The 144,179-nt window shown below is 36.6% G+C and overlaps 2 protein-coding genes across 10 annotated transcripts; both read left to right on the top strand.

Moving 5' to 3' along the window:
* Positions 1-25,195: 25,195 nt before the first annotated feature.
* Klhl2 (kelch like family member 2) lies at positions 25,196-121,099 on the top strand. Of its 5 annotated transcripts, none has more exons than XM_026395836.2 (15): positions 25,196-25,393; positions 38,617-38,742; positions 50,182-50,288; positions 61,497-61,618; positions 84,894-85,056; positions 99,665-99,774; positions 102,227-102,343; positions 103,513-103,662; positions 108,626-108,743; positions 109,949-110,146; positions 110,588-110,689; positions 112,205-112,333; positions 113,163-113,303; positions 118,564-118,707; positions 120,034-121,099. In XM_026395836.2, the coding sequence occupies exons 1-15, from the start codon at positions 25,368-25,370 to the stop codon at positions 120,060-120,062; spliced, it is 1,782 nt and encodes a 593-aa protein (XP_026251621.1). In that variant the 5' UTR covers positions 25,196-25,367; the 3' UTR covers positions 120,063-121,099. The 5 variants fall into 5 exon arrangements, with proteins under 5 accessions (XP_026251621.1, XP_026251619.1, XP_026251618.1 ...); XM_026395834.2 differs by having other exon boundaries at positions 103,513-103,674; XM_026395833.2 differs by lacking the exon at positions 120,034-121,099 and adding an exon at positions 119,443-119,624.
* A 6,415-nt stretch (positions 121,100-127,514) lies between these two features.
* Positions 127,515-140,828, top strand: Msmo1 (methylsterol monooxygenase 1). Of its 5 annotated transcripts, XM_077792591.1 has the most exons (7): positions 127,547-127,602; positions 130,491-130,584; positions 131,520-131,805; positions 135,601-135,749; positions 137,072-137,198; positions 138,479-138,633; positions 139,746-140,828. In XM_077792591.1, exons 3-7 carry the CDS (start codon positions 131,551-131,553, stop codon positions 139,936-139,938), a joined length of 879 nt encoding a protein of 292 aa, XP_077648717.1. In that variant the 5' UTR covers positions 127,547-127,602; positions 130,491-130,584; positions 131,520-131,550; the 3' UTR covers positions 139,939-140,828. The 5 variants fall into 5 exon arrangements, with proteins under 5 accessions (XP_026251599.1, XP_077648717.1, XP_026251606.1 ...); XM_026395814.2 differs by lacking the exon at positions 130,491-130,584 and having other exon boundaries at positions 127,515-127,602; XM_026395818.2 differs by lacking the exons at positions 127,547-127,602; positions 130,491-130,584 and adding an exon at positions 127,660-127,849.
* The last annotated feature ends 3,351 nt before the right edge of the window (positions 140,829-144,179 follow it).

The following is a 144,179-nucleotide window of genomic DNA, read 5'->3' as shown; positions in this document are numbered from 1 at the left end:
TGCTGTCTTTATTCATATAGTAGAATATTTTCAAGATTTTTATTCATGTTGTAGCATGTATCAGAATTTCAATCCTTTTTATTTCTGAATAATATTATGTTTCATGGATATACCATATTTTGTTTATCCAGTTATCAACTGATGAACATTTGGGTTGTTTCTAGTTTGTGGTTATTATGAGTAATTCTATGAACATTTGTGTATACATTTTCACATGGACATTTGCTTTCAATTCTCTAGGATATATGCATATAACTTCAAAGTTTTAGGATGATTAAATTATTGTTTAAGCAAATTCATGTAGACTGTTTCACTGTTTAGGGTTGAATTTATATGTGATAGTATTTTCATTTTATAATACACACACACACATATGTGTGTGTGTGTGTGTGTGTGTGTGTGTGTGTGTATATAGTGTTGGAGATTGAATCCAGGACCTCAAGTATACTAGACAAGTATTCTATCACTTAACTATACCCAGAGTGCCCATGAAACTTTTTTGTGGGGGTTGGTTATGGGGGATTGAACTCAAGAGCACTCGACCACTGAGCCACATCCCCAGCCCTATTTGTATTTTATTTAAAGACAGGGTTTCATTGAGTTGCTTAATGCCTTTCTGTTGCTAAGGCTGGCTTTGAACTTGCGATCCTCCTGTCTCAGCCTCCTCCCAAGTGGCTGGGGTTACAGGCAGGCACCACCGTACTCGGCCATACAATTTTATTAAGTGACTATAAATTTATTACTTGAAGTCAAACAAAAATGGTAGGACTAAAGAATTTGATGTTAAGGTACATTGTTTACAATCAAATTATAAATGCAAAAATAATATTTAATATCTTGAAAAAAATCCAGAAGCACATTAAAAGACTGATACTGTATGACCAAGTGGGATTTATTCCAGAAATGCAAATGTAGCTTAAAGCTTTGTAAACTATTAACAAATTCACTATATAAATAAGTCAAAGAGAAAAACCATATGACCATCTTGATAAATGCTATAAGTGCATTTAATAACATTTAGTATCCATTTCTAATGAAAACACTCAGGAATGTAGAATTAGATGTTTTTTTCACCCATTAAAATCAGATATAAGGGGCTGGGGATGTGGCTCAAGCGGTAGCGCGCTCACCTGGCATGCGTGCGGCCCAGGTTCGATTCTCAGTACCACATACAAACAAAGATGTTGTGTCCGCCAATAACTAAAAAATAAATATTAAAATTCTCTCTAAAAAAATAAATAAAATAAAATCAGATATAAAATAAAGGTGCCACTAATATATTAACTTAAGGAATCAAGAGCTGGAACAGAGGTTAAAAATGATAATTTCTGCAGTGATTTTAAACTATATACTCAAAATTAATAATCTGATTATATGTTTCTAAAAATACCTAGAGAGGGACTGGGTGGTAATTCAGTGGTAGAGTACTTGCCTTGCACATGTGAGGCACTGGGTTCAATCCTCAGCACCATGTAAAAAAAATAAAATAAAGTTTTTGTGTCCATCTACAACCAAAAAATTTTTCAAAAAACAACAACCACCACCACCTAGAGAACAGATTAGAAGAAAACATTGATTTCAGTACTAAAACCTTAACAGGAAGGGCCATAGGAAGAGAATGATAGAATTTTATTGAGGTTTGTCTGACTCCAAATACAATGCTTTGATCACATTGCTGGATATAGTCACACATATTCACTTATAACATAAAGTTTGCATTACAAATAAGTAGTAAACAACTATGATTATTCAGAAAGTGTTTGGGACAAAGGGTGTTATTTGGGGAAAAAAATTAAAACAATCAAGATTTAAATTCCTAAGCATGATGGGAATTAGAAGCTGTGAATTGGAGAAATGTTAATAAAAGGGTCCAGAATTTTAGCTAGACAGGAGAAAGAAGTTCAAGAGTTCTATGTTGAGCCGGATATGATGGCACATGCTTGTAATACCAGTGGCTTGGGAGGCTCAAGCAGGAAGATCTCAAGTTCAAAGCCAGTCTCAGCAACTTAGCAAGACCCTGTCTCAAAATAAAAAAAATAAATAAGGGCTGGGATGTGGCTTAATGGTTAAGTGCCCTTGGGTTCAATCCCTGGTACAAAAAAAAAAAGAAGAAGAAGAAGAAGAAGAAGAAGAAGAAGAAGAAGAAGAAGAAGAAGAAGAAAAAGAACAAAGCTTTATTGTGCAATGTGATGACTGTGGTTATTAACAAGGTATTATATAATTCAAAATTACTGAGAGTAGATTTTAAATGTTCTTACCACAAAAAATGATAAATGTGTGAGGTAATGCATGTTAATCAGCTGATTTAGCTATTCCACAATGTACATATTTTTTAAAAAACATGTTGTATACCATAAATATATACATTTTTTTGTCAACTTAAAAAAAAGACATCAACTCCTTATACATAAAGGCTTCTAGATGGATAACAAATGTGGGACAGATTTTAAAAAGAGAGAAAAATGTTTTTGGAGTATGGCAGGCCTTTTAAAACTGTGTCACAAAATTTTGGAAATCAAAAGGACCAGCTCAATAACTTTGAATCTTTAAACTTCAGTGTTACAAATAACAACAACAACAACAAAAAAACCCCAACTCACACTATGAAAAGGACATGACAAATTGGGAAAATGTTTTGCAACATGTTACAAAACAAAGAGCTAAAATTTTTAAAAAAATATTTTACACATAAGAGTTAAAAAACGAAAGATGACCAAAGAATATAAACAGAAAGCTTGCAAAAAGGAGTTATCCAATCAACCCATAAACATATTAGATATTTAGTCTTATTCGTAATTAAAAACTAGCCAAATAGTATCAAAAATATCATTGAAATGTCATTTTTTTTTGTCCAGTTAACAAATATGAAAAAGGTTAATAACATTCAGAGTTGGAGATGGTTTCAGGAAATGGATACTTTTATTTCCTGTTGGTGGAAATGTGAATTGGTTCAATATTCCTAGAGAACTTGTTGGCAGGCAGTACACATAAATATGATTTTTTAAAAAAAATTCTACATATAAGAAGTAATCCAGTAAATGAGAATAGATTGAAACGTCTGGAGGAAATTCACCACAATGATGTTAGAAGTTTTCTTTATGGTGATGGGATTTTAGGTATGTGCTTTTATTTTCTTCTTTTGTTTGCCCATAAGCATGAATCCTGTTTTAAGAACAGCAAACTAGTTTTAATAAATTGACCCACATGTGGCTCCTTTCTGTGTGGCACTGCACATTCCAGAAGTCTGGCACAGACAGGGGGCAAAGGAACATGTCTGGCAAAGCACACTCAGTCCTAAAGAAACGTACAAAAGCTTGGTAGCCAAAGGAGTATTGGGAAGTATTCAGCACACTTGAAATAAGGTGGTTCAGACAGAGTCACGTATCTCCATACCCCAAAATGGTGCCCTAAAGAGTTCACATATCCTCCCTTTAAAACGTCCTACCTCCGAAATATCACATTTATATTCAAAAGGGACAATGTTCAGAAATGTAAATCTTTTGCCTTTGCACATATTCTCATAGTGAAAAATATTCTAAAATGTGACATATCAAAGGCCCAGGAAAAAGCATCGTTGTAAAGCATCACTGATTCCCATGAAGGAGACTTATATTTGCACTCAGAGGCCCCCAAAAATAATATCATGCAAGGCCTAGTACATTACCCATCATTGTCAGAAATATATTTCTGGCAAAGAAACAAGGATTGGTAATTGAAATATCAAGTATATTTCAAGGGGGTATTATATTCCAGAGAGAATGGAATAGTTTTAGAAATAGATGTAATCTTTCTTTCCCTGACCTGAAGCGATTCTGTACTCTAGCAACTATTAGGCAGGATCTCCATAATACTGAAAGCAATGAATACATGCTTTATAGTTCTTAAATTTTCACATATAGTTACTTAGGAGTTATTTTTTTTCCAGTGTAATAATGCCAACAGGCATTCCCTAAAGAAAGTTTTGTCTTAAATAAATTTCCTGGAAATGACATATATTCAGTCAAATTTTATATTTTTCTTCAAAATGATTGATAAATGTTAGAACATGCTGTAATTTCATTTTCAGTTGTGGCAGTGCTTGGACAGACCTTTTTATTTTTAGATTCGGTCAGCCCAAGTAAAGAGGGAGGGAGGGAGGGAGGGAGGGAGAGAGAGAGAAAGAGGGAGAGAGAGAGAGGGAGAGAGAGATGGTGATAAATATGTGGCCATATTCACAGGGGGTCAGTGAGGGTTAATGAGATAATAGTGATAATCTATGTTTAGCAAAACAGAAAAATGCTATGGATGTGCTTATTGCGTATTGATAATGTAAAGGCAAAAAATAGTCCCACAAATAAAAAACACACATAAACCAATATTTTCAGTATTTTACATTCATAGACAAATACCTTGCTGAAGAAGGTAAAAAAAGAAAAACCTTCAGCTTTAGAAAGACCCAAGTTCCCAAGGTCGGAGCAAAGTTAACAGAGGCAAGCTTACCACATTGTTCCAATGTTCAGCCTTATCCATTAGTCAATCACTAACTTCTGGATCTCATTTTTTTTTTTTCAGGAATGTGCACATCCAATTTTGTATAAAAGCTACATTGCTGAACTACGTTTTTTTTGAAAAGGGATTGTGAATAGAAAATTGGTTTAGACAACTCAAATAGCTCTCTAAATTCTCTTTAGCACACTTGGAAGCACAAGGACTATTGTGGGTCACTAGTTTTTATTAGTTGCAAAATATAAAGTCATTCTTGTAAGTTTCAGGACCAACTATAGAAGATTTCAAACTTGAACATTTTCCCCAGGGACTAGCCAAGTCCAAACTCTTAGTTCAGTGCAATTTGGAATATCTGCAACAACAATGGCATGCTCTTTGGATTTTTTTTTTTTTTTTTTAATTTGGGCAGACTTACTGACAAGCAGTACAGTTGGAACACTGTGTGATTCTCAAAGATGGCTGTGTAGGAGACTGGAAAACTAAACCTAGTCCTTTATACTCCTTACTGAATGATGGATGATAATCTCTAGGTGCATGACATCAAAAGAATTCTATGTTATAATTGTGTATTTTGGAGGAAATATTTTGATTTTCATAATAAATCTACAGAAAGTAAAGTTTTTTGGGAAAAAAAGAAGTGTATAGGATGAAAGAGATTTAAAAGGCACTACTAAATAGTGAAAATTACTGTAAAAGAGAAGCATTTAAAAGAACTGGTCATTTAACTGAGAGCTTAAGAAAATTTTCTTGATTACAGAGGTGACAGAGGGATGAGAAGGATCATGCAGTACCCAGAGTGTTCCGTTCCAGTTTCCTCCCCCTTCCCATACTTGTCTGGTTCATGAGCAAGCTGTGAATTTGGATGGCTTAATCTGTGACTTGATTAGCTTGACTAAAGGCCGAGCTAAGTTGAAATATTTGGCACTGTCTTACAGAACTGAAACAGATAAACATCATCCTTGCCAAGTGGCAACTGCAAAAGTTTAAGGGTTTTGATCGGGACTAGAGGAGATTGCGAAAGTGAAGGGATGAAGATTTTATAATATATATTTATAATTAATAATGAACAAAGAGAAAGAGACAGAAAGAGGAACAGAAGGAGGAGGGAGAAAAAGACAAGAGAGGGAGAGAAAGAGAACAAGTAAACACTTGTCACAGAGAGAGACAATTAAGAAAATTTACTTGATTTTAAAATTTATAAAGAAACAAAGAACCGGGCAATTCCAGCTATTCAGGAGATTGCAACAGGAGGATCCACAAGTTCAAGGCCAGCCTGGACAATTTAGTGAGAACCTGACTCCGAATACTACAGGGACACAGCCGCATCAATGTTTATAGCAGCACAATTCACAATAGCCAAACTGTGGAACCAACCTAAATGCCCTTCAGTAGATGAATGGATAAAGAAAATGTGGTATATATACACCATGGAATATTATTCAGCAATAAAAGAGAATAAAATCATGGCATTTGTATGGAGTTGGAGAATATAATGTTAAGTGAAGTTAGCCAGTTCCTAAAAAACAAACGTGAATGTTTTCTCTGATTTAAAGCTGCTGATTCATAATGTGGTGGTGGGGAGGGGGTATGGGGAGATTAGATGAACTCTAGATAGGGTAAAGGGGAAAAGGGGAGGGTGGGATAGGGAGGAGGCATGGGGGTAGGAAAGATGGTGGAATGAGATGGACATCATTACCCCAAGTATATGTATGAAGACACGAATGGTGGGACTCTACTTTGTGTTCAACCAGAGATATGAAAAATCGTGCTCTATTTGTGTGCTATGAATTGTAATGCATTCTGCTGTCATACATAACAAATTAAAATAAAAAAAATTTTAAAAAGGGTTGGGATTAGATATATACACAGTGGTACAGCACTGGCCTAACATCTGTGTTCCATCTCTAGTACCTAAAAAAAAAAAAAAGAAAAGAAAGAAACATAGCTCACAAACAATAAATCATCATAAAGTTAAATGTATGGCAATAAGAATGCTGTTCACTACAATGCATAGGGAATTAACACTGCAGGGTAACAAATCCATTGCTGCCAGAAACTGGAATTACAAAATGGTGATCAAAAGCATGTATTACTTGGCATAGCAAGCACACGCGTTTTCACAGTCATATCCATTTGCTTCGCAAGAATTACACTGAACTGTCAGAGAAGAAATGCATTCCAGAATAATAAACAGGAACATTCCACCTATATCCCATAGGAGATAATGATATAATTATATATCAAGATACAAGTAAATGGGGCTAGGGTTGTGGCTCAGTGGAAGAGTGCTTACCTAGCATGTTTGAGGCACTGGGTTCAATCCTCAGCACCACAAAATAAATAAATAAATTAAATAAAGATATTATATTTACCTACAACTAAAAATTTTTTTTTAAAGATATAAGTTAAAAATACTTCTGGAAGGCTAATTCTTTCTTTTCTTTTTTTTCTTTTTTTGGTGTTGGTAATTGAACCCAGAGCCCTCATACATGATAGATAAGTGCTCTGCCACTGAGTTATATCCCCAGACCTTTGTAAAAACTTTTTTTTTTTTTTGAGACGGAGTCTTGCTAAATTATCAAGGCTGGCCTTGAATTTGTGATCCTCTTGCCTCAGCCTCAAGTAGTTTGGATTACAGGGGTCTGCCACTAGGCCTGGCTGCTCCTATCTTTGTGTTTTTCAAAACCTTTCTTTTCAGGTAGGGGGGTTCAGTTGAGTACCAAAATATGTAGTCAAATTTGTCTGGGCTGACTTATCTGGGTTAAAACATCCAAAGTAATTCTCCATTTGTTATCCTTCTTAAAATGCTTTGTTAAAAGTCATCAGTAGGTGGATAAAATTGCTTAACACGGTGAAAACTCTAATTCAGAATAATTATCTGAGAGACTCAAGTGAATAAAAGTTTGACTTATGAAATTCTTTTTGAGATCTATGAGTTTGTATTTTAAAGCTCTCCTGGAATATGAGCTGATTCCATGCATTTCCAAGGAGAGTTCCTTTTGAACCTATTTTAACAAACAGATAAAGATCATTTTTAATTAGTTCATCATTCATATGCAAATAAATGCTGTTATGGAATTTTGAGAGTGCTTGAAAGTGCTTCCCAAGGAAGCTAATAGTTCCCTCTGGATTTTATTTTTTCATTAATAATTTATTTAGCAAACATTTTCTTCCTAAAAAGTACAGAGGTTATGACCTTTCCATGCTAGAATTAGCCCAACATTTTAGATACTAAATTTATTTCATGAGATATTACTAGAATTCTTATCATGACTTTTTATCACAGAAGAATCGTAACTATGTCATGTATTTAAACCTTGTGGAAAAAAGTCCAGACGGCAGTTCCTTATGGTTTGATTTTAGCTATTTCTAGGACATTCATTTTAACATAAAACAGAATTCTGGAAAATGTGGGTTTTGTGTTGATTTATCTAATGAATATTTATCTGTTTCTTCTTCCTCTTGAGCAACATGTTGGGAGAAGGTGCAGACAAAGGTAAGAATCCAAAACATTATGTAAATGTATAACAAGGACAAACTACAGCCAATGAACAAAGATTGGAAAAGGACGTGATGCCCCCCCCCTCAGCCTCCTCCACCCCCCTCCAACCCCACCCCCCACCCCCCAGCACAGTCCAGGCTGGGTTAGTTACCCAGAAATCCCTGCGTGTGAGAAGGAATGGGGTGTACCACCAACTCACAGAGGGGTTTATACACAGCAGCACCATGGTAGTGGCTGACAAATACACTTAAACAAGCTGTAGTAGCTCCTTATTAACTCATGGAGGATGAAGGAGAGGAAGCAAAAAAAGACAAAAAGGAGTGACTGAAAGATAAGAAGGGTGAGAAATATCTTGGTCAAAACACAGGCAAATATCAGCTAAAGTTCAACCGAAGTCCACATCACAGGCTAGAAGTATGATGAGTTGGGGGCGGGGGTGGGGGTGGGGGGGTTAAGAACCTTCCAGATCCTCAAATCCTCCTTTTATAGAAGGAGATATCAAATCTCAGAGAGATGGAGTTCCAAGTTGTGAAGGGGCAGGTCATTATTCCCTGTCCATCACTCTGCTGTGGACGTGCTGTTCGTCCCTAGAGGCTCAAGTCAAAGTGACCTCCTCTGTTACCCCTGTGCCTGCTTTTCCTAACCTAGAGGAATCTCTTTCACCTCTGAACTTCAAGTGTTCATACAACTTTCTACTTATGTTTTGGTCATTTGTATGAGTATGTTTTAGCTTTCCGTCTTCAGTTTGTCCAACAGGGTGCGGTGTATGGGACAATAATAATCTTTTGAATAAAAGAATGATTCCCAAGAACACTTTTTTAAAATGCACATTTTCCTTTACCTTGTCCCAATTTAAAAGAGAAACACTTTTGGTTTGCTTTTCCTGGTTTACTAGTCTTTCCCTGTTCCAGGCAGCTTGCTCAGCAAATCCTGGCTAGAGCTTGAGAGAAAGTTCAGCCTGGAGGGCAGAGCTGAGGAGCTCGCAGGTGGGGAAGGGCGGTCTATATACACGTGTCTCCTGCTGGAGAGAAAAGAATGGGAAAGAGGGAGAAATAAAGGAAGGAAGGAAGGAAAGAAAGAAGAAAGTTAGATAACCAGACCTCATTCCTTCTTTCTTCCTTTTAATAAATGATTTTTATAAATTCTACCTGTTTTGTTTCTCTCTGTTCCTATGAATCCAGATGATGGATTATTCAAAGTCTCCCCTCGGAGCATTCCTCTATCCCCAAGCAATGTTTAGAAAAGAAAAAAAAAATTCTAGGGAATTTTAGTGTACCAGAAGCCAGAGGACCTTAGCTTCTCCTTTGGGTGACAAGTTAGCTAGTAATGGATGCCACTCAAACCTGATTTGAGTGATATTGCTCATTGTCACGGAGCCAGAAAAACTAGTCATATGTAGATTATCTAATCATTTCAAAGTAAAAAAGGAATGGATTTAAAACTTTTGCTGTGTTATTATGCTAAAATAGAAATCATTATGGAATTATGTCAAAGGAGGGAAGATGGTTTATACCCAGAGAAGGACTTTACAGCTCACAGAAAGAAATGTCTTCTTTTTCCACATTTTTATTGGTACATTATAGTTGTACCTAATGGTGAGATTTCTTGTTACATGTTCATACGTGCACATGAAAGAGATGTTTTCTCCCATCAGCGAGCTCTTGTGAGTCACTGATAATGACCCAATGGATAACGTATTGCTAATCTGTTGTTTCTTCTCCTGGGAAATCAGGAGTCAGGGGGTAGAAGGGAGAAACAGAGTCTACCACTCATCAAATATCTGCAGAAACTTGTGGCAGAACAGTGATGAGACCAAAACAAAATAAAACAAATCGACTGATCTAGTTCCAAGCAATAGGAGAGCATGCTTTAATTGCTACAAAGCCCTGGAAAGCAAAGCAGAGGGTTCACAGTTCCCCTCCTAAGGGCTGAAGCTATGTTTTATTTTCCATGAATTCTGTGTACCCCTCAGCAACATGAAGTGGGCACCCAACAGATGTTTGCTGTATTGAAATGGAGGCATACGTGTGTAGAAAAGGCGACCATGTGCCTGTGTTATCTTTCTTATTGAGCATTTCTGAGTCTCTGCCAATCTCTTCTGTTCTTTGCACTTCACAAATTGGTGACAGAAAAGCAGATGCCCTCATTCTTTTGTACTATCTGTTCTAAGCCTGGATGTCACAGTAACTTTTTTCCTTTTTTTTTTTTTCCCCTCCAAGTGAAGAAGTGATGATGTTTCTGGTAAACAATGCACGTGTCCATTGCCTTTAAAGATGACAAATCAAGTTCTGAACAGTGGCACACACCTGTAATCCCAGCCTCCCAGGAGACTGAAGCAGGAGGATCAGAAACCCAAAGCCAGCCTCAGCAACTTAGAGAAGTCCTGTCTCAAAATAAAAAATAAAAAGAGCTGGAGATGTAGCTCAGTAGCAGAGTGCTTGAGTTTAATGATTTCATTCTCCAAATCTTTGGGGTGTGGGGATCTGGGCGAGTCCCTCTCTGAATGAGGTACCCATCCCTCCATTCCTCAGTTCCCCCTCTTAGTCTTATTTGTTTCATACTAATAGCCATACAACTCTGTCTAAAGAGCCTGTTGTTACTCTCTTTTAAAAATAACATTTTCTTGCTGGGTGCTTTGGCATACAGTGTAATCTCAGTGACTCAGGAGGCTGAGGCAGGAGGATCACAAGTTCCAGGTCACCCTCAGCAGCTCAGCAAGGCCCTAAGCAACTTAGAGAGACCTGGTCTCAAAATAAAAAATAAAAAGGGCTGGGGGATGTAGCTCAGTGATTAAGTGGCCCTGGGTTCAATCCATGGTTCCAAATATAAATAAATAAACCTTTCATGATAAGTACATCCACATTTTTTTTTGTTTGTTTTATTTTTGGTACCGGGATTGAACCCAGGAGCACTTATCCACTGAGCCACATCCCTAGCCCTTTTCTGTATTTTATTTAGAGACAGGGTCTCTCTGAGTTGCTTAGGGTCTTACTAAGGTACTCAACCTAGCTTTAAAATCGCTATCCTCCTGCCTCAGCCTCTTGTGCTGCTGGGGTTATGGACACACACCATGGCACCCGGCCAACTATATGTTTTACTGCAAAAAAGGGTTAGGGGAGATCTGTATGGAGTAGAAAGGAAGAGTTCCAACCCACTGCCATCCTGTTATCAATTCATTCTCCAGAGGTCCCAGCTGATACCATCTTGGCCTTGAGAGACTGAGACAGATTACCTGGGAGTCAGTGGTTGAAAACAGGGAAAACAAAACAAAACAAAACAAAAAAAACCCTTACATTTGAAATAATTCTGCCCGTGTGCCTTCCGACATAATTCACTTCACAGTTTTTCTAAAACACTGGTCAGGTACTACAAAGGATTTTAAAGTGATTACACCCAGCACATCCTGTTTGCTGCGCAGACTGCCAAACGTACACCTTGTATTATTCTTCATACATCCTGGATTCCTGGGGAGAGGGTGTATGATGTGGGTGTATTTCGTGTGCTTGATATCTATAAATACACTCCGAGGCTGCTCAAAGCTGCTCACTGTTATTTCAGCACATTCACTCTTCCCGGTTTTTACATACACCCGCACTCTCACAAAAAAGGAGTAAAACTGAATTTTATTTCTGCTAGGATGACCACGATTCCAGATAAATTGCTACAAAACTAGGTATCATTGTTTAAGTGCACCTCATCCTAAAGATGCAACGTTAACCTCTAGCCTTTGAGCAGCCAGGTGTAGGAGAGCCCTGGTTCATCACTCTGCGGCCCCCCTTTGGGGGCTGGCTTCCAAGATGCTGACTTCTATTTTCGCCTGCATCTGCCTTCTGCAGTTTGATTCAGGGTTCCTTTCCCCACTGCCCATGATTCTGATTCCACTTCTTGGCTGAAGCCTTCTCTCTTCTTTTTCTAGGAATCCCTACCCACAAGCTCTCCACCCACCGCTGCCTGCACCCTGCCCTTGCAGTCTGCACTCACACAGAGGGCAGGACCTTGATAGTTTTCAAGGCCCATCACAGTTCTGTGCCCTCCTGTGGCTTTTCCCCAGGTATAGTTTAGTACCAAAGAGCACACTCTCTGAAGCCACAGTGTCAGGGTCCCAATCTTGACTTTGACTCTTACAAGTTATGGGTTCCATAACATCTTGTTGGGTTTCATTTTCTCATTGAAAAAATTGGGACAATCCTCCCACTTCCACCCAGAGATAGTGTCTCGCTATGTTGCTCAGAGTGGCCTCCAATTAAGTGATTCTCTCACTTCAGCCTCCTCAGTAGCCAGGACTGCAGGGCACACACTCCCATGCCTGGCCCAAAGTGGGGATGTCAGTAATGTCTACCTCACAGGGTTTCTATGAAGATCATGGTGGATTGCTGCAATAATGGCACACTTAATGAATTAAGCCATCCTGAACCCATGCTCTTGCAAAGTTCCTTTCCCTGTTGGTTTGGGGCTTGGCCATGGGTCCTGCTTTGGCCAATGGCACAAACAGAGATTTGGTATGAATACACACATTGGGTTTTGTATTCACTGCTTTTTGGAACCCAGTCACCACCTGGAGAAATCTGGGTTAGCCTGCTGGATTTGTAGACACCTGTTCCAGTTGACCCTACATCATCAACCAACTGCTAGCTGTGCAAACTAGACTTTTGGTACCAGTCAACCCCAGCTGATGGCCAAGTGATTGTAAACACCTGGGTAATCCCAGCAGACACTATGTGGAACAGAGACAAATTATCCTATCCCAAATTGCCAACAGAATCTTGAGCAAATAAGTGGTGTTTAAGTTGTTTAATTTGGGGCTGGCTTGTTATGGAGCAATAGTTAACTGATTGATAAAAAAGAATAGATTTTCAGTCAGGCATGGTGGTGCATGCCTGTAATCCCAGTGACCCTGGAGGTTTGTAGGTTTGAGACCAAGCTGGGCAACTGTCTCAAAATAAAAAATTAAAAGGGCGGCTGGGGTTGTAGCTCAGTGGTAGAGCACCCCTGGGTTCAATCCCCAGGACCACAACATTTAACATTTTTATATGGTACATGGAAGGTATTTAGAGAAGTGTCTAGATGCTTCAATCTGAATAGCAGACATATTCCTTTCCAGAAAGTCTTTCAGTTTAGTAGCATGCAAAATTCATTTTACCACCATTTATTAAGCATCAGGTATGTTGAGACATTGTGTAAAGTAATGAGTCCCTGGAGATAGAAGCCAAAAATTACTGCCTTCAGGGTGGGGTTATGGCTCAGTGGTAAAGCGCTTGCCTAGCATGTATGAGGCACTGGGTTTGATCCTCAGCACCACATATAAATAAATACAGTAAAGGCCCATCAACAATGAGAAAAATTATATATATATATATTTAAAATTACTGCCTTCAACTCACTTATAGTCTTACGTAGAATCAAAAAGTGGTTTCCTGGGAATGAATATAGCCTTTATGATTTTTTTTTAAAGAGAGAGAGAGAGAGGGACAGAGAGAGAGAGAGAGAGAGAGAGAGAGAGAGAGAGAGGGACAGAGAGAGAGAGAGAATTTTTTTAATATTTATTCATTTTTTCTTAGTTCTCAGTGGACACCACATCTTCGTTTGTATGTGGTGCTGAGGATCGAACCCGGGCAGCACGCATGCCAGGCAAGCACGCTACCGCTTGAGCCACATCCCTAGCCCCTAGCCTTTATGATTATTAGTTCAGCTCACATAGTGTTGGTCTTTGTGGCGCTTAATATTTAAATCATTTGTCAACATTGGAAAATTAGGAAATTTTCCAATAAAAACTAGAATCGCTGCTTTCCCTTGAAAGATCAGACCTAGCAAAATGGTCTAGATTGGAGGAGTACTGCTCCTTCTCACCGGGCACAAGTGTATTGCCTCTCAAATATTCAGGTTGGATACCAGTTGCTATTTATCTTCTTATGTCCAGCCTGATTTAATCATTTAGGTTACTTCTCCAGCTTCCAGCAGGCATTTGGTTGTTGGATCTCTAGTCTAGTGGATTATATATGTGTTTTACTAAAACACATCTGCTTCTATGATATAATTTAATATTCACAATAAGTCTAAGACATAGATAGGTTAAATAATATTAGCTCCATTTTCCACAGAAGGTAATGAAAAATCACAGTGGATAATTTAGTGATCCTAGGGTAGAGGTAGTTCTCGAATTCAAATTTCCTTCTTAACCATCCTAAGTCTAAAATGTGTTTGCAGAAGAAACTTACCTCTTCCCCTACCATGAGATTTTAAATTTACATGGGTTCCAGATTGTGGAGGGTAAGAAAAATTAACACAAAATTAAGTTTGAGATTTTGATTATTATTAAGATTGAATTGTGGCATTTTAGAACTATAATTGGCTGGAGAACTTTGTATTATCTGAGAGTCATGGACATGTTCAATGGAAAAGATCACACCAATAAATAAATGCATAAAGAGAAAGTAGGAGACAAAATTGCATTTTCAATGCAATCAAAATGTGTCATGTTTGTTCAACTTACCAGTTACACACAGAAAGGCATATAAACACACACACATACAATTTTTCTCTTTTACATAAATAGGATCACATTATCACAGTACTTTGTAACTTGCTTTTCCCTTTCAACAATATGTCATTTTTTATGATATTAAGCATTCTTATACTTTATCATTTTAATGGTTCCATAGGAAATCACTGTGTAGTGGTATTACAATATTCGGCCAGTCACCTATTGTTCTATTTGGGTTTCCAGTTTACTATTATATAAATATGCTGCACTAAATATCCTGGAAGCTGTCTTGTATGCAACAATAATTATTTCTTAGAGATAAATTCCTAGAAGTGGAATCACTGTGTCACAGAGAACATCTATTTTTTTAATATGTTTGATGTGCATTTAATGATTGGTAAATCAATGTACTGCCTTTAAGATTTCCCAAATCCCAGCTTGGTCTGTCCACTTCAGCCAGATCAATCTCAGTGAGGTAATGTTTGAATATTTTACTCTCTTTCAAAAATGCTTCAGCGGTTTCTAGCTTATTAGATCAATTTCAGACCACCCCTTACTCAAATTTTGGGGGACTCCTGAGAAAGCATCTTGCCTTAGCTGCCCAACTTGACCTACTCGCTTTAACTCCAGGAAGAGCAGACCCATCATGGTTTCCATCCATTCCGCCACTTGTTTTTTTCTTTGTCTACATAAGAATCCTGTTCCCTTTTTTTCCCCTACTAATCTAAATCTTATACATCCCCTGAAGTCCAGATCAAATTATACCTCTTACCAAAAGTGTTGCTGGGATAATCCCACCCCCAAATTATCTTTTCACACATGAATCATATTCCTCTATAATTTTAGATATATACCTAAAATTTCCTTGGGGTGGGCAAGCTGTTCCTAGCAGGTTATTTTTTTTTTCTTTAAATCTGACTCCCACAGCAAACACAGTGCTAAGTACTGAATCTTGAAAAGGATTGTAAAATTGTGCAATATGTTCCTGGAGAAAGTTCTAGAATATTCTTTGAATGTGTTTAAAATTAGTCATAGTCCCCTTTGAAATTAGGTGAATGGACTAGATGAGTTTGAAAAGTGGTGTCAGCCATACTTTTCTAAGAGTGTGATCATAATTGTCATGGATGAAATATGAATAATTTTTTTGCTGGTTCTACGTAAAACACCTCTACTTACAGAATATGGAATTCCATAAAAGACAAAAATCTCTCAAAGATGACTGAATCACCACAATGACTAAAATATTTAGTGGTGATCATATGATATGGATTTTGAAAATCACATTAGTGAGGTTCCATTGTCTAAAGATACATTTGTTCATGACTTATAAATAAAACAAAACCAATGAAATTTAAAATTATCCTAGACACTGAACATTAAAAAAAAAAACTTAGTTCATATAAAAATACACAAATTATTTTCATCCCACCTCCCCAAAGTATGGTACTTCACTGTTCCAAAAATATTACACATTCAAATAAACTGTAATTAGGAACACATATAGCTTCCCACAGTTAGAACTTTTAAAATGGATTGTGCTTTAAAAAATGCATGTTGTGCAATATTTAAACATGCTCTAAAGTAAAGCATTATTGCGGGTGCAGTGGCACATATGGCACATACCCCTAATCTCAGCTACTCAGGAGGATGAGACAGGAGGATCACAAGTTCCAGGCCAGTCTCAGCAACTTATGGAGACCTTATCTCAAAGTAAAAAATAAAAAGGGTTGGAAATGTGGCTCAGTGGTAGAGTGCCCTGGGTTCAATCCCCCACACTGAAAACAAAAGTAAATCATTATTTTAGTTAAGCATGTAATTACTACAGTTTTAAGAAAGTTTAAACAGGAACTAAAACACACACACACACACACAAATAAAATTTCTTCACCTTTTGACCAATATTCAATGAATAGATATTGATCATAACTCGGGTCTCTTAACCCTCATTCAGGGTTGTCTTAGACAAGGTTACTGGCATGAAAAATTATGGAAAGAATAAGTACAGACTAAAAGAGAAGTTCTAAAAAATAGAGAATCTAGAAATAACTAAGGCTTTTGGCAATGTGGAATCAATTAAAAAAAAAAAAACAAACTATCTTTACTGGGAAAGTGGTGGCTTTGAATCTTATTCCCTATGGTTTAGAGTAAATATTAGATTTCCAAAAGAGGGGGGTGTGTTTTGGTGAGGGTGGCAGGAGAAGTTGTCTGTGGAACCAAGATGCATTCATCAACCTTCTGATGTTCATAATTTCCCCTGAAATTTGTATCCATTTAAATCCTGGATGCATTGGTACCTGGCAGCTGAGCTCTGCCTGCCTGGGTTCCCTGCAGCTACAGCAAATTGGCAGTAAGTCTTCCTTAGCTGCTGCTAATGGCTGAAGGTACCATCCAGCAGATCCCACTTACCGGAAAGGAATACAAACCCATCTATTTTTTTTGTGTACCCTTTCCATATGCAAATGCAAAATGGTTAACATGTTACTTCTGGTGAGAAGACTGGGGGAGAGGTCAATGGGAATTTTCATATTATGGTTTGAATTTTCACTATAAGAATGTAAACATGTATTCTTTGACTAATTTTCAAAATTAACAATCAAGAAACCAACAGGGATGTCAGCCTATGCAGAGAAATGTAAAAAAACATGTAGGGAGATTTTCACCTAGTAACAAGGTAGCTCACCACAAAAATCACATTACCTCTTTCTTGAAAGGCCACTGACTTTATGAGTGATTATATCTTTGTACCTGATGTCCTTGTCCTGGCTTAGGTACACCTTCCTGCTGGACATTTTACTAGAACATCTTGCTGCGACTGCAAACCCATCCAGCCTAAAACCACATACATCATCATGAATCCCATACCACTTTCCATTTTTTTTGTTGATTTTATTAATTTTTAATGCTTAATATGTTAGAATATTTGGCCACTTTATCTTCCCTGCCCCCCATCTCAATTTAGTCATCAAGTTATGTTTATTCTACCTTTGTCACTTGGCCTTTCCTGTCTATTTGTACACCTTCAGGCTTTTATTATCTTACATGAGAACTCTTGTAACAGTTTCCCAAAAAATCTTGCTTCCGGGTTCTCCCATCGGTCATTAATTTTGTACACTTGTGCCAGATTAAGTCTTCTGGTAGAGTTTATTTTACTACCTGGGCAAACACACACATGCACACAGAGAGAAACACATACTCCCTCTGTACTTGCCTACTTACTTCATACAAAGTCTAAAATCCATTCAAGGATCCCTGGGATCTTACCTTAACGTTTCAGCTTTTTTTTTTTTTTTTTTTTTTTTTAAATTTTTAGTCGTAGTTGGACACAACACCTTTATTTCACTTGTTTATTTTTTTATGTGGTGCTGAGGATCAAACCCAAGGTCTCCCATGTGCAAGGCAAGCGCTCTACAGCTGAGCCACAACCCCAGCCCACGTTTCAGCTTTATTTGTTAATATTTTATTCTTGGAATAATTTGTTCAAAATTCCCCTTTACTTTCCACTGAACATAGTTTCTTTTTCCACTACAAACTTTTTGTAAGTTGAAAAAGTCAGCCTTTTATTTTGTGAAGAGTTTGTTGTTTCTATTTTTAAAATTAGGTTAATATATTGGGTTTATTTATTTATTTATTTATTGTGTGTGTGTGTGTGTGTGTGTGTGTGTGTGTGTGTGTCTGTGTGTGTGTGTCTGCTGTGGATTATAATGTCTTCAAGGCAGAATTCTTGCTTCTTCCTAGCCCCCAACCTCATCCCACCAACTCAACTATCACAATGTATTCATCAAAGAAGGCATTCAATAAATATTTCTGGGGAGCATTTATAAGGACGTTTATATGCTTCCAAAAGTAAAAACAAGTAAAAGTTAATATATAGCCACAGTTAAAATGCACATTGTATGACTTTGAGTTGGAATATATGTCATGGGAAGTTGATATTTGTGAATGCCAGTTCCATTCATTCAATAGCAATTTTTTTGAGTGCATAATGTGCCAGGTACTTTCCTAGACTCTGGGACTATAATAGTGACCAGACTGACTAAAATCGACACTTTCATGGAGCTTATATTCCAAAGAAAATAACAGCACATGAAATAAGTGAAACATAGTTTGTCAAATTTAATCAATCAAAATGGGTATTTAGGGGGTGTAGGTAGTGTATTTGTGTGTGGGGTCAATAATTGCAATTTAAAATACGATGGTCAGCATTTTCCCTATTTGGCTTAGAAAAAAGTTGATATATCTAAGTATAATACAATCAAGATTGGCTTGAATCAGTTTGCTTCAGAAAATATGACTAGAAATATTTTTCTCATGATTTAATTTTAGTTGGTTTTTAACAAAGACTTCAAAATGGCAGCTCAGGTTCATTTTTAGTTCAATGAAGAATAGCTCTCATACATATGCAGCCTGGAGTCAATTCTATTTCTTGGGTTGGATTATTACCAAGATCTTAACAAGGAAAAGGAAGAATTATGGATGCCTCAGGAATTGACTAACCACTTACATCCTGCATTAAACACATTGCTCTGAGTCCAGAAGCTCACTAGTACCAGATTAAGAACTAGAAAGGATTTCTTGGCAAAGGATCCTTACTTGCAAAAATAATTCCAAGATTTGGGCTGAGCTCAAATTTTAGGATTTATGAGAAAATTCAAGACTTATCTTTTTATATTACCATGTGAACAATTTGAACAAGTAATATAAACTCCTGGAGGTTTGGTTTCAAAAGGCCTAGAGTTTAAGATGAATATTTTTTTTCACCTCTTATATTTAGCATTGTCCTTTTGCAAAGTAAAGCACTCCTTTCACAATGATATACAGTAATGCCACTAGCAAGGAAAATAACATTTGAACATCATAATTCATCATTAACAATTTTGTGATTATAATAATAGAGAAGGCATTGGAATGCATTCTGGGGGGGTAAAGAGATTAGGCAATGGAGTATAATATTATTTAGCTAAAATAATACCGATATGAAGTTACCTCATATCTAAAAGCCATTTATATTACGCATAATCCATTAATTATTTTGTTAACTGACGACAGACAATTTCTAAGTTTTAATAGGAATGGAAAGAGGACATTGAGACCTGTAGACTCTGAGGGTTAGAGGTGAGAGATGTATTGATGCTAACAGGGAACAAAAGAGAGGAGGGAAAATGAGAATGCCAAAACAAACTTACTTCACAATTCTGCTTAGGGTTGGTGCTATTAGCAGTCTGCTGTGATGGATAATTGAAAGTGATGGGTAGAAGTGTGTGTGTGTGTGTGTGTGTGTGTGTGTAATTTGAAATGAATGACAACAAGCTAATAATGCTTCTCATAATTTATTCAGAATTTTTTCTTGCTCTTTGTCTCCTCACCCAAGTTTTTTTTGACTGGGTAGGAAAATGTTTAGTCCTCAATAATTCTATAATGAGGCATGACATCACTGGACTAAATAAATAGATGCCATATAATTATATAAAATAAAAATAGATTAAGTAAATTTCCTGTTCTTAAAAAAGCACAGAGAAACTGTTTACCTGATATACATTAGTGTGAAACCTATTTTTGGATACTTCCTGTACCAATTCAAACTGATTTTTCAATTAAACTTTTCAGCAAACAATTTGCTTTCATTTCTCTGAGAACCTCAGCTACAGGATATTGGGCAGGTGTGTTGTTCGAGAAGTAAAGCTGACATTTTAAAGACTATGAAAACAAGGAGGCAAGCCTCTGTAGGGTAACCTGAACTCATGGATACAAAGAACTCCTTCAGCTAAAGATTTCTATTGGTCTGGAGCAGAACTCATATTGCCCCATTTGACAGCACAAAGCTTGTAATAAATACCTTAATGTATTGACAAATCCATTTGCTAAATAGCCAAGTCTCACAAGAATATTTAGAAATGCTTCATAATATATTATATAAGTAAGGTGCTTCCAAATCAAAAGTATAAAAGCAAAACCCCCAATTTAGAGTTAGTAAGGTAACTGAAGTAACACATTTTAGGCTTACTCTGTAAAACAGAAAATAGATTTTCTTTTCTTTCCTATCTCTGTATTTTTCTTTAGAGAGGGGTTTTGCTGTGTCACCCAGGTTAGCCTTGAATTCCTGGGCTCAAAGAGATCCTCTGACCTCAGCCTCCCAAATAACTGGGACTATAGTTGTATGCGTTTGCACCTGGCTTATCTATTTTTTTTTATTTTTATTTTTTTTGTATCGGGGATTGAACTCAGGGGCACTTGACCACTGAGTCATATTCCCAGCCTTATTTTAAAATTTTATTTCAAGACAGAGTCTCACTGAGTTGCTTAGCACCTCGCTTTTGCTGAGGCTGACTTTGAACTTGCCATCTTCCTGCCTCAGCCTTCTGAGCCACTGGGATTACAAGTGTGCACCACTGTGCCCAGCCAATTTTGGAATGAGTGATTCTTTTCAAATTTGCCATCTTTATACTGGAAAGAATTTCCAATGCAGGATCTAACAGTTATATATTATTTGGTGAGGTGAAGTGTTGTTTTTATAGGAGCAATTCTCAGTCTCGATTCATACCACGGGATGTATTCATGCCCGCCACGTCATGTTATGAGTTCTGGTGCAACATCTAATTTCAACTGAGTCCAGGTAATTTTTGCCAACAACTACTGTGATGGATTAATCGATCTGTATAGTCTCATCTTCTTTACAAGTGATATATTTTGGTCATTTAAATTAGCTTTAGATTACAGGTACTAATGTGTCTAAGGAATTGTTCTATGTCAACAGTATAACAAATGGATGTACTTTTATAAGCTCTCATTCCTTTGCTAGGGGTGAAAGATTCAATTAAAGAAAGCAAAGAGCTGGAGGTGTTTGTTCAGTGGTAGAGAGCTGGTGTAGCATGCACGAGGTCCTGGGTTAAATCCCCAGCACAGCAAAAACCCCAAACCCCAAACAAATGAATAAAACCCCAAGAAGTAGGTAGATGGAGCTAAAAACTTGAGTAAAAAAAAAATTCCAGTCAGTTCTTATGTCAAGAGAAATAGAATTTCTTACTGGTCCTTAGTAGCTATTCCTCAGAATATGGTAAAACTGACAATCAAGGAAAGGAGTTATAGACCCCCCCATTCTACACCCACTATTGCTGGGTTTGTTAATCCTGTCAAGTATTTTTGTTTACTTTTTCTTGCAAATGGTGAATTGGGGTTAAGTGTGGAGGCTGCATTTGGCCAAAGGCCAGTTCTGTGAAGTTACTTGGCCCAAATAAAGATGAAAATGGAAACTGTGGCCTCATAAATTGCTACTGCTCTTAGGCAGGTCTGCTTATGCCTGAAAAGCCAAGGAGGGTTCAGTCACTGTCTTTTCAGAAAACAACAAAAGCTATGTGGATTTCTTAACATTTTCAAATTGTTTCAAGATCCTTAGATGAGATACTTGATTAGATCAAAGCCTGATCTAAATCAAAGCCAGGCTCTAAATCGAGAGTCCAGCTCTTCCTCTCGTCTGGAGGAAATGGAGTCTGGTGTGGAGATATGGAACAAGAATGTGTATTGTCTTCAAATCTACCTGGAGCAACACACTAGGATACTAAAGCTTGCAGGCTGAATTGCATGTTCAAGGGTAAAGTCCTCTTTCCCAATTCATTTGTGAAGGCTATGAATGGGGTGGTGGTAAGAAAAAAAATGGTGGATATTAAGCATGCTAGATGAATTGGACTCCTTGAGAAACAGAAAACTGTGACAAAACTAACCCAGAGGAGGAGATGAAAGGGGTACGGTTTGAATGATATGCATACTTGTCCCATGGAAACATCTTCATTTTTTTAAGTAGCTATTTATACATGTAACAGTATTTTAAGTAAAAGATACAAAAGCAGTAGAAGACCCTCCTATCCCCAACCACCATAAAAAAAAAGTTCCTGAAATGGTTGATCATCCAGCCCTGCAGCTTGTGTGCCAAAGGAAGGCCAAATGTTTGATCATCATTAAGTTAGTGTTATGTTCTGCTCTAGTACTTAACTCCAATTTTTAGTGGAATCAGGCATAACTGATGACATATAAATGTGTAGAAATAATAATAGAAACTAACATTTATTAAATATTTCTATTTATTAAATGTTTCACGTATGTGCTACATGTTTACATAGATTATTTCATTTAATTTTACAATTTTTTTTGGGGGGGGGGAATACCGGGGATTGAACTTGGGCACACTCAACCACTGAACCATATCCCCAGCCCTATTTTGTATTTTATTTAGAGACAGGGTCTCACTGAGTTGCTTGATGCATCACTATTGCTGAGGTTGGCTTTGAACTCAGGATCTTCCTGTCTCAGCCTTCTGAGTCACTGGCATTACAGGCATGCGCCACAGCGCCCAGCTTAATTTTACAACTTTATAAGGTAGGAAGTTTTATTTTGGCCCTGAACAAAACCATCATTAACACTAGAGAAACCATCCACACATGGTAGATCAATAACACCACCAGGACACATTAATGAGCTCACACTAAGGCATGCCAAAGTATTGGCCTTTTCCTGGAACACTTCACTAGGTACCGAGACACCTTCCCAAACCTCTTCCTACCCCTCTGGCTGTTCTTCTTTTATTTCCTTTGCTGGATCTTCTTCATTTTCTTAATGTTGGAGTTTTCCCAGGCTCAATTCTGGTTCCTTTGCTCTGGCTACATTATCCAGTTGATGTCAACCAGTCCCATGACTTTACATACCAACGACCTACTCACAACCTTCAAATTTATGTCTACCCCATACATACATTTTAACTCTCTACACTTGTCTTCATTTAAATGTTTAACAGATCTCAAGTTCATCATATCTAAATTAGAGTTCAAATACTCCTCTCCCCTGTTTGTTCTTTCAAAGTCTTTCCACCCCCAGGAAAGCAACTCCATTCTCCCTAGAGCTCAAATCAAAACCCTTAGGATCAAGGAAGGTTCAGTCCTCAGCACCACAAACAAACAAACAAAACCAACCAACCCCCAAACCCATAGGATCATGTTCACCTCCATTCTTTCTCTTTTGCTTATATTGAATCTTACCAGCAATTCCTGATGCTTTTTCCAATAAATGGATCAGAATCTAACTACTTCTTTCAGTCTTTCTGACTCAAGTCCATACCATCCTTATTTTTCATCCCAGTCAGGCTAGTCTTGCTTGCTCTCTTGCCTCCTTTTGTATATTTCCCACAGAGCAGTCATCTTTAAAACAAAAAAACTTTTGGACATTTTAAAACATGTACATAAATACAGATAAATGATAATCATCTTCATACACCCACCACTTAGCCCCCCAAATTAGCACCTTGTCAATCTTCTTTAAACTATGCACCTGCCCTTTCTTTTTTAAACTTTTTTTTTTTGGCAGAGTATTTTTAAACAAATTTCCAAGTCAAGTCATCCTTTTAATGATCTGATCAAGCTGCTCACAAATTTCCATTTGCTTCTCATCTTAGTAAGCCACAGCTTTTCATCATGGCTTACAAAGTCTCCGTGGGCCTGACTACTCCCTCTGCCCCCACACCCACTGCTAACTCTGCTTCCTTTGCCCTCCATCTGCCTCAGTTGTATGCTAGAGGGACTTTAGTGGGCACTAGCACCATCAGGAAGGCCTTGTCTAAGCACAGATTGCTGGACCCCACCTCCAGGGATCCTGATTCAGTAGGTTTTAAGTGGGACTTGAGAATTCCCATTTCTAAGAAGTTCCCAGGTGTTCAGCTTCCAGCATGCACATTTGAACAACCAGCCACTTTGGTCTCCTTCCCATTTAACAGGGCAGGTAGGACCTCGGCATTGCTCTTCCCTCGGCCTGGGGCATTCTTTGTATAACTGAAGGATTATGTTATTTCATCTGTGTTTAATTGATACCTTCTGAGAGGCCTTCCCTGACCACTCCTTCTAAAACAGCACCTCCTCTGCTCATCGGATTTATTTTTCTTCATAGTAGGCATCGTTTGTCCAGGGTTTCTCTTACCACGTCTAGATGGACAGCTCCACAAACGCAGAGACTTGGGTTTTTTTTGCTCTCTGCCACGTTCCCAGTACCCGAACCTTGCCTAGAAGGTGCTCACTTCACTTATCCAAGGCACAGATAGTATACTGAGGAGGAGGAGGAGGACCTAGCTTCTTGCTTGGGACACCCTGGACAGGCTTATACATTTCTTCTGGCCTCGGTTTCACCGTTTGGAAAGGCTGGGGATGGTTATGCCTACTCTTTCCATCTTCCTGGGCAGATGCTCAAATTAAAAGAATACATGTGAACATGCCCATGAACGCAGAGCAGCAAGTGAATACCAAGCGTCATTACGCGGTGCTTTCTGTCGCCTTTTTCTTGCACAGAGACACCCCTCCCCCCATTTTTCAGCTCCCCCGTCCGGGTGACCCACAGGCGCGCTGCGGGCGGCAGCCGCCCGCGCCCCGGCCCCGCGTCTGGGCCCGCCCGCCCCGCTCCGGCTCGCGCCCGCCCGCCCGCCCGCCTCCAGAAGCAGCACAGCAGAAGCCGCCTGGGCGGCAGCAGCAGCGACAGCAGCACCACAGGAGGAAGGGGAGGCGCCGAGGGAGGGGTCCCGGGCCGCCGCGGGAGGCCGCATCGCCGTCCCGTCACGGCGTCGGCGCCAGCCGGGGCCGAACCCGGAAGTGGCCGAGCCCGCGCGCCCGCCCGTCCCGCCGCCGCCGCCGCTGCCGCCCCGCAGTCGGGCGAGCGCGGGAGCCGCGCAGGCACACGGAGCGCGCCCGGCCGAGCGGGCCATGGCCGCGGGGGCCGCCGCCGCAGGTGGTGGCGCGCGGTGAGGAGAGCACGGCGCCCCCTCCGGGGCGGATGGAACGCGGCTCGGCGGGCGGGCAGTGCCGGCGTCCGCGGCTGGAATGGTGCTGGCGGCGGCGGTCGGTGCCTGCGTTCTGAAGCCCGAGAGGAGCCACAATGGAGACGCCGCCGCTGCCTCCCGTGTGAGTGAGCGGGCGGGCGGGTGGCGGGCGGGTGGCGGGCGGGCTGCGCCGCTGCGGATAAGCGCGCCCGCGCTGCGGCGCGTGTCGCCGGCCACGGAGCTGCTCGGGGACGGCCGCCCGGTGCCGGCCGGCGGAGGACGCCGGAGGCGGCGGGAGGTGGGAGATGCGGGGCGTGACGAGGCGCGGTGCCCGCAGTCCGGAGCCCAAGGCGACGGAACTCAGCCTGGCCAGGCAGTGACTTCTAACGCTGCCCGGGGTTTCCAGGGCGGTCTTCCCAGTCCCAGGCGAATAGAAGATTCGGGATGGGGCTGTGCATGGGGTGGGGGGGACTCTGCCCATTCTGTGATTCCTCCCTGAAATGCATGGGCTGCCGGTGCCCGGCTTGCCCACCCCTTCCTAATAGGTACAGACAGGCTGCTCGGACTCCGGTGAAAAAAGGAAACTGGAAAGTACCAGACGCCCGGTGTCTAAATGAATTGGTCTTAGGTTGCATGTTTCCCCTAATTTCTAACAAAATTAATATCTGAAGAGCTTTTACATCACTCTAAATGAGCTGCGGCCGTTCAGGGCATGTGACCTCCTACCTGGCACTGCAGAACATTTTATCCAGAAATCAAGAGCATCTTCTGTTTCCTTGTTACCTGGGGCACATTAGTAGTCCTATGGACCTGCCAGGCACAGGTGTCTTTTTCCTGGTGTTCAAGTACATTGAAAATCACCTGCAACAAAATTTACTTTGTAGGAATAATAAAAGCTGAAAAATTATGTGTGGAAGATATTGTATTATTCAGTACGAGATTTTTTTTTATTTTAAAATATGTTGGTAAAAGCGGACTGTAAATCCCCATGAGTTTTGAAAATTTTGGTTTTGATCTGCTTTCCTTAGTTAAGCCTTTATGAAGGAACAAGAGCCCTTTGAATTTGACTTTTCAAAGCGCAGACAAACCTCATTCTAAAGAACGGTGTACCTTTTCATGAGAGGTGATTCATGAATCCTTACCGTTTTTCAGTTAGATTTGGCTAGCTTCACTCCATGGCAGTTGTACCACATCAGCCTCTTGCGGCTAGTTGGCAGAATTCCAGCCAAAATATGGCTAAATTGTTCGGGCTGAAAATGTTTTTGATGTTGAGCCCTTTAGGAGAACGAATGAGATTCTGGAGCTACAATTTCTCAAAGTGCATTACAGAATTTTTAGCTGGAGTGGAACAGGTCATGGGGATCTGAGGGACAGATGTTAAAACTCTTGAATTGACTCTCCTGGGCTGATAGAAAAAGCAGGGGCTCAGCTGCTTCTTGATTGCTGTGGCTTTGAGGCTCTGTGGTCTGATCCTATTCTCCAGCAGGTTGAGGGTAGCCTCCTGAATCCCTAGGAAACACGATGGTGGATTGTTAGATTCAGCAGCAAGAACATAGCAGAAGCATATGAGGTTTCTGCTCAGGTTCAGAAGCACTTATATAGACAATACATCATATATAATATATAGTATGTAGGATTGTTATGTGTAGTAAACCTGCCCCCTTTTTATATCAGTCCTTGTAGTCTCTTTTACTTTTGGAACAGAGTGAACTAAAGCAAGAACAAGGGGATCTTAGAATGCAGATGAAAAGAAAGGTGTGGAAAATCAGGCTGTGGAGGGAGGGAGTAGAGACATAGAAAAATGACTTACATTGAAGTATAAAAATGAGATAGATGTGTGCATGCTAATCTTGATAAACTGAATTAAGGCAGATCTGCTAGTTGTGATTTTGATATTCAGCACAATTCTTTGGTATTGAGACTCCATAAATAGTGCTGGAAGTCAGGCATGGTGGTGGATGTCATGTAATTCCAGGGACTTGGGAGACTGAGGCAGGAAGATTGCAAGTTCAAGGCCAGTCTTAGCAACTTAGTGAGACCCTGTCTCAAAAAAAGGTAGGGATGTAGCTCTTTGGTAAATTATGTCTAGGTTCTATTCCCACTACTGGAAAAAAAAAATGCTGAAACAATGTGAGACTGAGATATAAGGGAATACCTGGAATGTCAGCCAGCAGGATGAAAGAATTGTTGAAACTCCTTTCAATCATGGGAGGCTAAAATTGCTGAGACTTTTTTATTTTTCCATCCATTTAATTAAAAATACAAATAAGTTTTATTTTCATTTGGTCTATCTGTAATTAACCCTAATTCCAGACCATGTATAGTGTTACTTATCAGTCAGAACTAGTGTATGTGGTTGTGTGTCCCCCCCCCCCCCCCTTGCCTCTGCTCCCATTAACTTCTTTCCATCCTGGATCAAGCGTACCAGATTTTAGAATGCAGGTAGGGGCTTTGAGAAGAGACTTCACTGCTAGCACTGGGATAGGACAGAGACTAGTGGAAGTTATTGGGAACACTTGGCTTTTCATGGGTTAGATTTTTAGCTTGAGCATTAAGGCAAAGAAAGATGTTCTCCCTGGACTTAAAGTGCCATGGATGATGTGGTTGGAAGCAGAGACTCAAAAATCTCTTTGTGTAAGTGTTTATTAATTCATTCACTCTGCAACTATTTGAATGCCTGTCTCTGCCTGGCACTGTATGTGGTGCTTTTTTAACAGCCAAGTTTATGTTGTTCTCCAATCTACCTTGCCTCCCTTTGGCCTGTAGCATATTGTCTTCGAGTAGCAGGCATCTTTGCCCAAATTCTTTCCCCTTCGAGATGATCTCCTTGACCTTTTGATCTCTTATGCTCATTCCTTGCCTCCAAGTTATCCTGTCCTTTTATGATTCTCATATTGTCAGTGGATTTGGTATTTCTGCTTAATATTTTCTGCAACCTTGATTATATGTGGCATTTAAATTCTGCTGCATTTTGAGGTCTGGGTATATTAAGACATGTGACATTTGCTTCTGGTCAAACCCAAAAGGTATGCAGCTATACCCTAAATATAGATTATTAGTAAAGGAATTTCAGGTAATAAACTGCTACATGCTGAAGGAAATGTAAAATGATCAGCCCTGTCCACAGGACTGTTTTATACCTTCTAACTTCATAGTTATTTGTATAAAGGATTGTCATAGTTGTTAACTTGCAGGAAGACTGTGAGGCATAGGACTGAGTGCATCCCTTTTATCTCCCCTCACTGAACAGTTTTCTTTTCTTTTTTTTTGCCTTTGTTTTCTTACTGGCTTCTTTATCTCAAGTGAGGTTATGTCTTATTTTATTTTTTTAGAGTACTGGAGAGCGAACCCAGGAGTATTCTACTGCTGAGTAAAAAGGGCTGAGCCCTTTCAGATTTTTTTTTTTTTTTTTGAGACAGGGTCTCACCAAGTTGCGGAGGCTGTCCTCTGGCCTCAGCCTCCCAAGTTATCATCATGTCTGCCCCAAGTCAGCGTACATGCTACAGGCTTTCCTTTTTTTGCTTTTCCTTAACAAAACCAAGCAAACATGCCTCAGATAGCATGATATATTTTTCAGTGGATGATTCTACATCACTGGAGACTCTTGTCATCAAAGGTGTTCAAACAAGCAAAGAACTTGTTGGCCATGCTCTAAGGGATTTGGGCAGCAGAAGATTGGTTGGATTAGAGCAGAGGTTCTCAGATTTTGGGTTTCTTTGAGCTGGTTTTTTTTTTTTTTTTTTTTTTTTTTTTTTTTTTTTATAACTACTGCTTCTTGTTTTACCAAGTAAAATAATTATTGACAAAACAATAATTACCAATTATTGCCACTTTTTTAATGAAAGAAAAGGCATTTTACTATCTTCCTCAAATATAAGAAAGGGTGTAATATCTGAATAAAGGATAGTCCTTAAGTTGAATACATTTAGTTTTATGAGAACTTGTTGCTTTGTCTTCATTTTGTCACAGATAAGTAAAAAATTAACGGAGGGCCTGGGGTTGTGGCTCAGCAGTAGAGCGCTCTCCTCGAACGTGCAAGGCGCTGGGTTCGATCCTCAGCACCAATACCTTTATTTTATTTATATATAAATAGGGATAAAATACATAAATAAAATAAAGGTATTGTGTCCAACTACAACTAAGAAAAAAATTTAAAAAAGAAATTAATTGAAACCTGGTATTTGTAATCCATTGAATCAGATGACTTTAATGTTCTAAGAGTCAGTGATGCTCAATTGGGAACCTTGTTATGAGTTACCCCAATATGCATTTGTTTGTCTTTTATAAAGTGTATTGGAATGTATTCTTCTTTTGTAACAATTAGTCCTAAGAGTATGCTGGGCATCTCTCATAGGTGAATCTCCCCAGTAATAGGCAAAGCTATTTAAGATAGTTAGGAGTAGTAGTAGCCCACAGGATAATAGTGAAAGAAGACTTATAGATACCAACATGTGTTAAAGGAAGTGTTCTGTATAGGCCATGCATTTGGAGATGTATTTGGAAACTTAAAAAGTGGATTCTGAAAATAGGTAGATTCAGAAGGTAGATTCTGAAAATAGGTATGTAATGGTCTTAACATTTTCTAATGCTTAGAAATCTACCCCCTCCTCCCAAAGTCCCAAACCTCTTGTTTTTGATTCTATTTTGTAATGCCTAGTAGGCATTGAGTAAATGTTAGTAAGTGTACTTTTGTGAAGGTGCCTGTAAATTTACTCCTGTGTGATTATTTGGGTTTGCACTGGAGTGTTTATAAAACCATTGAACTTAATATCAGGCAGAAGATTCTTTGACAGTGATACAGAAAAGGAAAATTGGCCTTCAGGTGCTTTTCTAATGTATTCCACAGAATCCTATATGCATTTACTACTGTTTATGATGAAGCAGTGCAGGATTTTTTTTCCTATTCATTGAGTATGAGGACAGGTTGGGGATATCTCAGAAAGCAAAAGTCCATTTTCCTCATGGTCAATTTTATTTTGAAAGAAAATAATTTATAAATTGGGAAGAAAAGACAAAAATATTCAATAAAACATGAACAAAGGGAATAAAGATGATCATGGTCGAAATTAATAGTAAACAAATATATTGATACTGGTAGAGAGTAATGAGGGGCAGAATGATAGTTCAGATAAGGTCAGGACATCTTTGATGAGGTGATATTTGAGCAGAGTTCAGAAGAGAAGAACAGTATTCCAGGTAGAGGGAACAGAAAGCACAAAGGTGCTCTTGCATTCTTTCCCCACTGAGATAATTGTTTTAATGAGTGGGTCAGTATTCTTTCTGTGTGTTATACACTAAGCTTCCTTACAGTTTGGACTATTGGCATTTGCTAAATGATTCCTTTTCTAGTTCCTTTAACTGATTCTGTCTTGAAAAACAAGCCCTTGCCTTCACTTTTACTTGTTTTTCTCCTTTGGTTTTTAGTTTGCTAAATATGATTTACATACTTTGTCTCATTTAATCTTAACAATCTTATAGTGTAGTTCTCTGTTTTTTTTATTTTTAAAAAATTTGTTCTAAATAGTTATACATGACAATAGAGTACATTTTGACACATCATACAGAAATGAAGTATAACTTCTCATTGGTCTCTTATCATTATATATTTTTCATCTGAGGAAAAAAGAGATTAAGTTACTTTCCCAAGCTTGTAAGTATTGGAAAAACTGGGATTCTAATCTCTTTCTGTTGATAACTTTCTTTCTTCTCATGTGGCTTATCTTCTGTTACTGTTCATGGGCAGCAGTTATTCCTTACAGAAGTAGATATTGGCCAGTTCTTCTTTTCAGTCGGTCATCTATTAATCTCTGTTATGGCTCAATCTGTATCTTAAGTCTAATAAGTCTCCACTCAAATCTATAATTTGTATTATTTGGAATTTTGAGCTACAGCTTTTTTTTTTTTTTTTTTTTTTTCCCCAACTGGGAATTGAACCCAGGGGAGCTCTTTCACTGAGCTATATCCCCAAGCCCTTTTTATTTTTATTTTGAGATAGGGTCTCTCTAAGTTGTCAAGCCTGACCTTGCATTTCAAATCTTCCTGCCCCAGCCTCCCAAGTTGCTGGGATTACAGGCATGTGCCGCTCGCTGCACCTGGCTGAAATTTTGAGCTTCTAATGGAGTATCTACTCTTAGCTCAGACCTAAAACTCAGCATCTCTAAAACAGAATTCATGACATTTGTTCTCAAACTTCCCTTTGTAACCTTTCCAGTCATCAGTGGGGCAACCATTCTTCTGGTTGTCAGTACACAAAACATTGGAATAGCCTTTGACTTCCCTCTCTTCGGCTTCCAAATTGTAACAGTTCAACTCAGTTCCCACAGGAACTGTAGAGTCTTGGTTTCAAGTGTCTGTTCTGACTGTTGTCATTCTCACAAGTGGATTTCATCCCTTGATACCTGAATTTTGTTAGTCGTCTCCTTGTGAACTCTATTGTCTCCTCTCCTTTCTGTCTAATACTGTTTTAACTTCCAACATTTTAGATTCATGCAAAATGACTTATCAAAAACAGAGTCATATCCCTTCGTCATTTCTACCTTATATATCTGGGGTCATTAAGTACTTTAACCTCCTAGACCAAACTAATGTGGAATGTAATATGAAAGTTGTATCCCTTCATCATTTCTACCTTGTCTTGTATATCTGAGGTCATTAAGTACTTTAACCTCCTAGACCAAACTCTGCCTTATCTTAATCCAGAATTCTCTATACTCTTCCTATTGTTGCCATCCTCCTGTTCCCAGTAAAAATGACTTGGAGTTCCTTCAAGGCCCATTTGGAGGCCCACTCTTATTTACTCCAGCTCTTTCCAGCTCATAGTTGCATTCCTATAACATTTCTAATCAGTAGCCCACAATCTCTCAACTGTGTACCTATGCGGGCCATTCCTTGGTGTTTTCGGATATGCCTACCTACACAGATGGAAACTTAAGAAGGTCCTGATTCAACTTTCCTTAAATCTCTCACTCTGTTTAGTACAAGTTATGTAGTGGATGTCTATGCAGTACTTAACATTTGATTTATTAACAGCACTGGTAATTTTGAGTATTACTAAAAACTTTGATTGAATGTTGCAATTTAAGTTGAGGAAGGCCAGTAACAATCAATAAAAACATATCTTCATATTTAGTTTATCTTCTAACCTTAACATTTTTCCTCTGAACTTCATGTTTATATCATATGGTGTTTAATGCTTATAGAGCTTCCTGAGATAAGTAGGGAAGGTGTTGTTATCTTTGACTTTCATTTTACATTCCACATTAGACATATTTGTTGGCTAAGTTTTTAGAAGTAAACAGTCTTAAGCTCAGAGAGTGACTATTCAGGGTCATTTGTTTAGTATTTGGCATATACAGGGCTACACATCGGGTCTTTCACCTGTTTCCAGTCCTCTTCTTCGTTCAATTGCTAGAAACTTTAGCCCATCAACTGAATTGCCAGGCAGGTCATATTGCTGCCCCTTCTTGCCAACAAACTGAGGGCAATACTAAGAAAAGTGGGAAAAGAGAGGTTGAAAATATGAGTGATAGAAGACACGGACATATTTGAAATGGATCATCATCCCCCCTTTCTCAATTTAGAATTTCACAAATATCCTCCTCTGCCAGTGCTTTGTTAATTGTTTATAAAATATTCTTTAAAACATTGACCTTGCATAAGATATGCTTTTACCCCGTCCCCTTCCTGGTTAATAGTCACTGTCAGGGACAAAAAGTGCCTGATTGTGCTGTTTGTCATGTAGGTGGGAGGGAAAGAGGGAGAGAGCTGAGTTGAACTGAAGCAGAGCTTTTTACAGCGCTATTGTTCTACTATCAGAGAGCAATTATACTCCAACTTCCATCAACCTCTCCACCTCAGACATCCAGCCTCCTCCTCCTGCCAGTGCTTCCCCACACACTGAACTTGAAGCCATACTGCTAACTCCAGGAGGGACAGGAGGGGAGGTGCGCTTTCCCTCTGTCCTCCAGGAGGCTCAGGGCTGGGTTTTTTTTAACTGCTGATCCATTTTAATAAAATGAGGCATTTCTAGCTTTTTTAGATTTTTTTCCCAGTTGTGGGAATCATAACTATATCTTTTAGCAACATATGTATTACAACTAATGTCTTCAATGGTATTGTTATAATATTATCTGTGAGGTATTCTGTGACTTGATGGAGAATAGGAAGTTTTTCTTATAAGATGCTTCATTTTCAGTTCAGAGGGTTAAAATTCAAGTTTTTTTCTCCTTTGCTGTGCTGGGAACTGAACTCAGGATCTCATGAATGCTAATAAGTACGTGCTCTATCTCAGAGCTATAACCCCAGCGTAATCCAAGTTCTGTGTCTGTAAGGCAGACAACAGCAATTTTTTAAAGCCATATTTATTTTGTAATATGTTCTCAAGTTTGTGGATTATAGTTTGTCTACTGGCTTTTTGCCTAATAAAAAAAGGTTTAAGTTTCATATGCTTGAAAAAATTTTGCAGAGTGTCTCTTTTGCCTTTATGTGATTGCAAAAACTGAAGCCACAACCCAGCACAAACCAAAACATGGGCTTTCCAATGAAGAAAGCCCTCTACTTTCACAGCCTTTAAGTAATGTGTGGTTATTTGATTGAGGAGAAGGATGTAAGAGCATTTTGTTGGGAAACCATAGAATGACATAGCAAATACTAGTTATGATATTGGATGTGGTTGAATCTGTACTTCTCATATCCTATACTTGTGTGTGGGAGCAATGTTAATAAGATACCAGTTTCTTAATGCAAGTTGAGCTGGGAAGACAACAGAGAAAATAGGAGAAATATTACAAAGTAATTGGGAAACTTCAAAGCAGTGCAGCATGGATGGTGACTTTGAAAACAACAGCTGCTGACGTGAACTTGGCAGAAATTTGTGAGTAATGGTGGGTGACTCATTGCAAGCAGGGGAGTCTTGCAGCTTTTGAGGTGAACAGGCAGAGGGGAGAACAGAGATGGCGGCTACCCGGGGGCCAAGTATTTATGTCCTGAATGTGAAAATGTCTTTGGTCTCCTGTTAAATTTTACAGCTGTGTCATTCTCATGAATTGTAGCATTGTTTCCACCAGAAAACCCTAAAAAACATAAACAGCTCATATTTTCAAAAGTGCTACATCTCAATCTGGGATGATTGTCCTGGGGTGGGAGGGAAGTGGGTGGTAGAGCATATTACATCACCTATTTTTTGGGGATTGTTGTTTTAAAAAATAATACATAGCTGCCTTTTGCTCCTACCCCTGGAGATGCCATCATTCTGATATACCCAGTCCTAAAAAGGACTTATCTGACCCTTTTTGTGAGGGCTGTGTGTAGTTTGAAGAAATTGCTTGGGCTAGTCACACCTGTCTGTTCTCTATTAAAAATCATGGCTCCAAAGCAAATAAAAAATATCTAAAGAAATGATCTCTTCGAAGGTGTCCTCAAAATTGTTGTAGTAGGTTTAAACTATTGCCTGGTTATGAAATCTTGACTCTCTGAGGAAAACAAGCCTGCTAGAGTATTTTCTTCCTCTCTGAGGATTTAGTTATTGCCAGTAGTGTGTTTTTAGGCAATGACCAAGTCATCTCATCTGAGAAGCCAGCCTTGCCCACAGCTGAGAATTTGTGGAAGTCAGCCATTTAAGAAGGGTTTTAGGATTATCTCTTAAGAGCATAGCAATACACCGAAATCCAAATCCTTGGAAACCTCAACTTTTTAAGAATGTTTTGATAACAACAGGCCGTTGGGGGGCTGGGGTTGTAGCTTAGTGGTTGAGCGCTTGCCTCTCATGCATGAGGCACTGGGTTTGGTCCTCAGCACCACATAAAATAAATAAATAAAACAAAGATATTAAAAACAAAAAAACAACAGGCCGTTGGATAATTGCAAGACTAGCTCTGGAGTGCAGAGTTGGGGAAAGACCAAGTTGGGTGAAAGAACCGTGAAAAAGCATCTCTTTTTGATATTTTTAAAGAGGGTGAGTCTCAGAATGAGAAGCCTTTCTGGAAGGGATAAAGCTTATTCCCTTTTTTATCAGAAGGGAAGAAAGGAAAAGGTGTAACTCCGGGCTTGCGTGGTATAACTTAAAGGGTAAACCTTTACCTCCCACTTAGCTCGTGTTCCTAGTATCTGTACATTTTTCACATGTATAGTTTTAGAGTTGATGTGTCATTTTCTGTTACTCAGTTCTGCTTCTGAATGAGAGATCATCTAACACAAAGCCACATAAGAAATGAAAAATTATGGAAAGGGCATCAGTGTTGAAAATAGACCTTTGCAGTAGGGGTGCTGTGTTTGTAAGTGGCTGTTAGTAGTATAGAGAACACTTAAAAAAGAAAATTCAGTGTAATTTCGTACTTATTCTTTTAAACATTTGAGAAAAGTCTTTGCAGAGTTTCTGGAGCACATCAAAAAAGTGGGAGCTGAGAATAGCTTTTCAGACAACACTAATATGGGTATTGATTGTTGTGTGCAGCTACTTTAAAAGTTAATTCTGTAATGCCAGGAGTTTAAATTCCTAATTTGTTAAGCAAATATAAACACACTTGACTCTTAATAACAACTTTTTTTTTTGAGGGCAGAATTTTTTATTATTTTTGCTTCCACTCTTGAGCATTGGAAACTCCTCTATGACAGTTTTTGCTAATTTTCAGTATATTTTCCCTTTATTGCAAGCTCTTAATTATTAAACTAGAAGCAGATATAATTATCTTGTTATAAATGGAGGTATTCAGTGCTTTATGGTCAGAAAGTTTATATGGGTTTCTTATATCTACACAAATTTCCCTTTTACCTGGTTTCCTACTGTTTTTTTTTTTTTAACAGTGAAAATGAGTATCTGCTTTACATCCTATAAAGTATTTCCCCAGTCTCTTCTCCAAATGTGAATGTTCCTTTATTTTTGGCTTCTAGATTTACCCTTCCTAAGGCCTTAACCCATCCTCCTCCTCCTTCCCCAACTCTCAGAGGCTGTAGTTGGTAGAGTACACCTCATTCCCCCATTCCAGCTGTGAATGAGCGTTGTTTCTGAGGCGGTGGCCTGTGCTAATTAATTTTTAGATTGCTTTAAAGACTCTCAAGTGGTGAGGAAGTAGAATTGATCTCTACTTCTAGTAGGCAAGCCCTCACAAAATCAAGTACCTCAACTAGTGCTAATTTGTATGGGGGAGTGAGCAAGGATAATTTATATGGTTAATTTCAGAGATCATCTTAATATTGAATGCCTCATTTTCTTGGCTTCGTACATCATCCATGTAATCAGTGATTCCAAAATTTCCATCTCCAGCTAGATTTTTCTCTCCAACTCTAGACTCCAATCTTTATCTGTTGACTTGATATCTTCACTTGTATGTCAGATGTCTTAATACCAACATGTATAAAAACTGAGCTGTTGTATCTTCCTACTCCAAATCTGTAGCCTTCCCCATCTCAATTAATGGAAATTCAATTCTTCCACTTGCTCAGGCCAAAAAAATTGGGGTCATTCTTTGACATACATATTTATTCTGTCAACGAATGTTTTTTGGCTGTATCTTGAAAATATTCAGAACCTAGCCACTTCTGATCACCTATTGCTACTACCCTCCTCTGAGCCACTGTTATTGCTTACGCATTACTGCAACACCTTCCTAAATTCTTTCCCCCTTTTCATCTTTGACCCATATAGAGTATCTTCAACCAGTGGTAAAGTGATCTTTTGAAAACATAAGTTGGATTGTGTCATTCCTTTGCAGTACCTCCCTGTTCCACTCAAGGTAAAAGCTGAAGAAGTTAAAATGTCCCTCAAGGCCCTACACAGCTGCATCTGCTTCTCTGCAGCCCCACCCCTTTGCTCCAGCCACCTGGGCCTCAGAGTTCCTAGAGTATGCCGGACACATATTCCTTCTGTCTGGACTTTCTTTCACCTCCTAGTTTCTTGTTCAAAGTCAATTCTCATTTTGGCATTGTCTGATCACTGTATTTCATACTGAGTTACACCCTTCACTACACCCTTCATACTTATGCTTCTCATTCTATTTTCCTTGCCCTACTTTTCCCAGTAGCACTAATTTTCCAACATGCTTTCTACTTTACTGATTGGTCTTGCTTGTTGTCTTCTCCATCCCACAGCTAGTCTTCAGGGACAGTGAGGACAGGGGTCTTTGTTTTATTCATTGACGAATCCCAAGTGCCTTAAAAGCAGTGCTTGGTAGATGGTTGGCACTAAACAAATTTGAATGAATTAAGAACCACAATACAGTATTTTTTAAAAAAAAGGAATCATCATTTTTTTTTTTTTGAAAAAGGGTTAGGAAAGCAAACAAAGCATAGCAATAAATGAGAATAGTGCAGCTATTCCTTATATTTGAATGTTATTTTTTGTGTGATTTATATATAAGTATGGTCTTTTTTCAGGCTTGATTTGGTATCCTGATTTTCATTGAATAGCTTTATTGAGTAATAATTTATATACCATAAAATCCACCCATTATAATGGTACAATCCAATGAATTTTAGTAAATTTATAGAGTTGTATAACTATCACTTCAAAAATTTTCCATGTGTCCATTAGTTTGAGTTGATTCTCCACATCACCCCATATTCTTACTTTGTCAAGTTTTGGCCCCAGCTCTTGAAAGAATAATTCATAAAACAATACTAACATAGCTTGTCACCCTTAAACGTAAATTTAAATATGAAATTAAATAACCTTTGTTTAATGTCAGAATGACTCAGATTGGGAGCACTCTTATCCAGGTCTACCATTTACCAAATGACCCAAACTTTTTTTGCCTTAATCTCTTCATGTGTTAAATGAGGATAATAATAGTAATTAGCTTACAGAGTTGTGAGGATTATAATTGAAAGTAAGCACAATGGATACCATATGGTAAGTACTTGATAAATGTTATTTAACATGATTAATCTCTTATTAGTGTAGCTCCAAAATATGGGGGGGGGGTAACTATCCTTGTGGGTGGAGAGCAAACTTTAAATTGAATTCTAATTTTTTGAAGTTTGTGTAAATTATGATCCTGCTGCTGTCTTGGTTTGTAAATAAAGTGTAACTACAGCAGATTTTAAAAGCAAGTCAATTTCTAACTGACGAGATTTTTCAGCATCTTCATTGGGAGATATCTCTAAGCCACCTTTGTTGATTTTCCTGTTTATCTTTGACAGAACTTTTGACACCAGGGAGGTAATTAGCCAGTTTTTTTTTTAATGTCAAAAGCATAATTACCATCAAAAAGTGTTCTTAATTGTGTCTTAATCTTACATTGGGATGTCCTGTGAGTGAGACTTGTAAATGAGTAGAGGAGGGAAGCATTCATTTTATATCTTGATAAGCTAGAACCAAATTATCTTTAATAAGATCTTTTTCTGTTTTTTGTTCTTTTCTTTTGTGTACAGATGCACAAAGCAAGGTCATCAGAAGCCTCTAGATTCAAAAGATGATAATACTGAAAAACACTGCCCTGTGACAGTGAATCCTTGGCACATGAAGAAAGCTTTTAAAGTCATGAACGAATTAAGAAGGTATCATTGCATTAATGTACTTTACTGTCAGTCTTTTCCCTTTATTTTTGAGTTGTTTGTAGTGAATATACACCCTCTTCCCTCATTGTTTCTTTGTTTGATACAGGAACATCAAAAGTTTTTTGCAAATTTTTTAAAGGAAGAAAGAGAGCATATAATTTATCAGAATTATAGATGGTTTAGGACACTCTGTCTAACGTGATAGCCACTAGCCATTGTGGCTAGTCTGAATTAAGATATTACATAAGTAGAAAATACACAAGACTTAGCAGAAAAAAGAGTGAAAAATATTTTATTAACAATTCTTTAAAATGATGATTACATATGAAAAGGATAATTTTAGATATTTTGGGTTAAATAGAATAAAATGTAATTCTTTTTGGTAGTCATGGTGGTAGTAGCAGTGGTTTTTAGAAGTGGTGACTTGTCCATTGCTGAGGTAGTTCTCAGGTGTGCTTCATTGCCACTACAATGAAAAGAGTGACATTGAAAGCTTATTGACAAAGGGGAGGGAGGGTAAGGAGGGTGTATGGGGGCAGGAAAGATGGTGGAATGAGATGGACATCATTACCTCAGTTACATGTATGACTGCACGTATGGTGTGATACTACATCTTATATAACCAGAGAAATGAAAAGTTGTGTTGCAGTTGAGTACAATGAATCAAAATGCATTCTGCTGTAATACATACCTAATTAGAATATATAAATAAAATTTAAAAAAATTTAAATTTTTTGAATAGTTAAAAGGATAATGTATTTATTAACTGTCTTGGTTTTTCTTAGCCTTTTATGAAGGATTTATTGTTTCCTAACTTTGCTTTTGTAGAAGTACTTTGTATCTACCTGAAATATTGAAAGCTTGACCAAGAAGGGAGTGGCTTAAATTGCTAGGTTTTCCTAAAAGCCCACTCTTTAGACCCATCATTTGATTGTGTCTTCTTTAAGTAAATTAATGATTCCCAACATTTATCTTCCAGGTACTAGAGGTACAATGATGGGCAAAACCAGAAAGGATTGCTGTCTGCATGGGCTTATGGTTGACTGTAGGAATTAGACATTAAGCAAAGAGTCAAAAAATTTTTTTTATTGTAAATTGTCACAGCAGTAAGGAGGGCTATTTTGTGCTATGAAGGTGGATGATTCTGGTCAGGAAAGGATTCCTTGAGAAGACAGGATTCACTAAACTATGAGATGGTAACACCTAGTGTCCTGAGGTGAATGACCTGAGTTTGGGACAAGCTTTCTGGCCTTAGACCAATTATTTCACTTCTTTGAGACTTGATTATAAAATGTGGGGAGTAGAATGGATGGTGTCTGAGGTTCATGTTGCTCTTAAAATTCTTTGAGCTTAGGAGATCTTTTCTTGCTTACCTGCTAGTCTTGTGGTGTGCTTGCTTTGTCCTAGTATCATTTAGCTCTAGCTTTCATTCACCTGTTTGCCCTATTTTGGGTATGGATTATATGGCTGTGAAATAGTACCTTCTTGTTCTTTGTATTGCACCATTTCAGGCCAGTTAATGCTGATTTTTAAAACAAAGAATAATCTTTGAGTAGTCAGAGCTTTTACTGCCAGGTCTATTGGGGTTGTTTTAATGAAGTTACTAATCAACAGTGTTTTTTTAAAAAAATGAACTGTCTTTAGGGTTCATCAGAACATTTTTTTTCCCAATGTCATTCTCTTCTTTTATAGCTAATTTGAATAGTTCTTAAAAAGAAAGAGAGAAAGAAAATCTCTGAAGAGGCCTATTCCTTGTACAGTTGAAAGTCACTAATATTTCCTGTCCTTGTTTCAACTTCCTGTTGCCAGGAAAGGGTAGCTGAGAGTGGTTTCCTGACTTCTGGGAAGGGAGACTTCTTGTTTTCACCATTCTGCTCTTAGGCCCTCACCTTCCAGTGGAAGAATAACAGCTATGCACAAGAGAATGCTTTTGGGAACCTTTGGCTTCTGGAAGCACAGTTTGAGGAAGAAAAGTCAATTTCAGTTACAGTTGGTGTAATGTTTAATTGTGGGAATAGGGGTGGGGAGCACAGGAGTTTTGTAATACTTAAGTTAGAACTAAAATTGTTTTAAAGAAAAAAAGACAACATTTTCTTTATTTCTCAAACTAATATTAATTTTTTAAAGATACGAGGCCTAGCTCTATAATTCTGCCTGTGAACTTGAAAAATTCAAAATTATTCAGTTTAAAAGCCCTGTAGTCCTTTCTGAACAATATATCATCAAATGTCTGAGTTCTTGGTTCTTTGAAATTAACTCACACGCCCAAAAGGCGTGTTTTTGGGATCCAAAAACTGTATTAGACTTTCCGCATCCCTTTGGGTATCTGGTGAGTTGTGGAGACAACAAAGACGGTGGGATAGTGGAAGACTGTGCAAAATGTGGGGGCCAAAAAGGATTTTCACAGGAGAATCCAACAGAAATAGGGTTCAGCTGGGACCTGCTGTAGGATTCATACAGGAGCAAGAAGGCCTTTCCAGGCCTGATAAACTGCATGAGCTGGGGAAGGGATAAACCTAACCTGTGGGAGGAGTCAAGCATTAGTGCTGAGGAGTCTACAGAAAAGATTAGGAAGCAAGAGGACAGACTGGAGGCAGGCTTGAATGATGTGGTAAATTTGGATTTAATCCTCTGGGCAGTGGGTAAAGGTTTTTGAAACAGAGTAGCATGGTAAGATTGGGGATTTCAAAGGAGCAGTCCATCAGAGCTATGAAAGTATGTTCAGCAACACTTCTCTGGTGGGAAATTCAGTTCCTAACTTCACATTTCCCAAGCATGGAAGGAGACAAGTTTTTCAAAATAGCTATGTTGTCCAAATCAAATCAGTGGTTCCTTGCAGACTGCTTATTTGTGTACCATGGTGTATTTGGGTCTTTGGAGGTCTATGAGATGGTAACACCTAGTGTTACCAAGGAAGCAGTCCATAGAACCAGATATATATTATTGAGAAAATTAGATTGCCAGCTTTTTGAGATGACCAAAAGAGCAACTGTCAAAAGTAGTATTTTGCCTATAAAATAAATTTAAAAATTCAAAATTTTTTCTATAATGTGAAATAAGGTTCTATTTGAGTAGAGGGAAGGAAACCAATCTATTAGTTTTACTTACAAGAAACATAATTTTGATTCTGAAGGTATATTTGGGAGCTGAAAGTATTCAGTAAGCATAAATCATTATTTCTTATATGCAAATGTTTACCTGTATGTTTTGCACAATCCCCCCTAAACATTTAGTTTTTTAATTATAATAGCAGTGCTTCATTTTTAGGAGGTGATTAAACAGAAAAACCTGAAGTTCTCTTAAATAAGTGCTTGGGCAACCCTGTTGGATCCCTCTTGCCAAGGGGGAGCTCTGTCTCTTTTTGTCTCACTTGAATAAATCCTACTGTCTTACACTAAAAAGAAAAAAAAAAAAACACGTGGTTATTGTATTTCTCCTGAGGATTTATACATCATGGGCCTACATTACTACTGTTTTATCTATGAAAAATTTAAATTGTGCCTCTTCTTTGGTTGTACATACTTTGCTACTTAAATGGCAAATAAATTGAACTTGAGTCTGCCTTTCTGCATAGCTTTATAACATTTTAAAAAATTTTATTTTTGTTTATTATCACTATTTTTGATACTGGGATTAAACCCTGGGGTGCTCAACCACTAAGCTGCATCTCCAGTACTTTTATTTTTTGTTTTGAGATAGTGGCTAAATTGCCAAGGCTGGCTTTGAATTTGAGATCCTTCTATTTCAGCCTCCCTAGTCACTGGATTATGTGTGGGGCACCTTGTCTAGCTATAACATGGTTTTTAAAAAGGATTTTAGGAAATTACATAGGATGTCAATTTTTAAATTCAAGTACATATTTCTTTCTATAGTAGAACACGATCAGGTTCTTTTGTTTGCATGTTGTGCTAGAGGAATATAAGACATTCCTTGAAGGATAGGGCAGTTGGGAAGATCCTTCAAATCAAGCAGACTTATGTATTTAAGAAAGCTTAAGAGACATTTTGAAGCCTAGAGTTTCAACTTAACTGGTAATAGTCTACAGTGTTTCCTAAGCACTCATGATTGATTTCTTTTTAAGTGGTGTTTATTGAGCATGGAGAGGATCATTAAACACTTCGTACAATGTGAAGAATGGACAGTAGTAAATGAATTTACTAAACCAACCTCCTTTCCTTCCTCTCTCTGTTGCTGAATATTTACTACATACCAAAGACTGCTGCCTCAGTTGCCTTCACTATCCAGTCTTAATCAGAAATTCAGAAGCTCTTACTACGGCTATTTCCTTGGAGATTACTGTAGTTAAGAGTATCTTCTTGTGATTTAGTTCACCAAATTCTTTCTTTTTTTTTTTTTTTTTTTTTTGGCAACGAGGATTGAATACAGGGGTACTTAACCACTGAGCCACATTCCCAGCCCTTTTTAAAATTTTTTTTTGGTAGTTTTAGATGGACAGAATGCCTTTATTTTATTTGTTTATTTTTATGTGGTGCTGAGGATCGAACCCAGTGCCTCATGCATGCTAGGCAAGCTCTCTGCCGCTGAGCTACAGCCCCAGCCCTCCCAGTCCTCTTTATGTTTTATTTTGAGACAAGGCCTTGGTAAGTTGCTGAGGCTTGTTTTGAACTTGCAATTCTCCTGCCTCAGTCTTCAGAGTCCCTGGGATTATAGGTATGAGCCGCTGTGCTTGGCTTAATTCACCAAGTTTGAAAAACAAACTTATAATGAGGAAGTTTCCTTTGTTTAGATTCTACCTTTTCTATCCTGTAGCCACGCTTTTCACCAACATGCTTGGAAGCTCATCCCTTTGTGACCAGTTCCCTTCTGAAAGCCTTTAGTTTTCTCATCTCAACTCTGTCCTCTCCCTATTGTCTTTCTCCTGTCCCTAATATCTTCTTTAATTTTATTTCCAAATAATCATCTTCTCCCTTTCTCAGTTGTAACCCAGTTCTTGCAAGTCCCTAAATGTTGACATGTCCCTTTCCTTCAGATAATTCACTGGCATGCTTTCCCCATTGTGTTCTTGTGCTCCACTTCGTCATTTTTCATGCTCATTCTGCTATTTTCATTTTATCTGAAAAGAATGATAGATCCTCTGTTCTGGGACCCTTTACTCATTTAAAGCAGTTTCTAAATCATTGAGTGTAATTGGTTTTCCTGTGACTTTCCAAGTTGACTATCACTTCTTCCTGCTTTGTGTTTGAAAAATCTCACGAGGTGTACATCTCTTGAGGGGGAGAGGGTGGTACTATTTTTCAGGACTCAGTGTGGCAGGAATCTGATTAAACCTAACACCTAGGTTTACCCTAATCCAAGAATTTTCAGATGCCACTTACCATCATGGTTTTAAGAGGAAAAAAAAAACGAAGAAGAAGAAAAGGAAGATAATGATGTTACGTAGTCTAGGGCTTGGCTGCTCTTTAGCCAGATGTATCTGCTTGTCTATATAAATGATATTGTCAACCATAGGAAATTTGGTTAAATATGAGTGATTAAATCAGCACGTTATCACTCATCATCCTATCCCACCTCCCTAGGTACCCATAGCCAGCACTGGATCATGGGGCCATGTCCCAAACAGTGGCTCCACATCCGCTCACCCTCTGCTTCCTAACCAGTTTTTAATTTCTTTGGCTTCTAACCTCTTCCCTCCTTTCTTTTTTATTTTTATGTCTGTTTCTTTATCCTAGCACCTGATGCTATTCCCCTGGTGCTGACTTTGGGCACGTTCCTCGGCTCTGGTGTGTGTGTATTTCATGGATACTGGCTGACAACTCATCTTACTAGGTGCCAGTGGTGCTTCAGGTGCCATTCTGATTCTTCGCCACATGATAAGAAGTGCCTCCAGGTTTTCACTGGCACCTGAGGAAGAAAGCGGGACAGATGCCTTGTAATTTCCTCACCACCCCCACTTCTAGTTGAAAGTAGATTCTTGCTTCATATGACAACTAATTATTTTTGATATCTCAGAGTCTGCTGACACATTTTACTTTAAGAAGATATGCACTGTGCATTTTAAAAGCAGTGATAAATTTTTCTAGTCTTAGGAATTCATTCCTTTTATGTCAGAAAACCAAAGGAAGTCTTGATATATTCTGACAAGTTTCATTCATTTTCGAAGTCTCCCCCCACCAGAAGAATCAGTGTTCATGCTATTGTTTCAGTTAGGAGACGAAGTGCTTTTCTTTTTATCTGAGTCATTTGAGTTTTACATAAGGTCTGTTTAATTCCCATTCTTTTAAAAAATTTGAACTTGGAAGCTACCTCCGTTCTGAAGTTTTCCCATCAGCTTGGGTGTCTCCTGTGTGTTCCCAGACACCCCACATTTACCCCATTGTGTCATCATGAGTTCATTTTATAATTACATGTTCCTTGTATGTTTCCCCACTTAGTTGTGAACTCTTTGCTTTCACAGATATTCTCTTGTTTGTTATGGTAAGCTTACACAGTGTGTGGCACCCAGGAAGCACTGTCTGGATATGAACAAATGAAGAAATGCAAATTTTGCTAAATAACAATTTAATTTACTTCTTTATTTTGAAAGTATTTTTATTTCTACAGCCCATTTCTGATTAGATTCCGAATAATAGGAACAGAAGCTTGGAAATAAATCTTGGTAGATTCGGGTTATGGGCTGCTAAAACAAATCTTTTGTTTTATTGCCAGATTTTTACATTTGTAGTCCTCTATTCCTCACCTAAAAGTCATTCAACTTCTTGTAAGAATGCACATTTGAAAAAGGTAAGGGCCAGACTTATGGACACATTGGTTTGTACTCATTGTACTACACTCAGTGGCACACACTGATAAGATTGGTCAGATGTCTGTCATCTTTGAGTACTGTTTTAAAAAACATTATTCCCCGAAGGAAACAGTTAGGAGTGTGAAGAGAGAACCCACAGAATGGGAGCAAATCTTTGCTAGCTACTCCTCTGACAGAGGATTAATATCTAGAATATATAAAGAACTCAGAAAACTTTACATCAAAAACTCAAACAACCCAATTAATAAATGAGCAAATGAATTAAACAGATACCTCCGTTTAAAGAAGAAATATGAAGTATATGAAAAATGTTCAACATTATTAGCAATTGGGAAATTTATATCAAAACTATACTGAGATTTCATCTCATACAGTCAGAGTGTCAGTTATCAAGAATACAAATAATAAATGCTGGAGAGGATGTGGAAAAAAAGGAACACTTTTACACTGTTGGTGGGATTGTAAATTAGTATAACCATTATGGAAATTAGTATGGAAAGTCCTCAAAAGACTAGGTGTGGAACCATCATATGACCTAACTATACTATTCAGTACTTATCCTGAAGAATCAAAGTCATTATACTACAATGATACATGCATACTCATGTGTATAACAACATAATTCACAATGGCCAAACTATGGAACCAGCCTAGGCATTCATCGGATGAATGGATGGATGTATAACCAATGTGATCCTGCAATTTGTACATGTGGAAAAATGAGAAATCATACCCTATTTGAATCAAATGTATGATATGTCAAGATCATTGTATTGTCTTGAGCAACTAATAAAAAAAAGAAAATGTGGAATATATACACAATGGAGTTTTACTGAGTCAAAGAAAAATGAAATTATGTTATTTGAGCAAAATAAGTTAAACTCTGGTCAGGGGTCATATATTTTCTCGTATATGTGGAAGCTAGACAGGAGAAAAGAAAAAAAAGTTGGAGCTTATGAAAATCAAAGTGAGATCAGTAGCAGAAAGGTGCCAAGGAGTGGGAGGTGGGGAGGGAAGGGGGAAGCGCTGGAGTGGGAGGTGGGACGGAAGGGGGAAGCGCTGGGGAGTATCAATGGCTAAATTATATTGTCATAATATATGCACATATGAATATGTAACAATAAATCCGATCATTATGTACAACTGTAATGCACCAATAAAAGTGGGGGAAAAAAGTATGAAACAAAAAAGAAACCTTTTTAGGGGGGATAAAATATGTTATTGCTGGAGATAAAAGGATGAAAAACTGAACACTAAAACTAAGTATGTCCTTGACTTGTAATGTGGCCCTTAGACTCCTTGGGACCTAACCCAGGGTGTGACTGGATATAATTTTGGTGATGATTTACCTTATTAGTTAGCTAATATCATCTAATAAGCCAGTAAGGTCAGGCTAATTATGTGACAGTCAGCAGGTGTTTTCTAGAAAGATTAGATCAATGAGTAATGGTAATTGAAGCTGAGTAATTAATTGTGTGATTTTTGAGATATTCAACTGTAATTCCACTTAAGTTTCATCCTGAAAGGAGAGCAGTAGAAGGGATTATCAACAAAAGGAATGTGCACATAAAAATGCACTTGATTCATTTTTGAGTTGTGTCTAGACCCCTGATCACCAGAAAACCCTGGCTGGTCCCATTCTAGAGAGACTGTGTAACTGCCCACCTTCCTTCCCTGCTGCCTTCTCTCTCCTCACTCTTCTTGGTCTGCAGTTCCCCTGCTGTGCTTTGCCGATTCTGGCCTTAACAGCACTTAACTGTTCTCTTCTTTTGTGTTTGGAATCTCTTGCTCCTTGATCCAGCTAACACTTTGTTTTTAGAACTCAACTTAAATAGTAGCTACTGGAAGCTTTTCTGACCCCTAGTCTGATTTAGTTGCCCCCTTTTCTCATAGCATCTTTATTGTATTGCTTTCCACTTTAGTAATGTCATTTAGTAATGTCAGTCCTTTTTGCTGGTTGCCTAAAGGGCAGGGATGGTTTGGAGGTGCTTTGTTGAATGAATATATAAATATTTGATTTTTCTAAATATTCTGTAGAGGTAGCACTAAAAGTCCATTAGAAATAACCCTTTATCAGCTACATATAGAACTTAAAAAATAGTTTCTAATATATAGCATGTCAAAAACCAAATTGTGATATTTTAGATTTATAATTTCTATTCCCTGTTTCACTCAAGCTTTAATAAATCTTAAAACCCAGCTTCAGCTGGTTTTATGTAGTATGAAGAGACTCTGGAATGGGTTCTCTGGATTTGAATGCTAATATTGATACTTCCAGGGACGTTTTAGGCAGGTTATTCACCTTTTGTTTTGTTTTGTGGTGTTGTGGATTAAGCCCAGGACCTTAATACATGTTAGGCAAGTGCTTTACCATTCTTAGCCTTAGGTTATTCTTCTTTAACCTTGGTTTCCCCAGCTACATATTTTGGGGGTCAAAATAAAAATAATGCCTACTATATAACATTGTGGTGGAAACAACTGAAAACATATAAGCAGTTGAAGATTTTGCATAGTCCACTCCTAAAAATGCTGCTGACGTTCTCATTCTCATTGTTTGTGAACCCATGGAATTTATAGAATGTAGAGTGGTTTTTTGTTCTCTGAGCTGATGGGTAGACTTTGTTAGTTCTCTGTTTGATCTAGAGGAATTCCAAGTTAATGACATTGTACCTCTTTTTTTGACTTTGATATGGGACCTGCTTGATGTCTCATGCAGCATCATGAGCCAATAAATCAGTACCACCCATGAGCCATACTTCAATCTAAATGGCAAAGCCGCTTAGAGATGATGAGGCCCTGGAAGGCAGTCATCACTGCTGCTGTGGTACTTGTTTGTCTCCCAGTTTTTCCTGGGCTAGAGGGAGAATAGATGTTAGTTTGCTTTCCAGAAAGTTTCACTGTGAGCCCCATGGGTAGGGCGCGGCGGCCAGCACCTTGCCAGGGTAATTTTTCTTGGTCAGGAGTAAGCCACCTGAGAAAATAAAGTCTGAAATAAAATTAGTGAGGAAATAAGACAAAGTCAGAATTATAGTTTTAAGAAGCATGGAGCTAGACCTAATAGGTCCAGCCCACACAGGAACTGGAACTGAAAAACTAAAAAATGGCTCTGGTTCTTTATTTAAGGGGGTACATCAAAGGCAGGGTTAAGGTTTCAGGGTGGAATCTTGGTTCATGATGTCTTTTTCAGTCACCAGGGTTGATTGGCATTTTGGCAGGCTCCACCCATCTCTGAAAGGCTGTGTGGCTACAGTAGGTCACCCCATCTCCTGTGCTGTGTAGGACCTGGCAGAGCTAAATAGGACTCACATGTGTCTGGGCAATCTTACCAGCAGGATTGCTGCTGGAAGTTCCCAAATACCAAATTTTCCTATTCAATGGGCTTCCATGCCATTTTGGTCCACACATAGTCCACAGGTGACTTTTGACATATGGGAACAAGTTTGTGAGCAGTATGGTCAGGTGGAAAATTGAAGGACATGTGTAACCTCATGTGAAAATGTTGCTTGTAAGGTACTAGGGAGTTACCGAAGGAAACTTCTGGAAATAGGCAGGATTATTAAAGAGGGGGGCCCAGTGTGAGATGTGTACTCTCTATATAGAGCAGTTCAGTGCTTGGATATTTGGGGTATGGAAAAGATGTTTACATTCACCACTCCTGTTTCATTCATGACATGACTATCAGCAAGGCAGGATTTAGGCTTTGAGACCTTCTTGTTCTAGAATAAATGTCAGCGGTATTTTTTCCAAAAAAATATTCTGTGACATTCTTAGTTTCTTGGCGAAGTCTTTTCTAGCACCACATATAGCATGTACAAAGTGCTCCCACAAGTTTTTAAGGGAATTAAAGTAGATGTTTTAAAATTGTAGGTATAATTTGGTGGTTGAATAATGGTTTGTTTTGAGGTAACAAAATACTTTTTAATTTTGTATGTGGTGTGGTAGTGTATTTTGGTTTTGAGGAATGAGACATTTTGCATTGGTAAAATGTTCTAAGTTAAGCTTAAAATGCCCAAGTGCCTTTTAAGCAGCATATGTAACAGAATGTAATTTTACCGTTGTTTGATGACCCAGGGTCATTTCCAATATCTTTTTTTATTTTTTGGAGGCGTGGGGGGGTGTTGATTCAATTTAGTTTTTGACCTTTTTTTATTAAAAATTTTTTTTGCTCATTTGTTTACATAGTATTTGAATAAATCTTGAATGTGTTTTGGAGAACATTTTAATTATGGATAATTTCAAATAAAATAATCAGACAATAGTACAATGAACTCAGAAATTCCATCATGTAGACCAGTGACCATCAACAACAATTAGCCTTAATGTCAGACTGCCATCTCCTGCTTCAGCTGGTAGTCTGTTGTTTAAACTACCTCTCCTTTTACACAGTTCATTGGTGGTTTGCTGCCAGAATTTCTTTTAGTTTAGAAATTGGTAATCAACTCTGGAAGATTTCTGGGTTAAACAAAAGCAACATTCTGAGTGAGGGCCCAAGGTTTTTTGGGCCTTTATCACAACTATTTTTTTGTATTCCTCATGTTTAGGGATTCTGTTCTAAAGAATGGTTAAGTTAGTCTCAACTTTGAAAAGTGAGTTTTATTCTAATAGTTTTTCATAGGATGTTTAATATATTTATTATTAGAGGCATTTAAATTTTTTTCTCTCTGCTTTGTGAACAGTCAAAATTTGCTGTGTGATGTCACAATTGTGGCAGAAGACATGGAAATCTCTGCTCACAGAGTGGTGCTGGCCGCCTGTAGTCCTTATTTTCACGCCATGTTTACAGGTATGACATATTTAATTTTGGATTTTTTTAATGTATACAGTCTTGAGCTTTTCTTCCTGTTATTAGCATTTTACTTTATGAAAAAAAATTGAATTTGATTGGAAAAAAATGCACTTGCTTCATTCTAAATTCCTGCCCATTTTTGTTTTTCATTGTTGTGATCAGTAAACATGTATATACATATACTCACAGGTCTATTCCCAGCTTAATATTTGTGCATATTTGTTCACTTTGCTTTCCTAGTACTTATGACAGCTTTTTGCACTTGGGCAAAAAAGGCAATTTTTACTGTTTTACATTTTTTAAATGATTTTCACATTTGCTTCATTTATTAAAATGTTAATGTCTTGTTTGGAAATACAAGAAAACAGGGTGATTTATCTATAAGGTTACATTTTACTTTGGCATCTGTAAAAATATACAGCATTAATACTTTGGGAAAATAAGTGACTTATGCCTGTCATACTTAAAGCTATAACTTCTTTTTCTTTCTTTCCTTTTTTTTTTTCTTCTTCTTGGTACTGAGGATTTAACCCAGGGGTGCTTTGCAATGAATTAGCTATATCCCCAGTCTTTTATTTTTCATTTTGAGACTGGGTCTCACTAAGTTGCCACAGATCTTGCTAAATTGCTGACCATGGTCTCAAACTTGTGATCCTCCTATGTCACTGTCCTGAGTTACTGGGATTACAGGCATGTGCTAACATGCCTGGCTCATAAATTCATTTTTTAAAAAAGAAATTTAATTCCTTATTCATGTGGAATATCATCTAAGACCCCTAGTGGATGTCATAAGTTGTGGACAGTTCCAATCCCTATTTGTTCTTTGTTTTTTTTCCTGTACTTACATATATACCATAAAGTTTAATTTATAAATTAGGCACAGTGAGAAAATAACAACAGTAATATTATTAACAGAACAATTATATTAATGTAGAACAATTACATCAACAGACTATAATGAAATTTTCAGCTTCTCTGCCTTCATGCTTTGGGTCCGTTATTAGGTACAATAAGGGTTACTTGAAATAAGCACTGAGATACCGTGACAATTAATTTGGTAATCCAGACAATTACTAGTGACTAATTGATGGGTAGCATATATGCATGGATATGATGGATAAAAAGATGGTTCATGTCCTAGGTGGGACAGAGCAGGTAACCCTGGATTTCAGCATGCTATTCAGAATGGTGCACAATTTAAAACTCATGAATCCCATTTCTGAAATTCTTCATTTAGTATTTCTAGGCTATGGTTGACTGTGGTTAACTGAAACCATAAAAAGTAAAACCTTTGATGGGGAAGATAACTGTACTGATGTATAAAGCAATGAAGTCATTTCTTCCATCAGTGAATTTATAATCATTTTTGTATTGGTACACCAAACAGAAAATACAAATTTAAATAAAATGATGACAAAAGGCAAAAACAGAAAGCTATTTATACTTTCAAGACTATTACATATTTCTTGTGCCTAACATATTACAGAATACTTCAAGGAATACAAAATCAATATGAATGTGTTTCCTGCCCCAGTAATAGTTGGGGAAATGAGATGTGCACATCTAAAATAGGTAATAGTGTGTATAGACTATGTTCCCACACCAGTGGCACAGGTGGTACGGACTGTGATGGGCAGCATTGAGAGAAGGGTTCTGATGTTTCACGTACACAGAAGGTCGGTGCAGTACACTGTTTGACAGCTTTTTGTCTCTGTGACCAAAGCACCTAACAAGAACAATTTTAAAGGAGGAGAAGTTTATTTTTGGCTCACGGTTGCAGATCTCTCAGTTCTTGGTTGGAGGACTTCATTGCTCTGGATCTGAGGTGAGGCAGAACATTCTGGAGGAAGGGAATGATGGAGGAAGGCTGCTTAGCTCATAGCAACTAGGAGGTAGAGAGGTGGGTGAAAGGGGCCAGGGATAGGTATAGTTCCTAAGGCCACCCCTCCAGTTTCCTGCTTCCTTGAGCCTTGTACTACCTGCCTGCTGTTACCATGCAGTTGTCTATTCAAATTATTAATCCAGCAAATGGATTAACACCAGTGAGGTAATATTCCTCATAATTCAGTCTTTTCACCTCAGAACATTACGGCAGGGTCTTGCACATGAGGTTTTTGGGGAGACATTCCAGATCCAAACTGTACGAAGGGCCATGGGAAAGAATGGACTTAGGGAAAACTTTCCATGTGTCTTGGAAATAGAGAGGAGGCTGGAGTCCCCTCACTTTTCAGTCTTATGCAGTTTTGCTGTTCCTGAACAGAATTAAATAATCAGAAATGGATGAAAGACAGCAGAGGGCTGTGAGCCAAGTGGAGGAAGTAATTTGAGAGGGCTCCTTCAGCTGAGGCTGATCTCACTACTAATGAACTGAGCAAGGCAGAGTATTATGTCCCGTGGTTCACTTCAGTCTCTTGGTTTATATCTTATTTATTACTCCTGGACACTTTTCTAGAGTTTGTAAGAAGAGGCTCCAATCTAGAACATGTTGGCCTAATTTAGGAATTTCCTAGTAAAGTGCCGTCTTTATGAGGCTATTGCTTCTGGCTTGTTGGAAGTGAATTGAATGTCTCAATTATGTTTTTTTCCCCAACTTTATTGAGATGTAGTTTATATATTTATAAAAATTGGGCTGGGGATATAGCTCAGTTGGTAGAGTGCTTTCCTCACTCTACAACACAAGGCCCTAGGTTCGATCCCCAGCACCAAAAGAAAACAACAACAACAAAAAAACTACTATAAAAATTTATCCATTTTGAGTGTACAATTCAATAATCATTTTTAGAACACTTTCCCCACATAGCATTTTTCTTCTTTTTTTTTTTTAATTAGTGCATCATAGTTATACATAATAATGGCTTCATTTTGACAAAATCATACATGCAAGTAACTTTATTTCAAGCCCATTCCCCCCTTTGCTTTTCTTCCTCCCTCCCCTATTCTTCCTCCTCTACTCTATTAAACTTCCTCCTTCTACATATACATAAAAATGAAATTCCCTTTGTTATCTTTATATGAGCGTATAACACGACTTTGTTAAATTCATTCCATTGATCCTCCCCTTTTCCTCCCTCCCTCCCTCCCTCTCCTTCTCCTACATCTGTGTTCCACTAATCTTCCCTTTATCTTTGATATCCCATCTCTCCCCCACTGCCTCTTTCCCTCATTTTGCTCTAGCTTCTGCATATGATAGAAACATTGGACCTTTGATTTTGCTTATTTCACATAGCATGATTTTCTCCATTTTCATCCATTTACTGGCAAATGTCATTATTTTATTCTTCTTTATGACTGATTAAAACTTCATTGTGTATGTATGCCACATTTCCCTGATCCATTCATCTATTGATGGGCATCCGGGTTGATTCATAATTTGTCTATTGTGAATTCTGCTGCTGTATCTCTAAGGTATTGCTGATATTAGATCTTTTGGGTAAACATCAAAGAGTGGAATAGTTGGGTTGTGGGGTGATTCATTACTAGTTTTTTGAGGAATCTCCACACTGCTTTCCAGAGTGGTTGTACTAATTTGCAGTCACACTAACAATGTAAAAATGTACCATTTCCCCCACATTCTCTTCAGCATTTATTATTGTTTGTGTTCTTGACAATTGCTATTCTGACTGAAATGAGATACAATTTTGGTGTAGTTTTGATTTGCATTTCCCTGATTGCTAGAGATGCTAAACAGTTTTTCATGTATTTCTTGGCCAATAGTGTTTCTTCTTTTGAGAAATTTCTGTTTAGTTCTTTTACCCATTTATTAATTGGGCTATTGCTTTTTTGGCATTGAAGTTTCTGAGTTCTTTATACATTCTGAATAATAATTCCCCTGTCAGAGGAGTAGCTGGCAAAGATTTTCTCCCTTTCTGGAGGCTGTCTCTTCACTATCTTGTTTGCTTTGTTGGGCAAAAGCTTTTTAATTTGATGGCATCACACTTATTGATTCTTGGTTTTATTTTTTGAGCATTAGGGGTCTTGTTGCAGAAGTTTGTGCCTGCATCTGTACAATGGGGCATTGACCCTCTGTTTTCTTTTAGCAGTTGGAAGGTTTCTGGTCTAATATCTAAGTCTTTGATCCATTTTGATTTGACTTTTTTGCAGAGTGAAAGATAAAGGTCTGATTTCATTTTTCTAAGTAAGGACATCCAGTTTCCCCAGCATCATTTATTAAAAAGCCCATCTTTTTTCTGGCATATATTTTTGGCACCTTTGTCAAGTATCAGATGGCTGTATAAATTGGGTTTGTCTCTCTGTCTTCTATTTTATTATGTTGAACTTCATGTCTGTTTTGATGCCAGGATCATGCTGTTTTTGCTACAGTAGCTCTGTAGTATAATTTGAGACCAGGTATTGTGATGCCTCCTGCATTCCTTTTCTTGCTCAGTATTCACATAGCATTTTTGAGGTTCATCCATATGTTTAAAAGGAAAGTTTATTCCTTTCTAATTGCTAAATAGTATTCCACTTTATGAATATATCACATTTTGACTGTTCATTTATCAGTTCATGGACATTATGTTATTTCAGTCTTTGGCTATTAGGAATAATGCTATTGTGACCATTCATATGCAATTCCTTATGTGGACATAGATTTTCATATTTCTTGGGAGTACATATATAGAAGTAGAGTTTCTGAGTTACATGGTCAATTTATATTTAGCGTTTTAAAAAACTGATAAGCTGCTGGGTGTGGTGGTGCATGCCTGTAATCCCAGAGACTGGGGAGGCTGAGGCAGGAAGATCTCAAGTTCAAAACCAGCCTCAGCAACTTAGCAAGTTGTTAAGTAACTTAGTGAGACCCCATCTCAAAATAAAAAATAAAAAAAGATCTGGGGATGTGGCTCAGTAGTAAAAGTGCCCCAGGTTCAATCCCTGGTATCAAAACAAAACAAAACAAAACCTGCTAAGCTGTTTTCCAAAGTAGCTCTCCCATTTTATATTGCTATCAATAATGCATAGTTTCCCATTTCTTTACCTTCTTGCCAACATGTGTTATTGTCTGTCTTTTTAAATTTTTTTTTTATGTTTTATAGCCATTCTTGTGGGTGTGAAGTGGCATCTTATTGTAGTTTTAATTTGCATTTTCCTAATGACTAATGATGTTGAGCTCTTAAGCCGTAGGTACTCTTAACCTTTTTGACAGTTTTTATACATTTTTCTTCTGTTTTTGAATCCACTATATAGTAAATAGTTTATAGAGATTAGTTAAAAATGATACAGATTTTTGCCAGAATGTGAATGTGAACCCATTCTTTTTTTTTTTTTTTTGGTACAGGGGATTGAACCCAGGGGCACTTGACCACTGAGCCACATCCCCAGCCCAATTTTGTATTTTACTTAGAGACAGGTTCTCATGAGTTGCTTAGAATCATGTTTTTTTTTTTTTTTTTTTTTTTTTTTTTGCTGAGTCTGGCTTTGAACTTGCAATCCTCCTGTCTCAGCCACCTGAGCTGGGATTACAGGTGTGCTACATTGCACCCAGCCCCAGCCCCTTTTCATTTTTTATTTTGAGACTGGGTCTCACAAAGTTGCTCAGGGCCTTGTTAAGTTGCTGAGGCTGGCCTTGAATTTTCAATCCTCCTGTCTCAGTCTCCCAAATTGCTGGGATTGCAGGTGTACACTGCTGTGCCCAGCCCATTATTTCTTTATCTGTTGTTCATGGTTTCAACCTTGTTAAACTTTATTGTAAAAAATATAGTAAGTTCAAGAAGCAGACCTTTGGATGTTTCCATCCTCTTAAACACCGTGTCTATTTATATTCTTTTATTCATGGCAAGGTTGTTTTCCGGTGACAAGCCTATTTGGAAATGAGGAGTGTGCAGTTGTTCTTTCTTGGCCCTTATTTTTAATTTACCATAAACCATAGGTGAAATTTTCATTCAAATTAAATACCTAAAATAGAATTCTGTTACTCATTGTAGTTCCAAGTATTTGAGTAGAGAAGGGAGGTGAAAAATAATTCCATGATGTAGTCACAGTTTTACTTTGTGAAGTGTGAGCCTATTTAGAGCAAGGCCGGGTTTAACCTTTACTTGAGAAAGAACGCATGAAATTGGGTTCTTGTGTTTTTAGATTACTCGTTTGTTATAAAGGTGGTATTTAAAAAGCTGTTTATTTAGTGCCATAGGGCTAAAATTTCGGAAATCTGGTGGGAAATAGCAAAAGTTTTATTTCTATCATTTTTGTTTGTGTTTTTTGATTACTATTGTCACAATGAACATGATTCAGTAAGATAAATTAGAATCGGAAAAGACATGATTATTTGAATGATTAAGAAATGCAGTTTTTAAAAGTTGTATGTGTAGTCATGTTTGTCTAACATTTCTGCTTTTGTTCATCAAGAAGTATTTATTGAGCCTCTTCCATGTGCTAGACATTTTCCTAGACTTTGGGGATCATAGAGATTAACAAAGCAGACAAATCCCTGTTCTCACTGTTCTACCCAGGGAGAGGAGGAAAGGTTAGAAAGTCAGTAAACTTGTACAGAAAATATAACTTCTGATAGCGATGATGGCTGTGAAAAAAATTAAATAGCACATTGTACATAAAGAGCATACATAGTTCAGAATGCTTCAGGCTGCAATAGAAAATACCACTCAAAAGGGTTTAGTAAGAAAGTTGCTGGGCACCAGGCCTGACTTGATCTGCCGCTTGATAATTTCCTTAGGAACCTGTTTCCTTCTCTCTACCCTGCTTTCCTCAACAGAGATACTATCCTAAGGTTGATTCTCCTTCTGAATGTAATAATGTGCTTACAAAAGTGAAATACCAACATTTTGAAACAGAAGGAGTATTTTTTCCCCCTCTCTTTTGAGGAGCTAGGAAACCTTTCCAGAAGCTCTCCAAACTAAACAGAATTGACCGGGGAATGTGGTTACCATGTTGGCCTTAGATCATTTGTAGAGTTTGTGTAGCATGACCACCATAGAGAGTTCTGGGGCTTTGGGGCCACCTTGGCAGACTGAAATTACCTGTGTGCCAGTAGCTTCTTTGTAACCCAAGACCACAAAGAACAAAAGGGTTAAATGACAAGTAGAAAACAATGGAAGAAAATTTATTTATTAAATATAGTTATCAATTTGTCTCTAATTTCTTAGGGATTCAGAATAGTCAAAGCTTCTGTATTGTGTTTTTTCCCCCAGAACTTTTTACTGGTAAACAATAATAAAAATTGGAATCAGAATTAATTAAGTAATTAATTAATTTATTTATTTTTAGTGAATTAGATCTTAGGGTTTGTCCTCCTAAACCTATTCATTCACTTTCCATTTATCCTATCAGAATTGATAAATGAAGTTACCAGTTTGTTCAGGGTTTCAGTATTCTGAAGATATATATCATATATATTACACATTAATACAATATGTTATCTTTTTATTATATATGTTTTTATTTATTTACTTGCATATATTTTGTTGCATATCTCTTATTATATAATTTATATATTATATATAGCATCTGTCTTTAAGCTTTTACAATTCAGAGTACTTCATTTTTTATGTAGAGATGACACAGTATTTGCTTGTGGAAGTGCTTAGTTCAGTTTGAAATGTAGAGTGGATTTTCAATAAATATTTGTTCACTTAAATCCTTCATAGCTGGAGTACCCATGTTCAAGATTAATACTAACATGTGTTACTAATTATGTTAAGTAACTCTGCTGCTTTCTTCTTTTGTTTTGGTGGTACTGGTGACCAAATCTAGGGTTTTACACATGCTGGGTAAATGCTCTACCACTGAGCTGTATTCCTAGAAAGATGCTACATTTTAAATTGGCATTTATTTTACTTTGCATTCATCTATTTACTCATTCATTCAACTAGTATTTATTTGGTTACTGTATGTCAAGCACTGTCATAGCAAGCTCAAAAACCCAGATGTAGAAAAGTAGGTAAAGAGTTGATTTTGAGAGAGTAGATTTACATGAGAAACCCAACTGTATCTAGGATAAAGGCCTAACCTATCCATGGGGTACCCCCAGATAAAGCTACCTGAAGAGGTTCTACCTAAATCTTGAAGAGTGTGTAGGGATTAACCTGGGGAAGGGGACATGGCAGGAGAGCCACAGGAAAAAGCTCAACAAAGGTGAGGAATTGCTTGGTATGTGTAGAAAACTACAAGCAGTTCTTTATTTGTGTATTTTAAGTCTAAACGGGGAGAGAGACAGGGTTAGATAATGAATCAGGCTGGATATGGAAGGGGTTGGTGTGCTTGAATTGTGAGAAGTTGAAGGATTTTGAGTTGTGGTCAGATTTGTGGAGTTAGCCTAAGAAGCAGGAAAAGAAATGGGAGTGGTACTGTTGAAAGAGGTGATAGGACCCCAATGGCACAGTGGTAGAAGGGATGGAGAGAAGGTGGGGGAACTGGTTTCATATCCATCTGAGGCTAATTCTGCAGGCTTTGGTGATTGATGGGACTGGGAGGTAAGGAAGAGGGGAGAGTCAAAGATGAATCTTACTCAGGTTTCTAGCATAAGTATCCCTGTGGATATCTCAGTATATCTTCAGAGTTATCTAATTATGGGTTTGGAGATATATGACCAAAACAGATAAACAAAAGACTAATGTGTTGGGAGACTGTGAGAAGTTACAAATGGTACAGGAAAAACTGTGCACTATCATTAGCTTTTTAAAAATGCATTATCAAATATAAATCTCACAAAAACATACTGTTTAAAGATTTCCTCTATAAACAGCAAAGGGCAGTAACTAAGATACTATGTAACAATGACAATGAGAATTAGTTATAAGTAGCTTTTACAATTCTCTTTAGTATGTGCTTTGATTCATAATTGTTAGAATTTTTAATTTATTAATGCAGTTGTTGGCAAGCTTTTTGCTTTTATTACTATTTTTAAAATTAATATGAAATAATAAAGATTAAGAAGTTTTAAAAGCACTATATTATTGAGATTGAATTTGTTGGAAGCAGATAAATTTTCAGAGGAAATAATTTAAAAAATGACACATAAGGAAATATGCAAACTAACAAAGTACATAGTATAGCTATACCTTAAAGTTGATAATATTAAATTGCACATGGTGGTACATGCTTGTAATTCCAGTGACTTGGAAAGCTGAGGCAGGAGGATGGCCAGTTTGAGGGCAGCCTCAACAACTTAGTGAGAACTTGTCTCAAAAAAATAAAAATGGTTGAGGATGTGGCTCAGTTGTAGAGCATCTCTGGGTTCAATCTCCAATACCCCCAAATCCATAATATTAAAAATTGTTTGACAGGGGGCTGTGTTTTCAGTCATGTATGTAAGTTAAAGTCAGCTTTTGTTTTGTCTAAGCTAAGTCATGCCTCAGAACTAGGTTCATGGCTTTATGCTCAGATGGCTGCAGGCCCTGCAGGACGTTGCACCTCACAGGAGCCCTGTACATGAGGTGGTTAGACACAGCCTACTGTATACAGTCAAGTGGGACTCACCATAGTGTCCTAACTTCAGATTATGCAAACCCCATCTGTCCACAAAATATAGAATACAGGAAGGTGCCATATAAACAGATGAATTATTTTTCCATATTCCTCCATTCTCTTCTTTCGTTAAAGAGAAAGAAAAAGAATCTGCAGTTTCTTTTTTTCCCTGTTGTATAGGCCATGTGTTCCTTCTCATTAACAGCCCCCTTCCCTGTAGTACAGATGAATGTTTTCCCCCTGGGAAGTAGCAGGGTAGTTTTCAAGATATTTTGGCTTTAAGAGGAATAGCTTCTTTCTGAGATCTTGTCAGATAATCTCTGGGGAAGCATGCCGTTAAATGTACATCACGATTATTATTTCTTTCCTCCCAGGGTTTGTGTTTGCAAAGAATTTTGTGTAATTATGAAGTCCCATAGATTTTTCTGATAGTTTATGATCACCAACAGCACACCACACCTGAAAAAGAAGTGAATTTTCAAGAAATCTTGAGGTTACTATAATTTTTTAGTGGGAGAAAAATAGATTGAGGTCAAGGAAATCAATGGTGGCATCATTTTTTATGCCTTTAACTTTATTCATTCATTCATTCATTAATTTATTTATACATACGTACATACCAATGATTGAATACAGGGGTGCTTAACTACTGAGCCACATCCCCAGCCCTTTTGATTCTTTATTTGAGACAGGGTCTCACTAAGTTGCTTAGGACCTCGTTAAATTGCTGAGACTGGCTTTGAACTTGTGATCCTCCTGCTGAGTGGCTGGGATTAGAGGCATGCACCACCACACCCAGCTTCTTTAACTTTAAAACCTAGTAAATTCTAGAAGCAGATCTTTTTGCTGAGAGTGTCTCATGGCACTCAGAATTATTCTTGGATTGCCTTTTTAGTTTATGATTTGAAAATTTGAGATTTTCTTTCCTCCACATCCAATTGCTTGTGTCTTCTTATATCTTAGGCCATTTTGTTATACACCTTAGACCCTCAAACCTACTCCTATTTTCCTCAAGCCCCCTTCGCTTAGAGCTCATCCATTCTCTGTTTTGCCTCTTGTTCTAATTCCTTATTTCTTTCCACAGTGGGTATTAGGAGGAAGTCTTGTGCCACTTTTTGTCAGGCAGTGTGGCAAAAGGGTACCTGGTATGGAAATGACCTCAGGGTGAGGTTATTGCAAACAACAAACAGGAATTGAATGTGGGCTGGAAGATCTCTGTAACAAGCTTTTGCCATTGACTAATCTCAGCATCTTATGTAATTTGTTTTTTCCTTGTTTCCTGCATAAGGCTTCTGATCTCCCACTGAGGGTTGAGTCTCTGTTTCTGGTATAGGCCTCATAGGCTCCTGTCAGGCATCTGTTTGCTGCATGAATGAACTAACCAAGTGGGTCCTTTTCAGCAAGTGCTTATTGCCATTAGCCAAAGGAAATGACATTCTTCTTCTAGTAATGTCTAGAAATTCATAAAATACACTGTTTAAAAGCATGGATAGCATCAGATACTGATAATACAGCAACAGGTGTTGTAGTTCATGCAACTGGACACATGACATGTTCATTGTTATGATGCGATTTTTCAGGTACAAGTGGGTAGCAGAAGTACATTTTGTGATTTGCCTCAGGTAAGCTTTTGGGAGAGTTAGGGGAGTGTTTTAGGGTAGCAAAATTGGCTGGTCATGTTGCTTTCCTAATACAGAGTGTGGCAAGAAGGTGGATCCGTCTGTCTTGGCACTGATATTTCCATAGCAGTGTCTGGCTTTACCATCACTTTACTTCTTCGTGTTTTAGGTGAGATGAGTGAGAGCCGAGCAAAGAGAGTTCGGATAAAAGAGGTGGACGGCTGGACCCTGAGGATGCTAATTGATTATGTTTACACTGCAGAAATTCAGGTTACAGAAGAAAATGTACAGGTAAGAGCGAACACTTTACATCTTTTAGTTCTTTATACATGCAGTTTTTTAAATCAAAAAAAGCATACCCACACAGTATATATTTTGTACCAAAGTAGCAGGATTTGTTGTTTAGATTGTAATTCTAAGGGACATTTGGAATGATTGCATCTTTTTAATAATGTTTATGATTTCAGTATCTTTTGTATTCTTAAAGATTTGAGTTACAAATCCTTTAGTATTTGGAGTATTGCTTGTTCTTTCATGAAAATACTGTCATATTCATTTATCACTACTGATTGATACTGCCCAGAATTTTTCTTTATTCCTTTGAAGGGTAAAGTCTAGAAAGGATGTTTTTGACCTCCAGTGGTCTTTTTTCTCTGTTTTGCCATTCTCTTTAAGTAATTCTGCAACTTAGCTAAAAATTGACACTGTATCTTTATTTCTTAAAAAACATTATATATATTCCTCCCCTCCAAATAATACAAATGGGTGTGGAATAAAAAGTGAAATTTCTTCCTCGGATTTTTTGACCTATCCTAACCTACACATGTTGATCTACTCTTCTTCCCCAGAGTGTAACTTCTGTTATCTGTAGGGATGAATCCTTTCAGACCATTTCCTATGCATTCATTCAAAGGTGTATGTGTGTGCGCACACAGAGTTTTCTTTACGTGATAATTATGTTTCTTTTGTACTTGGTCTATGGCTTGCTTTTTTCACTGAACAAAGTATTTTGGTCTTTAATATTATAATACCTGTAGGTTTGGATCATTCTTTTGGGTGGTAGCCCATATGGTGGTAGCATGTATGATTTTTCACCTTTATAAAAATGCTATAGTGAATGGATGTTTTGATATTTGTATTCAAAAATTTCATAGGCTAAATTCCTTAAATTGGATACCAAATTGCCTTCAAAATATTTGTGTTTATTTATATTCTTTTTAGTTGGAACACTGTGTTTTGAAGACAATAGAAAGAACTTAGAAGTAAATTCTTAAATAATTTGTAAATTCTGCTTGCACAAACAGGACTTCAGGGTTTAATCTTTTATCCCTTCTAGCTAATTGAAATATACCACAAAATATTTGTAATTTGTGTTTGAACTTGCTAAGACATGCTGTGGTTTGTTAAATGTGAAATATGGGCAGGGATAATGTCTCCAGTTCGTCTCAGTAGCTGTTGCTTGGAAATCCTGTTTATGAGGTAAAGCATTTGAAAAACCTCCATGAATATTGGGGTGGTATATAAAGGTATATTAATCATATGCTAGATGAATGTTGGTTAGCATGAAAGAACATGTTGGGATGTGTCCTGAAATCATAGTATTGACATGACAGCTCATTCTGGACTTTTTCATGTAGTCAAACTATTTGCTGGATTCTGGGGCATTGTTTTCAACAAGAATTTATCTTGGTTTCTTTTTTGCTTCTTCTTTATTGATTTTAGTGCATGCATGGCTCTAATTGTGTCCTATATCTACCTTCATCAAATGAATTACTGAGTTCTTTGATTCACATAATGGGCCACATGGGGGAAAATTGCTAAAGATGATTTAGGCCTAAGAGACCAAACTGTGAGTTCAGCCCTGAATGCTATTTGTAGTAGTTCTCACAATGGGGACAATGGCCTATTAGGAATTAGAAAACTCTCATGTTTCTTTTAATAACTATCACATTTCTATTCTGAAATATTAGTCACAGCCTTTCAGAAAACCTCTTGCCATGCTAATTTGCCTTTTGTTTACATTGCTTAGCTCTTATAGAAATATATTCTAAGAGTTGCATTTGGCAGACTTGTTAAAAATTCTTAACATTTGTATAGTTTATTTTTTTAGAGGGGGAGGATTGTCTCTTAGCATAGGGATATCCGTATGTAAAGCCCTATTTTAATAGTCCTTTGAAAAGCACTTGTTTCGGAAAAGGCAGTTTAGAAGTAAAACTGCTTAAAATAAGCTGCCCGTTCCATAACAAGTATTTTCCAATGAACTAAAAAATGAAATTTTGCATATCAAGATATACCAAACTGCTCTTGCCTCTGTTTTATCTGTCTATACTTTGTTAAGTAATTCTTGTAAAGTGCCATACACTTTTTAAGTAAAGGAGCAGCATGGTAGAGTGAGTTATCTGGTGTTATTAAAATGTTAAGCTGAAGTTTTAAATGACTATGCCTTACAGTGGAACTGCTCTGAGTGTGTATTTCTTTAGAGTGCTAAAAGTGGGGACAGAATTTTCTGTAATTCAAATATTTATTGTTGGTATATTTTCTCATTAGATCTAGAATAAAATCTTTTGCTAAGTGACATCCTTTTTTTTTTAAGTTTCTATTTTAATAATAAAGTGCAGAACATAAGGAAGCAAGTGTCTTTGGGATTTTCATGTTTTTCTGGAGAACTCATAGCACAATAGGATGCTGAGTTCCACCTGCCCTAGAGTTAGCACAGCACCATAACCCTTCTTTCTGTGATTCCTGGTTTTGTTCCCTTCTATGGCACCATATGATCTCCTTATTATACAAGTTTGAAACAACATCATAGCTGTTTGAAGTGAAGGCTGTTGACTTTGAGTCAGAATGAGGGAATGAGTAATTTCAAAAATTAACTCCAACGAAGGAACAAGTGTTACTGTGTTATGTAAGCAATAAGGCTATTTCAGGTTTCTCTGATTTTGTGTGTGTGTTTCACTGATTTTTTTTTTTTTGCTAGGTTTTTAAAGTTTGGGTTTTGATTTTATTTAAGGCAAAGTTGGATGATAATTTGAGCTAAACAAATTTATAGTAATTTAGTTTTTCTAAAGAGAGAAGAAAAACATTTTTATCATGACTATGCTTTTTTAAAAAAAAAATATATATCTTTTTAGTTGTAGTTGGACATTTATTTATTTATTTTTATGTGGTACTGAGGATTGAACCCAGTGCCTTGCACGTGCTAGACTAGTGCTTTACAGCTAAGCTACAACCCCGGCCCCCGTGACTATGCTTTTAATTCAACTTCCTTGTTGCTGCTGAGTAAATTAAAATTTAACAAACTCTAGAGTTTTCAAGCAAACTTTATAAACTTTATATATCCAGGGAATAGAGAAAATAAAGCTAAAGTCTACCATAAAGTAGGCTTTTGAACTTTTGGAAGTCATGGATGCCTTTGAAAATCTGATGAAAAACTGTTGACCCTTTCGTAAGCATGTAAGCCTGTGTACACCAAGCTTTGCATATTTTCAGAGAATTCGTGTACCTTTGTTGCTCCTTCCTCATTGTTAGAATACCTGACTTTGGCCTGGAGTGATGGTGCATACCTGTAATCCCAGTTTTTTGGGAGACTGAGGCAGGAGGATCACAAGTTCAAGCCAACTTGGTCAACTTAGTGAGACCTTGTCTAAAAAAAAGGCTGGGGATGCAGTTCAGTGGTTTGTACCCCTGGGTACCACAAACAAAAATAAAAACAGACAGTACCATGGTCCATCAATCCCAGTACCACGAATGAATGAACAAACACAAACCAGAAGCAAAAACTTGCCTTTAGATATAAAAAAATATAAATGTGTGTGTGTATATATGGATATGTATTAAACAGAATTTTCAAATGTATATATCTTCAACTATTTGCTTTGCATTCTGTGTGTGCATGTGTATCTCATTTGATGTTTTTTATGCCATGTAAGTTAGGTATTAACCCAATTTTAAATAGAAGAAATAGGCCTAGAAAGGTTAAGTATTTTTTCAACATCATAGCAGCTATGAAGTTGTTAACTAATTGATATTGCTTACAAATTTAAGAGATTTTGTGAATTGGAAAAGTACTGTCAATATTAATACTTTTTCATTTCAGAAGAATTTAAGAAATATCAGATAATTTTGAATGAATGGCTTTGAACAGTTCATGAAACTTCTGTGTTGCACAAGTAAGAATTATTTGAGACAGAAGTATCTCATCTTTTTAGAAATGGAACAGAATTCAGATGAGTGTTTCAAGAGACATTTAAAATAATTACTGGTAACACATGCACTGAATTTTTAACAAAATTTCAGTACAGAAGAAAATTCAGCATAGGGTATCTCGTTTTATTGGTGTTAAACAGGTTGTTTTTGAAGTGCTAGAAGTGATGTTGTATAGTGTTTTATCCATGTAGTGTTCCTAAAAGGAGTATATTGCATAGAGGGTCTTACCTGATACCAGGCCCACTGGCATAATAAAAAAAAATTTTAATTAATCTGACTTAATCAATAAAAGACTATTAAGTGGAAAATCATTGAAAAAGAATATGTGCAAATCCTAGATATTTTTTTAACCTAAGACATATAAATGTACAACTGTATATCAATCTTTTATTCTAAAACTAAGCACGATCAAGTGATTGGAGACATACATGTTCTTTCTTGCACAAACCAAACCATAATCTTGCATGAACTATAATATTCCAGTTTTTGAAAAAAATATAGCAAAAACTGAGACACTTGAAAAGAAACCTCAATGCATTGTCATCTTTGAATTCTATACTTTCTTTTTCATTCCTCCTACACCTACTTTGATACACAAATTATTTTTGTGCAGTCACTCTAAAGCAATCAGCTTAGTTTTCATAGAAACAACTCTTTTTCCATTCACATTTTATTGGATTACATATATTCATTTAAATTATGTAATTTTAATAACAAGTACAGTTGTCATAAATAGATGTGGTAGCAAATCCAGCATGTGTGTGTGTGTGTGTGTGTGTGTGTGTGTGTGTGTGTGTGTTGGTAAAATACAGCTCATCTGGCAGAGCACATATGTGCAAGTATATTACAGGGTACGCTTTTCTGAGGTCATGGGAAGAGTTGGTTAATTAGGGACATGGATTAAGGGGAGGTTGGCAAAGGGTGCTTTTGCTGTGTGTATTTCTGTTTTACATAGGTAAACACTGAAATGAAATTCCCATTAGATTTTTAAAAACCAGACATTTAAGATAACCTATCAGTTAAACAAATGTTGGTGAAGTATCTGCTAAGTATCAAGTCTTGGTGCTACAAAAAGTGAATAGGGAACAGAGCGTAATAAATATATACTTGACTGAGTTTGGATCTTAGCTGTGGCATTTCAGTGACTTGTAACCTTGCCCAAATTGGTTAACCTCCTTGACCATTTTTTCTTGTCTATAAAAGGATAATGCTATTATTCCTTACATAAGAACTTGTGGAACATAAATAATTATGAGATAACTGGTTTATGTAAAAGTGAGACATAGACCTCACCAAAAACCTGGTTGAGATTAGAATTTGAGCCAGAAATGAGTGGGACTAAGAATAGGAACACTGACCTAAGGGAACAAGCACTTAATAACCATGTTTAAAACTGAGGGTAATATACAGTCCAAATTAAAATGTTCAAGAGTGAGTGACAAATTTAGTTCTGGGGGCATGGCAGTGGGAGTGTCATGGTGTTAGTGGCGGTGGTACCTACTGTTAGACTGCTTACTGTGTCTTTGATCCAGAAAGAGCTGTCCTGGGTGCATACTGATTCAAGCCTATAGCTCCTATTTTCTAGCTTATCTGCGAAGAGACTTGGTAGGGACTAGATGATTATCATGGTAGATAGAGTCAACTAAAGTTAGGAGAGTCTTCCTATAGGCAATTGGACAGCAAGCCTAGAATCTGGGACTTGTCATTTGGGGCTTTGGGGCTCATGTCAAGGCTTGGTAAGCATGAATGTGCTTAGGGGAGCATACCATGTTTAGGACAGTAAGATTAATGCCAGACCATAAACACTGGTTAGGTGCCAAGTAAACTTGACAGTCTTGGTTAGGATTGTTTTAGGACCAAATTGGACTAAACTTCTTCAAGTTTTGTAAGATTTGTAAGGTTTGTAAGATCTGTACCTAGACTAAGCTAGATCAGGTAAGAATTGATAACCATTTTACTGCCTTTTTTTTTTTTTTTACATGACTTGCCTTTTTCCTTCCCTGCTTCTAAGCTGTTGAGTTTGCATGTTTTCTTCCACTGCCAGTATTGATTCTGATGAATTCCAGTTTTTAGTCAATAGTTTATTAAACATTTATGGGTCATCTGTTATATGCTAGACAGTGTTTTAGCCACTGACAAATGCACAGTCAAGCAAGGGTTGACAAGAAGATTACTGTCTTGAAAGCCAGTGGAAGAGAAGTCAGGGCAAGACAAATAATAAGCCCACAGATAAATTTACATGGTCATTCTCTGGGGAGAAGTCATTTGAGCAGAGCTGAATGAAAGGAAGTAGGGAGTGAGGCAAAGATCAAGGCAGAGAACATTCCACCCAGAAGTACAAAAGACCTGAGAATGAGTTTGGCATATTTAAGAGTCAGAAGGAAAAGAAGCATTATTATTTAAGGAGAGTAGATTATGGAGAGAGTAGAAAAATATGAAACTGAAAATCAGATCAGAAAAAGTAGGATTTGTAAACTATGGTAATGAGGTTGGATTTGTTCTGTTTGTCAGGCTTTTAAGGGGTTTATGCTTTAGACAGATTGCTTCTGTGTTCAACTGCTGTGTGGAGGAAGGACTTTAGGAGGTAATAATAAAAGTTGGGAGTTCATTTAAATATCTGTTGGAGTTGCCTAAGTTAGAGAATGTGTAGGTTGGGTATAGGTTTTGGGTTCGAGACGATGAACAGTGGTCAGATTTGGGAGATATTTGGAGGTAGAGCCAAAGAAATTTACTCATGGATTCCCCCCTCCCCTCAGTACTAGGGATTGAACCCAGGGGTGTTCTACTACTGAGCTATACACCCAGCCCTTTTAATTTTTTATTTTGAGACAAGAGCTTTCTAAGTTTCCCAGGATAGTCTAGGACTTTTGGTCCTTTTTTACTCAGAAATATTCGAGTGGGGATGGTGAATTATAGGGTTTTACTCGTCTTCAATGACCTTGAAAAAAAACCTATTTAGATGTGATGGTGAAAATGAAAGCTGGATTTGAGTGTGCTGAGGAGAAGTAGACTTAAGAGAGCACAGAGAACCCCTTCAAAACACTGCGATGAAGGTGGATAGCAGTGTGCTGGTTGAAAGGGTCAGTGGGTTTGGGGGAAGGATTTTTTTTTATATGGCAATATGTTAAAGCACATTTATATATTAGCTAGAATGACCCATTAGAAAAGCAAATGACGATGAGAGAAAAGGTGTAATTGGGAAGTCCTTACAAAAGTGAGAAAGGTTGAGATCTAAAATAAATAGAGGGTTTTGTCTTGGGTAGGAGCTAGAAGATGTGCCACATCGTTAACCAGAGGAGAGACAGACTGCTTACAGATGCAAGCAGGTTAGTGGCTTGACTAGTGGAAAGGTTAGGTACCTCCAGTTTGCATCTCTTCATAAAGATTTACTGTGACAAGTCATCAGCCAAAAGGAAGATGAAGAAAAGGGAGACTAAAGATATTTAATCTTAGTCTTGGAAGGGATGCAGGTCGATGCAGGTGGATTCTTCTAAGAGTGAAGTGTAGGAGAATTATCAAGCCATATTGGGAGCTCACCTGAGATTTGTTAGTCATAAAGATCAGCAAGAGTGGTTATGTGATGTTCTTAAGCCATATTTAGCCACTTATATATAGTGTTACGGAGATGATGAATGTATTAGTTAGCTGTTGTCATAAAAATGCTGTGAAACAAACTGTGCCAAGCTCCATGGCTTAATAAAAAAAAAAAAAAATCTATTGATTCTTACCAATTTACACATTGGTTGAAGATTGGCTAAGACTAAGTAAGCTTGGATGGGTGATTAGCTATAATCCACATTTTCTTCCTCTTACTCTTTCTGGTATAACAAAGTCTAGAACAAAACTGCATGAGTGATATTTGAGGAAGAGGAAGAGATGGTTGGAATTAAAAAACTGAGGTGGTCTCTCTGGTTGGATGTTTATTATCAAAAATTGTTAAATTGTGGTAGAGAAGAGAACAGTGATTTAGGTTTGAAAAAGTGATCAGTAAATGAATGGGACCTGACTGAGATAATCCCAGTAATGAGGGTGAGAGGACTTCAGAGAAGGTGGGTTTTGGGAAAAAAGAAGCATCAATGGGGAGCAACATTTCTGGCATTGAGGAAGTATTTTTTTTTCCCTTAGGTGTGGATGGTGATCAGTGGTCCAAGAAATAAATTTAATAGGTTATTAAAAACACTTAAAAAGATTAAGAATAAGAAGTTCTACTCAGATTCCAGAGTCTAGGTACATAAGTGATAGAATTTGTAATCAGAGGATCATTTTGGTGAGCACAGAATCACAGGGAGGGCATTTTAGTTCAAAGGGATAAGAGAGGGCCCTTCTGAATTATTGTCCCATCATAGAACCTGTGTTTTAATTGATGTGTACCATGAAATCCAGTATCTCACCATCTTGCATAATAATTGCTCTTCAGATAATTCACTTTTGAATTTTTTGCAGTATAGTAGTTGACTTGAGGATATGATAAACTCTGCCAGCCATAATTGCTCAACAGTAATGATTCCCAGCTAGAGAGCAGAGTCCCTAGTATTTTGGATTTTTATACATCTCCTTTTGGAGATTGAATAATGCAGACCATTTTAAACCTTATATTACAAATAATTTCTTCTGATAGAAACTGTAACCATACACTTGATTGTGTTTTAAGTTTAGTTACAGCCATATTCCAGATCTGCTCCACATTGCCCTTCAGTCATCTTGATTGGATGACCATTCTTCACTCCCAGCCACTTATTTAGAAGTTGCCCAAATACTAAAGGAGTTAACGAAGTTCAGTACAAGACTCATCTTCAAGGAGAACAAAAACATCTACTGAGCAGTTTCGTAAGTATTTTCAGTGGCCTCCTAGGATAAAATTATTTAAATTAATGTATAAAGCTGCATATTTAGGTTAAATTGAACAACTCAGAAAATAATAATAAGCCCTTGGAATGGTTCAGTGCTGGAAAGCTTCATGGGCCAGTGGACTCTAGCTAATTATCATATTAGAATTCAGAGCTCAACTCTTAAACTTAACATTGACTACAAGAATGGCCTTGAGTAAGACATTAACCTTTCTGTCTATTTCCCAGCAATTAAATGAGGCTAATAATGCTTTGCTGCGTCATAGAAATGCTATAAAATGTACCAGTTAAAACTTGCAAAAACTTTACAATTCCCAGTGAATATTAAGTAGAAATAAGAAATGTGCAGCAATAAAAGACTTTAGGCCATGAAGGAGAAGAAAAAGTCATTAAGATTGTTTGAGACCACTGGGTAGAAAATGGCTCATCTGACCTTTCCCTTACTCTTTCATGTTCTGAATCAGGACATATAAAAATATTCTTAACTTTTCATAAGGTTCTCTTTACTCACTGAGTCTTATGTGTGTGTGAGTTAGTGTGGAGACAACACTCTGGGGTGATTGTAGTACCATGTGCTATCTTTGAGTTATTACAACCCGTTCCATTGGTTTGATGGATAGTGCCTGAGAAGGAAAGTGATTTTTCCCCAGCAGTCTATGGAGGGCTTATTGCTTTTCCATTTGTGTTCTGTTTCCCTCCTGAGATAGAGTAAGTCCTTTGTGAGCAAAAGGGTTTGGCAGATGGTGCACTTGCAAAGCAAAGGTTAAAACAAAAATATACATAAAAATTGTTTGAGTCAAATCTTCAGGATTAGTGTGATTTATGGTATATCAGTGGAAAATCCTATCACTGGAGTGCATTATCTACCACTGTAATACCCAGAAATCTTTTAACCTGGCATTTATCACTTCATCAGGATACTAATAAGTTTCTTATTATCCAGAGGCATAAAATTTTAAATTATTTACGATTAAGTTGGGATGTTGTGTCATGTTTTAAGTCTGAATTTGGTAATCATGATTTTGATCAAAATATTTGACCATCTAGAACATCTGTTTTCCAAATATTCCAATTCAGTTATGTTTTACTCCATAAGTTAAGAGTATAAAAAAAATGAAAAACTTATAATTTAGTATGAAAAGGCACTGGAGTCAGTTAGTTTGAGAAAACCTTAGAAACCTTATTATTAGGACATTTCATAAAACTAGATGAGCATTTAAAGTTCTTGTTTGGGACAAAGGTAGGTACTTCAGAAGCATTAGTAAGTAAGTTACTTTTTATGGCTTTATATCTGTGTTATGTTTCCCTTCTGAGATAGAGTAAGTCCTTTGTGAGCAAAAGGGTTTGGTATATAAGGTATATAATCTTTGAAGATGTTCACAGAGTTGAATCATTTTGAGATTTATGTTTCAAGTAACTTTGTGTGGTATGTAAAAAGCATTTATCTTGATGAATCAAAAATGACTTCATCCTGATTATGACTTAGAATGTTATAATAGCATTGTAGTAATTTGAGCAGTAATGAGAAAATACAAGTAAATGTTCTTATTAGGTGGACTTTTTTTCTTTTCTTTTCTTTCTTTTTTTTTTTTTAAGTTGTTGACAGACCTTTATTTGCTTATATGTGGTGCTGAGAATCAAACCCCAGTGCCTCACACAATCTAGGCAAGCACTCTACCACTGAGCCACAACCCCAGCCCCAGGACTTTTTTTCCTTGATCTTTGATACTTGCTTTATGTTGTTTAGGTGTGGAGCTAGCACATTTGGATCAGGTTGGTTGCCACTGTTCAGGCAGGGTATGTCTCCAATTCAGTCTAGGTGATAAAGAGTCTAGAGTTAAATTACCTATGGTTCTGGCATGTTTGGCTTGAGGTTAGCCAAAAGCTTAAACTCTAGGAATTTTGACATACAATTTTTGAAAATATGATTACCTTTTGAACTTGGATATCCTAATCTCATTGTTAGGTTAGTAAATTGTTAGGTTAGTAAATTTACTGTGCTTTTGATAATCTGGTTTAATTGTACTTGTGCCTTTCCTTAGACTATACAATTTTCTATTACTTTATTTCTTGTGAAAATAGCATGTAGCTATATCACTAACATGTATTCACAAAGTTAGCGAACCCTGTTTTAAGTAAGTTTATGAATACTAGTGTAGAAATTGGGTCAAGAACTTCATTTCATTTTGTTTACGTCTTATTTTTGGTTATTATTTTCCATTGTAAAACTCTGTTTATGAGTGCCAACCTTTGATGGTTCATATCTTAGTGGTGTGTGTGTGTGTGTGTGTGTGTGTGTGTGTGTGTGTGTATTGCTAGGTTTTGATCCAAGGGCCTCCTGCCTGCTAGGCAAGGGCTATACCATTGAGCTGCAACCACAACACTTAACATGGGTTTTAAGTACTTTAGGTATAATTCACATACCATAGATCAAAACTGACATTTTTTTTTAGATAAAGGCATATACTCAGAATGATGCAAATCAGTTTAGAAAGATTATGGAAAAGGTGCAATCATAGAGGAAAAGGCAAGAAGGTGAGAGAAAAAGAGGAAAGAACAGGAAGAAAAAAGAGGAAGGAGTAGTATGTGATGTAGTAATACGGTGCCCCAGGGAGATGTTTGGATTACTTCCCCTGGCCTAGGGCATGACTGCCACAAAAAGAAAGAAATGAAGACAAATTATTTTGACAATTGTATTTGGCATGTAATTTGTCAGTTACCATCCACAGTTGTTATAAAGATACCCATGCACCACCTTTGAAAAGCAAGAGATATCTTCTTGTATTAAGAGTCTCATGTCTTAACCTCTGCTTTTTGAGTTAACTGATAATTTTGGTCTCTTAAACTTGCTTTCTTATATTTTATTTTTATTTTTATTTGTTTATTTTTGGTGCAGGATTTGAACCCACTGAGCCACATCCCTAACCTTTTTTTTTTTTTTTTTTTTTTTTAATTTTGAGAAAGGATCTCACTTAAATTGCTTAAGTCCTCAATAAGTTGCTGAAGCTGGCTTTGACCTTGCAATCCTCCTGCCTCAGCCTCTCAAGCTGCTGGGGTTATAGGCATGCACTACCATGCCTGGCTATATTTTAATTTTTAAAAAGAGTTTTGAGGCCTACTGAAGGTACTTTTTGGTCCTTATTTTTTTCTTTTTTCTTTTGATGCCTCAACTTACCACCATAATTTAAATCGTTTAAATTCTGGTTTTGGAAGGTAGGTGTGAACTCATGTTAGTCTGTTCTTTAGTTATTCAAGGAATTCTGAGAGGAAGGAAGGAATTCTGAAGGATCCATTGCAGATACAGAAGGAGATTTTAATTATTAGGAGCAAAATAACATTTGTTGAGAGACTTGAAGTCATTTTTAGAAATTTGTAGTGATTTTAAAGAGAAGGGGCCAAAGGAGAGGAGATTGAAGTATTGGATTCTTATAAATGATAATAGAAATAGTACACATTATTCACTTGGAAAGAAGGGACTTTGTGTTTCAGTCACTTTGCCAAGCACTGATCTCATTTAGTTTTTATAACATCCTAGAGAAAGAAGTGTTTCTACAGATGAGAAGATTGTAGCTCAGAGGGGCTGAGTGATTTTCTAGGATCACACAGCTAGGGTGAAACTATCCAGATCCAAGCCCAGACTTCCTGATTAAAACCTATGGTGTGGTTTTTCATTCTGCATTCTTTTCATATTAACTATTCTGCCCCAAGATTTTATAGGAACTCAGTGACAGATTGGGATTAATGTCTACAGCTCCTACCTCTCCCAGCTTCATTCCCTCTGTGCCTGTGGAATACAGACATTGGGATACAAAGACCACTTTGAAGGGCAGGAGTGTTGGAATGAGGGAAACTGTATATACCTCAATAATTGGAAGCACTCACTTGTTAGAATTTGAGCTCTTAGATGGCTGGTATATTTGTATGTTTTGTTCACTGCCATATCTGTGGAACCTAGACTAGAAATTGGTACATGTTAAGTGCCTGGTAAATAAATATTGAGTGAATCAGTGCTCATTAGGATAGACAGGGCCTGTGATGAGTGAAAACTGAACCACATAAAGGTCCTGGCTGGAATGAGACAAAAGGAGAGTCTGAGAGCAAGTTCTCCATATGTCCTGAACAAGGAACAAGGGACAGGAGTTTGGGGTCTGGGAGAACTAGTCAGTGCACAGCAAGGTAGAGTGGGGAACTGACGCCTAATAGGACAAGGTCCCTAGTTAGAGGTAAGGAAGGGCAGGTGGGCGGGAACTGGGGCTGGGGAGCAATGTATTCTAGCGCCCAAAGTCACATAAGCACTGGCATAAAGTCAGCTGTGTTGAGCTGCTTAAGTAGACCTGGATATTGTCTCTGACTAGAGGCAGTTGAATCCAGATCTAGTGCTACCAGCTATAGAACTGAAGAACGTAAGGGCAGGAACCATGATCAATGAGACCAGTAGGTCACTTTCTTTACTTATGTCCACTGTGTGTTAGAAGAAATTGTGTTTGTTTTTCGTGTGACTTGATTTCCATTAAGTTTTCCTAATATGGTCATATTTTAGTTAAAGTTGTATCTCATTTAATTCTATAATATGGTTGTATGTTATAGCAAACATTTTATAAATGTTATTTTTGCAGTTAGTCTTATAGTTTTCATTATTACTGATCATAACATTTTATCATGTGTATTTGCTGCAATTTACTCACTTGTTGCCATGTTGTTGGATCATTAATTGTTTCTGTTTAAAGTTCATTGGTTGATAAGCATGTTCTGTTTTTGGAATTATTTTCTCTGGGTGAATTTATAGAAGTGTATTTTCAAGATCAATACTTTAAGCTTTTATGGTTTTTGGATACCTCTTAATGAATGGCTTATTTGCTTTCTAGGAGAGTTGACTAGTTTATAGTGATAGCAAACATGTGCTAGGGGCCAAGGCCTACCGTACCTTGACTTGAAAAGGTATATTATATCTTGACTTGAAAAGATGTATTATTACTGATAAAAAACTTTTAAAAATTGTATTAAAAGTCATCTCTCCTACATTATTCATTTTACAGCTGCTCCTTCCATCATTATTAACCTAAGGTTTCTCTTAAAACTTCAACTTCCTTGACATTGGCTCAAATGGATAATGAAGACAGCACACCTTCCTTGAAGAGTTGTGGAAAAACTTAAAAGTTGCTCAGCCATTTACAAGAGCATTCATTATGTGACCCTATAGAATACTACCTCTATCTCAGGCAGGACTTTTTCCCCTTGGACTTGACAGAGCACTCACAATGGAATACTGAGATTTAACTCCCTCCCTCACAAGATGATGTTCAATCCCAGATCATTCACAATACAGTGGCTTTCTGTTTTGATCAAATATTCCTATCATAAAAGATAAAATTATGGGCTGGGGTTGTAGCACAGTGGCATAGTATTCTAGTCATCTTCCTTAATCAGTGGTGGCTTTTTTACCCCATTTCTTTGTTCATTACCAAAAGCATTTTTGAAAAATATTAATTTTTTTAGTTGTAGTTGACACAATACCTTTATTTTATTTATTTATTTTCACGTGGTATGAGGATCCAACCCAGGGCCTCACACATGCTAGGCAAGTGCTCTACTGCTGAGCCACAACCCCAGCCCACCAAAAGCATTTTCTGAGTATAAAATATATAGCCTTTCATTTGTCTTCATGTGTTGGAAATCAACATATCTAAATGAAAAATTTTTCCCTTATTTTACCCAATCAGTCATAAACTGCTCTCATTGTTTTTATTTATATTAATTTTCTTACTTTTACATACTCAGTTACTTTGGCACATTTTGTAAAATTATGATTTTATCTTTTAAAAAAGTTGTTTTTTTTTTTTTTTTTAGTTGTTGATGGACCTTTATTTTCTTTATTTTTTATGGGTGCTGAGGATCAAACCCAAGTACCTCACACATGTTAGGCAAACACTCCACCACTGAGCTACAACCCCAGCCCATGATTTTATCTTTTATGTTTGGGAATATTTGATCAAAACAGAAAGTCACTGTGTTGTGAATGATCTGGGATTGAACATCATTTTGTGAGGGAGGGAGTTAAATCTCAGTATTCCATTGTGAGTGCCCTGTCAAGACTAAGGGGGGAAAGTCCTGAATTAGAGGTAGTGTGTTATAGGGTTACATAATGGATGCTCTGGTAAATGGTTGAGCAACTTATATTTAAGTTTTTCCACAATTCTGCAAGGTAGGTGTGCTGTCTTCATTATCCATTTGAGCCAATGTCAAGGAAGTTGAAGTTTTAAGAGAAATCTTGGGTTAAAAATGATGGAAGTAGCAGCTGTAAAATGGATGATTTAGGAGAGATGACTTTCAGACTGCCTGCAGGTTATATTACCTCCAAATTTCTTCTTTCTGTAATCTCTTTGCCTTTGTACCTCATTGATTACACTGTTGGAAATTCTCTCGGTTGCAGGTAAATTCTGCTTCAGAGTCAGTCTCTCTTAAAACTTTAAATACCTCTGGAAGGAATTTGTTTTGGAAAGCCGTGCATTATTAACTATAATGTGAGCCAATAAGAGGGTTTTTTTTTTTTTTTTTTTTTTAATCCTGCTGGCAGCAGCTATCCCAAGAGATGGAGCTCAGTTAAGTGTGTTGGGAGGAGAAATACTTAGCATTCACAAGAGAAAGACAGATCAGATCTGGGTGGTGAGTCATAGTTGGGTGCAGAGAGCAGAGGGGCTGGTTCCTGGTAGCTGAGGTGTAGTCTTGAGAGGCAGAAGTGTGGATAAGGAGATGGTAAGATGTCAGGGACTGATACTTCCTATTTCAAAACTAGGCCAGACCTGTATTCTAGAAAGAGGAAGGAACCTCTTCCTCCTTCTTTTGTGCACTGCCCTGCACCCAGGTCAGAGCAGTCAGGTAATACTATTAAACTTTTGATTTTGTGGCTTATAACCATTTATTATACTATTTGTGAGCTATGAGTGGCATAAATTGGGTACTGAGTACAGATTTTAGGAGGTACATACTAGTCAAAGTTACTGGTATCTTCCCTCTGCTAATGATCTTTGGACAATTGTTTCCTTGTTTGTTTTTAGGTCATTTCTGGCACATTAAGTAAACAGGTGCTTTGATATAGATGTAAAATGACTGGCAAATTAATAAAAATCACTTTTTAGCAGTGTACTTACAGAAAGTTAAACAGAGACTGAGCTGTGAGTTTCATGTTTGCATGTGTTCTTAGACATCTGCAAGCCTTATATATGGAGCAGTCAGCCACTTGGTAGTCTTTTCTTAATAAACAGATGGCTCATGGCTCAGGATTTAAGTCTTACTACATAAATTATTTCTCTCTATGGAGTCAATGCCCAAGCTGAAAATAAACTACAGATCCTAATAGCCAAGCAGAAGGAATGTACTTGTCTAAGCGAAATATCTTATGTGTAATTTGGCTTGTCAACCACTGTGAAAGAGGATGAAAGCATCTTACTTTAAAATGTGCAGCTGGTTTGTGTATGAGTGTCACATGGATGCTCATTGTATGGCTTGGGCGTCGTCCTTGTCTAGTGTTCTAGTCATCTTCCTTAATCATGGTGGCTTTTTTACCCCCTTTCTTTGTTCAGTGCTGAAAGCATTTTCTGAGTATGAAATGTGTAGCCTTTAATTTGTCTTCATGTGTTGTAAATCAACGTATCTAAATGAAAAAAATGTTTCCCTATTTTACCCAATGATAGCACTTCGTTAGTTTTATTTAATTAGCTACGATGTTCTTCTACTTCATATTTCTTTAGACATTTAAAGGTAACTGCTCTCATAAGAATGCACATAATATATGGAGAGCCTATTCAATGTCCTACAAAACATTGTAGGACAACTTAATGATGAAAGGCCTGTGAGACTCCTGGTACTCAGAGGATGGATGGGCCAGTGTGAGGCAACCTCTGGTGACGGGGGAGCTGCATCTCATAAACAGCTCTCCTTACCCACTGTTACCTTGGCTAGCATTCTACAGATGTAGAAAGTCAGTCCTTGCTTCTTCCTGGCTTTCTTTTGAATGATATGATCATTTAAATGGTACACATTCATTATAGAACACTTAAAAATTTTGCAAATAAATTAAAAATAAGTAAATAGAAAACCTCCATCCTATCACTAACCAGAGATCATACTTACAAACAATGGCAGTATATCCCTTGGTATTATCCTTGTGTTTATGTATTGTGTGTTTTACCAAAAAATAAATAAAAGAGAATCAAACTGAATATTCTTTTTAAAAACTAGCTTTTTATGCTGATTAGTGCCATGCATTGCTTAACATTGGGGGTATAATCTTGAGAAATTTGTCATTAGATGATTTCATCCGTGTGCAAACATAGAATGTACTTATATAAACCTGAATGAAATAGCTACTACATACCTGGCTATATGGTACAGGTAGCATCTTATAAGCAGCTTACTGTTGACTGAAATGTTATGTGATGTTTATCTGTATGTTAGGAACATTTTCCAAGTTATTAAATGTTTGCCTATAAAATCTTTTTTTTTTCATAGTTTCTTCACGAAGCCTTTATTTTTATGTGGTGCTGAGGATTGAACCCGGGTCCTGCTAGGAGAGCTCGCTACCGCTGAGCCACAATCCTAGCCCCCTACCAAATCTTTTAAAACTTTTTTTGTGGTGTTAGTGATTACCTACTGAGCTACATCCTTAACTCTATTTTGAGACTGGGTCTTGCAAAGTTGCTGAGGCTGGCCTTGAGCTTGGAGTCCTTTGCTTCAGCTTCCTGAGTAGCTGGGATTCTATATGTGCACCACTGTGCCTGGCCCCCATTTTTTTTAATATCATGATTTTTTTCCAAATGTTTTTTAATAGCTGCAAAGTATTCAGTTTTATTGACATTATAGAATTTGCTTCATTATCTGCCATTATTGGACATTTAAGTTCTTTTTAATTTTTGATATTGTAAATAGCATTATAGTTAACATTCTTATAGTTAAAATATCCACATTCACAGTTTAATTTATTGCTCAGTACAATAATTGGGGGTTCCTTTGAAAGCAGGTCTTATGTACTTAGTTTATTTGGGCACTTCCAGGGAGCCAGGAATGAGTGAGTTGGGGTTTGAACTGGAAAGGAGGGAATCCAGTTCAGAGGTATGGTATTGATCTAGCCACAGCTAAGTGTGATGTGTTTACTCTCCCTTCTGAGGAGCTGTATGAAATGTGTTTCTGAACCATCTGCTTAGGGATTAAAGGGACAAGTCTTTATTTTCCTTTGGACCATTCTTTTGTTTTGTTTTGTTTTGTTCTAATTAGCTATACATGATAACAGAATGCATTTCAATTCATTGTACACAAAGGGAGCACAACTTTTCATTTTTATGGTTGTATCACATGTGCAGTCATACATGTACCTAGGGCGAATCATTTTTTCCTGGTGGAGGTTGGTCCTTCATCATTATTTTCCATACTTCTGGATGTGCAGGTCTGAGTGCCTAGTGCCAGAGTCCCAGGTAGGAAGCTGGACAGAGGTATGGCAGAGACTGGGGTGAAGAATTGCATTACATCTTCCCAAAGATGATCAAAGTCTGCTTAAAGTCTGCTCAAACCTGCTGATGGCAGTGGCAGCTGGAGCATGAGGTAGGGCTGAAAGGATTTGATATAGGACACAAGAAGTGTCCCATACAGATGCATTCCTAGAAATAGAGTGTTGGTAATTCTGACACAGAATTCATCCAGAATTGTACCCCTTTCATTTTTTTTTAAATCTGGTACTGGGGACTGAACCCAGAAACTCATGCATGAGGTGCTCTATCACTGAGCTATATCCCTAGCCCTAAAATTTATATACCCCTGAAGTAACAAATGAGTTACATTCAAGTTGATTTATTTATGAAGAATATTTTCCAAATCATCAAGTATTTGTCCACCAAATCTATGTATTACTATAGACCTGGGGATACAGCAGGGGATAAAATGTGATCCTGCTGTTATGTATTCCTTTGCAGGGAGATGAACACTAAACATGTGAACAAACACACAAGATCAGTTCGTTCCAGTTGTGTTAGTCCTGTGAAGCAAATGAAATGAAGCAAAGCTATTAGTAGTGACTTGAAAGGGACTGAGCCCGTGCTAAGAACACCAGAGTCTGAGTGGAGACTCTCAGAGAGTCACCTACTTTACATTTCCCCTGGCTTTGGGAGTGTGGCTCTCCCTGTATAAATGTGCTATTGTATTTAATCACTCTGAGATTCTTAGACTCTATGATTAACATTCAAATATATAGAAAATTATAATTATTCTTTCTTATATGTTTTAGAATATACTTCATTGTCTTAGATCGTTAATCTCAAGAGTTAATATTAGTGAAGTATAAATAAATGGAAAATTTCCATTGTGCATGTATTTTAACTATAATCTACTTCATGTAAGAATTATCACTGTTCAGCTGCTCCTTTGTCCTAGACAACTCAGAAAAATAAGTTTTTAAGATGAAAATTTATTTGTTGGATCTTGAAGTGACAATGCCCAAGATATTTTTGTGACCCAGAGCAAATTAAGAAATCACCTCTTTGCTTTGCTAAGTATTTCCACTTTTTTATTAATAGTATAATTTAGCCACTTCAGTAGAAAATAAGTCCTGGGGTTAGAGTACCCCAGGTAAAAGCATGTTCTTATTTGTCACTTTTATGTGAATCATAGGAATCAGCATGTTATCAGATATGAAAGATTAGAATATTAAATCTCATTTTCTAAATCAACATTTTCCAAATTTCAATCATTTATGTGTATCCTCTAGAATTTTGCTATATTCTGTACCATGAATACTGTTAAATATTTAATGTTTTTCTCTACGTTGCCTTCATTTTTATTTAAATAAATTTATTTAGGAAAGAATATTTATATTATTAAAAAAGTGAAAGGTAACTTTTAAAATATATTCCTTTTATATTCATAGCCACGAACACAAGGTCTGTGTGCCTTCTGAAATAGTTGTACCTGTCTTGGTTAATACTGCTCACGTAGGAGGCTTGACCTGTCCCATTCCAAGTACGTGACCTTAGGCAAGTCAACCAACTTTTCCAAACCTCCAGATGAGTGTTTAGCTCCATACTTGATACAGTAATTACTCAGTAAATGGAAGCAACTAAGAATGCATTATTGAAGTGGTTGCTGTCTTTATTACTATGATGAAAAGAATATTAGATATTTAGAAATTTACACAAGTACCTTCCTTCTGCACCTAAATATGGAGTGGAAGGTATTATAACTGACTAAGGAGTTGGCCAATCTAATTGTATCCATAGGTTTCAATGGCCAGCTGTTTGACTTGGACAAAGCATTTAACTCCTCATGAGTTTGGTTTCCAAAACAGTTTATTGGGAAACTTGATTTAATTCTAAAGTATCTAGTTCACAGGTTGCCAGTTGTCTGAGTAGTTTTGATCATGGAATATGTTTCATCTAAAGTCTGAATATCCTTTATTATTTTTTGTTTTAACTGGCTGTTCGACTAATCCACAAAATAAGCAAGGTCAATGGTGAGGCCCTGACTACTTTCCTGTTTTCATTTATGAGTGACTGTTGGTTACCAAATGTCATGTTTAGCAAGTTAGACCAATTAGTGATTGTTGTTTTTGAAACTGTATGTAATTATGTAAGCTAAATAGTCTAGCGCTAGTAAAATTACATCATAAAACTGACTCATTTTGAAAGGATTTATTGACAAAAGAAAAATAGGAATAAGCACTTTTTATACATTTGGCCCAGTTTATAAGTTTAACGTATATTTGCCAAGCATGGAACCATTTGTCTCATCACTGCCATCAATAAAAATTATGTTTCTAGCTGCACAGCCCACCGATGAAATAACTTTTATATTGGACTTATATTGGTCCTTTCCAGATCTGAGATTCTATGATTTTATGAGTTTTGATCTCCTCTAAGGTAGATCTGGACTTTGTAGTGATGAAGTTGAAAACAGTGAAGGGAAATAGAAATTTAAAAACCTGTTCTAGCTGCTTTTTTTTAGATGGCATATATGTAAATGTGAATATATATCATGTGTTGGCATAATATGTACTAATTACTGTTTTTTTTAATACTTAAAAATATATTGTATTGTAATCCTAGCAGTTCAAGACCTGAGATAGAAGGATTGAAAGTTGGAAACTAGCATCAGCAACTTAGCAAGGCTCTGAGCAACTTAGTGAGACCTTGTCTATAAATAAAAAGGGAGGATGTGACTCAGTGGATCTGAGTCAGTGGGTAAGCCCTTTGGTTAAATCTCTGGTACAAAAAAAAAAGAATATATCTTATCGACTATCCCATTTGTTCAATTTCTTCGTTTGAGTAACTACCAAGTATTCCATTGAATAGATGGTTATAGTTATTTAACCAGTCTCTTTATGATTCAGGCTTTTCCCTAGCTTCTCTATTAATGCTACAGTAATGCTGTAATAAAAATATCTGTACATACAAAATTTTGCATGTTAGTGTATCTGTAGGTTAAATTTTTGAATCAAAGATTGTGTTAATTTGTAATTTGATTGAAGCAGACAAATTGTTCTTCATGGAAGTTGACCCAAGATACACTCCCACCAGCATTGTGTAAGCAGGCCTGTTTCTGCTCAACCACTTTTTCCTCCTTGTTTTTCTGTGTTACCAAACAACTTTGAATACTACTGAACTACACTCTTTTGTCCCTGGGAAAGTGCTGATTAGATGAGTGATCTTTACCATTTATGTAAATTTCACATACTGAGTATTACGCAGAAGACCACTTTCCAAACTATATGTGTTTGCTGAATTAAATGACTGTGCTGTTAAGCATCTTGGAATGTGCTTTATGTTGCTTTAGAGCACAATTATACCATCATAGAAAAACCTCTAATTTGAAAATTATCAACAAATTAAAAGTCTTCCATGGAGATTCATTCTCATAACATAATGAAGCACACTCCATATTGTGCAAAAGGTTTTACTATAACCACGTTATTTATACTTTATTTTTCTTCAAAGAAAAAGGCAGTTTCTAGTTACCATTTCCCTTTTTCAGAGAAAACTATTAGTAGTTGATAGAGTTGGGTTAAAATACAAACCATCACCCTCTTGGTCTTTAGTTCTATTCATTAATATTTGGTTGTGTTCAGCAGACACACCCAGGGCTTCTAGATCCCAGAGTGAAAGTGTCCGTGTTTCATTTAAGAAAATACAGGTAGTTGTGATATAGAAAGACATATGAGTACTCTCATTCTTTACAAATTTATATCTTATTACATAGATTTAGGAAAATCGTAAAAGGTATTCATCAACTACTATTTCCTCTAATTATTTTCTTTGGACTACAGTGTGGTATATATATTAAAGTAACTCCTGAAGGAACTTAGAAGGTTTTTTTTATGCTAATATCTTTTCTAACATTGACCATTGTTAAATAGTTGATTTTTTGGGGAGTGGCCTTTTTGAAAGAATGGTAGGTATTCAGTAACTTACTTTCTTTTTATTTTATTTTATTATTATTGTTTTTTGAACCAGGGATTGAATCCAGGGGTGCTTAGTCACTGTGCTACCTCCTGAGCTCTTTTTTTAATTTTTGAGACAGGATCTTGCAAAATTGCTTAGGGCTTTACTTAACTGCTGAGCCACTGTGCCTGGCATTCAATAACTTTTTAAATGAAGTTTTTCTCAATTTGATTTTCAAAGCTGGCCCTTAAAATAGTGCTCTCCTCATTCACTTATAAGAAAAAAATCGCTCCATTATTGATCTATTTGAAAAGGAGTATAACCTTAGTTGTAGTATTTATAGTGAGGATAGTGCTTAAATTCTACAAAACAACTGATAATTGATATAAAATTGCTTGGAGTTATTGGAATACAAATATGAATTTAGAAGTTATGAGGCAATTACTACTTATGCTTTTTATTTCAGTAATGTATTACATTCTAGAGAAATTGCTTGTAACTAGAGATTCATGTTGAATTTTAAATTATTGTACCCTTGTAATTATGATCAAAGTATGATATATACATGTATGATGTGCCTCAGTGAAACACATTTTCTGTATAATTAAAATGCACTCTTAAAAAATGGCTAAATAAAGTTGTTCTACCCCCTAAGAAAAGCAGTTTGTTGTATTATTCAGACAGTGGAAGAGCAGGCCTTCTGAAAAATGTGGCTTTGTCTGGGTACACCCCTTACTCACAAAATTCTGAAGCTCAGGACCCTTGCATTAAGCAAACAAAACCATTTTATTGAATGATAGCACCCTCTAGCTTACTAATAATGGGTGTTTTTAAAAATTCAGGAACATTTTGTTTATGCTTATCAAACAAACCATAAATATAATATGATCTGGTATCTTATATTCTTGAGACTGCCGAGAACTTTGAACGATTCCTTAGAAATTATAGAGAATGAAGAGTCATTACCACTTTTGCAAATAATTGTTACATTTGTTTTCTATGGAATACTTGGGTGTGGATGACTGGACCTCTTGTGCCCTTTGGAGAAGCAGGTAAAATAGCAGTGGCCTAAGCACTTTCCCTTGTGTGTTACAGGTACTTCTCCCAGCAGCTGGTCTGTTACAGTTACAGGATGTGAAGAAGACTTGCTGTGAATTCTTGGAATCTCAGCTTCACCCTGTCAACTGCTTAGGAATTCGGGCTTTTGCTGATATGCACGCATGCACAGACCTCCTGAACAAGGCCAACACCTATGCAGGCAAGTGGAGTAGACTTCAGCTGAATTGGAGACCAGGAGGAATGTGGAACTCTTGTTCTCATGTGCTTTTGCAGTGGTCTCTGTAAAGTCATGTAATGTTTATGGATATGAGTTTTATAAAAAATACTTATTAAAATCTTATAATGGTAGCATGGCATAATTGAAACATGAAATTCTCAACTTAAGAGTGACTATAAAAAAAAAAAGAGTGACTGTAAATTGGTGTTGGGACTGAATAATAGAATAGCTAGTTTTGTGGAAGTGTTGATCCCTATGTATTTTTCTTTCAAATTGTCAAAGGAATAGGCATATGAGAAAATGTATTCATGTGAAATTAAATTATTTGTCTTTGTGAGTTTTTTATGTCTTTTTCTTGCATCCTTAAAAATAGTTTTGTGGATTAAAAAAGTCTAAAAATCTAGATGTGTTTGGGTAGAGTAGAAAAGTAGGTCCCAAGTGTAGGCAGCCCTCTCCTGAGATAGCAGTTGCCAAGACTTTCTGGCCTTGGTCCCTGACAGAGGGATGCCTGTCAGCTGCCGTGCAGGCTCCTTCAACCCGCACCCCCAATCTTATAGTTGGGGAGGAGAGGTTATTGTTAGATCTTTGGATGTAACTAATATTCACAAAATAACCTATACTTTATTTTTCTTTGAGTTTATGAAAACTTAGTGGCGCACACCTGTAATCCCAGCAGTTTAGAGAACTGCAAGTTCAAAGCCGCTGGAATGGACTTAGAGAGGCCTTAAGCAACTGAGTGACACCCTGTCTCTAAATAAAATATTAAAAGGTGGGGGATGCTGGGAATATGGCTCAGTGGTTAAGCACCCCTGGGTTCAGTCCTTGGTAGCAAAAAAACAAAATGAAAACAAACAAACCATCTTTCCAGGAGACAACTGGTAGAAGTTATAATACTCCATTTGCTTACAAGACTTTTGTCCTGCATCTTTAAGATTCAGTAGGAACCAATCCTATAGAAACTTCTAGTGTTCATTGCCTTTTAATAAGCTCTAGCATACTACCTCTCCCAGCCTTCAGATACAAGAACCTCTTTTCTAAGCTCTACTTCCTTCATTGTGCTTACACTAAAGAGAAAAGGAGCTTTCTGTTTTATAGGTGTGGGTAGATTGTGTGTGTGTTTGTTTTTACATGCATAGAGCAATGGAGAGACATTATTCCTAGAATCTGTTGTATTAACCAAGTAATGATTCCGAGTGGTTAGTTAAAAAAAAAAAAAATCCTACAGTGTTTCAGTAAAGCACAATAGGTTCTATGAATTTTAGCTTTATGGATTTCTTAAAGATGACCTTATTACTCTTTATAAAATTGTTTCAGTAGGAAAATGTAATTTGAGTTCCACGAAGTTCATTTATGGATAAGCTTTTATAACAACCTTTCTATAAGTTGAGGAATGCCTACATTACAATGCAAGGTGTAAACCTTTTGCATGGGGTAAGGCATTTTAAGAAAAAAACAGATAATTTAATCCATTGGTACATTTCAGTGCAACCACTTACATTCTTCAGTTAAGTAGAAAATATTTCTTCTAAATCCAGTCTCCATTAACTGCTAGACATAATACACCTGTTGTAATTGACTTAAATTAGGAAATTCCAGGAAACATATATTTTGGATAATTTTTCTCTACATGCAGCAATTGCTATTTATATCTTTTTCAGAATGCTAGTTGCATTCTGTAGTTCCTCTGTAGTTCTTGAGAAATGTAAATTGACTCTTAATAGGGACCAAGTCCCTCAGGAGAAGCCAAATAAAACTGGATTCATGTAAAAGATACCTAAATATAATTATTAGGATGTACTAATACTCTTAGTTTTGCTTATATTAGAACCAACTCATTTGCTGTATTATCAGGAGATAATTAGATTTGATTATTTCCTTTATTGTATTTTACTACAGAATAAGAAGAAATTTCCCTTAGAGTTAGAACATCTCTGTATCTTAGTTTGTAGAGTCCTTGTACAAATTTTTTTTTTTTTTGGAAAAATTCTTGTCACTTTTAAGAAAATTACACAGAAACGTTGATTCCTCATTTTTAGTGTACTATATTTTAATTCAGAATCTACTCTTAAAGGATGCACTGCTTTTATACCATGATTCTGAATTTTTTATTTAGAATAAAAAGTTCTTAGGGTTGTAAGTACCATTTTAAAACATCTTTTATTATGAAAAATTGCAAATGTACAAAAATAGAATAGTACTCATCATCCAACTTCAAGAGTTGTTAACTTATTGGGTAATCTTGTTTTAGCTATAACCCTTTTAACTTTCCCCTCTTTGATTGTTATTTTTTGCTATGTAAACTTTTTAATGAAATCTAAGATATATACAGAAAAGTACCCAAATCACTAGTCTCTATATAGCTGGACACATTTTATGCATCCTCCTATTTTATTTTGAAGCAATTGTCAGTTTCATCTATATTCTTTCACCATTATACTTTTATTATTATTTTACAAATATAATTACAAAATATAACTTTGTATAATGAAGCCATTTCCATATCTTTGGTGTATTGATACCTGTGGCAACAAACTTTCTAAAATAAATAATCTAGAATAATGCTAAAAAGCAGTTATTCTTGATAGTTAAGGTTTTTATTTTTATATCTTAAGTACTAGGAGATGGGGAGGTAAGGAACCCACATGGGAAGTTGTCCATAGCTCTCTTTTACCTTCAAAGAATTGATTTTTAGTTTATCTGCAAGCATTTTATGTGTCCAGAATATCTATCCAAACTCCTAAATTACTTCCTAGTCAAATCATATACCATCTGAAAAGATTAGAGAATGAAGGGGGCAGTAGCAATAGAAAAAGTCAACATCTTTTTCTTTATCATAAGGTGTGGGCTGAGCAGAGCCTGTGATGAGCTTATCTGAGCAGGAAAGTAAAAAAGGAAAGGAAGAAAATAGCAATAGAAGTGTCGATACTTATACATACATAAGTACATAGAAAGAAGGGAGGAGAAAGAGGATCTGAGGGAGAGAAAGGATAGGTAAGGATAGAAAGCCTTCGTACCCTTGGGGTGCTTTCCGATCCAAGATGACCAGGCTTAGAACTGTCTAGAAACTACAGAGTATGCATACTCCTTAAAACCTACCAGAGAGTCTGGACTCAGATATGCTTTATTTCTTTCACATGGAGATTGGAAATAAGCTTCCTAGTGTTCACAATATGGGACCTCTGTAGAGAAGGTAAAAAGCTGAGAAAGCAAGTGGGGAGGGAGCAGAGGCCCAGCAGGAGAGGGTGTGGAGTCCACAGGGCTCCTTCTCTGCACCTGTGCTGGCATGGTTTCAGCAGTGGGGTGCTGCCAGTCACAGCCTGTCTCACTGGTCCATGTGCTTCTCCAAGGCAAGTGGTGATCTGCTTCAAACCAGTGACAACAGAAGTGATCAGACCAGCCAGGTTAGTGACTGCTTTGAGGCATGGTTGTGCTGAACTGAAGTCAGCCTTTGTTATTTTTTAAAAATGAAAAATTCTAGTTAACTCCAAGTGTACTGACTTCTTAGGATACTGCTTGTTTATGGACTCTTTTTTTACTTCTCATAGAGAAGTTTTTTAGGTGGTATTCATATTTTAATGATTTCTCAAATCATGAAAACCTTTGCTTTTAGCATTTTGGGTAGCCCAGAACTATAATGGAGATAAAAATTGAACTTATCAGTTTAGGCATATTTTATTTATTTTTTATTATTAGTTGTTCAAAACATTACAAAGCTCTTGACATATCATATTTCATACATTTGATTCAAGTGGATTATGAACTCCCATTTTTACCCCATATACAGATTGCAGAATCACATCGGTTACGCATCCACATTTTTACATCCTGCCATACTAGTGTCTGTCGTATTCTGCTGCCCTTCCTATCCTCTACTATCCCCCCTCCCCTCCCCTCCCCTCCCATCTTCTCTCTCTACCCCATCTACTGTAATTCATTTCTCTCTCTTGTTTTTTTTCCTTTCCCCTAACTTCCTCTTATATGTAATTTTGTATAACAATAGGGGTCTCCTTCCATTCCCATGCAATTTCCCTTCTCTCTCCCTTTCTCTCCCACCTCTCGTACCTGTTTACTGGTGATGATCTTCTCATGCTCTTCCTCCCTGCTCTGTTCTTAGTTGCCCTCCTTATATCAAAGAAGACATTTGTCATTTGTTTTTTAGGGATTGGCTAGATTCACTTAGCATAATCTGCTCTAATGCCATCCATTTCCCTGCAAATGCCATGATTTTGTCATTTTTTATTGCTGAGTAATACTCCATTGTGTATAATGGATGTGTATTTTTTTTATCCATTCATCTATTGAAGGGCATCTAGGTTTGTTCCTCTGTCTAGCTATTGTGAATTGTGCTGCTATGAACATTGATGTATCCCTATAATACGCTCTTTTAAGGTCTTTGGGGAATAGTCCGAGAAGGGGAATAGCCGGGTCAAATGGTGGTTCCATTTCCAGCTTTCCAAGGTATCTCCATACTGCTTTCCAAATTGGCCGCACCAATTTGCAGTCCCATCAGCAATGGACAAGTGTACCCTTTTCCCCACATCCTCGCCAGCACTTGTTATTGTTTGACTTCATAATGGCTGCCATTCTTACTGGGGTGAGATGTTATCTTAGGGTGGTTTTAATTTGCATTTCTCTGACTGCTAGAGATGGTGAGCATTTTTTCATGTACTTGTTGATTGATTGTATGTCCTCCTCTGAGAAGTGTCTGTTCAGGTCCTTGGCCTATTTGTTGATTGGGTTGTTTGTTTTGTTATTGTTTTAATTTTTGAGTTCTTTGTATATTCTGGATATTAGGGCTCTATCTGAAGTGTGAGGAGTAAAAATTTGTTCCCATGATGTAGGCTCCCTATTTACCTCTCTTATTGTTTCTCTTGCTGAGAAAAAACTTTTTAGTTTGAGTAAGTCCCATTTGTTGATTCTTATTTTTAACTCTTATGCTATGGGTGTCCTATTAAGGAATTTGGAGCCCGACCCCACGATATGTAGATCGGAGCCAACTTTTTCTTCTATCAGACACAGAGTCTCTGTTTTGATATCAAGCTCCTTGATCCATTTTGAGTTAACTTTTGTGCATGGTGAGAGAAAGGGATTCAGGTTCATTTTGTTGCAAATGGATTTCCAGTTTTCCCAGCACCATTTGTTGAAGATGCTATCCTTTCTCCATTGCATGCTTTTAGCACCTTTGTCAAATATAAGATAGTTGTAATTTTGTGGATTGGTCTCTGTGTCCTCTATTCTGTACCATTGGTCCACCTGCCTGTTTTGGTACCAGTACCATGCTGTGTTTTGTTACTATTGCTCTGTAGTATAGTTTGAAGTCTGGTATTGCTATACCGCCTGTTTCACTCTTCCTGCTTAGAATTGCTTTTGCTATTCTGGGTCTTTTATTTTTCCAGATGAATTTCATGATTGCTTTATCTATTTCTACAAGAAATGAGTTTAGGCATATTTTAATAGTTCTAACAGAAGACTCTTATAAGGAATTTATTTATTTATTTATTTATTTATTTATTTATGTATTTATTTATTTATTTAGGTGGTGCTGGGGATTGAGCCCAGGGCCTTGTGCATGTGAGGCAAACACTCTTAACAGATTTTAATTATAAATTACTAGATGAATTTTATTTAGCCTTTCTTGTTGATAACCAAGGGTTGGAAGTAGTTGGATTTCAAGAATGTCAAAATAAGTTAAGGGAAAAATAGTAGTTTCTTAGTCATCTTATACATCCTCACTCCCTGTACTGGAAATCAGAGAAGCTCCTAGTTTCAGTTTTAACTACCTTCAGGAAAATTCACATTATCATTTTTGGGCTAGTGCTCTAGCAGAAATTCTGAGTTGATGAGCACTATATTTCTCATCAACAGGACTACCTGGGGAGAAGCACTTTTTTCCAGGCACTTTCCATTGTTTCCTGCTCCTGTCTTGCTATTCTCTGTTCTCGTTAATATTTCCCTGCCCCTGTAATAGTACCTTATCCTTATCCAGCATCGACACTTCTCTTCTCATGAAGATCTAGATCAGTCAAATTATCTAACTTTTTTAGATGCCTGTTTATTTTCACATGCATTCCCTTTCCCTTTCTCTTAATTGAAACTTTGGTCCCCTTACCCAGCTTCGTATTGGAGGGGAATGTCTTTAAGGCCATAGCCTCAACTCACTGGAAACACAAGTAGAAGAGTACTACTTCCAGACTGTTGTTCTCTTGCTGTCATGTCTTGGTTCTGCACAGATAGGTGTGGTCCACAGCATTCTCTTGTAGCCCATTTTCTCTCTTGGCTTCTAGGCATACTTTTAAAAAAAATAATAATTTTAGTTGTAAATGTAGTACCTTCATTTTATTTATTTTTATGTGGTGCTGAGGATCGAACCCTGTGCCTTACATGTGTTAGGCAAGCGCTCTACCACTGAGACACAACCCCAGCCCATATACTTTAACATCTAGATTATCTTTTCATTTTATACTTCGTTTCTCCTGCTACCAGCTACTTCAAAATCTTTACTGTTGACTCACTTGAGACCTCTCTTCATATTTCCTCGTGGCCCTCATCTTTCTTCCATGAATCTACTTGTTATCTCAGACCATAATTCCAGAGGATATTGGACTGTCATATTTGGAACTCCATGGTTTCAGCCTTTGTGACTATATTTAGACCTTCTCATTCTCTTATATTTCTTCATAAATCTATACTCCCTGAGTCCATTTCTTCTAGACAGTTCTTGACTGTTCGGCTTAGATCCAGTGGTCATTCTGTTCAAAGCTTCTTTCTTTTTGTGCCTAGCATTGCCCAAACTGCTATGGGTGATAGATAATAGACACAATAACAGCCTTTAGTCTTTGTTTGTAATAGTTTATATTCCAGTTATAGTAAACCCCCAAATCCACTCTGTTTGGATTATGACTTATTCTCTATAAAAGCAGTTCTTACAACATTTTCTTGTATAGATTTTTTTTTTAATTCTAATTATTTGTCTACCCCTCTACAGTTTAGGCTAGCAATCACTACTTGGGGTAAACATCTGTCAGAATAAGCCCATGATTTGAATGCTGCCCTGTTGAAAAAACTTGTGCTGAGTGAGTGATTTTAATAATATTATTAGTCTTGACTGTGTGATATGCATATTAAAGAATACATTCGGATTGTTTTGAGTCTATTACAATGTTAATTTACTGATACAGAAGATTCTTTCTTTGGAGAACTGTGAAAGCACTGGATGTATGATGCTTCTTAAATAAATTCATGCTGACTTAAATGACTTGTCTTTAAAAAAGTAATCATTTTTATAGTGTACTTATTGTGGACCTTATTTATGCCCTAGTAAACTAAGTGCAATCTTTGCTCTGCTTTTTTGTTAGAGTTCTACTGAAATGAGCTGTTTTTTGGTTTCACCAAAACTGTCTGAGTTAATGAAACTGATGGAGATACATATGTGAATTATTTTCCCTGAGATATTAATAATGTTAAGAGTCAAAGAACACAGAGTGTCGGCACTTGTCAGAACCTTAGTAGTTGTCAAACATTACACTTTCATTTATTAATTAGGAAAATGAAGATCAGGTATATTTTTATAAAAATACTTTGTCAATAATGAGAACTTTATGGATTGAGATACTATAATATAGTCTTGCGCTTTCCATCGCTTTTCAGATGGGATTCTGCCTCAAGGTTCAGTGTAGAGGAATTACAGTGACCTCTCTTGGCATTTAGTTGTGAAGAAAAAGGTCCTTGGTCTTTAGAAATCAAATATAAATGGTACTTTACACATTATTACAGGATACAAAATGGAATAGGAATATTTTTTACTTATATTGCAGATTTCACTGTACTTAATTTGGGGTGAGAGCCCTGAACCTGATGAGCTCTATTGGCCTGGTGTGACAAATCCTAGGGATTATCCGTTGTTTATTGATAAGCTTAATTTATTTGCTGAAGAGAAGCAAACAGGAAAATTAAACTGCTTTAGAGAGTGAGAGACTCCTGCATACATGTTCACCGTGGAAAAAAGCATATGTATGCTGTACGTGTACAACACATGTGTTTAATGTCTATGCATATCGATGCATAGTCTTTATGCCATCTTGCATATTTTTTCAGGGAAAAGAAACTGATTTTTTAATACAAGTAGAATGAGGTTGACTTTTATTGAGTGGCCAGCAGTAAACTACTGAAGACAAATGAATGTCACAGTGAAGCTGCATGTTATAAGCAGGATGATTTGACAATATTGAGTGAAAGAATTAGAAGCAATAGTCAAGGTGGGTAATTAGATGAGAAGTAGGGTAAAGAAAATAGAGAGGAGTTGAATGAAACAAGATTATAAATATAGCAAGTAACCATAGCTGAGAGGAGACAGACTGTACTCTTGAGATGACATGCTCTTTGGCTTCACATTTTAGGTAAATGCTTTGCTATGTATGTTTTTATTAGTTCCTTTTATATCTTTTTAATGTACAGTGTACTGCTCTCTTCCTCTTATATAACAAATAGCTATCATGCTGTATTTACTGGTCTATGTTTTGTTTTTACTTAGTTGGCAATATTTTCTAAAGCTTTTTCTGTATCATGAGCTTCCTTGGTTTTTTTAAAAATATTTTTTAGTTGTAGATGGACACAGTACCTTTGTTTTATTTATTTATTTTTATGTGGTGCTGAAGATTGAACCCAGTGCCTCACACTTGCAAGGCAAGCTCTCTACTACTGAGCCACAACAGAATAAAATATATTGTATTTTAACTGATTCCTACTGATTAGCTCTCTTATATAATTATAAAAACAGTGCTCCTATCATACACAAGGCTCTGGGTTTGATTTCCAGCACTGCAAAAACAGAAAAACAGTGTAGGAGAGAATAACATAATGACATAAGTGTCATTTTATAAGTGGCCAAGTATATTTGCAGGATGAGATTTCAAAAATGTTTTCTGTAGACTTGTGCTAATTTATTCTCCTACCAGCAAGTATGAAGTAGCACAATGTTTCATAGTAGGGTATTTTGTTTTTCAGTTTTTTAAAATCTTTTGCCTTATGGTTTTATGGCTTGAGGCTAAGCAAGAAATGTTCAGTCATATCATTTTTATTCTTAGTAGTAGTAATATAAAAGCATTTAATGTCATGATAGATGATGGATAAAGAGCATTAAATAACAGATGGGCAGCAATACCTTCTTGCCTTCTTCCCACAGAGTTCCTGTGACCCAGTTTCTATCCTAACATGTTTTCAGTTGCTTTTTGATACTTAAAATTTAAATATGTATTTCTTTAAATTTTTTTTTTTTGGAAACCATACTCAATGCCTCACTAACTGGCTTTGGTAGGCAGCTTTGATTTTGTGTTACTTAGTTGGTCATATGTATTTGGGAAGTGACGTGCATTATGTATGTATCTCACATAAATGGGCTAAATTTGTAGTCTTATTCAAAGTTTTTTTTTGTTTTCTGAGATAACCAAGAGATTCGCTTTAGAGATGTATTTTGGATCTTACATGTTTCCATAACAGTTTTGTGTAGCATCTTTTGTCCCGATAATTTTGACATCAACTGCTTTTTTCCAGCAAATACACCCCCACCCCCGAAAATGACAAGATTGTTTTTTATTTTAGTTGAAGAGAATTAGATATTCTAGATATTCTAATTAGTTTTATTCTAAACCAGACTCAAAAAGCGGGATAGTTTGATGGCAAAAATGGAAAAGTCACTTTTAGCATGAAGTTTGAGAATCACCATTGTGGAGGTGGTAAAGTACATCCAGGTCTCAAAGAGAGATTTTTAGTATATTATTTAGATATGCTTTAATTAGTGTGTGATTCAGATATATATTCTCTTGATCACTCATTAGAAATAGTTAGAAATAGTCCATTTTTATTCCCAGTTTTCAGTAGTGCTTATCGGAAGCTTAAGTCTTTTTTTTCATGAAATCTCAATTTTGTTATGCTACAAGGGTTATAAAAAAGAAAGGAAAAATGATAGATGCTTTTAAAAATACTTTAGTTAGTTTGGATGTGATTTTTAATGTTTTCAGTTTGATGCTAAGTGAATTGGTAAGTTTTAGGATTGATAGGATCATGCAGAGCAATCATGGGTTACTGAGAAGCAAGAAGCAAGGGAAACTGCAATCTAGGCATCAGAAATGTGTTTGGCAATGTCTGAGCACACAGCCATTATGAAGACAGAGGGTTGGGCCAATGATAGCAATCATAGAATATTCTTGAGATATGCTGATTTGTGGATAGACTCATGTTATATAAAATGTGTGAATTGTTGTAGGTAAGTGTGTAGAATCTTATTTTAGTAGGAAAGATTAATAAATACTCCAATTATATTATTTGAAGGACAAACTTGAATAGCCAGAGTTTAAAATATCAAATGCCTTAGAATGATTCAGCTAGTCATCTGGGGCTTCCTGATTGCCTTGGGTCCTGGGTCATGGGTCCTGGGGAAGTATGTTAAAGGCAACAATCCTGTTAAATTGCCTACCAATTAATGCAGCAGAACATTTGAAGAAATATGTAGTTAATCTAAATAGAGGAAAAGAAGACCCTAAAGTAAACCGATTTCCAACAGATATTTTGAAACAATACCCTTCATATTTAGGGATGTGCCACATATTTACCACACTCTTTCCAAAGAAAACTTAATACTGGAGTGTAAACATCAAATAACAATACAGAAAGATTTTCTAAGAAGGAGTGATGGTTTCAGTAGAAAGTTGGCAGAAGTTGAAAATAATTTTAAAATATGTGTATGTCTACAATCAGAGTTACTTTGAACTTGAACATTTCTTGTTTCTTCATTTTTCCTTTAGAGTAATTTGTGTAATTGGTGAAGGACAGTGTTCATTTGTTTGAGTATTAGCTGTTCTAGTTTTTTCAGTGCTGCAGTAATAGTTGATTATTGACCATGCCCTCTTGACCTCCTTTGATCTACTGGTAAGGAGTACTTAATGAATTTAGATCCCTGACTTGATTTTAGATAGGGTGTACTCATGTCCTAACTTGATGATTTTAAAACAAATTATACCCACTTTGAAAGCTTCATCTTACTTTTCTGAACCATGTGCTTTGGGAAAGACATTTGTGAATGACAAATTAGTGTATTCATAGTGAGGCTGCCATCATGCTACTAAGTAAATACTATTGTTAAATAATTCCACACACAAAAAACACCAATTTTTTTTCATATTAGAAAACAATTTATGTAAATTTATATATAATTTGTATAGATTATTCTGTTAATTCAATTTTATTTTTATTTCTTCTTTCCATATTTTCAAATCGGTACATTATAGCTGTACATAATGATGGGATTTGTTGTTACATAATCATGTATGCACACAATATAACAATATCATTTGGCTAGTATCACTCCCCAAGTTTGCTTTTTTAACAAATTAATTTTTTTTTCTGATCCGTGAAACAGAGCCTAAGTAAGATAACATATATAGTCACAGGGTAGAAAAGTTATGTTTTCTCTTTTCTTCACCGCCCCTGGAGAATTTCTTCCCACATGAAAATTATAAGGAGGCCAACAATCCCCTTACTTCCATTCAGATTTATAATTTATAGGAGAAACTTAGTACCCAACAATTATAGACATATATTTGGAGGTGAAATATTGTTACAATTAGGGAGAAAGAGATTTATGTTAGTATCTCCTTAAAATTGATTTATTTCTCAGTATTATTGAACGTTTAGTCTAAAGAATCTTGCTATGATTTTCTTATATTCATTTTTCAGTTAATAGATTCAACTATTGAAGACTTTTTTGTTTTTGTTAGTGTACCAAAAAACTTTTGAAATGATTTTTTGCATGAACTTCTAGTAAGGTCAGAAAATAGTAGGAGTTTTTAGATGTAGAAGAACATGTGCCATTAATTATGATAACATTTTGAAATCTGTAACCCTGTTAAAATTCTTTCATATTAAATTTTGAAGTACTATTATACTGTAAAGACTAGATCTCTTAAAAGTAGGTATTTAGGTTTTATCCTTAGTTTGTATTATTGACTTTCTTTGTAATTTGACTTTTGTCCATGTTCATGTTTAATCACAAATTTATCACAATGTTCTTTATTTGTGCATTATTTGTAAACATTATTTGTAAATAATATACTATATTTTTACAGAAGGTTTAGATTTATGGAAAATTTGAGGGGAAAATGCTGTTTTCATATATTCCCTGAGTCCGCCACTCCACCAGTTTTCCTCGTTATTAACATCTTACATACTATAGTACATTTGTTAACAGTTGATGAGTCAATATCAATGTCTTGTTATTAACTATAGTTTATAGTAGGGTATTCTTTGTGTGGTATATTCTGTACGTTTTGATAAATGTTTAATGATATATATCCATTATAGAATAGTTTTTACTGCCCTACAAATCCCCTATTCATCTCTCTTCTTTCCTTTGATATATGCTGGCAACCACTGATCTTTCTATCATCTCTGTAGTTTTGCCTTTTTCATAATGTCTTACGATTGCAATTCAGGATACACACACACACACACACACACACACACACACACACACACACCAGGGTAGGCTCTAGCATGTCTTCAAAACAAAGGAAAATGTTGAATTGCGGGGGGTGGGGGAGAATGTTATATACATTTTTTTTTTTTTTGAAAGAGAGTTCCTTGGTGCTGTAGTGTCCTGATTGGCATGTGACCATAATTGCTAGGTAAGACTTGTAATATTGGAGTTAGGCCCTCAGGGTTGTGGCTTGGGCTTGCAAGACAGTTTTGAAACAGGCATACATTTGCTTCTCTTGGCTCCATTTCAGTTGGATGTGACATAACTGACCCTATTTTGTATACTTAACCTTTATAGATGCTATAAACATCATGTATAGATTTTTGTTTGACCATAGATTTTCAACTCATTCCAGTAAATGACAAGGGGTGAAGTTGCTGGATTGTATAGTAAGGGTATGTTCAGTTTGGGAAGAAACTGCCAAATTGTCTTTTTACCAGCAATGAATGAAAGTTTCTGTTGCTCCACATCTTTACCAGTAGTTGCTGTTGTCTGTTTTGAATTTTAGTTGTTTTAGTAAATGTATAAATCTTATTAATGTTTTAACATGTAACTCTAGGAGAATATAAAATGCTGAACATCTTTTAATATGCTTATTTACCATCTTTACATCTTCTTTGATGAAGTGTCTGTTCAGATCTGTTTGGTGCTCATTTTAAAATTAGGTTACTCATTTTCTTTGAGTTTTAAGTGTTCTTAATATATTTTGGATAACAGTCCTTTATTAGATATGTGTTTTGCAGATATTTTCCCCCAGACTGTGGCTTATCTTTTTATATCTTTAGTATCAGGGAGAAGAAGTTTATAATTTTAATGAAGTTCAACTTATCGAATATTTTTTTCATGAATCATACTTTCAGTATTGTATCTAAAAAGTCATCACCAGACAGACCCATGATCTGTTAGGTTTTCTCTTCTGTTAACTTCTAGGAGTTTTAAAGTTTGTGTTTTATGTTTAATTCTATGGATCATTTTGAGTTAATATTTGTGAAAAATATAAGGACTTTACCTGGATTCGTTTTTTTTTTTTTGCACGTAGATGATCAGCTGTTCAGATATTGTTAAAAAGACTACCCTTTCTGTGTTGAATTATTTTTGTTTGTCAAAGATCAGTTTGTGTAATGCTACTTCTGGGCTTTCCATTCTGTTCTATTGATATGTTGTTTTCATGATTTTTCATTTTTGCCTCAATTTCATATTTATTTCAGTGTGGTACCTTGTTTAACCAAGACTGAGTTTAAAAAAAAGTTGTATCTCTTGGATTTTTGTAGAGCCAATCATTTCGTAATCACTCTAGAGCTGCTTATTATATTTAAAGTCATCTTGTGATGAACCTTTTATAAGGTGAATAGTTATTCATGAAGTTTTTGAAAGTAGATTTTTCCAAATGTTCTAAAGGGGAAGCCAACTAGTCAGTTCTTATGGTATTTTATGGTGTTTCTATTCATTTTTTATTCGAAGCAAATCTTTAAAAAAATCTTTTTAAGTAGTATTAGGATGTGGTTAATTGTGAGGACCTAGAAGATAATCTGAATTTTTAAAGCAAGTTTTTACTTTAGAACTTAGGGATAACAATACTAATAAGCACTATTTTTAGTTGGATATGGATACAATACCTTTATTTTATTTACTTTTATCTGGTGCTGAGGATCAAACCCAGTGCCCCACATGTGCTAGGCAAGCATTCTACCACTGTGCCACTACCCCAGCCCCCAGCCCTAAATTATTGAAACCTTATTTTCTATCAGATACAACTCTGATATCAAAAGGTTTTACAAATGCAAATACTAATTGGGTCATCACCATGAAAAGGATTCCATGCTTAACTCCAAAGTGCACCGTATAGAACAGAACTGATAAAGCTAAATGACTGTCCATTAAGGCAGCCTTCCACACGTGCTGTTGCTTTGCTGTATCATGAACTGAGTTTGTGAGGTTGATTAGTTCTTGCCTGGAGGAAGTGCAGTTGGTTTTCTTATTTGTAGGTTAGATGAAGTTAAGAAACTGTCATAATTGGATATTGGTATAAATGCATTAATTTTTATTTTAATTCCCAAACAGAGCAACATTTTGCAGATGTCGTACTTAGTGAAGAATTTCTCAACCTGGGCATTGAACAAGTGTGCAGCTTAATCTCAAGTGACAAACTTACCATTTCCTCAGAAGAGAAGGTAGGTATGTTTTGTTTTTTTTTTTCCCCGGTGTATGTTGACAGAGAATGTTTTTTTCCTTTCTTTCAATTTGTTTCATAAATTTATGATCTTATGTTTATAGTGACAGCCTGTCATATTTTGTCTAGAAGTTAAGAAACTCATCTAGTTGACTTGTTGATTGACTCTGTATATTCACTTCTTGGAAGGTTTCCCAAATTGTTAGACATTAGAGTTTTATACTTGACCCCCAGCAAGAGCTTACACACATTAAACTATCTGAAACAAATACTCTTTGTGAAAAGGGTTTCTTCCTGCAGTTAGATTCCTATCAGAATTGTGATCTAAGTCATTTTTTAAAATGAGTTTGAGTTTGCCAGAAAACAGAGTAGGAAGAGCATTTCAGGGACAGGGAATAGATTATGCAAATATAAAGAAACATAAAAGAATAAGTGCATTCAGTTTGTTTAAGTATGATTGGATTTGGGACAGTGGTAAGAGAAGAAATGGGAAAATGACATCATAAAATATCTTGTTGGTGTGTTAAAAAAAATTAACTTTACTATAGTGATAAAGAGTCTTTCTGGGTTTTAAGTAAGAAAAAGATAACCATGATAATATATGTATAAGAGAAATATGAGGTCTGTTCTGTTTTCCTCCTGCTTCCAAATAAGACAATGTAGGATGTAGTGGCACAAGCAATAACCAAATTTTATGGTCAGAATTCCTGTAGGGCATAATAGAGTAGCTTATTTCTGAGGCTTCAGTTAAGGTGGCCCAAATGGTTAAGATATCTGGCATAGTTACCCTTGAGCCAGAGATCTGTGGCTTCAGTTCTTCAGCACATGGCATCTTGTGGTTCTGGAATGTTCAGGGTGGTTCCTTCACTGCCATTGTTTACTAGGCTGAGGGTTGGCTGTTTTCTGTTTTTCTCTATGTCCTTATCTCTTCTCTCCCTTCTTCTCTGTATCTTGATTGGGTTTCTCATAGCATGGTGGTTTCGAATAATCAGACTTCTCACATGACATCTGGCTTGCCCAAACGAGCATTACACGACACCACTTATAAAGCCACAAGGCTTCTGATGACCTTCAGAAATCACACATTCTGTTTCTGCCACTCTCTGTTGTTTGCATAGGGCCATCTTAGATTCAGTGTTGAAGGTTAGTACCTGAAGGTTTGGGTCCTGGGAGTTGTGATAGAGGATGCTGAAGTCATGCTGGTGAGCAGTAGGGTCTGATGTAGGATGGTGGAAGCAGGAGAGAAGACAGAACTGAGAAATAATAGAATTGACAGACTGCAGACTATCTTGCTCACTTATTTATCTCTAACACCTGGCACACAGAAGTACTTAATAAGTACTTGTTGACAGAAGGAATTAAAGAAGGAAGTTAATTATAATGTGCAGTATTTTTAGTTTCTTTCTCTTACTGTATTTTTAAAAACCATTTATTGCCTCCACTAATTCATTTGCATGTTATTTTACATTTTTCACAACATTTTAAAGATTATAAAGTAATATATTTATCAGTCTGGGAGGAAATTATGTGGAAAAACACTGTCTTCATATTAGTTTATTAGCTTTCTCATAGAAATATGTCGTGAGTAGTAATGCCCTTCTTATTTAAGTTGTAAAAAAGTTCAAACTATTATTTTGTTTTAATATCCTGCTATTGTGAGAGTGTAGAATTAACCTATTGTGCAGATCCTCATTTTATAAGCGTGTGGTCCAACATTTATTTGTTAACTAAAGAAAAATTCAAAAACGAGTTTTGTGTATGTCTACATGGTTTTCATTCCAAATATTACTGTACTTTAATATTTGGGTGCTTTATTCCAATGGAACTTGAGATTTAAATCTGTGTAAGTAGAACAAAATTCAATTTTGAAAGGTTATCAACAGTGAAATAGATCATGTATCATATTATCACAGCTACCATTCAAATTCAGTAAGCTTAGATGATATACTTGGTAAAATGCTTGGTAAATACCAGCCAGATGTGATGGTGCACATCTATAATCCCGGTGGCTCAGGAAGTTGAGGCAGGAAGATCAAGAGTTCAAAGCAAACCTTAGCAAATGGGAGGCACTGAGAAACTCAGTGAGACCCTGTCTCTAAATAAAACACAAAATAGGGCTGGGGATGTTGCTCAGTGGCCGAGTGCCCCTGAGTTTAATCCCCAATACATGCCTCCTCCCAAAAAAATGTTTGGTAAATACCAAATGAAAAATATTTACCAAGTATACAATGATACTTATTAAAGTACTTACTAATCCCACATTTAAAAAAAGAAAGAAACAAGTGAATAGCTTGGTAAGTATGTTGCAAATCAGAATTTTGAAAAAATTCAAACTATTGATTAAACTTGGGTGTCTTAGCAAGGGTTGTATATAACATGTAGTATATTTTGTCCAGATGCTTAGGTATATAGTTCATTACTTATTTTTTTTCTTTCTCCATATTTTCTTCAAGGTATTTGAGGCAGTAATAGCATGGGTGAACCACGACAAGGATGTGAGGCAAGAGTTTATGGCTCGACTGATGGAACATGTACGGTTACCTTTGCTTCCTCGGGAGTATTTGGTTCAGGTAAAAACATATGCAAAACATATGAATATACATAATGCCCTGTCACTGACCTGACTGTGTGGAGATCCCCACCACATGCTGATAAGATCTGCAGGATATAGATCCATGGAGTTCAGGAAGGAGGACAATTAGACACCGCACAGTCTTTGGGAGCTGCTCCCTTTACATCATTCCCCATTCTTAGAAATTTGTTTCAGCCGCTTTTTCTTATGTGGATAAGCAGGTACTACAGCTTTAAAAGGTGGTCATTTAAGCACAAATGATAAATGGGCCATGACTCTGTGTTACTGTTCTACATCTTCTTTGCTTTGTTCTTTTGATTCCCCAGCAGGAATGGAATTTTAAGATTTGACCCAAATACTATTAAATTCTACTTGATAGAATAATTTCACAGCGAGATGTGTTTAGTTTTTTTTTCTTTCTTAAGCTGAATAAAAAAAGGTTATTTGAAATAAAATAGGAATAATGATTACTTTTACTGACCAATTTTAAATTTACTTTTTTATTGGCAGTCTTCTATGAATATTTCAGGATTATTTTATAATTGAAACCATCTAAGAACATTTCTTTATTGAAGGTTAGATCTGAACTTTTTAGAATTTCTAGAAACCTCATTATTGAAATTGTTCTGTGTAATCATTGGTCCTCTGGTATTAAAGAAATGAATAAAAAAAAAAAACCTGTCTTGCATTTGAGGTCAGGCATAGTAAGGACAAGATTTATTTGTGATGCAGACATATTATTTTAACTTATTTTGAGTTTTTTCCAGATATTTTATTTACTCTCTTAGAATTGAAAAAAGTATTATTAATTTATTAGTTTTATCTACCTTATTTGTAGGGCTCATTATCTAAATTTTGTTTCTTAGGTTTTTGTTTTGCTTATTTTTTTTTAACTGTGTGACTTAATGTTTAAAGAAACAGATGAGTATAGTATTATCTAGAGTTCATCATATTGTCTAGTTGACCTTGGAAGTTTTTCGTTTTCATTGCAGTTCTTCTCTATTACTTGCATGTGTTTTTCTCTGCAAGCAGATACATGAGCAGAAGTAAAGAGTGCTTATAGAGAAGATGATTACTGCTATTTCCTCTTCTTTAATTCAGTTTCTTTAGTAGTTTTATTGTGAAATGGCTGTCTGCTTATGGGGTTTATCTCCTTTCTTCTTATAGAGGGTTGAAGAGGAGGCATTGGTCAAGAATAGCAGTGCTTGCAAAGATTACCTAATTGAAGCTATGAAGTATCATTTGCTGCCAACAGAGCAGCGGATATTAATGAAGAGTGTCCGGACCCGGCTGAGAACACCCATGAATCTTCCCAAAGTAGGATCTACTGTTCGTACTTGTTTTTACTTCATCTACAGCCCCTATGGTGAACCGTTAATGTTTTCAATCATCTAAAATTCCATGCTTATTTTAGTTCCTTGCAAAATACAGTGTGCTGAAGAATGCATTATTGACTATATGATTTAATCTCCTTATTAATTTTATATGTTATGAGTGGGGTTTGTTTGCTTTATTTAGTCTTCATAAACTGCATGATATTACTATTATGGAATGGAAGGCAATTGGGTCTTGTCCCTTTGAATTTTACTAGCTCTTTTTATAGTAGTAAGCACTAGCTGTGGTCAAAAGAAGAAAATCATACTAGGCAGAAAGATTTCTCTGTAAGAAATTATAGGATATATAACTGAAAACCTGGTAGTTTCATGGAATTACATATTAGAACTAAGGATAATAAAATAGTTTGTTGAGTTTTTCTTCCTACTCTTTATTGTATACTGTTTGACAGTTTCCCATACTACATATGTAGCTATTTCAACTTATATTTCCCATATCTTCCCATCTCACTGGTGTCCATATTTTCCTGTGCACAAGTTTATATTCTACCTTCATTTTCTTAGTTGTGGCCATTCACGATTTACTGCTTTGATTTTCCTTACAGAATGACCCCTCATTTCTTTCTCTTGTTTGCAATTCTTTATCATCTATTTGCCTCTTCACAGTACTGAAAGACCAACACTTTTAAGCAGCATTTTATGTATTGGCTTAATCAGAATGATCCATAGTATAATGTTTTATTTATGTTTGGGGGTTTACCTCTTGGGGCAATGCTGGATTAAGAAACAAGAATTAGCTTGTTTTCCCACATCATCTTTAGTTATACTTCTGTCCTTTCCATTGAATTAGATCTCTAAAATTCTTCCACTTTAATGCTTTTATATATTGTTTTTCCAAGTTTAATTTCTGTAGTCAACATTTTTAATTGGTTCATATCTTAATTGGTGTTTTTTGTTTTGCTCAATGTTAACATCAGTTCCCAATTTAGATCTCACTGCAGATTTTGCCATTGTACCATTGTAGTTAATTTTCTAGATTGTTAGTAAATATATTAATTTAAAATGGGCCTCAGCACTTTCCCTGGTAATACCTCATTAGAAATACCCACCCACTGATATAATCCATTTGTAGAAAATTTCCGTCCTTATGATGACATTTATTATCTTAGCCAAAAATGAGAAATTTGGCATATAACATTTGGTGAGATTGAGAATCAAATGGATTCAGATTTGTTTTTTTTTAAACATCCTTTTGCATGTTTCTCATTATTTTATTGTTACCTAAAAGTTTGAATGCTTTTCTCAAAATATTCTAAATATTTACTGAGAATTATTACTACTTTGAAAAAGGTCTTTACAAGGCATTCACTCCTACCATGGTTTGAAAATTGGTATTTGCCTTTTTAAAATTTTCTGATCTCTCCTCAGTTCTCCAAGATTTTTCAAAAATAATTGTAAGTGGCTCAGTAAGTACACTAACTAGTTCCCTAACACTTCAGTATGCATGCCATCTGGGTCTGCTGATTTTATGAGTGTTTGTATTTTACAAATACCCCTTTACCTGCTTTTATAATAGCTGTTGTTATAATTCTCTGTCACTTCATTTTTGTCCATATTATTTGGTGTTTTTATTCTTATAAAAAAAAACAGTTTATAAAAAGTATTCAGAGTATTGGCCATACTTTTAAAATTACTTTAAAAAAAATGCTAGTCTAACTTCTTTCAGGTTTAATACTTTTTAAGTATTTCTTATAAAAAGAAAAAAACTGTCTTCTTAAATTGTATATTCCCTCTTCGGGCATCTTTAACTTTGTTATCTTTAACTATACTGCTGAGAATTTTTGAGTGAAAGTGAATTTATAGTTTCTGATATACATGTCACTTTTGTAAACCTCCTAAAGAATTCTTGGTAAAATCCTATCAAGTGTTTTATTTTCTCTTTAATGATGTTGTACCTTCTATTCAGTTGCAGTTTTTTGGATTTTACTGGTATGACTTTGCCTTTCCAACTGTGTTATACTTTTCAACTTGGCAATTCTGTTGCTTATATTTTGTGGTGGGTAGACAGATGCATGGAGGTTCTTCTTGTATTCTGCTTTGTCAGTTTGCTGGCAAGGTAGGCAACAGGCATGGTAGATAACAGAGCAACACTGTTGTTTCAACTTTGCATGTCTCACCTACGTGATCCCTTCTCACTGTTTATTTATCCACACATATTTTTGAAAAGGTGCTTGTGTTGGGAGCTTTTCAGCAGCACTGTTGGTCCTTCTACAGTGGCTGTATTCAGGACTAATTCTAAGCGAGTAAGAATGAAGCAATGGTTAATTTCTTATGCATCTATATTTCATAGTCATGATACATTTTATCATCATACAGATGAGTCAAAGGGAACAAGATGTGGTGGTAGTGCTGAGGAAATTATTGTAAAGTTTGGATAATTTTTCTACCACAACAATGACTTAATCCTTTTTATATTAGGTTCTCATTTTATGAACTCATACCTATTGCATGTGTGAGTCTTTTTTATATGTTAAACGTTAGTTTTGCATTCTCAATAAACAGCATTAGATTGTGTAAGGCATCCTTGGATTTGAACCTCATAATGAGAAAACAGTGTTTTGTAGTGTCCTTAGTTAGTTCTTTTTTTTTTCTTTAGAATCTATACATTTTACAAACACTGTCTTATTTTTAGGTGTATATTTTTACCCAGTGTGTCTATTGAAATTTCCAATTAAAAAAATTATAAAACTTGATTTTTCAGGAAACATTTAAAATAAATATTTAATAGGTAGAGAAAACAAAAAGAACAAAATTTAATTGACCCACCTTTCAGGATGATTATTTGAATCTGCTTAACTCCATAGCTCTTACCCTTCTCAAACATTACATTTAACTTTTTCCTATGTAAGATTTTTTTCTGTTTTAATGTTCTTTTATAGCATAATTAGTGTGCTGCTTATCAAATGGGGTCAGGTGTTTTTTACCAATAAGTGGGGTGTCAGCATTTTGAACAATTATTTTGTAGTTAGCAGCACAGGTTTCTAGCACAGTGCCTTGATCTCTGTAGCTGCTCTCTTGTGTTCCCATTGTACATTCTCTCTTCTCTGATTCCTGGTCTCCCAATCCCCACCTTATTTGCCTCTCTTGGTAGTAAAGAACACATGTTACTACTATTCTCTAATAACACATTTCTCCTTTCATCCTCATGTTGATATGCAAAACTGAACTATTGTTTGGAAATCATGAGATTCAGAATTTGAGAATCATGAAGTCTATAAATCAGTGTCGTTTTATAAATATTTCTTCTGAGTTTTTTAATTGATCTTTATCAGATACCATATCTAAGACTTTTCGTATAAATCATTAGGCAGTTTTGAACACAGATCTTTAAATGCAAGGTTGATCTTGATGTCATTATAATTCTGTTAATAACATTGCCCTCCTTTTTTTCTTTTGGAGGTGGAAGGGGAGGGCATTATGGGTTTTCTTCACTAATTCTTCCTTTTGCTTATTTGAATTCAACACTGGAAGAATGATAGACTTAAAATAAATTGTGTGGTTGGTCTATGTTCAATCTTATTTTAAGACCTTTAAAAATTCTTTCTGCCCTCTAGCTATTAACTGACTAACATAGGCTTCTTTTTAGAAACTTGGGATTTGCTCTGATTTAGGAAGCACTGTTTTCTATGTATCTATCTTTGTATAGTTCTAAGCATAGGTAAGCTATTGCTCAAAGTTGCAAATGTCCCTGATTTGCATGTATGAGTCATTCCATCATTCTGTTTTGATTTTTTTTGTTTTGTCTTTAAAATCTGTTTTTCCTATAATCATCTCATCTTTTTTCCCCCCAAAGTGCTGGCCATTCTTTACAGTTTTCCATATAAGACATCGTTAACAGTGACACTTCCCTGATTTGTCAGCTGTATTTTCATTGGTGCCATAAAGTGCCTGGGTGTACTCAGTAAAAGACACACATTGGTTTCTAAATTCCATACATCTCTCAAGGCCCTGATTCCTCTCCCTGATTGAAGCTTTCATAAATCATGGCAGCTTTTCATTTTCTGATTAGTAAAAACAATTACTGTCTGTACTAATCATATACTTTTTTTGGTCACGTATAATTGTATTTTGTTCTTTAATTACTTCATGCATGGGTCCTTTTTCTTTAGTGAGATGTCTAAGCTCTTGATTGGCAGAGAGCATGTTCTACATTTCTTATGTATAATACCTAGCACAGTTTTGGGCAGATACACATGGTAGGCACATAGTAAGGAGCTGTTGAATTGAATTGAGGACATTTATAGACCTCATTATTCTCAGTAGGAGAGTATTGTGTATTTGTTTGTTATGATTTCTAGCATCTCCATTATTTGTCCTATTGGTCATTTTTGTTTTTGTTTTTGTTTTTTGGTAGGGCACCAAGGCACCAAGGGAGGTCTATTTCCTTGAAATCCAGGAATCTATGCTCTTTTGTCACTTTTCCTTTCTGATAATTTTTTCCATCTTTCTTTTAATACCTTACTGTCCTTTTCACCTCACCTACCTAGTAACATATATTTATTTCTCTCTGTCCTCTTTGATTGTGGAAATCTAATCCTTGGTTATTGTAAAACCAGGATCTGGTTTATAGTAAGCCCTGTGATTTTCCGCAGCCTTGCCAGTGCTGACTGCCTGCTGTTTTTTGGCTTAAATACTGCTTTTGCTTGAAGGATCAGAAACTTATTTTAGTTTCTGAAATCCTTATTTTTGACTAAATGTGCTAGATAATGGAATTGTAGTTCTAACATGTTCCCTGTTGTTGATGTTTACTACATGTTGTTAGGGGATTGTTTTCCTCAGCTCACTCTGCCATCTCATTCTAACACCTCACACCAATCTTTGTAGGAAATATTAAATCTCAGAACGTGTAAGTGTTTGTTCAAGTGGTTGTATTTCTGCCCTTCCAGTTGATGGTGGTAGTTGGGGGCCAAGCACCAAAGGCTATTCGAAGTGTGGAATGCTATGACTTTAAGGAAGAACGATGGCACCAAGTGGCAGAATTGCCTTCTAGGAGATGCCGAGCAGGTAGGCGTAATGCATTATGCATAGTTTTCTATTAGTGGGTCTTTGAGAGCTTCTCTCTGAGGTCTTATTTTATTAATTAGAAGACAGACTATTACAGAGGTTTGATTCAAGCAGCTCTATGGTTAAATAGTGATTCAGGTCTTATACAGTTTACTTGAAACATTGATAGGGCTAGCTGCTCTGTCTTCATTTTTAGATGTCTTTCTGGTTCTCTAGAATGAGATAGAGGAACTGGCATTTTTAAAAATACACAAATTTTTAGTTTTTAAAAATTTATTTAAAAATAAAATAAATTTAAAAATTTATTTAAAAAATTTTTTAATTCATAGGAGCTGGCCATTTGCTGGATATTTTTCTTATTACCTTTACAGAAATGTAGAGAAGGGAATTTTGAGCTTGGGACCCTTAGTTCTAGGAGATGTCTGACTCAGCTATAAGTCACAGTTGCTTTCATACAGGCATCTGTTTCATGAACATTTATTGAAATACATCTTATTTAGCCAAAAATGTGATAAGAAGAGGCATTTGCAAATGTTGGGAATCTTTCCCAGGACTTAATCTTGGATCCATAATTCCTGTCTCCCTTAGCAAAATCAGTGTTTTTAATGAAATGGAACATTTCTATGATGGTTGCACTTCAACAGTATATATTGGAGATTGATATATATTAGCATATCTAGAGTTACTTCATTCTTTTAAGATTTATCTTAGACTGTGGTGTAACTCAGTGGCATGATGCTTACCTAGCATGTATGAGGCTCTGGGTTTGATCCCCAGTACCACAAAAGAAAAGAAAGAATAAAGTTGGCTAGTGCTTTATTTTGGTCTAGATGTGGTATAATTTTACTAGGTTGTGTTTTTGTTTTTCTGTGCTGGGCATCCAACCCATGGCCTCACACATGCTGGGTAAGTGCTTTGCTACTGAGCTATACATATCCTAGCTCTTTCATTTTTAATCAAATATTAAAACCTTTTAATCTATGTTACTATAAGCAGAGCTACAATGAGTTCCTTATACATACATCATGGTGCACTTGTGATTATATATTACAAATGAATAGTATTTTTTAGGACTTATTCAGTCAGCCTCCACTTGTGAGTAGCATTTTCTAACAATCACAGTAGACTTACTAGAAAGTATTCTTCATATTAGTGGTGATAGTTGGGTCACATATTCATCATCAAATGCTGCATTCTTTTTGCAGGAATGGTCTACATGGCTGGGCTTGTTTTTGCTGTTGGTGGCTTTAATGGCTCATTAAGAGTTCGCACTGTAGATTCCTATGACCCTGTGAAGGACCAATGGACCAGTGTTGCCAATATGCGAGACCGGAGAAGCACTTTGGGAGCGGCTGTGTTAAATGGATTGTTATATGCAGTGGGGGGCTTTGATGGGAGTACAGGTAATTTTCTTTTCATCTCTTCTACATTGCTGTTACAGTTAACATAATAACCACATTTATGGAACAAATTATAGCAAAATTAGAATACATTTGAGTGTTTTAATGGGCATTGTATTTAAAGATGCTTTAAAATTACATCAAGAATTTCTTTAAATGATGTATGTAAGACTGCTGAGTATATAAATTTTCTTTATTATGCATCAGTATCAGTTATGTTACCATGTTTGAAAAGCTTGTAAATGACAGTAGCTTGAATAGGAGCTCCTTGAAAAGAAGCTGTTCCTGTTTATCATATAATTAACATGATTTTATTCTACCATTTTCCCCTTTTAATTTTAGCCCAATGTAAAATGCCTGACGTATTTTTCCCTAATAATATCTATATAGAGAACAACTACATTTTTGAGAGGAGGAAATGAAGAGTATTGTACTTTATTATAGGTTTATCATCTGTGGAAGCATATAACATAAAGTCTAATGAGTGGTTTCATGTAGCGCCAATGAACACAAGGAGGAGCAGTGTTGGTGTGGGCGTTGTTGGAGGTAGGTGCTGGCAGTTTTTTCAGGTGAACACTTTCAGGTACATATTGTTTCTTGATTCTGGAGAGTTCTAGTAATATAATCACCCATCTTATAAATGGGCAAGCAAATTATCACTTAAAAAGAAAAATAATAATTACTGTAAAATTGTACTTATTTTCTTAAATTAGCTTGTCTATATAAACTAACCTATATAAGGTCCTTTCTCTTTTCCTCTCCTCCTCTCTTTCTGTTTGTGAGTGCATGTGTGTATAATGTATAAAAGACTTATCAACTAATCTTAATACTTTTGTTTGAGAAAAAAATCAGGTGACATACACAAAATTTTATAGCTAGAGAAGAAGGGCTGTTTAACATTTTAGGGATGAATTGCCAAAGTTACTTATTTATATCCTACCTTATTCCCCAGTAGAGTTTAGGAATCCTATAGATACTAAGCTTTGTGTGACCTTTTTTATTCCCCTTTTTAAAATACTAGTTTACACAAATTTGTAGATTCTCATTCCCTCCTTACTACAGATATAATTCTCTGCACTTAAAAAGAATTTTACTAAAATGTAATTTACATACCATACAGTTCATTCATTTAATACATACAATTCTTTGTACATCTATCACAACACTTCATTTTAGAACATTTTTATTACCCCAAAAGGCAGCCCTACTTCCCTTAGCTGTTATCCTGGTCCTCTTTGGCCCTCAACAGTCACTAATCTATTTCCTGTCACAATGTAAATTTGTCTCTTGTGGACATTATATAAATGAAATCGTTCAGTATGTGGTGCATCATGACTTGCTTTTCTTACTTACCATGATGTTTTCAACATCATTTGTATTATAGCATTCAGTACTTCATATGTTTTCTTATTTTTTTTTTCTGTGTCTTAGCACAACAGTTCAGAGGATTAAACTCAGGACCTTACACATGCTAGGGAAATATTCTACCTCTGAGCTATATCTCAGCCCACACATAATTTTTTTTTTAATTTGCCAAGTATTTCATGGCATTCTTGTATTAACTCTTGATTTAACTTTTTTCCAATTTATTTAAGATAACTTTAATATTTAATTCTGTTTTCTAGGATGATGCCCACTTTTAACTAGTGTTATCTGGAGATAAATGAGTATGCTTTCTGTTCTGTTAAGTTATTGATGAAAATATAAATTAGCATCATCATATATATTCTGCAGATCTTCATAATTTGATCATTTATTACCATTAGGGAAAGGATTAATAAATTTTATAAAAATCAGTAACACTCTAGGGCTGGGGCTGTAGCTCAACAGCAGAGCACTTGCCTACCGTGTGTGAGGCACTGGATTCGATTCTGAGCACCACATAAAAATAAACAAATAAAATAAAGGCATTCTGTCTACAACTACAAAAAAATTTTTTAAAAAAATCAGTAACACTCTAGAGGGAAGCTCTGCTACCATGGAGGAAACTATGTAAATATTGTATGACTTTAAAAAGTAGCATTTTTGTAAATTTGGATTTCTTTGTGATTCCATGCTTAGGTTTGCTCTATGCTGTAGGGGGTTATGATGGAGCTTCACGTCAGTGTCTTAGCACAGTAGAATGCTATAATGCTACAACAAATGAGTGGACCTATATAGCAGAAATGAGCACCAGACGGAGTGGAGCAGGTAAATATGAACCCTATATAGCAATTGGAGCACAAAATGAAAACAATTAAACAGATATAGTGATGCATTGATATCTCTTTATGTTATCTGGAAATATATGCTGATTTTAATGGTACAAAATGTCTTTTGAATTATGCAAGTAGTGGTAGGTAGCACTTTTATGAACTTTTATAAAGTAAAATTTAATTTCTAAGTGCTTTTTTAAACAGTTCCTTTGCTGGGTACAGTGATTCACACCTCTAATCCCAGCTTCTTGGTTGGCTGAAACAGGATGATTGCAAGTTCAAGGCCAACCTGGGCAACTTAGCAAGACCCTGTCTCAAAATAAAAATAAAAAGGAATGAGGATGTAATTCAGTGATAGAGCACTTCTGTGTTCCATCCCTAGTACCATCAAAAAAAGGTGGCTTTGTTTTATTTATCTAATGCTCATCATTCCTTTTATTATTTTGTTTTTAGTGTTTATTTGGGGACTTCCTAAATAATAAGCCCTTACATACTCATTTCTTAGAAATTGAGTGCTTTAGTATTACACTGGATTACTTTTATTATGGAAGTTGTTTTCAAGAGGATTCTATTAAAGGACTTTCCCCCTGTATTTCACCTGTATGTTATTTTTACTCTGTTTGACATGTCTCTTTTTTCATAGGAATAGTTCTTATTTAGATCCTAGTTTATTCCATTCTATTCATTTTCATTTCTTAAATTGTATGCTTTTATATTGACTTCTATTATGAATTATAATTTCAAAAATTTTAGTTATAATTATAAACTGTTATATATTTCTTGTCACTTTTTCTCTACTATAGTTGGTTGGTTGTATTTTGTAGGTGTTGGTGTGTTAAACAACTTATTATATGCTGTAGGAGGTCATGATGGCCCTTTAGTACGAAAAAGTGTTGAAGTATATGATCCTGCCACAAATGCCTGGAGACAGGTAGCAGATATGAACATGTGCAGAAGAAATGCAGGTATTATCTAGCTTTAAGATTATAAAAATTTTAAAAGTCTACTAGTATTGCTGTGTATTTTAATTTTTCTTTTTCTGATCTGGGTTTTCTGAAGGACTTTGAATTCTTTAAAGGCAGAAACTTACATAATAATAATATAATATAATAATCCTATAAAGTGAACACCTATTATCTGGAATATAACATGCTATTGTCACACTTCAGTTAATTTATAATTTCTACTAGCAAATAACTTTTGGTGGTGAATGTGGATACTTATTGATTAAGGGTATATATCTTCATTTGATATATGAATTAATTTATACTTACCACAAGGCTTGTATCACATCCTGGAGATCCCAGTTCTCAGGTAATTTGTCTAGTTAATTAAATATTTATTCCAGGTTAAAAAGCTAGTCGATTATCTGAATCTGGAGGAGAAATTTGAAGAGATAATCCTAATTTGGTATAGTTCAGGATCTCCAGAAAATGGAAAAAACGGAACCAACAACAATAGTTAGCTTTTTTTTTTTTTTAGGAGAGAGAGAGAATTTTAATATTTATTTATTTATTTATTTATTTTTAGTTTTTGGCAGACACAGCATCTTTGTTTGTATGTGGTGCTGAGGATTGAACCCAGGCCGCACGCATGCCAGGCGAGCGCGCTACCGCTTGAGCCACATCCCCAGCCCAATAGTTAGCCTTTTTTGATTGTGACAGACCACCTGAGGAAAACATCTTAATGGAGGACAGATTTATTTTGACTCACAGTTTTAGAGGTTTCAGTCCACAATCCTGGCTGCATTGTTTCTGGGCCTGTCGTGAGGCAGTACATCATGGTGGAAGGTGTGACAAAGGAAAGCTGCTCACCTCATGGCAGCCAGAAAGCAGAGAGAAAAGAGGGGGCTGGGCACAAGACATACCCTTCCAGCATATGCCCCCAGTGACCTGCTTTCTCCAACTAGGGCCCACCTCGAGCAGTGTCCTCCACCTCCCAGTAATGTCCTCAGCTACGCACCCATCAATGATAACCCATTAGATTAGAGTCAGAGTCTCATGATTTAATCACTTCCAGAGAGCCCCACCTCTGAACGTTGCTACACTAGAGACCACACCTTTAACACGCAAGTCTGTAGGATACATTACAGGTCCAAATCATAACAACAACAACAAAAAAAAAAAAAAACAGAAAACAATTTCAAGAATAGAAAAGTGTTCAAGATTAGAAAATAACTATAGTCAACTTTCACTTAATGACAGAGACAAATTTTGAGAAATGCTCATTAGATGATTTTCTCATTGTGCAAACATCATAGAGTGTGATTAGACAAATAGAATATTATAGGTCAGTCACTTCACATGTCCTCTTGATGCCATCAAGAGCCACAGTAAACAGATGTGTTGAGGCTACTGCTGACCTAACATGACATACTGATAGTAAACTGTTTTTATATAAGTAGATGGAATACACTCTAAATTAGCTATTAAAAGTATAGTAAATATATAAGCCAGTAACTTCGTTGTTTATTATCAAATATTATGTATTGTACATAATTTGATATATATATTTTTTTATATATAATTGGCAGTGCAGTAGGGTTTTTTTCGTGATACACCAGTATTGCCATAGACACATGAACAAGGAATTGAACTACAATGGTAGGATGGCTGCAACCGGTTACAGCATCACTAGGTGATAGGAATGTTTTTTTAGCTCCATTATAATTTTATAAGACCCCTGCCATATATGTGGTCCACGATTGACCAAAATAGTTAATGTGGTACATGACTATAAATGAAGATCCAAGGAGAGAACATACAAATAGAAAAATAGATTTAGGATAGCTAGATGATTGTTTGGGAAATGCCAATCTTCTTCAAAATGCACTTATCTTTATGCTTTTTCCCATAGTCTAAAATAAATTCCCTATGATTCTCAAACTCATCTTACACCAAAATGCACCCCCCCCACCAAATACTCTTGTTAATTTCTCCTTACTTTAAATATAATTACTAAGGGAGACTAAGTACATAAGACTTTAAGGACTGTCAGAGTAGGGCAGAATTTATTTAACTCCATTTGAACTTGTACTTTATTCAGTCAGTTATGTTTGATGAGGCACTAAAAGCCCCTCAGAAGAGATAATCTAGAACCATGGTAAGATGCAAGTTCTGGGCCCTTAGTAGAATAAGTGCTTGACTGTAGTACATACGGAATTAGAAAAACCACAGTGCACATGCCTTTCTGCCTAGGAAACTAATTTATAATTTGAACTTTCATAATTTTCTTAAAGATTGGAATAATATTTTCTGTATACATGTTTATTGTTTTTACGTCAAAAATTAGCCAGAAGAATAAAAAGATGATCTCTACATAGAGAGCTATCATTAATCTGCTCTTTAAATTTTTTTAATTAAAAATTTTTAATGTAAGAAGGTGGAAGTGCAGGATTTAAGATTTGTTCTAAGTGTGTTAAAAGTTTCATACTTTGATTTGGAGAACAGTTAATTGACCATTATTTGGTAATGATCAGGAATAGAAGGAAATGTAGAAACTTAGTCTTTACTTTCTGTCTCAATCAACTAAATCTGTTCTCTTCAAACGAAGGAATTTGAATAATTTACTTCAGTCATTTGAAAAATACAATATGATTTTACTATAAGCACCTATTTTTTAATTTTTAATTTAAGCTCATAAGAGAATGTTTTTTAAAAAGTATCCCTCATCCCCTGTTTGATCTGAAACAAATTTCTGGTAAAACCTATCTAGCCCTTCCTTTCTAGTATTCTAAGATAAGGATTTCATTCAGCCGCCTAAATTGGGACAAAAGGACTGAGCTGGCAAGGAGAGCAGGGCATGAGTTCAGTTTTTTTTTTTTAATACCTTTATTTTGTTTACTTTTTTTATGTGGTGCTGGAAATCGAACCCAGTGCCTCACACGTGCTAAGCAAGCACTCTACCGCTGAGCCAAAACCCCAACCATGAGTTCAGTTTTAAGTAAGAGAAGTGAGAGCATTGTATAAATTCGAATTAGCAAGCAACATACAAATCAGATTTCCCATGTTTTTATATGTATGGTGAATTATGACATTAAGAATGGAGGAAAAATTTAATTAGATTATAAATAACTTGTCAATACTTAGCACGTCTATAATAGGTTCTCAGTATATGTTTGAACTGAGAACAAAGTGAGGAAGTATACCAAATAAACTGGAACCATTGCAGACTGCAGGAAAGCACATGATTTGGCTTTCGTCTGCCTAAAAGAATTCTGGTGTTATGAATTAGTGGATCAATAGAATTGACATATTTTGGGTATATAGCTTATATATTTAAATGTGTGTAGAGACTGATTTCCTTTTCTGTGGTGGAGTTTTCTTTCATCTATGAGCTCCTTGTAGATGTAACCGGAGAAGCTCTTTAAGAAAGCAGAAGCCAGGTGTTGTGGTGCACACCTGTAATCCTAGTGGCTTGGGAAGCTGAGACTGGAGGATCAAAAGTTCAGAGCCAGCCTCAGCAATGGTGAGGCACTAAGCAACTGAGTGAGACCCTCTCTCTAAATAAATTTACAAAATAGGGCTGGGGATGTGGCTCAGTGGTTGAGTGCCCCTGAGTTCAGTCTCTAGTAGCCCCCTGAGCCCCCCAGAAAAAAGAAAACAGAGCCCCTTACTCATCTGTCAGAGCCAAGACATTCTAGAGGCCATTTTATCTTTTCATAGTCATGTGTCATCTGTCAGTAAGCTGCAATACAGACTTGCATAAAATACAACAACTTTGGGGAACTTGTATGGCAGCAGTATTTGGCTCTTGGCTTTCAAGTATTTGAACTACTTCAATATGGTATGAGTTTAGCCAGGTATATGGTGCATGTCTTTAATCCTAGCTACTTGGGAGATTGAGGCTGGGGAATTGTAGGTTCAAGGCCACCTAGGTAACTTAGCAAGACCCTGTCTCAAAATGAAATATAAAAAGTGCTGGGGATATAGCTAAGTGGTAGAGTGCTTGCCTCAGATGTGAGGCCTGGGATTAATCCTCAGTGCCTAATGGGGTACAGGGAATAAAAGGAATTTGCTTCCTGTGACAATAGTAACACAATTGAGTAAAACAGAGACAGTCCACTCCATTCAAGTACACTTTTAAATGCTGTGTAGTAATGTGGGCTTGTTATTTTATGTTAAAAACTCTATAAGCATCTATTAATTAGGTTAGCAAAACCATCTTTAAACCTACAGAGACTAGTATGGAGCACCATTCTTGTGGATTCTTTGACATCCTATAGTATCAGTTCATAATATTTCCAAACATTTATTAGGATAGGCAAAAGTAAATTGAAATAAAGGTTCTTTCTTTTCATTCAGCAATTTTCTTACTTAAAATGTATATTGAGAAATAATCGCACATGTATTCAAAAAATCATGCAGAGCGATCCCTATTCATTGCAACACTGTTGATGAGCAAAAAAAAAAAAAAAGGAAATATCTATCAATAAAGGAGGAGTAAATAAATTATGGTATTGCATATGTGGGATACTATACAGCCATTGAAACTGAGTGGATCAATATTTTTTAACCTGGGGAAATATCCAAGGTATATTGTTTGTTGGGGTGGGTATTAAGTAGCATGTATAGTGTCAGCTACTTTGGGGTTAAAAAAGGAAGTGTTTTGGTGTATTTGTGTGTATGTATATGTATACGTATATATATATATACACACACACATATATATATATGGGACAGGGAGAAGTCAGCCAGAGTTGAGGTCAAAATTTAAATGATAATTATTCTAGAAGTTTTTGAATTTTTGCAGAAATGAGTTATTCTAGTAATCAGATAATACTGTTCTCTGCGTTTAAAGGAAGTAAGATAGTTTATCATTCAGTATAAAAATAAAATTAAAATTTTTATCCTTTATTAATATATATTTATTCCTTAGGAGTTTCTAAGAAGCTAATTTTGTGAGGGTTACTATTTTGACCTAAATATAATTTTTTTAAAATAAAATGAGGAGCAAAATAGTTTCTAATGTATGAAGTAAAGTTGTGAGGATTAAGTGAAATAATGCATATATAAAGCAACTGCTGCATAAATGACATACAGTAGTTGCTTAGCAGTGGAATTATACTCTCAAAAACAAAAGGAATTCTTTACATGTTCATCTTTTCTTCCTGCCTCCTTTCAAGGAAGAAGTTTCTCTTTATCACCTCACCAAACATGTATAGGGTAGTACTTGATTATCCAAAGACTTTAAATAATTGTTTTCTCTCTGCATATTTTTTTAAAGGGGTTTGTGCAGTTAATGGTCTGTTATATGTTGTTGGAGGGGATGATGGTTCCTGTAACTTGGCATCGGTAGAATATTATAACCCAACAACAGATAAATGGACAGTTGTGTCATCTTGTATGAGCACAGGGAGAAGTTATGCAGGTAATAATTGTCTCGTTTTCTTAGTCTTGTATTATAAAAAGTTGACATCATTATGATTAACAGGTTTTTATAAGAAGAAAGTTTTTTCTCAATGTATATTTTTTATCTTATTCTTAAAATAATTTATATTGTATGTGTAATTCTGAAATAAAGCACCCGTATTCGTTTGTCATTCTATAGTCATTTAGTTAAAATACCAAGTCTTTGCAGTACAGAACATACAGTAAATTTTAATATGACCAAAATCTGTATACTACAGTGAGGAATACACTATGTGGCCAGGCTTTATTTCCTCAGATAGCCAATAAATATGGTTGCACAGGCGCACACCTGTAATCCCCACTGCTTGGCAGGCTGAGGCAGGAGGATCTCAAGTTCAAGTTCAGCCTGGGCAACTTAGACTCTGTCTCAAAATAAACAGAAAAAAAGGGTTGGGGATGGAGCTCAGTGGTAAGAGTGTGTCTGGATATAATTTCTGGTAACCCTTCCCACCCAAAGGTCTGATCCCTTCCCGTGGCCAGGCTACAAGAGATAGAATAGTTAAGCTATAGAGTAATTTTTTTTCTTAAACCATATCATTAGTTGCATTATAAAATAAAATTTTCCATTCTCTTAGAGAAATGAATATATATATATATATATATATATATATATATATATATATGAAGTCTTTAAAACTGTATGTTGTATGTTAATTATTCTGATGACAGTGTTTAAATATTTGTATGTTTCTAGAATGTTTCTTTAACAAAATCGATCCAATAGTGGAGAAAAAAAGAAGTCTATACTAATTAACCATCACTGTTGTTTATGCATCGTCCAAAACAACACTTCATAGAAGAACTATTACAGTAGGATCCCAGAATAACATGACTCAATAATAGGTGAATTTTTTCAACAGTTTAATTGAGATATAACTGACATACAATAATGTATATTTAAATATACAATTTGGTTACTTTCAACATATGTATACACCCATGAAACCATCACCATAATCAAGATAATGAATGTATCATCCCCTATTTTCTTTCTGCCTTTTTGTGTAGTAGGTGAATTTTGGTATTTTCTAAATAAAGTTATTTTCTCCAAATTGTGTCTGTAAATTCTAGTTATGGATTAAGAAGTCAGATGTAGTCCCAGTTTGTAACTAGAATTCACTGTGATTTAGATTGAAATGATAGTAACACTAAACTGTAAGAAGGAGATTTTGAAGCATTATATTTGTTCAGTCCCTGTGGCTTTGGTAATGTAGAATTCGGTATCTTCGTAGAGTAACAGAATGCTGCCTGTGATGTCTGATTTACTTCTTCATTTTTTGCTCAGGGGTCACAGTTATTGATAAACCATTATGAGCCTGAAGGACATTTTCGGCATATTTACACATGAGAAACAGGCTTCAACAAGTATTTCTGAAGTGACTGAGTATCTAGCACTTCTCCACTTGTAGCTGCACTTTAAGTCTCAGCAGAAGATAAGATCGTCTGCCTTTATAGGCCTCGGATACTGAAGATTATTTTTGGTAGAAGCACTGTGTAGGCTTTTTCTGCAATGAGCAGCAGCTGACTGAATTTTAATAAGAAACCTGGACTGCAGTACTTACTCTGTAGTCTTTAGCTAACAGTTGCTTTCATAAAGACTAGTTCTCATCACCCTGGAATGACTATGGATTATTTTGTGAAGGAGGATGAAGTTAATGTGTGTTCTTGTAAAATTAAGTTTTATCTTTATTCCTTCTCCTGAAAATCTGTATACCCAGGAACTGAAAATCTTTGAACAGGTATTAAAATCTGCGTAAGTATACAAAGTGATTGAGGGATAAAACTATTTGCTTTTATAAATATCTTTGATTACATGAATATAATAAATTGTGTGCATATAAATGTGTGTCTATATGCTTTCCTTTAAATGTTTGAAAAGATGTTTGAAACTTGATTATACTATTTATAATTGGCACAGTACTTTGAATTATGCCAGTACTACATTGTAAAACAGAGTTGTATTTTTTGATATTTAACAATGCTTAACACTTTAAAATGCCACTTCTGAGGAATGAACATGGTGTAACACACTTGAATATGTGTGATGCCAAACTTTTTAAAATAAAGTATAAATTATGCTTATTTATTATTTTCTTTAGTTTAATCTTGGTCATGTTTTGGTGTGTATTTTTAATTTTTTCTTAAAGTAACACTTTGGCATGAATATAACTGCAGGTTTTTGATGAATATAATGAATGTATGGAATTCAACTGAATTTGCATGGTCTTAAGACTTTTTCTGTGTGTATAAATTTAGCTGCTATTAACAGAAGGAGAGAGCTTTCTGTAAGTAGCCATGTGCTTTGATCAGATACAGTTTTTCTGAGATCTTCAATTAATCTCACTTTAAAGATGACCAAAACATGTCTTTCTTGAATTATCTTTGAATAAAAGTTTGTATATTATTTGTTTTACAATGTCCTTGATTTTTATCTATTAGTTTGATACTAACAAAGTTGTTTGTTGAAGATTTCTGTCGTTTTGTAAAAATTTGCAATTTCCAACTTCATAAACCTGTATTTTTAAATTTCTTGCCAAAGTAGCCGCTAAGGTAATGCATTAAATCATTAAGTGATAGCACTGACATTGATTCATCAAGAACAGGTAACCATAACCATCAAGGAAAGTTTCTGACGGATCAGTAAAATGTAAGGTTCATAAATTTCTCTGTCCCTCACAGTAAGCAGGACCCCAGATAAAGATAAAGCAAGTAGCACTGGATAAAAAGAAGATCAAAGGCAAAATACCCTCTCTAAAGAAAACATTATGTAAGAATACCTAAGAAACTAAGAAATATATAAAAAAGAATCATGGAAATGTGAGTGGGATCTTGGGGTAGACAGCTGTGGTGCCAGACAGAGTAAAAAGGAAAGGGAAGGAAAGGAAGTGAGAGAGGACTGTGGACATTTCTCATGAGAATCACTTGAAAAGTTAATATGAAGAAAGCATCTTAAATAAATAAATAAGTAGAATGAACATTAGAACAGAGGAAGGGAATAGGGGGAGGGAGAAGGGGAGAGAAAGAAGATGCACCAGGGACTAAAATGCAGCAAATGTAAGACTATGTCAAAATGAACCCAACTATTATATATGACCAAAATGCACTATTAAAAGCATCAAAAAGGGCCTGGGGTTGTGGCTCAGTGGTAGAGCGCTCAACTAGCATGTGCAAGACACTGGGTTTGAGCTTCAGCACCACATAAAAATAAATAAAATAAAGGTATTATGTCCAACAACAACTAAAAGTATATTTTTTAAAAAAACATTGAAAATAATTTTTTGAAAATATTTATTTATTTTTATTTTATCGGCAGACACAACATCTTTGTATGTGGTGCTGAGGATCGAACCCGGGCCGCACGCACGCCAGGCGAGCGCGCTACCACTTGAGCCACATCCCCAGCCCGAAAATAAATTTTAAAATGCAAATTTTATATTTTAATGCACTAATAAAAGCTTAAAAAAACTTGGTAATCATGAGGAAAGATAGGATTTTTACCTAGTTAATATAGATTCTTCAAATCTAAACAGAACCACATTAAAATACTTGGTTGAACCTTCTATTATAAATGAAAATATAAGGAATTTAGCCAGAAAATACCTGTGTTCACTTTGAAAACATCAATTTCTGCATTAGTATGGCTCCTGGCAGGCCTATTGTCAATAAACACGCTCCGCTATAGGTCTAATAAATTTGGAGTTCTGTTAGATATTTCTGACAGCAGAACCAAGAAAAGGGTGAGGATGTTATCCTTTCTAATCATTTCTTATAAAAAATGTAGGGAAAAACCCCTCAGTTTCTCCTACTGTACTCCCACAATGCAGAACACTTCTATGATCAGGTGAATGTGGAGTTTTCCCATACCATCTGATTTTCTGGTGGACACCCTAAAATTCACTTCAACCTCTGCCTGGAGACCTACTTGGAGATACTGTCAGATCCCACAGGTTGAGACTGCAATCCTAGAAGATTGCCCCCACTTCAGAAGCTTATTGCAGGTCTGAGCCACTAGTACTTAACGACTAGTTGGCCACAAACTGAGTTTCCCAAGACATCCTCCTTGGTTAGATTAATTTGCTAAAATAGCTCATAGAACTCAGGGAAACACATTTATTGGTTCAAAGGTATTATAATGGATATAGATTAAGAGAAAGGGAAGGTGGGGGTGAGGAAGCATGGAGCTTTCATGCCCTCCTTGGGCCCACTGCCCCCTCAGAACTCTGTTCACAACCAGGAAGCTTATCAAACCTTGTTCATGAGTTTTAACAGCTTGCTCTCTAACCCTGACCCCCTTCCCAGAGGTTGGTGGGTGGGGCTCAAAGTTTCAATCCTCTAATTCACTAATCAACTGTCTTTCTGGTGACTGGTATCATCCTGAGGGTATCTAGGGATCCCACCCTAAGTTATCTCATTAGCATAAACAGGTGTGATCATTATGCTATTTATTAATTATAACTATTAATAATATCGTTCATTATAAATAAATAGCAAGACATTATTACTCAGGAAATACCAAGGGTTTTAGGGGCACTGTTAGTATGAACTGTTGGTGACAGGAACAGGAACAAAGACCAAGCATATTTCATATCATATTACAGTTCTAAACACAGATGTTCCATGAAACTATGAATGTGAATTAAAGATTTCTTTAAAAATTTTAAAATTTTTTCTTAAAATATAATCTATTAGGGTAACGAAGTCTTAACTACTTATGTCTAACACCTCTGGCTTGATTTTATCTTTGAAACATATTAGTTTACAGAAGTTTGTCAGTAGCTGGATTTATAATATTGATTTCAAAGGCCTTACACATACCTCCTCCCCAGACCAATCTGTCTTTCCAGTTTGAAACATCTTGTGTTTTTGTTTGTTTGTTTTGTTGTGTTTTGTTTATTCCTCGAACACAGAGATGCTCCCAGCTGTTCTATTGTGTGGAAAGAAAGAGGTCAGAACTTAAGTCAGAAGGTATCTTGGAAACCTCATCAAGAAATCAGTCCCAGATTTGAGCAGAGTTCAGGGCTGATTAGTGTACCTGTGCTGTGAAGTAGCTCTGCCACCTACTTGGCTTTGTTGGCTGTTGTGTTAGGGTTAAGAAGATTGGTGTAAATGCTGCTAGAAGACTCAGCTCTCTTCCTGTTTCTTGAAGACTTTCTAGTACTTAACTCCTCACTGTCCCTTACAGCACAAGGACCCTAGTATTTGTAATCTCAGCCACTGATGAGTTAGGGGCACAGTGTAGCATAACAGAACAATGTGCTAAGGCTGCTTTATTTCAGTTTGGTCTTAAGCAAATTGCTTTCTACTGATTGCCAGTGCCTCCTTTTGGAGAGGAAGCTGTGTGGGAGAGTGGAACCATACTTTAGAGTCAAGATTTTGGGATTCTAGTTCAGGGCTTCATCACTCTAAGGAAAAATGCTGTGTGGTTCATTGTAAAGCTCATGGACATTGAAATCAGATGGATCTGGGTTTGCATTCCCCTGTGTCAGCTGCTGACTTTGAACACATTCTTAACCTCTGACCCTTATTTTTGTCATTGCTAAAATGACAACAGTAGTATTATGTCACAAAGTTATTGTGGGATTTGATAAAAATATGCATATTATTGTGCTTGAAGCAGGTTGCATCTGATGTTACTGTTCTCTGAGCTCTCTAAATCAGAACTAATAACCAACATTTACTGAGCACTTTTTTGTTGTTGTTGTTCTGGATAGGAACTGAACCCTACCTTGTGCGTGCTAGGCAAGTATTCTACCATTGAGTTGTACTCCTGACCCCTTGTATGTGATACTGAGCACTTTCTGTATCAGATACTGCACTTGCTAATAAATGACAAGCTTAGTAAGTCTGATCCCATTGTGTATTTTGTTACTGTTGTTTGACAGGGCAGCAGGTTTGGGCAGAGAGAAAAATTGGGTTGCAGTGCATTTACACAAACTTGGCCAATAAGTGGGGAGCTCTGAAGCTGGAATGGCCAAGTAAAGCAGTCTTAAGTTAGGGTGAAGGTTTGGATGTTTATGCCTCTGCATCAATCAGCATTGTACTCAGGTAGCCCACTGTGTGCCCTGGGGTGGGTGTGGGGGTGGCTCTGGCAATATGCTCTGGAGGAGTGCCGTTTAAGTGCAGAAGGAAGGTTCTATGTGGGGCACTGGAACATGCACTGTAGGACATGACTCACCTTCTATGGGCATCCTAAAGACAGGGTTCTGTCTTTGACCACCCAAGGGACAGATCCCATTTCTTTTCCTTTGGTATGACCCCTGCCATGGTAATTTACAAAGAATGTGTGCACCAAACACATGGAATAGTTAAATGAGTGGGTATAGGTCCGCACTGGACCTATGAGAGACACCTCTCAAGAGGAAACTTCCTGAAGGAGATGGTACCTAAGTTGATAGGGAAGGGAAAGGATGGCTGATTATTCCAGGAGGAAGGGCTGGTCTGTTCAAAAGCAAGGAGAGGAGTAATAGCAAGAAACTTAAGAAACCATAGAAAGGGGCTTTACATGATATACATGTATTATAACATTGCATGCTGTATGTATTTACAATTTTATATGTCAATTATACCTTATATGAAAACAAAGGGGTTTTCAATGGCTCAAGTGGTACCCTTATGCAATTTATTTTTATCTGTGTATTTTTGGTAGATTATTTTATTTTATTGTTTAATAATTTTTAAAACTTACAATGACAGCGAAATACATTACAATTCTTATTCCACATATAGAGCACAATTTTTCATATCTTTGGTTGTATACAAAGTATATTCACACCAATTCATGTCTTTATACATGGACTTTGAATAATGTCCATCACATTCCACCATCATTTCTAACCCCATACCCCTTCCCTTTCCCTCCCACCCCACCCTATCTAGAGTTTGTCTATTCCTTCCACATCACCCTTCCTACCCCACCATGAATCAGCCTCTTTAAATCAGAGAAAACATTCAGCATTTGTGTTTTTTGGGATTGGCTAACTTGACATTATTTTCTTTTAACTCCATCTATTTACCTGCAAATGCTATGATTTTATTCTCTTTTAGAGCACTAACCTCTAAGGTATATAAAGAACTCAAAAAGCTAAGCACCAAAAAAACCAAATAACCCAATCAATAAATGGGCCAAAGACATGAACAGACACTTCTCAGAAGATGATGTACAATCAATCAACAAATATATGAAAAAATATTCATCGTCACTAGCAATTAGAGAAATGCAAATCAAAACTACTCTAAGATTTCAACTCACTCATCAGAATGGGAGTTATTATGAAGACAACAATAAGTGTTGGCGAGAATGTGGGGTAAAAGGTACATTCACACACTGCTGGTGGGACTGCAAATTAGTGTAGCCAATATGGAAAGCAGTATGGGGATTTCTTGGAAAGTTGAGAATGGAACCACCATTTGACCCAGCTATCCCTCTCCTTGGTCTATACCCAAAAGACTTAAAACCAGTATACTACAGGGACACAGTCATATCACAGCACAATTCACAATAGCTAAACTGTGGAAGCAACCTAGATGCCCTTCAATAGATGAATGTATAAAAAAATGTGGCATATATACACAAGGGAATATTTATCTGTGTATTTTTTAATATCTTTGTTTATTTTTATGTGGTGCTGAGGATCGAACCCAGTGCCTCACAGGTGGGAAAAAGGGCGCTCTGCCACTGAGCTACAGCCCCATCCCCTATCTGTGTATTTTTAAATGCACCTTTTTCTTAAGTAAAAGCTTTGGTTCTCTAAATATGTATTATAACATCTACACACAGTATGAAGAAATGGTATGAAATATGCCTAGAGTTGAAGACAAAGTATGTTAAGCCCCAGCCCACGTCCTCGGGCCATCATTGTCCTGGAAAGGAATTGCAATGCCCACACATGGGCATGCTCAGCTCACTTTCTGGGTTAGGTCCAGGCTTCAACGAACCCAGGTTAATTGCCATCTCCTTTGATGTAGAATTACCCTTTAAACCTTTCTGAGTCTGTTTTCTCATCTGTAACATGGGGATAATGGCGACTACCTATCTGGGTTGTTGCAGGATTTATGTGGCATTTGAAATTCTCTACTTGGTTCAGGGATTTATTAAGGGATACCTGGGGCTGGGAAACAAGGTGGAAAAATAAAATCCAGTCACTAGTTGTGACTTACATTATCTAACCTCTGATCCTTATTTTGTGATCACTAAAATGACACAGTAGTGTTATGCCACTAAGTTATCGTGGCATTTTAAGAAAGGATGCATGTTAATGTATCAGAACAGAAAGCCCCCAATAAGGTAACAGCTGTTGTTGCTGGTGACCGAGGAAGGCTACACCGTCTGTAAAGAAAAACATCCAAAAAACTCATTTGTACCATTATCTTCCTGGGTTTTGATGATATAACCTTCAAGGGACTGTGGCCTGGCACTCTGTTCCGGGCAGCGCTAGCGCAGGATAGGGACTCGGCTGGACCGCAGTTGCCAAGGCAACGCCCGGCGGCGAGCGGGGCGGAGTTCGTCCCCGCCCCCTCACGCTGTCAGGCGCTTCTGCGCTTCCCCGCCTCCAGGCGCGCTGCGGACCCGGCCACTGGCTGGACGTCCGGATCTCACTATCCTCACTCCATCCGCGGAGCCAATGGCTGGAACCGCCAGGGATTCGTTGGCTCGAGTCACACGCTGCCGGCAATGGCACTGACCAATCATCGTGCGGAGGAGGCGGTGCTAGAGCCCTTACAGGCCAATAACGACAGGAGGAACCAGGCTCACCCTCTAGGCTCCACCCCCGAGTTAGGAGAGTTAGGTTCCGAGGCCGCAGCACCTGGCCGAGTGCGGGCGACGGTGGCCCGCGGTCTCTTCGCGAACGTCCAGGTACGGGGGCCGGGAGAGCGGCTCGTGCGCGAGGGACGGGGAGCGGGCCGGCTCAGACCCGGTGATCCGCGAGATGGAGAGGAGCGGGGTCAGGTTGTGGATTCGCGCGCTGGGCGGGACGCTGCCTCGGTACCGGTCACCGGGGCCCGCAGTATGTGGGGTTAGGAGCGGAGTCTATGGAATCGGTGTGACGGATTCTCAGGTGCCAGGGAAAGCGGGTCGATGCCGCTTGATTGGAAAGGAACAGGTGAAAACGGATTCCCGAGGGCTGGAAGTGGGCGGAGCATGTTTCTTGACCGGGCACATTAGAAGGTAGTTGAAGCACGGAGTTGTAAGAGTCTTGAAACTTAGATGCACCACAGGGGAAATAGGGTGTGTGGTGTATGCCGTGCGGCTAGTGGGACTGGGAAGGCGTCAAGGCCTTAGTCTTTATCTGTGGGGAAGCTGCCCCTTGAACCTTGAGTGTTTTAACCCTAGTGTTTAACTCCAGTATCTATCTCAAGGGGCCGAGACCGAGCATCTCCAAAACATGAGGGCGTTGGTACAACCTGGGTTTAATTAAGGTAAAGTGCCACAGGACAGACATTGGCAGACAGCTAAACTTGAAGGTTTCTCAGAGAATCAACAATAACTAAGTCTCTTCTTTTTTCCTGAGAATCTAATCAGCCTGCTCCAGAGCAGCTTTCAGTCAAGCAGGTGGCCCAAGGGTGAGAAAACAGGAAAATCATTCTTGTAAAAGCTTGTTTCCTTTCTCCTCTTTAATTCCTGTTTGTTTGTTTTTTTTGCCTTTGTCCAGTTGACAGCAAAGTATCTGTTTCCCTCCCTTGTTTATGGCGGGCAAACTCCTGAATGTTAATTGAACCAAGTGTCTCAACATTGGTGAGAGCTGGAGGACATTAGTCCTGGCAGCTCAGGTGGGAGAGATTTAGAAGCTCCTTTGAGATGATTTAGTAGGTAAAGGTGTGATTCACCCAGTTAGACATTTAAGGAAGTAGAACATTTGGGAGGGGTGGGGAAGCAGTTGCTGAACTTTTGTATGTTGAGTGTGATGGTGCCTCTGAACTGTCTTAGGTGGAGATGGCTGGTGGTCTTTTGGGTAATCGGAACCTAGAGTTTTGGGGAGAGGGTTAGAGATAGAGATGGCAGCTATCAGGGTATCTTTTTTTAAACAGGAAATGGTTTGCCCATGGTAAGCTTGAATCGTCGGCATCACTTAGAAACTTTTCCAGCTTCACTTCTTCCTCAGAAGCTATGCCACACACATGGGAAATTAGAAAACACTCATCTCCTGAGGGATCTTTTGATCTGCTGTTCCCTCCACTCAAAACATCTCCTTGATTCCCCACTCCACCTTACTGTTTTAATCTGGTCACTTCCTTCTCATGTTCCATGTCTCAGTTGAGATAGCACCTTTCTCTAGAAACTTACTTGCTCTTCTGTGTCTTCAGAGCACTCTGTACATTCTCCCCTATATTGGAATCACATAAGATAAGATCATGATTTGGTTACTTCTTTGCATTCCTGACTAGATTTTGTTTTGGGAAGTTGGGTGAGGGCAGCTACAGCACAGTGACTGCACATAGTAAGCACAGACTGAATATTTATCAGGGTGAATACCTGTGAATCCCAAGAACTGAGGGAGAATTAAAGAATAGAAATATCAAACCTTCCAGTTGGGTTAAGTAATAAACAGCAAAGAATGCTTATTGGATAGGCAGCTAGGAGAGCCTAATGATTTTCATTAGAATAAATTCATTGTAGTGATGAGGATAGAAACTACCTGGGCAAGGTGGCACACATCTGTAATCCCAGCTACTCAGGAGGCTAAGGCAAGAGGATCCCCTAGTTTGGGGCCAGACTGGGCAACTTAGTGAGACCCTGTCTCTAAATAAAATTAAGAAATTTTTAATGTAGCTCAATGGTAGGACACTTGCCTGACATGCATGAGGCCCTGGGATTGATCCCTAGTGCTGTAAAAAGAAAAAAAGAGAAAGATTGCAGTTTGCTAGGAAGTAAATGGGAAATGAGAAAATGAAGACAGCTGACGTAGAATACTTGGTTCAGGAGCCTATAGTAAACTATAGGAAGGATGTCCATTTTATTTATTGTTATTTCTTATTTAAAATAACAGTATAGCATAATGAATCAGTCAGGGTTTCCTCCACTTAACATTTGTATAAGTTCTTTTAAGATTTCTGAACCTCAGTTTTTCATTTACAAAGTGAAGATGACAAAAGTACCTACTTCATGAAGGTGTAGTAAGGATTAAAGTTAAAATGTATAAAGCGTGTAGCACTCTTAGAACACAGATCTTGGAACATAGAAAGTGCTCATTAATTATTAGAGAGGTTACCTAACTTGCTCAAGGTCACACTGCATCTTGGAGTTTGTCAGTGACCTCAAGAAAAATGAAGATTGTAATGATTGTCTTATTATGCAACTTCAGAGGACAATGGAGACATTCTTGGTGTGGGAGGATTGCTGAGTGCCACTGTGGGGAACAGGTCAAGCTTGAAGCCCAGCTCAAGAGGCTATGAGTCCAAAAAGAGAAATGCAGCAGTGGCCTGGGAGAGTTGATAGAAGTTAAGAAAGCTTTTCTCCAGAAAGGAAGACTTGGGGGAATAGGCTCAGGGAAGAGGAAGTTCAAGCGATGAGAATAGGATGGAAAGTGAATTCAGAGACCTGGAAGAAGTTAGCTATGCTTTCTCTTATCTCCCATGTGAAATGGAATGAGAGGTCAGAGTTCAAAACATTTAAAGAACTATTAAGAACTTTTCCATGGTTTTAAAATGATTATTATTATTATTGGACTAGAGATCAAACACAGGAGTGCTTTACCACTTAGTTATAATCCCAGCTTGTTTGTCAAATTTTTTGTTTTGAGGCAGGTTCTCACTGAGTTGCGAGAGTCTTGCTATTGCTAAGGCTGGCCTGAAACTTGGGATCCACCTGCCTCAGCCTCCTAAATCCTTGGGATTTCAGGTGTGTGTCACTGCACTGACGAAATATTTATTTTTTTAGTGGACTGTCATAAATTAGGTACATCAGTGAACATTTTCAGAAGGTGACATTCTTAATAAGGTTTGTCATATGTGTGTGGTTCTGGGGATTAAACCTAGGGACCTTGGTACTGCTCCAGCCACCTCCTGGCTTTATCCTCCAGAGTAGCTGGGATTAGTTTGGGATTACAGGTGTGTGTCACCATATCTTGCTGATTCTTTTTCGTTGTTAACCTATGAAACTAATATTTGTCATATATAATACAACATGACAGTTTTAAAGATGTAAATTGTACAGAAGGTACAAAATGGAAAGTGAGATTTTCCTCTTCTCTTCCATAACACTCCACCCCCTAGAGAGAGAGACATTCTCTCTTTATATAATCTCTCTTTGTAGATTACCACTCCAGATTGTTCCCTTTGTGTCTTTGTGTACATTTTTTAAATTTGTGTGTATTTCTGTGCACAAGCATGAGAGTGCTTAGAGAAAATACCCAAGTATACTTTGTAACCCTTTAGCATATATTGGAAATAGTTTTCTGAGTTTGTCATTTGATCTCTGACTTTGGTTATGAGTATCTTTTTATTCTCCAGTCAGAAGAATTTAATTTTTAGGTAGTTATATTTGCCAGGTGTGTGCTCATGCTATCTTATTTTGAGACGGAGTCCTGCTAAGTTGCCCAGCCTGGCCTTGAACCTGTGACCCTACCTCCTCAGCCTCCCAAGTAGCTGGGATTACTGGCACAGGAGTGCCACTATGCACAACTCAGTTGATTTTTTTTTTTTTAATCACGTGTTTAGAACCTGAGAAATTGGTATTTGTTTAATAATTATCCTTTGTATAACTATCAGAAAGTACGTTTTGAAAACTTGTTTTTTAGAATTTCATTATTCAGCTTATTTGTTCACTTGTTACAGAATTGTAAGGCTACCTGCTGAGATTTGAAAAATGGCAACAAATGAAAGTGTCGGCATCTTTAGTTCAGCATCACTGGCTGTGGAGTATGTAGATTCACTTTTACCTGAGAATCCTCTACAAGAACCATTTAAAAATGCTTGGAACTACATGTTGAATAATTATACAAAGTTCCAGATTGCAACATGGGGATCCCTTATAGTTCATGAAGCCCTTTATTTCTTGTTCTGCTTACCTGGATTTTTATTTCAATTTATACCTTACATGAGAAAGTACAAAATTCAAAAGGTAAGTATGATGGATTAAAGTATTATGATCAGTATTGGTGAATATTATTAATGTGAATTTAGTTTTGTTTTGAAAAACTCTGAATCAGTACTATCCAGTAGAAATATAGTGAAGCCACATATGTAATTAGAATTTTTAATCCAATAAATCTAAATTATCATCTCACCAAGCAATCAAAATAAAAATATGCTTAATGAATATGTTGCTATTTCTTGAGTTTTGAAATTCAGCATGTACTTTGCACTTATTTTAACCCATCTCAAAGTGTTCAGTAGTCACATTGTTAGTTGATACTCTATATTGGCTATCACTGCCTTAGATCATTATTGATAATATTTCAGGAATTGTTTATTAAATTGGGCTCTAAGTAGATGGGATATTTGTCTAATTTGGGCTTTTAACATTTCATGTTTAAACTGACTGGACAGCTAGGAGTAGCTCAGTGGTAGAATGTGTACTTAGTTTGTGTAAAACACACACACAACTAACTAGGAAAGAAAGGTATAGGCATTTGTCAGTATTATCTCTCAGTTCACCCCAAACTCTGGTGTCCCAACCAATCTTAAGTATATATTTATATGCAAAAACCTTGATCAGGGCTATTGGAAGTTTTGTTTCACTCCCTAAATATTTAAACCACCTCAGGTAAGGGGGTGATCCCAGATTATAGTGTTTGCTTTGGGGTGCTCAATGTCTCTAGAAAGCACACTGTGTAGATGGCTAGGTGGTGAGACATACACAGTGCTTCTTCTCAATTCTAGGCAAAATGAATAGAATAAGCTGTACTAATGCATAGGCTGTAAAGAATTTGCACAAGTGTAGAGAGAGAAAGGATTTATCGGTACTTGGTAAAGCAATGATATTTTTGTTGTTGTTGTTGTTGTTTTGTGGGGAGGTACCAGGGATTGAACTCAGGGGCACTCAACTACTGAGCCACATCCCCAGCCCTATTTTGTATTTTATTTAGAGACAGGGTCTCACTGAGTTGCTTAGCATCTCACTTTTGCTGAGGCTGGCTTTGAACTCATCCTCCTGCCTCAGCCTCCCAAGTTGCTAGGATTCAAGGCGTGTGCCACCTTGCCTGGTACAATGATAGTTTTCGATACCACTGTTCGTTGCCCTAAAAAGTCACACCTAACTAAAACCTGAGGGCACAGTCTTGGTATGAAATAGACACATGAGGGTGTTCATCTGTGGACAGCAATTTGCATTCGCTGAGTGCGTGCATTTTGTGTCATCAGTCTGTTGACTTCATCACATCTCCTAGTGAGCCACTTTTTCTCTCTCAGGACAATGCAAGGGAGTCAGGGAAAAGATGAAGGGAATTAAAAGGGATATGGCCCAAATGAGAATGTCCTACCAGCCTCATTGAAGGTCACATAAGTTCCAAGGTACTTTTAATAAAGGTGCCTTCTATGAAAGATGGAATTTATTTTATTTGTCTGATGAATCTGGGGGTGATTCTAGCTGCTGGCAGGTCATCCATGGATTTATTTCTAGGGCTGATTCACTCACTGTATGGCTGGCCAGGTAGAAGCATCCTATTCTTTCCTTGTTGGCCTCTGCAGTTGACTCATTGATCAGAGGAGGTAATCTTAACAGAGAAAATAAAACTTTTTCAGTCCTGGGTATGTGAATGGCATTAAAATGATATGTGGCAGAAGAAAGAGCAAGTAGTGATCCAGTTAGGTACAACTAGTTCTTTATAAACAGATTAAAAGACTGGGTAGTCTGGCTACAAGCATTGCTCGGCACATCCTCCTTTAATGTTTACTTAGTACTAAGAGAGTAATGTCAAATCAGCACAAGTTTTCCAATATAAAACCACGTGTTAGGGTTTTTTTCACAGTAGAGGGTTGTTTACAACAACAACAAAATGTATCCCAAAAATTCAGTGTAGGTTTAGGCTTCTTTTTTTTTTTTTGGTACGGGATATTGAACCCAGAGGTGCTGTACTGTTGATTTACATCACTATCCCTTGTTATTTATTTTTTGAGAAAAGGTCTTACTAAATTGCTGAGGCTGACTGACCTTAAACTTGTGATTCTCCTGCCTTAGCTTCCGAGTAGCTGGGAATCACCACACCTGGCAGTTTTTGCATTTTTTTTTTTTTTCAGTTTTTGCATTTTGAAAGCAAATATTCTGATTAGCATTGAAGTTACAAGATTTCCCAGTGCTGTATAAATTCTAAGACAAAAAGCATTTTTCTTTTTAAAATTGCCCCCCGAAACAGAAGCTGCTAATTGGTAATGAAGTAGTACTAAATACTTTCTGCTTTCCAAAGGAATAGACAACTTGACAGTTAACACATGTGTTTGCTAGTTAGAAAGAAATATTATGGGAATGAAAAAGTGAAGTAGGCCTTGTAGGATCTCTTTCTTTTAGAAAGTCGTACATTGTAATAATTCTCCAAAAATTTTTCTCAAAGATATATGTGCTAAAAACTTCTGAAATCTGTGGCCCTAAAGAAGAGGTGTTCCTCCTAATTAGGGTACAGTTAAGAGATATCTTCTTGGCAAAAATAGAAAAAAACAATATTTTAAAGTAAAATATAGTAAACTTTGATATTGTAGTAGGCTTGATTTTTTTTATTTTTTATTTTAATGATCTTTCAATCACAGACTGAAGTTTTAGAGCAATGGGGCCAAATAATGCTCAGAGCAGAAATACAATTGTAAATTATTTTGTATAATCTCCTCATCTTATTGTTGAGGAAGTGAGCATCCCAGGTTAGTTAATTGGTTAGTGGCAATCTGGTATTAGAGCCCAGGTCTCTGGATTAAATCTTAGATAAAGATTTTTCTTTTGTTGGGAAGATATCTTAAAAATTTCAAAAACAACTGGATCAAGAACCTAGATTTCTGATGCTAATAACTGTGTAGTCCTTGTCAAGATGGTTGACCTCTTTTGGGACTCTGATGAGCAGTAGTACCCATATTTTGGACATTGTGAGGACATTGTGGTTAAATTTTTATTGGCAGATTTCTTAATTTTTCTTTTTTTTTTTTTTTCGTGGTGCTGGGGATTGAACCCTCTGATGTGAAGCAAGCCTCCTACTGAGCTATATCCCCAGCCCAGATTTTTTTAAGTATGAATGTTTAAAGCAATACTACTGATAACTAATATTTGTTATCACCATCTTTATATAAAACCAAAAGTACTTTTTCTCAAGCAGCCCTTTAAATTAATAGATTTAGTGTTTTGATAATGATTTGCTAAGCAAGTTGGATCCTTATGAGTTTTTCTGAACATCTCATTACATTGATCTCTCTTTTCATCTTTACTTAAAGCTGTGAATGAACTTCATCTTCAGGGAACATCTGAAGTTCTTCCAACTCAAAGTTGAATATAATTCTGCCATTGTATGTGAACAGAATGTATTTATATCTTGGGATGAATACTGCCAGATGCTGGGTGCATCAGTTTGCCTGAGTAATAAAGCTTCTGATGTTGTGTGTACAGTTGCATCAGTTGGGGTCACCCAGCTGTAATCCTAGCATAACTTATTTCTTTGAAACTTCTGGCAAAAATAACTGCATAATATCTTGGCAGCAGACTGGAGAATTAATTCATTCTGCAGTACTCCTTTGGCTTGTTTCATATCAGTATAACTATTAACAATTACTTTTTACCTGTTTAAGTAGTGACAGTAATTGTCAAGAATTTAGAAGAAAGGATGTTGTGATTCCAGAGTCTTAGCTACTATAACATAAAATTCACATAACTAAGATAGAATTAAGGTCTGTTGAAAATAATAAAGAGACTAATATTAAATATTGTGATTTTTCTCTTTAGGATAAACCAGAAACGTTGGAAAACCAATGGAAATGCTTTAAAGTACTTCTTTTTAATCACTTTTGTATCCAACTGCCTTTGATTTGTGGAACCTATTATTTTACAGAATATTTCAATATTCCTTATGATTGGGAAAGAATGCCAAGATGGTATGTCCATAAAAATTTGATATTTGTACTCAATTCTGGCTTATTATCCAATTAAATTATGCTTAATATTTAATCTTTGTTTCTTCTAAATATTGGAAGTAAATAAGTATTAGGAAAGTAAACGATTGAGCATCTTTTTAGTGGGTTTGTGGATTAGTGGTAGAGCACTTGCCTAAGCATGTGTGAGGCACTGGGTTCAATCCTCAGCCCCACATAAAAATAGATAAATAAAGGTATTAAAAAAAAGAAAAAGAAACTCTTGCAGAAACTTAAAGGATTCTTAGGTTTTCTGTATTTTAATGTAATATTTTATTGAAAGGTAAGTTTCAGGCATTACAAGTTTCTGTGGCAGCCTTTATATAATTGTGTACAGATACACATGCTTATCCTAAGAAATGGCACTACATGTAAGTTTAAAAATCAATGGAAGATGGGAGAATATGTATTCAATGAACTGCAGATGCAAAATATTTTAAAAAAGAAAAATATTACCTTTACTGAACACTTCTCATTCACTAAATAATACAGTATGGCGATTATTTATATTATATTAGGTATCATTAGTAATCTAGAGATGAATTAAATGATGGAGGATATGCACCATTTTATGTAAGTGGGTTGAGCATCTGTAGATTGTGGTACCTGTGGGGTGTACTGGACCCAATTTTCCTGCAGATAGTGAGGGATGACTATGTTTTTTCTACATTCATGGGTATTCATCATATAAAAGAAGTCCTAAGTATTGTGCATGTGTATTATAAATTATTTTTTGCCATTTCATTTCAATTATGTTCTTTGGTTGGAAAGGTGATTTCACTATTATTAATCTGAATTTAATTTTTTTTTTTTAATTTTGAAATAGGCCCTTCTTATATTGTTCAGGCTGGCCTTGAATTCAGAATCCTCCTGCCTCACACTCACAAATCCCACCTGTGGGATTACAGGTGCACCCCAACTAGGGATGCTTTCCTACATTCCCCACCCTTTTTAATTTCTTATTTTGAAATAGCTTCTAAATTTCATAGGGTCTTATTAAGTTGCTGTGCTGGCCTTGCACTTGGAATCCTCCTGTCTTAGCCTTGAGTAACTGGGATTATAGGCATGTGCTCTGAGCCTGACTAGTGGTCTTGAACTTTACTTCAGGTTATATCATAAAGCTGTACCTAGCAGTTTTGAGAATTTGTTGATTAATATGTATACAATTATGTCAAACTGGTAGCTGGGTATTTGGTTTTTAATAATATCTCAAGTAGTGATTCCAAGAAGCCTGGGTTGTTTGAGTTGTTTCATATTCATAATATTACAATATTTTCATCCCAAAGGTGTATGCTTTTGGCAAGATGCTTTGGCTGTGCAGTCATTGAGGATACTTGGCACTATTTCCTGCATAGACTTTTACACCATAAGAGAATATATAAATATATTCATAAAATTCATCATGAGTTTCAGGTATGTTAGAATCATATTTAATGCTTTTTTCTATTAAAGGCAAAATGTCTACTTTTATTGCCTGAACATTTCAAAAACTCGTTGTTGATATTTTAGTTCCTTTTCTTTCATCATCATTAAGAACATAGCACACATACACAAGCAATTTTAAAAATTTTCTTCAGTTTCTTAATTTCATGGTAAATTGAGACCTTAAGGAAAAACATTATAGGAAAAAGTTCAGATTTTTATCTCATTCCCAGAATGCTATATTGACACAGATACCTAGCAATTTGATAATAGCTATAGTAATGGTAGGGTCATTTAAATGAGATCCCCAAGTAATAAATCTTTAATGTTTAAACTTCTAAAACAGTTATTGACTTAGAGGGTACATGGTGCTAAATCAGGCATCCCTTTCTTGGCAGAACAAATACAAATTAATAAATAAAAACTTAGAGTCCAGGTAGGGTGGCACATACTTGTAATCCCAGCCACTTGGAGACTGAGATAGGAGGATCATAAGTTTGAGACCAGTCTCAGCAACTCAGCAAGACCCTGTTCGTGGTAGAGTGCCACAGGGTTTAATCCCTACTACAAAAAAAAAAAAAAGTTCAAAGTCAGTTGTTTAATGCTATTATCTTAAACCATTAAAGACAGTTTTAAAGATTTTTATATCCCTAGACCTTTTGGTAGGAACAAAAAGATACTTATTGTTGAGAACTACCATTGTTTATATTTGTTGATAGATGTCATTATTACATATAGAAACAATGTGATTTTATAAAACTATGAATAAATAGAATAAATGTCTTAGGTAGTGAAATCAATTACACATACATATGCATGCAGAAGGATTTATTTTAAGGAATTGGCTTGTGGGATTATTGGTCCCTGGCAAGTCTGAAATCTTGGCAGGGCAAGGTTATAGGCTGGAAATTCAGGTAAGAATTGATGTTGCAATTTTGGGTTCAAATTCCACAGAGCAAGAAGCTGGAAACTCAAACAGGGTTTCTGTATTACACTCCTGAGAATTCCTTCTTGCCCAGGAAGCCAACCTTAGCTCCTAAGGCTTTCAGCTGATTGGATGAAGCCTGCTTTCTATAATGAAAGAGTAATATCCTTTACTCAAAGTCTGTTGATTTCAATATTAACCACATCTAAATACCTTCACATAGCAAAATCGTAACAGCAAAAACTAAGTGGTATTAGACCACACAATGAGCATTGTAGCCTAGCCAAGTTGACACGTGAAGTTGTCCATCACAATGTATTAATGAATTTGTGCACTATTTGTTTAGGCTCCATTTGGAATGGAAGCTGAATATGCACATCCTTTAGAAACCTTAATTCTTGGAACTGGATTTTTCATTGGAATCATGCTTTTGTGTGATCATGTGATTCTTCTTTGGGCATGGGTGACCATTCGCTTGATAGAAACCATTGATGTCCATAGGTGAGTTGTGGTTTCTTTGGGCAGAAGATGTTAAATATATTTATTTTCACAGTGATAAGATTATCTTTATTTCTAAGTAGACTAATAGAAGTTGATCTTTTAAGAAAATAATCATGGGATAAAAGTTCAAGTAATTGAGATGTTTTTATATCCCAATGTTATCATTTTTATAGTATAGTGGTGGTGTATTATTTATTCAAAGTAAATTAGACCATCAACTTCTATATCCTTCTATATTAACCTAAATCTAACTCTGATTTGAATAAATATATTGAAACCTTTACCTTTCACTGAATAAACTGTTTCTAGTCTCTGCTCCTCAGCACTGATGAAAGTACAAGATAAGAGTCCTGCTTGTAGTATAGACATATTTGGCTGCTTCCTTTCTGAGGAAGATGTGATAAATTTTTCATATTGAATGTCATTTTAAATGCTTAATATCCTAATTTTTCATTATTTTAAAATCATGTTCATTGCATTTTTACTTGGGACTTTGAACTAAAACAGGGAATGCAGAATATCAGATCCTGAGAATTGTTTTTGAATGACTCAAGTGGCAAAATTAATGCTTCCAGACCTAGGCAGAGAATATCTTCCAGTAGAAAAATGATTACCAATATCCCTGTCAATCTTTTTTTTTATTCTTTTACTCCTGTCTCCTCCTTGCTCTTCAGCCTCCTAAAGGGAGGGAGAGTTTGGGGTGAGTCAGACTAGTATGACTATAGATATATCCCATTTTGGATATGTGGTGAGAAATAAAGGAGGATGCCAAAAGACCATCATAGATTGTTTTTTAAGTTTTTCTTTTTTTTTTTTTTTAAATGATGCTGAGCATAGACTCCAAGGACCTCATGCATGCTAGAAAGTGCTTTGCCACTGAACTATGTCCCCATCTCTTAAGCTTTTTGCTTTTTTTGTTTTTAAATTTCTTCAAGTGGTTTCTAAAACATACACCTTTTTCCATTCAATCTTTGCAAACATGTCACAAATTAAATGATATAGGCAAAGTGGAATGTTCCTTGAATTAGTTAATGAGCACATGACTTGATGAAAATGTCAGTTTTTCGAGGTGTGTTTCTTTTTCCTTAACAATCTTTGTCATTTTGTTTCAGTGGTTATGATATTCCTCTGAACCCTTTAAACCTCATCCCTTTCTACGCTGGTTCTCGGCATCACGATTTCCACCACATGAACTTTGTTGGAAATTATGCTTCAACATTTACGTGGTGGGATAGGATTTTTGGAACAGACTCTCAGTTTCATGCCTATTATGAAAAGAAGAAGATGGGGAAAAAGACTGAATAAATATCTCTTGTACACATCCCTGAAGATTCACTTTTTCCCGAATTGAAACTGGTAGCTAACATTGCTTCTGGGGAGCAGAAATAAGCATGTGTCTTGGCTGCTAAATGATACAACAACATTAACAACCTTTAATTATCTTCCTAGTGGGAACTTTTTCTACTTTACATACAAGTTCTGTATATGTAGGAATAAATAAATATATATTTGAGTATAATTTTCATGAGGAAGTTTTAAAGGCCGTGTTGTTAACCTTACAAAAAAGTTTTCAGTGATGGAAGAAATATACTCCCCTACCTTCACCTTCCCTGGTAATACCAGAGGCCTGAAGTTGACATTGGTCTTTGGGTCTTTAGGTCTTTTAGATATTTGTCATTTTAGAAAATTTTTAATAATGGTCCTGGCCTTATATTTAACTTGAAACATTTATTATAGATTTTTGCCTAAAATTGAAATATCATGAATTAAACCACATCAGCTGATAACAGTGAGTGATGGATCCTGCCAAATCAGAAATGGCCAACATCAACACCTTCTACTCTCATTTGGAACTGACGAGTCTGGGGTGAATCCTTCTCTGAAGAGTCATTATTTATTGCAATGCGGCATAAGCATCCATAAATAGTGTTTCTGACTTCAGATATAAGTGAAATATTTTGGTCTAAAGTTTTTTCAAAACTTAAAATTTTTAAAAAATATTAAGGAGCTTTATTTCTGTTATTTAACCTTTCATTCTTGTTTATCAAGTTTTCATTAAGGATGTATCTTTGAAATTTTGTGAACTGACTTGCTGTATTTGCACTTTGAGCTATTGAAATAAATGTGATTCTTGTCTGATTATCTGGTTTCCAGTTTTGAACATTAACTGTCAACTTTTATTATAAGGAAAAGTACAGAAGTCATTAAATTATTGTTTCATAATAAAAGGACTTAGTTCTATTTTCTGAAGTGCCTCACTGTTTCCTGACAGTTTCAAAGTGTGTTTATCAGGATTATCTCTCTATTGTGGGAAATTCCATTGAACTAGTAAAGTAGCAGATAATGAAGTCCGTTATGCTTAGAAAATGCATGTTTTTCATGCAGGTGGATGAATGAAGCTAAACTTTCTAGGATTGATAAAAATCTCAAGATTCTAGATTCTCATCAAATGGAGAGTTGGAAATTCTTAGTATATGGTGGTGGTTATAGTTACTGTTTTTTAAACTATGGTCATTTTCTAGGCCATGTTATATAATTTGTACATGCCCCTCTACCTATGTGTGCAGGCATGTACAAATTTGTGATCTCTTAATTCTCAAATATCAATTTTGGATCTGTGTTTAAATTGGTGCTGTTATAATATTTTTTAAATCTGCCTTTCACCCCCAATATAAATGCAACACATACATCTGAATTAGCAGTAAACGGTGATTCCCTTTCAGCATTTGGGGAGAGAGTGACCTCTACTGCTAGAAATGGTGCTTAACATTCTTTAACAACTTGGTGCTTTCCAGTTCACCTTTTTGTTATTGCTGGGGATTGAAAGAAAGCCTTGTGCAGGCCAAGCATGCACACGACCACTGAGCTACACCCCCAGCCCATTCTTCATACTAATTAGAGCTTCTCAAGCCTTGTTGTATATCCTGAACTGTTGTATGGGCTTCTAATGCATGTTCTCATTTAATCTCTTGGGTGCAATTTTCTCTAAAAGGTAAGAGAATTGGCTGAGAGGGCAAGGTCATAAGTCGTCCTTTCTGACTTTAGAAGCTGCATTTGTGGCTATGGTCACTCCAGAGATGGGTAAAAATATCAGGATACTTTTTAAGGAGTGTGGTATTCAAAAAAGGAAGACAGTTCCTTGCAGTAGCCAGCCAGGAAGCATCAAGACTCAGATCCAAGCATGTTACTGCAAAATAGACTTCAAGTAACAGTTGGAAATTTTACAGTTAACATAATTAAAAACAAGTAGTAGGCTATGTTTATATATATGTAGAAGACTAAAATACTAGCTAATTATTTAGACCTTTGGACAAGATGAGGCCCGTGATATTTAATAACAGGCTGTTAGCTCAACTCCCAAATGACTGGGAGCTGGCCTGGGATTTGGGATCCTCCTCCCTCATTGGGATATGGGCTAACAATCTCTTATATCACAGACCCGAGAAACCTAGGGCATTTAAATTCCATATTCACATTCTCTCTCTCCACAGCTGGGTAAGATAGTACTTTTGTTCTTCACAAAGAGTGAACCCCTTATCTCTGAAGATTTAATTTCTAATACATTCTTCCAAAAGAGAATTTTCAGCTAATATTCAGAAGAAGGATGTGCCCTTGGTCTAATGAATGCTCTCTGGCAGGTGACTGACAAAGGCTGTCTTTCTTAGGTAGAATCCCCAGGAGGCCTTCCTGTGTCTTTAAGGTATACACTTAGAGCACTGCTGAGTTCTGAAAAGAGTGAGAGGCTGCAAACTGATACAGGAAATAGTGCCTTCTAACTTAAGAAGATAAGCAATTTGTCTCATGGGCCACATGTGGGTTCACTGCATTCACAAAGGAAAGGGACCACAATAGAATAAGAGCATATGATAACCATGCCAGTGCTTGAAGCAGACTCATAGCTCCACACGCTGACAGCAGGCCTCACTCCTCTGCTGCTGGTAATAGGTCCACTTCCCAAAACCTTTCCCCTCTAGCCCCAACCTGTTTCTTCATCTATGGAATGAGAATAGCACTTCCTAGGAAGTTTGGGGAATAAGAAGGACCCTTCTTGTGAGTGTGGGATGTAATAAATGATAGCTGTTACTTTAAATTCCCTTTAAGGAGGGGCAACAGGCTCACTCCACACTGCTGTCTTTTTATTTATTTTTTATTTTTCTAACCGAGGTCTTAGTCTTACTTCAGATGACTGAAATTCCACCCCTATTGCTCCTGGGCATGCACCACCGTGTGTTGTTATCTTTAGCCAAAGCCGTCTCTTGCACACTTTGTACTTTCACCCTCTGTACCTTTGCTCAGGCTTATCCCTCAGCCACTGAGGGTTATTAACATGGTCAAAGGTAACGAGTGGCAAAGCTGGGATTTCTTACTCGGTATTCTCTCCCTCTGTCCTCTGTACATCTGGCGTAGTGCCTTGTGCATGCACGGTAGGCGTTCAATAATGTCTGTGATTAAAACTAAGAGAACATAATAGCCAACTTAATGTCATGGTGGCAGTTAAGCTGCCAGCTTAATAATCAATTCAGAAAGTTTTAAGTAATAACAGAATATAGTAGAGGGAAGAGAGGGCACGGAGAGAAAAGCCTTCCTTCCTTCCTTCCTTCCTTCCTTCCTTCCTTCCTTTCTTCCTTCCTTCCTTCCTTCTTCCACTTTCTCTCTCCCCCTCCCTCCCTCCCTCCTCACCCCTCTCTGTCTTTCTCTACGACCGAGTTATATCCCTAGCCCTCTTGGCCTTGAACTTGAGATCCTCCTGCCTCAGCCTCCCAAGCCACTGGGATTAAAAGCATGAGTCACCATTCCCACAAGAAGGGGATTCCTGAAGTACATGCCAAGCTAGAACCAGGCATGAAGGCTGCCTGCCTCAGTTAAAGTCTGACTCATCTTAGAGCTTTGGCATCTTAAAGTTTTATTTTATTGGCTCAGGTTCTTATGAAATATCCAGTTTGATATATTCTTTAAGGGAACAGATTATATATTAGAAAGCACTTGTGTCCATTTAGCATAAAAAAGACTGTCTACCCTATAAAGAAAATTTATAACTGTCGAGTCTTTTGGCAAGTTTGAATCAGTTCTGTATTCCATGATTCTCTGAGCTTTCTTTTGCTATAAAGTAATTCATCTGATAATAATGAAGTACCATGAGGGCATAAAGGAAGAAAATCTATACTATCAGATGGTACACTGATAGTATAATGGAGTGGGATCTGAACTACTTGATTTTTACTCTATCACAGGAAAATAATCTTCAAGTTGGAAAAGGAAAGCAAAGTGGTTCTGCCAGGAGGGAACTGAATTCCAATATGGAGGAGGAAATATTTAATGAAGTGCCCAATACCTTTAAGTGAGCTTTGGAGTCTCCGAGTTCAGAAAAAATTATTTTCATCAGGAAAAGAATTTGCAAATTGATTGTGGAACCATTTTAGGTGACCAGACAGCAAGTGAGTCTTTTCAAGTATTGTAAGTCTTTTTCTGTGTGTTGGTTTCAGTTTCTTCAGAGAACCATCTTCCAAACTCTGCATGGAATAGAAAATGCTCAGAAGCCATTCTGG

Source organism: Urocitellus parryii, chromosome 14 (genome assembly GCF_045843805.1).
Source record: "Urocitellus parryii isolate mUroPar1 chromosome 14, mUroPar1.hap1, whole genome shotgun sequence".
In the NCBI taxonomy this organism is placed as follows: Eukaryota; Metazoa; Chordata; class Mammalia; order Rodentia; family Sciuridae; genus Urocitellus; species Urocitellus parryii.
Note: the sequence above shows the minus strand (reverse complement) of the source record. Positions and strands in the feature narration are given on the sequence as shown.

Coding starts and splice junctions, on each gene's coding strand:
- Klhl2 (XM_026395832.2), top strand. CDS start 25,368: ATGGAGACGCCGCCGCTGCCTCCCGT. Junction 99,775..102,226: donor CCATTTCCTCAGAAGAGAAG/GTAGGTATGTTT, acceptor ATTTTCTTCAAG/GTATTTGAGGCAGTAATAGC. Junction 113,304..118,563: donor CATGTGCAGAAGAAATGCAG/GTATTATCTAGC, acceptor ATTTTTTTAAAG/GGGTTTGTGCAGTTAATGGT.
- Msmo1 (XM_026395814.2), top strand. CDS start 131,551: ATGGCAACAAATGAAAGTGTCGGCATCTTTAGTTCAGCATCACTGGCT. Junction 131,806..135,600: donor GAAAGTACAAAATTCAAAAG/GTAAGTATGATG, acceptor TTTTCTCTTTAG/GATAAACCAGAAACGTTGGA. Junction 135,750..137,071: donor TGGGAAAGAATGCCAAGATG/GTATGTCCATAA, acceptor TTCATCCCAAAG/GTGTATGCTTTTGGCAAGAT.